This window comes from Calypte anna, chromosome 13 (genome assembly GCF_003957555.1).
Source record: "Calypte anna isolate BGI_N300 chromosome 13, bCalAnn1_v1.p, whole genome shotgun sequence".
NCBI lineage: Eukaryota > Metazoa > Chordata > Aves > Apodiformes > Trochilidae > Calypte > Calypte anna.
Window position 1 is genome coordinate 760806 of NC_044259.1, and position 140629 is coordinate 901434.

Sequence of the window (140629 nt, forward strand, 5' to 3'; positions counted from 1 at the left end):
CATTTCAGAAAGAAAAAAAAACAAAAACCAACCAAAACCCAAACTAAAACAAAAAACCCAAACCAAACAAAAAAAAAACCAAAAAACCAAAAGAAACATAATTATTAATCCTAGCAAATCAGCCTGAATCAAAACCCAGAAAGAAAAGGGAAAATGAAAACCAATATTCATAATTAGTCCCACGACTCTAACAGTGACAACTGCCACACTATAAGCAATCGACAGAAATATTTTAGCATCCAGAAGGGCTTTGTACAGCAAAGTGTTCCATCACAGCTTGGCCCCTGTGCTATCAGCAGCAGCTCCATGGTGGTACCACCAGGGCTTCCGTGAGTGTTTGACCCCCAACACATTGGGACTGACCTCCAAGCAAGAGGGGCTGCAGGAGGCTTGGAGGTGGTCACGGACACACCAACTCCTTCAGGGGACAGTCCTGCTCTGAGCAAAGGCTGGAGCAGAGTCCTCCACAGAACCTCTCCAACCAAGTTTTTCAGGAAACCATACTCAGTCTTCCACATATGAGCATGACACAAGCCACAGGCAAATGGCACTGCCCGGGTGCCAAGGTGCATGACACAGATCAAGAAGATCCCAGGCACAGCGGGGTCATCACCAGGGCAGATCAGAGCTGCAGGAACCGCTGTTTCCCTCGTGCTGCAGAGCTGCTCCTCAAGGACAGCCCCACACCCCTCAGCCCTGCCCAGCCCCACAGCCCCTGCAGATGGACTGACAGCACTCATAAGGTACCACAGCTGGAGGCCACATGAGGCTCTACCTCATTCCCCCTCAGGTACATACCTTTCTCCAGCAGCACCCCATGCACAAGATGACATGTCCCCAGCACGTGTGTTTAGCTAACGAAGCTGGTGGCACACTCGCCCAGTGGTGGGAGCTCATTTAGGTCCAGCAATTTATTCAAAGGGGCATTTACATTGGTGCCATCAACACTCACGCTGCTGCCCTGAGCTAGCTGGAAATGAACTCCATCTACAGCTGTTTTCATCTTAATTCCTGAATGATGGTATTCACTGAGCCAAGGAGCTCCTTGAAATAACCATCTCTGTCTCCTTCCCGCTGCTCCTCTGCCGCCAGCTCCTCGTACTCGCTGCGCAGGATGCTGAGAGTGGTGCTGAGGGCCTGGTCCTCCTGGTACCGCTCCTTGCAGAAGGTCATCAGCACACCAACCATCTTGAGGACCTTCTCCCGAGTGTCATGCTCTGGCATGGCCAGCAGGTTGGAAACAACCACGCACCAGTCCTGCTCCACCACCGCAGGGACGAGCTTCACTTGCTGGTACTGCTGGATTTTCTCTTCCGTTTGATCTCCGTGCTGTGAGTTCTCAAGGAGCATCTGCAGGAAGTGGTGGAACATGGATTAATATCCCTGTCAGACAGTAACAGCTCCCAGGAGGTGACACCTGGCTGGAGAATAAGAGGCACATCTCATAACACAAGGCAACTGATATTGGAAGGTGATTTTCAACAGAAAACTAAGATGAGGTTGCGACCTGGCTCCCCTTTGCCTGTGCCTGAAGTTGGCCACAGGGGTTGGTTGTCCACCCTAGAAAACTCTTGCCTGGGAGGCTCAGGATCACACAGGCCTGAAAGGGGCCTCAGGAGGTAGGAAGTTCAGCAGAAGACCTGTGAAGTCTCTGGGTTTGTGCTGCTGGACAAGCTCCTTCACCACCTCAACTGCTTGGCTTCATCCTGCTCTGCAGAAGAGGTGGGGATCTCAGAGGTCTCCCCCAGGCCCAAGGAAGGGACAGGGGGCCCAGTGTGCCCAGAAGCCACCAGGAGAAACAATGGGACAACCCCTCCCTGGGTCCACAGGAGTCCACAGGGGCACCCTCAGCTTTTTCTTTGCCCTGTCCCTTGCTGTGGCAATGGGCTCCAGCCATCCACTGATTTACAGGACACGGTGGGGACAAAGAGGGACAACAGCGAGGAGCCCCCAGAGACTGCACCTGGTGAGATCTCAGACCCTCTACAAGAATCTTCACCTTGACAAAGTCTCCTGGATCACAGCTGTCTGAAATGGCAGCCAGGGTTCTGTGGCGCCTGAAACCCAAGGATCCTGGGAGCAAACTGGCTGCAAACTGAGTGAAAGTGGATTTAATTTCCATTCTTTGGAGTCGGAGCAACACACAGACTAAACAGGAAGCAAGGGGCAAGGCCAGACAGGGTTTAACCTGACATTTACAGCAGCACAGAGGGAGCGGAAAATAAAACACTCGGCCCGATGCCTCGGGTCCCTGCTCCTGTCCTGGCTGGTTTGTTATTTAAACACCCTCAGGTGGAAACAGCAATGGTGGGTTAGTGAAATATAAAGTTTTATGCTTGTTCTGGTCTCTCCTGGGCACTTGTCTCCTGTACCACCTGCCCATGGGTTGGAGGGAACCCATCCCACCAGCACAGACCAGCACCAATGCTGGATGGGCCCCTCCTCACCCTCATCCTCAGGGGTGACCAATGGGCCCTTCACCCCATCAGGGGGGTGATGGCCTGGCCAGGTCCTGTCCTTCCCTCTCCTGGCTCCTCACCTTCTCCATGATGAGGTCGTAGAGCAGTGTCACCACACGGACATGGAGGGTGTCCATCCCCTTCTGCCTGAAGAGGCTCCTGAGGACCTGGAGGCCACCTAGCTTGAGGAACTGCTGCTGGGCGTAGGGGAAGTGCCTCAGCATGGAGGAGAGAGCAAAGAGAGCCTGGTGGGGAGAGAGGTCCATCAGCATGGTGGCCACAGACACCACTTTCCTTCATAGCATCCCACAGGGACAAGAGAAATGCTCCAACTCACCTGGCTGCAGCTCCTCAGCTCCATATGAATCCATAAGGAGTTCCCCAACATCTGCACTCAAACCTGTCCTCACTGAGGGGCATCTCTCAGAACCACCTTTTCTCTTGACACTGCAAGGCTACCTGAACTCTGGGTGACTACCACCCAAATGTCAACCTGGGCTGCCACCATGTTCACTACAACAATAACCCAGAGTGTGGCCAGCACCTGAAGGGACCCATTGCTCTCACTTCTCCTCCCAGTTCCCACCCACCAGTACAGAGCCCACCCAGGGATGGGGCAAAGCAGGCTCCAGCACCCCTCAGCTGACCCCATCTCCTCAAGATTATGTGGAGACCTGAGGAACATCTTCTCCCTTGCAGCCACATGGCTGGAAGCCAAGACCACACTTGTTCCACAGGACAGGACCCCCAAAACAGGGTCTGTCATGGAGCAGCATCACACAGAGCCAGCAAGAGCCACCAGCACACCCTGCACTTGCCTCCTGGGCCTGGAGCAGCCCAGGGTGACCACCCAGGAGGCAATTAAGGGCCAAGGAGTGGATTTTACACTTGTCTGCTTTTGATGGCCGTGTCTGGCAGAGGGGACAGGCTGAGGCTGCCCCGGGCAGGATTCTGCCCCAGCAGGGACCGGGACATTGCCACGGGCACTGCCAGCCAGCGAGGTGGAGCACAGCCTCAGCTCTCCTGGGACAGATCTGAGCTGACAGCTGAGCTTCCCCCATTCCAGTTTATTTCTGTTTTCCACCTTTCAAATCAGAGGATGTTTCTGTCTCCTTTTTTAACTATAGGACAGAGTGGTCGGGGGGAGTGTGTGCAGGAAGAAAAGAGCTTTTGGCCTTTCCTGAGTGGGAAGGGGCTAGGGCACTGACCTGTCCTGGGGATCCTGGTCAGGAGGAGACCATAGAGAGCATGGAAACTGGAAATCACAAGTGTCTGAACTCCTGGGAAAGGGGATTCAACCCTTGGAGGTTCTCTTAAGACTGGGTGTAAATGCTGACAACACTGAGCTCATCCCTCTTGCTGCTCTCCAGCAGCTGCCAGCAGGACACAGGCTCACTGGAAAGAACCCATACCCACCACCCAAGGCTTCAGGCCATGCTGCATGCCTGGCCGTCCCTTCCCACCCCTAAACCAAGTTCTGGATCGAGCCACAGGCTCTCCAAGGAGGAATTTCAGAGCACAGTGCAGCTCTCTGGCCAGGGCCTCCTCCCACCAGTGCTGAAAGCAAAGGGGTTCCCCAGCCTCTCACCCACTGGAGTGGACTGTGGTCTTACTATGGTCTTACTGGGGACTGAAGGGGAACGTGCTCATGGAGCCTGTTCACACCCCAGGTCCAACCATGATGGAGGTAAGTGCTGGGAGTCCCTGGGCCCACAGGAGGTCATGGTACTGACTGCTGGGGCTGGGTTTTTGGGAGCCACCAGGTGATCTGATGGCCCTTTTGCAGAGGTGGCATATCACGCTAGAGCCAGAGTAATGAGATCTCATGCTCCAGGGAGTACGGCGAGGTGGGAGGAGGAGGAGGAGGAGGAGGGAGGAAGTCCTCATCCCGACGGACAGCACTGCACATTTGTCTGGGGGGCTCTCGGCGCTGCTTGGTTTGCTCCAAAGCCACTGCCAAAGGCAGGACACGGGGCTGGCTCCAGCAATTAGCTGCTTCCAAACGTCAGCTCCCATCTTTGTTAGCCTCTGATGGGTACGCCTGCCCAGGGACCCTGTCCCCTGCAGGCTGGCAGAGCTGCCCTGCCTGACCCTGCCAAGTCCCACCGGGGTGGGACAGCACCCTGAGCCCCCCGAGCACAGAGAGCAGTGTCCTGCACTCCCATCACCATGGGAGCTCTCCCATCGAGGTTCAGCACCAACACAGCTTTGCCCAGATGTGTGTTCCCAACGTGCTCACCTTCTTCTTGACAGCCAGGGGTTGCTCGGTGGCCAGAATCACCAGGAGCTTCTGCAGTGCACCACCCTCTATTGCTTCTATCTGCACTTTGGGGTTGCTGTAGGGACAACATCAAAGGAGGGTCAGAGTGGATGGACCCTGCAGCAGACACCCCCAGCCTGATCCCAGAGCAAAGCCCAACCAAGTCCCACCAGGGGGTAGGTACAGAGCAGCTGTGAAGCCCTGGGTGTCACCCCAAACACTGCACATGGGTGATGCAACCTGAAGCCATGGCAGCAGGGCTGGGAAAGGGCACGTTGGGCCATCCACACAGTCCCACTGTGCAGCCATGACCTTCCCACCACCCCCTGGCAAGCAGCATTTCCCTCACAGCCTTTAACCCTCTTGGCTTTGCATCACATCCTTACAATAGCCCTTTAATTTTGGCTCTCACTGTCCCCCTCTGGCCTGCTCCTCACTCCCTGTTAAGGTGCTGATTTATTTTTAATTGCTCCTGTGCTACAGCTCCCCTGGAGGAAGGTCCTGCTTGGCCTAGAGCTTCTGAATCCCACATTACACCTGGTCTCACCACCCACACACCTCCTGCATTCAGTGCTTTTTGCTCCAAGGACTATAAGTGGTTAAACCCATTCCTCTGTCTGCAAAAACAGGGCTAAAACATCAGGTCTGGATGTCACCAGCTGCCCCAGATGCAGGCAGAAGAGGACAAGCTTTGGCTGTCTGGATGCCCCTGGGTGCCAGCAGGGACACCTCAGCCACACGGGCACTTTGCAAACCCTCTTCTAATACATCTTTGGAGGTGGTGAGGAGGTTAAATGCTCCAGGCTTCCTCTTTGGCAGGGGTTTGCAGTGAGAGCACAATGTCCTGGCTGTCTACATCCCTGAGCCCGGGTCTCTGGTGCTCCGGGCAATCGCTGCTGCTCTGAAGCCTCTGCTCACCTTTGAAGCAGCAATTGCACTGCAGCCAGACAAAGGTCACACCTCCCTGCTGCAGCAAAACACCCACAGCTCTCACTGCCCCCCAGAAACCTGCTGGAGCAGCCAGTGCCAAGCATCATCCAAGAAATGAGAGAGACAAGCAGACAGGGTCATGAAAGAAGAAAAACCAGAAGACAAATGGATTTGGGTGGGAGCAGCTTTGAATTCAACCCATCGTGCCCAGAAACACAAAGCTCAGCTGTGGCTGGGTAACGTCTCCAACCCTCCCCTGCTCAAGCTAGACTTTGCTTCTTGCACCCTCAGGAGTCAAACAGGGCTCAGAGATGGCAGATGTGGTGTGCAGGTCACTCACTGCAATTACCAGGCTGACCTCAAGGCAGAAAAGCAGAGGGGTGTTGAAAGCCACCTCTGATCTCTCTGTTTTCGCTTGTCTGCTGCAGCAGGCCCCCTTCCAAGGAGGGGGACAGCTGTGACCTGCCCCAGACAGGGAAGAAAGTAGAAAAAAATAACCTAGAGGCTTCAAGAGGAGATTTTCGGCATGATCCACCAGTTGTGCCTGCAGACCCAGCATGCCTGGGAGCAAAACCAGCTCCTGCTAGTGCTTTGGGTTCAGGTAGGACCCAATGCATGTACCAAGGTGTCTTTATCCTCCACTCTCACCGTGTCAACAGGCAGAGCAGAGCTGCTCCTCCTGCAGCAACAAGATGCTATTTTCCACCTCAACCTGTTGGGAAATGACCCCTGTGGCCAGCCCCTTCTTCTGACAGAGCAGTGATGACATCTCTGATGGTTTGGCTCTGATTCTGGAGCATGAGGCAGGGGGGCAACACATGAGAACACCAACCCCAAAGCCTTCAGCTGCCCCCTCCTCCCTCCTGCTATGCCAGGCTCTGCTGCAAACCAGGCAGGAGGGGGAAGGGAAGGGTTGTTGTTTTCCAGCTGTTTTTCCAGTGATGACAACTTGGGTCTCAGTCTTTGTGTACAGTTGGGTTGGGCTTTTCCTGGGGAAGGCATGGTGTGTGGGTTCAGCTCAGCCTGGCACACCATCACTCAGGCTGCCAGGCAAGCTTTCAATGCTGGGGTTCCAAGAATGGTACAAACAAAAGCCAAAGAAACCACAGCTGCATTTTCAGAGCCCAAGGAGGAGCTGGCAATCAGAAAATATATAATCTGATCCAAAAACTCAACCCAACATCACATGCAAGTTACACCAGGCAAGGGAAACCAAAAGAAAGGGCAGAAGAAGTTTCCAGGCTGGCACCTCTCTGAGTCTGACTGCACTGTGCTACACCACTTAGGTCCATTCAAGGAAAATATTAGGTTTGGGACATCCAAGTTCTTTCATCACATCCATCTAAAATAAATAATAAAAACCTCTTAGAGCAAGGGACGATGCAACTGAACAAATTGGTATGCCTTTTAGTGCTTGGCTGGCCACCTGGAGGATTTGATCTAATTAAAATCTCTGAACCATGGAGTTTTTGCCAAGGAGCACCTCTAGAGGTTAGCAGCAAACCCTCCTGGATGCTGGGTGTGCTGCTTGCTGCTCAGTATTTCTGTTGTTTAATGTCTCTACCATCAATAGCCCAGGCTTCATACTAACCAAGAAAAAAAAAAAAGCTCATTTGAGGCTTTGGAAAACTCAGCACAGATCTGTACAAATTACACTGTCAAGCTCAGGGAACAAAATAAATACAATGAGATGGCCTGTGGAGTGCTCACATGGGAAATTCAACCTGTGCTAATCTGCTAATGGGGAAGGAAATGGTGGCTCCAGCAAGGAAATCCACTGAAATGAAATTCTGAGGCTTGGGAGAGGGACAGCCTAGGACAAAGAGCATTCCCTGACACTGCAGTGATGGCAGAGACCTGGATGTGCTCAACAGATGAGCCCAACCTGGGTGAGGAACAGCCACAAGGTGACAGGGACTCAGCAGAGGCACCGTGCTCGGGTTCAAGCAGCTTCCCAAGAGAGATCCCTGGGTGCTAAACACAGCCTGGCAGGAGCCACCCTGACTGCAGAGCCACACTGCATCCCCTCACCATCACCACACCTCAGAGCTCCTGGTGCCTCCCAGCCAGGGGGTCCATGTCCACCACAGCCACTTATCTCTCATTCTGTTCCCAAAGAGCAGCAAAGCTGGTCCAGGTTGATGGTGGTTTGAGTTACAACTTCCCACAAGAGGTCAGGAATGATTCCAGGCAAGGCTTGTTTGCCAAAACTCCACCAGCCTCAACAGCTCCCCTCACAGAGAGGGGAGAAAAGTAATAAAAACCAAGGTCTGGTGTGCTGCAGTCAGTGATATCCCAGTAAACCTGAAATGAAGTGGTGCCCTAGACATGGGTCTTCGCTGAGAGGTGAAGGCAGATGTGGGACCCTTCCACAAGCTGCTAGGTCAGGAGACTCCCTTTGGTCCTCCTTTTTTTTTTTTTTTTCCCTTTTCTTTCTTCTATTAAAGCTCTTTGTGGAAGCAGCAAGACCTTAGGATGGGGATGACCAGGCAGAGGACCCACCAACAGGATGAAGGCTTCCTGGAGGAGATGGGGGCTCGAGCTGGGATCAGAGACCTCTCCCCAGGTGCTGTGGCTTGCGATCCCCTGCACCTCACCATTGGGTCCTGCTTGTGGGATGGCTCCCATTCCTCTCTGGATGTTGTTTTAGGCATGCTTAGGAGCAGCATCACCACAGGGGACACATCTGTTGCTCCTGAAGATCCAGCTCAAGCTTCTCTGCCATTTCCACTGGCAAACTCATTACATGGAAGCAGCTGAAGAAGGGATTTTTTAAGAGTAGTATCCATTAAAAGATATTCATACCCTGTTCCTCCTGGGATGACCCCAAGCACATTTGCACGAATTCAGGAGAAACTTCTCCAAGTTTTTCCAGCTGGCACATGCAAAGGGAGTGGGCAGAGTGAGAAGCAGCAACAGGGCCCTGAGGCAACAGCAGCTCCTGAGCTAGATGGGAACTTGCAATACGGCAGCAAAATTAGATTTAAATTAAAAAAAAAAAAGGAAAGCCAAGTGGTGCGGAGGGACCTGGGGACTCAGAAGCACAGAACAGGGCAGGCAGGCATATGCCCTTGTCTCTACTGCTCTGGCAAGGACACACATATGATATTTATTTCTTGGCTTGCTTGTTGTAAAAACTACATGAGATGCTAGGAAAAAAAAAAGGTCAGAGCCTTACTCTAAGCATCCTAATGAAGCCTGGCAGAGAAAGCCCAAAAAGAGGTTCAAATGTGGGTGCCTGGCAGGACCAGGGTGCTAAGCACCACATTTCTCTTGTCCCACTAAAGTGATGGCCACACACATGGCTCTGGTGGCCACAGAGCTGGGTCAGGGGAGGCTGGGGAGCTGGTGCTTTGATGAAAGCCCTGGTGTGAGGGTAGGAAGGCATGATAATCACCAGGCTAGACAGGAATTAATGGGTCTCTCCTCTCATCAGAACCAGCAGGCTGCAATGCTGCCTTCGAAATCAAAGCCAGGGATCACAGTCTGAAAGTCTGAGAAAAAGGCAAAAAAAATTACTGTAGGCTATTCAGCTTGTGCTATAACCTAAGCATCAGAAGCAGGTTGCCATGCAGCACGGCTCACACCTTGCCCTCCTGTCCCCCTCCCCAGTTTTCACTGGTTTTTTTCCACTCCAAAATGTGTTAAGGAAGAAAAGGACATTTTGCTCACAGTGGTGGAGTGGCCCGGGACTGATGTGTCCTCAAAATGGCATTACAGCTCCAGGCCTTGGTGGCTTCTGGAGCCACCCAAACCATCACACCTGGGAAAGAATCTGAAAGCTGATGGAAAAAGTCATTTCTGTGCAGCCTGGAAAGCAGAAGCAATACAAGCAGGGTCACCCATGAACAGATCGATTATTTTTTCAGAGACCTCTGTATCTGGAGGATTTCTGGCAGCCCTTTTAAGTATATTCACACTAACATCACCTGACAAGTAATAGACAGAGAGATAAAGCTGATCATTATGATGTCAGCATTTACAGGTTTGACTGGGATTCAGTAATTCCAGCCCAAACTAGAGCTGTAAATATGAGCCTCTGAATGAGGGCAGAAAAAAGAGGGAGGATGAGCAGCTCGTTAATACTTGCACTATTGAATTTTAGATGGCAGGCTTAAGAAAAAGAAAAGAAAAAAGAAAAAGCATTAAACCAGTCCAAGGGAGACAGGAGGAGAATACCCATTCCTATGGCTACACCTCCTTCCTAACTCTGTTCTTCAGAGGAGGGTAACTGGGACAACTGAAGGCCAACAATCCTGCAGCCCCCACCCCCGGCTCTGCCGCAGGATGCTGGCGAACACTGAGCTGAACCTCTTACAAAAATACATATTTAACACACAGGCTTTCCATTACTGCACAGCCCCACACTATGGGAAAGGACGTTTGCAAGCACAATAGGAGATGTCCACGGGAATAATAAAATAACCCCAAGCCCAACAAGGCTGCTTGCAATTATTCAGGGTTAGAAGGAGGGATGAAGCACGGACACCCCCAGAGCCCCCACTGGGGTCTGCATGCAGCAGAACTGGCCTAGAAAACCTCTTCTCTGAGCACCAGCTCAAACCTGAGTTTATCACAGACAAAGGCTTTCAGAGCTGGGACTTAAGGAGATTAAAAACCACCCAGAAAAATGGAGCCCTAAGTAGTTGTGCCGATCAAAATACAGGCAAGAAGAAAGCAGGGGCGAGGGAGGGGGAAACCTGACAAAAGGAAACCAGGTTTCAATAGGCAACACAATACAACAATTTTGTAAGGAAGATGTGAAGCATTAAAGAGGCGTTAGATGTTCAGAAGCACAGAATATAGGAGAGACATTAAAAAAAAAACAAATACCATAACCCAGAGAAGATAAAAATCTCCACTTCAATGCAATGCTGCCTTCTCACTTTCTCCCAAGCCAGGCGCTCACCGTGGCAGTGGGGGAGCAGCAGCTGCCCTGGGAGAGCAACTTGTCTCAATGTGGCATAAAGGGTTGCACGGATGCCAGCGTGGTTTTTAATGAGCAATTAGGTTATTGAGCATTTGTTGCTAAGAGGAGAAGGGAACAGCAGAGGAGAAGCTGGAGCTGAGGATGCCATTCTGTGATTTTGATGGGATGATGCAATACTTTCACCAAGGGAGCGTAAGTCACCCCAGAGAAGGAGAAATAGGGTGGAAAACTGCCTGGGAAAAGCTGGGGGAACCCTGGCTGGGCATTGACCAACTCTATGCATCTCAGGCACCAGCAGGAAATAGGTGAGCTTCTTGTGAGCTCTGCAACACCCCTGCTGAAAGCAGGAGGCTGTAATATCCCATTACAGCCCAGCCTCTGGGGACACGGTGACATCGGGTTCAACCAGGGAAAATTCTGCTCTCAGGTATTCCAGGGAGGTGGGAATCACCCAGCATGAGCTTCTGGCCCTGTGCAGTCACAAATGGTTGGAGCTGGAAGAGCAGTGGAGATACTTCTGGAGGCATGGCCAGGGTCAAGAACCAGGAGGAGGCCCCAGGGGAGGAGACCCAGCTTGCCTGAGCCCACACTTTGGACCAGGATCTAAAAAAAAATCATATGAGCTGCAGTGCTGTCATGTAGCAGAACAGATGGATAATTACATTTATACGTAAAGCTGGAAAAGTAATTAAATAAAAATACAGAAGTAGCTAATTTGCCACAGCAGGACACCTGGCCGGGGTGCAGAAAGCACCCACAATTGGGACCCAGCACCCCAGCCACCAGGGTCCTTGTTTAAGTCATCCAAACCAAGGACTTTGCCACAGCCAGCATGAGTGGTCCAGAGAGAAGTGATGTGAACAGGAAGACTGAGTCAAGTTGCAGTAAAACTTCTCCAGTTCCTCACCTCTGGTTGGATAAGAGTAGAAGAGTGAGTACCAACCCTGGACAATAAAATCTTAGGTGCCACAATCAACCACGCCAAATTGTTCTGCTGAATCCATGTCAAAAAACCCCACCAAACCCAAGAGAATTTTGTGTCTGTAGAAAAAAGGTGCCATGAAACCAGATGGGAGGTGACACACAGTCCCAAAGTGAGACCAGGCTGGACTGCTGCTGTCCCAGCATGTGTGAGGCTCCTGAGGACACCTCAGAGCTCCTCTCTTCTTCTTACTCTTGACTTCATAGCTCTGAGCTTTATTTTGGTGCCAGAACATGGCCCTCATCCACAGGAACATCATTGCTGATGGCCAGTAGCCCCCTGGTTGGCTTTGGAGGGGTTGGACACCAAAGCTCCCACCAACCTCAGGGCAAGTAGCTCTCAAGAGGGGTGCAGCTCTCAAGAGCCTCAGATACCAGATCAGCTTCCACAAGTTTAATCTAAGCCTCACAAACCATTTTCTGACGAAAAATAAAAAAAATTTTTGATCCTAAGGGCTATGGCCATCACCCTGTCAGCATGGAGCCAGAGGAGGGAAAGGTATAAAAGAGTCCTGCCAAGGTTATCCCATCTTCTCCCTTCTCCTGACAGTGAGGGATGGGTCCCTGCAGTCCTCTCAGGAGGCACTGTCAGCCTGTTGTGATTTAAGGGTTGGACTGGGTGCCTCATCCTCCACCAGCAACCATCAAGGTAACTGCCTGATCTCTTTTCCAGCACGTGCTGAATGACTGATCCTTCCAGGGAGGTATGAGACAAGTGCTCCACAGTGCACGGAGAAGGACATCACAGGAATTCCAACCCCCTGGCTGCTCCATCACCTAAAATTATGCTTTATTTTGAAGAATAAATCAACATTCAATCTATTTGTGCCATGCTTACAAAATACTCACCAAGTTTTTCTGAAAGCCTGTTATTTTACCATAAGGTCAGATGTATACTGGTGCCTAAGGATGGGGTCTGTTTCATCAGAGGCTGATTAATATAAAATTGAGCAATTCTCTCCAAGTGCAGGCAGAGCTCATTCATTTCCATGCCACTTTAGCCACAGCCCACAAAAATGGGGTTGATTTCCTTTCAAAAATCACAACGTGGCAAGGAACAAGAACAATATTGCAGAATTAATACCATGTCCTTGAGCTCATCCAGTGTTTTTCATCACAAAGGCTTCAAAGCACCCCCTGATTTATAGACAGGGAAACTGAAGAGCTCCTGGGAGCACTGGCAGCCACACCAAAGATGCTGGGCTCCTGCTTTCCTGCTCCTCCTCTCCTCATACTCCTTTTTTCTGCACTTTTCCAGCCTCCCAGATCCAAAATGGAACCAATCTAGGATGGGGGCAAAGGCAGGAAGACCCAAGGTCCTACCAAGCCCTTTGTTGCTGCTGCAGGACCCATGAATGAGACTCCTCTGCAGCAGCAGCAGCTTGTATCAGGGCAGCTTGGCATGGAAACATCCCCACCAGCTCTGCCCCATCAGCCTGAGCACCATTCACAGCATGCAAAGTTACTCAAATCTTCCAACAAAGCCAATTCACATAACCTAGGTACCATGAAAACACTGCAAAAAGCTGTCTGGAAGAATGGGAGGAAGAAAGTCCTAGTGCTATCCACCAGGCTCCTAACACTCTGGCTCATGTTCTCCAGAGAATCACAGAACTGTCACAGTTGGAGAAGACCTCTAAGATCAACCTATCCAGCTGCCAACACTCCCCCCAAATAAAATATATGTATCAACATCTGTATCACCCACTAGAGCATGGCCCAAAGTGCCTCATCTACACAGTTTTTAAACAGCTCCAGGGATGCTGACTCCACCACCTCCCTGGGCAGCTCGTTCCAGCCCCTGACTGCTCTCTCAGTAAAGAAATCCTTCTTAATATCAAGCCTAAACCTTCCCTGGTGCAACTTCAGGCCATCTCCTCTGGTCTCACCATTGTTCACTTGAGAGAAGAGGCCAGCACCCACCTCCCTACAACCTCCTCTCAAGGAGCTGTACAGAGCAAGAAGATCTTCCCTCAGCCTCCTTCTCCAAACTAAACATTTCCAATCCCCCCAGTAGCAATTCCCTCCAGCATTCCCAGTTCCCTTCAGCCAGTGAGTGCCTAAAGCATCACACTAACAATATTGAGACCTTAAAAGGTGGCCTGAGGCTAAAACCTTTTGCTGTTACTTGCTTTATTTGTTCGCTTGCTAATTTGAGCTGGTTTTTCTTTAAGACAAGCATTAATAATATTGAAAAGAAAAACAGGAGAGAAAAAAAAAAACCAGCAAGCCTTTGCCTGGCGTGTCCCTGTTGGGAATGCCAGTGGAGCACAGGCACTCTGCAGCTCCTCCACGAGACACAAAGTGAAGTGTGAGAACAGGCACTTCACTCCTCTCCCTCCCAGCAGCAGCTCCACGTTGCTCTCTCCTATTTTAACCCTGCCATCTGTTCCCCAGCTCTCGGTTCCTCCCGTCACCCAGGAGGGAGGCAGCGTGGATCCAGCAAGAAAATCTTTCCAGCAGCTCCCCCCGTGCCCCTGAGCACCCCCGAGTGGGATGCCCTGATGGGATGGATTGCTCTCCAACAAGCTCCTTGGCTGATGAGCCTCAATATCCCCCCTGCCTCCCCCAGCTCCTCCAAAGGGAAGGGAAGATGCAGGATCACGGGAGCATCACTCCCACTGCAATGTCATGGTTTAAACTCTGGCTGCTCCTTGTCCCACTGGGTTTACTGGTGCCCTTAGAATTGGTTCAGACAAGCAAAGGAGATTTGTTTCACTGAGTCATGATTCAAAACTGAGGCTTTGCTCCATTTGCAACAGCAAATCACCACCTGGCCAATGCCAAGCCCAAGTTTCAGCTCCCAAAGTGAAGCCTGGGGAAAGCTTCCAGGCAGAGAAAAAGCTGCATCTACGAGAGCTGGAAAACCATATTTTTTTACCTTTTTCATTTATTTATCTCTTTTCCATAAACAGAAAGCACAACCCATGGAACACCAACTCCTGGTGGAGAAACCTAGCAAAGCCATTCAACATCAAACAACTTAATCAGGCATCAGCAGAGGGGGGACAGGCAGGAGGGAGCAGGGGCTGCCATGCTGCAATACAGCCCATGGACCCCCCAAGTTAATTCCTGGGTAGGAAGCCCTCAAGGAAAACTTGGGAGTCACAGAAAGCACCAGCAATTCTTTCTGCTTTCTGATTCATCCCTGCTCAGACACCCACACACCACAGCAGAGGAGGCTGGAACTGCTACATTTAGGATGACATTTAAATAAAAAATAAAAAATAAAAACTCAAGGTTGTGCTGCTGATGGTCATTAAAAATACAACAGCATTTTTCAGCGACAAGCAGGTACTCGCATCGTGTCCCTGCCAAATATCAGCACAGCAGGAATTTTCCTAGCAGCCTCAGTTAAAAGATAAAGGAAAATTGCACCCACCTATAATTACTGTTATTACTGGCATTCTTGGTTTTTAAACATTCGCTATATACCTTTTTATTTTCTAAATACGAAATAAGATGGAAACATTTCTCCACACCTTCCAAAGTGACAGATTCATCTCACTTAACAGCAAACACCTAAAATTAAGATATCTAGCACCAGTGAGCTGCCACAGTTGAGCTCCCAACCTGTGGTCTGAACACCCCTGGAGACCCAACCACTGTTCCTGTGTTTCCACAAGATCTGCCCAGGTTAATCCAAAAAGGCAAGTCCACAGTGCAAGGTTTTAGATTAGCTCTAAAGGGGGCTGCATCTATTTTGCAATGTGTCTGAGGAATTCCTGGTAACCAGCAGTGAGCAGAAATGATGATTTACCCCATGAGAGATGAAGCTGTCTGACTCCTGTCTTGCAGCGGGGGGATCTGTCTCTTAAAGACATCTCTTCTCCCTGGTTGGAGATGGAGCCTGGATAGTTACACCTCAGGTGGACTTGTGAATGAAAACTGAAGCTATGGGATGTGGATCTCATCTTCAGAGAGAGGGTTAAGAAAACACAAGTGCCTGAAGCAAGCTGTCAAGAAGTTAAACTGACCAAATTGGCTAATAAAGCATTACTAATGCAATGGATTAATGTGCATCTAAAAGAAACAAAGCTATGGCAGGTCCCAAAGGTACACTAGATGCTCAGAAAAGGCTGGAGAGGGAAGCACATTCAGAAGGGAACTTTTTGCATAAAAGATGCAGTGAAGTAAGATAATTTTGCAAGGAGAGGGGAATTTCAACAGAGTATCCTACATCACTGATGGATGGGGGCACAGATACCTTGACAGCAGATGTGCCAATTAAGTTTTAATGAGCCTAAAGGCAAAGAGAAGAAGCCCTCATCACCTCCCATGGAAAAGGGAACCAACAGACAGACTTTGCCTGGACACGAAATAGTCAGGAAAAGCCAGGAAGATCATGAGATAGACACTGTCTCTGTGAAGGAGAGCAATGGCAGGGCCACCAGAGGTAGGTTCTGCAAGGCAGAAGGATAAGGGCTTAATCACCAGGGCAGAAGAAAGCTGTGAAAGATGTCACAGATGATGAGCTGCCTGGATCCAGGAACAGCTTGGGTGTGAAGGGTGAAGGAGGAAGCAGGGTGCGATTTGTTCAACGCTCCGGAGCTGCAGAAAGACAAATGTGAGCTGTGCTGATGGCTTCCTGCTTGACCTCCTGGAGAGAGGATGAGGAGGTGACACAACCAGAAGTTCACACGTGTGCTGGGAAGGCACAGGAGAGAAGACTTGCCAGTTACTGGCAACTGGGATGCACAACCCCCATTGCTCCCAACTAGTAAACAAATCTGGGGCTGTGTTTCCATATGCCTTGTCCTGGGGAGAGCCACTGCCCAGTGGACCTGCTAAGGGCATGGTGCACGCAGCCAGGTGGTCCACCTGCCCTTGGGGTGCTGTATGTACCTTCAGAAGATGCAGATGCTTAAGGAAATCACTTCAGAAAGCCATGGCCCTAAACAGCTGCTTCCTGCCCGGATGGATGTTCATGACTCCACATGGGAGCACCCAATGCCAAGCTGGTGGGGGGGGTCTCCTTGCCAACGTCCGCCAGCTCAGCACACAGCAGTCAGGTTGATTTTGGGCAGTTTAACACAAAGGAAGATGCCACAGCCTCCAGCTGAGCACACAAACCCTGTGAGATGAGAAGCCGCCTGCGCTGTGCTCACCACTAACAACCCGAGTGCATCATCCTCTCTTGGCCATCCCCTGGAGTGTGAAAAGCTGGCCTCCTGCCCAGCAGAGCTGCTGCTTCCTCCCACAGACAGTATCCACCACTGATTTGTGACGATGAGATCAGCGACCACAAACATTCTTCCTCCTTCTGCCCTGACTCACATCCTGCCCTTTCGGGACCCCCCAGTAGTGAGGACACCAGCTTGCCACCAGTCCAAGGAGGTTCAGCACAGCTCTTCATCCTCCACAACCTTATGGGCTGGCTCTTACCCTACCTCAGAGCTGATGGTATGGAGAGGTACCTGCAGAGCAAGGTGGGACATCCCACCAGGATGGGCAATGCAGAGTCCATGTCAAAGGTATGATGGCTGACATGACCTGTCTGAGCAGCAGCCATTCAACCTCCTGCCCACTCCAAAAGCAAGAGAAAATTCTCAGGTTGACCTCAACTGATCAGTTTGAAACTCTGCTCTGCATGTCACCTATTCTTCTCCCCAAGGAGGGCTCATTGGACAGTAAGAGTTGGAGACAACCCTATCATCATGTTGGGAAATAAGACCTGGATGGGCTTGGCTTGAGTCCATCTTCCCAAACCATTATGTTTAGCTCCAAATTCTCCCTATTTTGTGTGTTTTTTCTGAAAACTCCCCAACTCCTCTTGCTGTGGGAAAGCAATTCTGGGCAAGCTCCCCATCCTCAAAATGCTCAGCCATGTTTATGTCCTTCACACTGTGCTGTGACAGCACACGTGTCACGGAAAGGCACGGATAATCTGGGCCAGCTCGTTTATGGCACTGGACCTCCCCATTTTCATGGCACAGATCTGGGGACCTACAGCTGACTGTGGAGCCATTACTTGCTCTTGAAATATAGGCCACAAAGCTACTTTCGTTCTGCTTTTGCTTGTAAATCAGGGGCTTACACATGTAATTGGCCTAAACTGTAAGAGCAAACAACAGCAGTGGCAACGCGGTGCCAGCAATTATTCATGCCTATAATAAACCCTGTACAAACCAAAGCCAGCCTGTAGAAATCTGGCTCCTGACTGCACACACACACACAAAAACCAAAAACAAAACAAAAACCCATTTGCAGGGCTTGGCCAGTTGAAATTTTGATTTGGGGAGGTTTTGAGGGAGGTAAGGATTTTTTTTTAATAATTCTTTTCAATCTAGCTGAATGTGTCTGTGGTTAGGTCAGGGATGACTTTGGCTTCACTTCAGGGGTTTGGAGTCAGCCCAGTGACACAGACAGAGGGTAATTCTGTGTTATTAATAGAGAAGGCATTTGGGAAAAGGACCAGCTGATCCCTACCCCTCAGCACATGGGAAACAGAGTAAATGTCCATACAGGCCTTGTTCCCTGCCTCTGCTGAGCCTCCAGGTGACCTGTCATCCCTGGAGGTGACATTGGTCCTCCCACTGCTTGGCAAATGAGAACAGAGATGCTGACCCAATGTCTTGGACAGGTCCAAACAGTTAATGATGGCATCATCACAAACCAAATGGCTGTCTACCTCTCTCTGCCCTCTCCAGCCAGCCGTGGCTACGTCTCACCACAACATGCCAATACAGGATGGAAGGTGTGGCGAGGTCATTTCTCCCCCACAACACCACAGCAAGCCCTAAAAAACTCTTCTGGCACATGGCTGAAAATCAACATGGTCTTCTTGGCAGCAAAGACCCAGATGGCAACACAAGTCTGCTCACTGGGTGGTCCTCACAAGCCCAGCAGACAATATCCTGTTGAGATACTGTCAATTTTCATCTTTAAATTACTTTAGCATGGTTGCAAGGTGAGGATGGAATGACTGTCAGGGAGAAGACCTGCAGCCTGATGTGCTGGAAGGCACCATGCAGGAGTGGGAGACTCCCAGCCCCCCTAACACACATCAGATGTCCATGTCACCACACCACTGGCACTGCACTTGTCCCAGTGCACAAGTGAGGGTGGTGAGGCCCAGGATGGCCCCAGAAGCTGTGGCTGCCCCATCCCTAGCAGTGCTGAAGGTTGGATGGGGCTTGAGGAAACATCAGCTCATGGGAGGTGTCCCTGCCCACTGCAGGAAGGTTGGAACTGGATGATCTTTAAGGTTGTTCCAACCCAAACCATCCTATAATCTATGAGTCCAAGAATTCTCCTTAGTCCCTGCTGAGCAAAACACCCAGTCACCTATCACCCTACAGATACAGTCCATACACACCTCCTCATGCACCCACTGGCCAAGGAGCTAAAGGTGCACAGTCCAGCAGCTCTGCTGGCCTCATGTTCCTCCACCTCCATCAGCCCTTTGCTGCCTCAACACTGACCAAGTAGCAGCAGATTTCTCCTATTCCAGCAACATCTTGGAGTGTGACAGTAGCAGGGACCTTCAATCTTCTTTGGACCTCCAAGATTAGAAGGCCTGAGGTACTTATAGACTTCCTTAACCATTAATAACTTGGGTTTTATACTCCCCCCTCTGGAATTTCAGGTTGTTTTTCTCCTGCTTTAAGTGACAGCTGAGCATGAAGGGGAAGAGCACTGTAAGGACTGTCCCTCTCCTCGCTGGAGACCTCTCCCTCTTCAGAAATTTTGCACAACTACCAAGTCCTAGTGTCTTCTGAAGGCAACTACATTCATCACAGTTCAGAAGGGACCTTTTGGCCTAATCCCCACTAGAACAACTGCCAAGCTGATCCTCCCATCTCACAATTAACAGTGACAGAGACTTCACTGTGCCGGGCAACGTCATGCTGCTATGACAACAGGAAGGAGAGACTCGTTAAGGGTCTCATCCAGAGGGATAATGAGCAATCCCAGCCCACAGAGGAGGCAGAAATCAATGAGAGCTGTTGGTAGGGCAACATTTTGCCAGCTCGAGCCAGGAATTTGGGGGTGAGCTCTGCAAGGTGGACTCACATCGCTACAGCACGGTCGCCGCCGTGAGTACAACTTGGGAGGACAAGGCAGATTCCTGGGGAGTGGAGATGAATATTCATGAAGGAAACTCAGTTTGGAGAGGAAATGAATCAGTGTGACAAATGCTGCCTATTAGGAGAAGAGGGTGGTGACTATTTTTAGTGGAGTTAAGCAAACATTCAAGATCACTCTCGAAGAACTCCAAATAATACCACTGCTCACCAGCACCAAAGAACAGAGCAGCACATCGCCACGAGCCAAAACCTCAACACAAGTTTTCCCATTTACCTTCCCCTCCTTGGTCTGCATTTTACAAAAATAAAAAAGTTTTAATCTCTCATCTGCAGAGGAAGATGAAATGGCTTCCACCAGGATTTATTTTTGGCCCCTCTTCTCCAGAATGATATGGGTTGGAGGAACCTTTTTTAAGACGGAAGAAAACGCTGCATTCAAATCTCCGAAAAGAGCACTCACGCCGAGCTGTAATCACTTCAGATGCACAGAATTATCAGGAGGAGAAAATTCATCTCACTTAGAATCAAGACCCAATTTGAAGCAGAAAGGAAGAGGCTTGGTTTGCCACCATGCCAAGCACTCAGACTTTCCACTGAAGTCAAAGAAGATCCAGCTGCTCCCAGCCATTGAAAAGCATGCCCAGAATCTCTAGCGAGACTTGTTTGCAGAGATGGCAGCAGGCTGACAAGGGTGTTGACTATTCCAAACAGGATCATATTATTTTATATTTTTAGAGATACTTAGCCTGCCTGTTATTATTATTATTAAGCAGAGGTGGAGTATTTACTGCCTCCTTCTCGGAAAGCTGTAAAACTAATCCTGCCTTTGAGCAAGCTTCTCTTTTCTTCTGGTGAACATTAAAGAGTTTCCTTCTCTTACTTTTCAGGCTTATAAAGTGTCCAATTAAATAAGATGGAGAGAGAACCTTGCCTCATAAAAGTAACACGATCTCTCCACAAAGCTATTTGAGAGGCCTTGATCTCATAACCCAAGGTGCTCCTGACCTGAGATTCAGACCAGAGCCATCTTCAGGTCTGGAGGATGGCTTGCAAAGGAGTAGCTCTGAAATGAGACCTGTCAAGTGTTGATTATCAGTACGTGCCTGTGGCACCAAACAGGCTGATGGGTGAAGATCAACACAGTCCTTCCCAGAGCAGACAAACCCTGGGAAATCATTTGTGCCTCTGGGATGAGAGGTGATGTGTCCTGTCCCCCTGATGTTTCCTCCCTGATGGAGTGTCTCCATGCTTCCCCCTCAGCTTTCAGATGATGAGCTCCCCTGTCAACTCGAGGGGGGAGAAGGCCACCACTGATGAAGCACAGCTTGTTACTGGGTGTACTGGGGCAACCTGCACCTCCAGCACAGCACATGTGGCTGCATCCCCACCAGGACAACAAGCAGGACCCTGAGCTCACCACGCATCACCTCCTTGGTGCATTATGGGGTCATTTGTCAGTGAAGTTGGGCCCATTGTCCTTTACAGAGCACGTCTCTGTGCCAGCCCTCAGCAACTGTTGCCATGGTTATTGCATCTGAGTGCCTTTCATCAAGAAGATACTGCAACTGCTGAATTGTCTCTCACAAGAGTTATTTAGGAATAACTAGTCAGTAAGTAGGAATAACGGGTTCAGACTGCCCACAGAAGCCAGAGATCCCAATTATTTTTGCTTTGATCCTGCCTTTTCTCTGGTCTCTGCCAGGTTCAAGTTTAAAGTGGGAGTCAGAGATAAGCAGAAGAGAAGGAACGCTTCCCGGAGGGAAATGCACTCAGCTCTGCCAGAAGATTAAAGGTCTCCTCTTCATACAAAGCCTCTGCTTTCCAATCAGTTGTAAATAGCCCATAACAAGGCACAGCAATCAACCAGGAACCATACATCCTCACCTGTCGGATTCAGGGGGAGAGAAACAAGATGTATTTCCCCGTTCCATCATGTTAATTGTTAATCAAGATATTAGGAGCACAACCCATAAATCCATTCGCCACCAGTCAAGGGGAGCAAAGGATGCCCCAAGCCCTCTCCTCCAGGCCTGGCAGTGGAGCTGGGGGTGCTGGTGGTTCCCCTGGAGAGCCGGGCCACCTTTCAGACCCACTTTCAGCATCCCCAAGTGAAGGAACAAAGCCAGCTCTGTCGAGCCAAGGCCGTTTTGTTCAGCTCTCATGTAAAGCTCTGCAGAGTGAGTGGGTAATGATGGAGCTGGTTTCCCCCTGCAGACCAGGCCCCCGTTAGGGCTTTTAACAACATCAAGGCTTTTCTTTGCTCTGTGGTGTCCCTGGCACAGGTTCTGGGAAGGGAGGTGCATACCACAAGCCCTGAAGAAGAGTGCAGCTGAAGGAGAGGCACGTGGAGCCTGCTGCAGCCTCTGCATCTGCTGCTGCACAAATTACAGAGGAGGAGGCTGCCCAAAGCATTGGGACCCTCCCCACAGAGGGATCCAAAGGGGAAGGAGGAAGACCCTCAGCTTCATTCACAGGAATGAGCCCAAGGGCAAGAAAAATGTGTTTGATAGAAGCCAAGCACAGCTTGTCCCTGCAGCAGAGCTTGTTCAGCTGCAGAGCACTGAGCTTCACAGGCATGTCTGCCCAGCAGACCTGAGTCCAGGGACACCTAGGCTGGCTCAGACACCAAAAGTGGGGCCACCAACCTGCTCCCTGGGGCTCCAGTTCACCTCTTTGCACTGGCATAGTGATACCTGGCTGCTGGTGCCCTCTGAACCACCACACTGCCCAGAGCACCCATGGGTGATGGGCTCTCTCACAGACTGCCCTGTCCTAACATGAAGACAAAGAACTGAACTGGGACACTGACACCCACAGAGGTCACAATTCAGCCTTTGCCAAGTTACCAAAAGAGACAGAAGATGACTTCACTCACTATAGCTAAAGTAGCCAGATTTAAAGAAATTAAATTTGTCAGTTCATTAGTGTGTAAAACAAGAATGAAAAATGCATTTCTAATTCCCCATCCACTAATCCACAATCTGCTGGGGCTGCAATCCCCAGAGGCCCCAGGAAAAGAAAATCCACAGCAGCCTGATACTATTTCTCTAAGATTTTCCTGGCTAGGTCCTGCAGAAAGAGCTCCCAGCGTGGAGCTTTCCCCCCTTTACAAAACACACCTGGGAAAACATGCTGCTGTGCTAGGGGAGATCAGAGACAATAAAAACCAACTTGCCCTTGTCAGAATAAATGAACAAGAGATGTCTGCCCAGCTCCTCATAAATGAGCAGTATCAGCTCATCTGCAGCAAACCTACACTACTCATTAGGACAAATTAACAAGGTCTGAGTCAAGGTCTTAGCTCTGGAGCACTGGTGCTGCACTGCAGAAAGGGATGAAAGACCCTCCTGGCTGCACCCAAGAGCTGTGTTCCTCTGTACCTTCTTCCCAGCTGATGTGCAACCAAGGATGCTGCTCCTTATCCATTTTGCCTCAGGAAGATGGGTTCAGGGTACCACAGACCAGGCAAGCATGGGCCCAGTTTGTACACTTGAAACTATGATCTCCACAGGCAACATCAACTTTCTACATCAAAACCTGCTTTAAATTATTTCAGAGCCCCCACCTCATTCAGCTACCTAAGGTGGAGGCAACCCCAATCCCCTCTTCAGCAAGTGCCAGCACAACCCTCTGCAGAGGGAAGGTCACAGCCACAGAGCCATCTCCTGGGGGTGCCACCATCAATCACACTTAACCATTCCCTCTGTACTCTCTCCAGACAGACACGTTGGCATAACCACATAACTGATCTGGTTTGGCCTTTGCAAAGCACCTCTGCCTTCACTTGCTGCTTCTCCCCAACTCTGCGGCTGCTCACAACTTGCTGCCTACGCAAGCAAGGTCAAGGGATGAATCTGAGGGCTACAGCAACATCTTCTCTTTCTCCTTTCCAGCAGGCACATCAGAAAGGCTGTAAAGATCTGTGGCTAGAGGCTCCAGAAACATACGCTAGTGCCAAAGCCAGTGCAGATAACACCACCTGGTATCTCCCCACTACTCCCTTTCAAGGGGCAGATCCACCTTCCACATCTCACAAGGATGTGAAACCACAGCTTCCAAGGGGACACGTGGAGCAGAAGCTTGGAGAAGAGCCTGAACTCCCTGTCCCCCCAAATTCCACGCCACTTCCCCACTTCCACATCTCTGCTCCTGTGCTTTTTGGAGCATGCCTCTAAACATTCCCCTCCTCCCAGCCCTGCTCCCCATCACATCGGGCACAGCTGCAGGAAGCTCAAGGCCAGGAACAGCAGCTCAGGACTAAAGGACCTCATCACTAAAGCACCTCATCACATGCCAAGCACCCCAACAGCTCCTTCAGTCCCCTCCTGTCACCCTGACCTGCACACTGCTCCCACCAGTTGGTCCCCCCTGTGCTCTCGCCCAGCAACAGGTCCCAAGCCAAGGGGGACAACCCAGGGCTGGCTCTACAAAGTGACATCTGTATTTCTACCACTGAGCTCCTGGAGATCCATGCCAGCTGAAATGATCTCCAGACACTGATGAGGTAGGACCAAGCCCTAACTCAATTCCACTCTTGAAGGTTTCAATTAATCATAAAACCAATTCTATTTTGGGCTCCATCTGTCTTGATTCCTTCAGGGATTAATAATGCCTCACCCTGTGTTTTCACACACTAGCTGAACTGAAATTAAGACAGATTTCAATATGAAGTGCCTAAGAGGAAAATACATTCTTAAGAAAGAAAATTTCAGTCTAGTTACCACTCTCAGCTTAGAAAAAGATCCTGTTAAGTAAAAGCAGTGAGGTATTAATTTGGAAAACAGCTTCAGTGAATTCCTGCTTGTTGCAAGACATGCAAACACTCTAAAATCATATTTACAGGTTTTCATGGTAGAGGTTGTATGGAAATGTAACACAATTTGCTTCCAAAGGGAGGTGAGGAACATGCAGAGGGGTATTAGAAGCTCTCACATGTGCAGCTGCCAACCAAAGGGATCCTGGCAGCAGACACCCTGCTGCACCAGGCATGGACTGGAATCCAGACACCCTTTCCAATCCTTGCAATGTCAGAAACAGATAAAACCCCAAGAACCCTTGTGGTCCATCACATATGGCAGGTTTTAGCTGTTGAAGGCTTAGGGAAATCCCATCTGCATGTTCCCATGCCATTACCACCCTGGGTTTTCTCTTCCTACCTCTACAAAATGCAGCCACGGGGACTTCCCTACCAGCCAGGTCTGCCTGTCTGCTCTAATAAGGCAATTCCTCTGTTGGTCTGCTGGTTTATACAAAGCAGCAGCCCTAATTATTGATCTTGGCAGCTGGAGCTGAGGATTAACGACCTGTCCCTCCAAACAGCCACTGCGGAGCCGTGCCCATCATCATCATCATCTCCTGGCTATGGGTCCAGAGGCACCAACTCTCTCCTCATCCCTGTAAAGATCTTGTCCTGCCTGGGAGACAGCTGAGCCTGCAGCAGGGAGGGATGCTCAGAGCAAGGGCCAGCTTCAAGATGATTAACAGAAGGGGAGAGGTACAGCAGGGCAACAGGAGGGAATAAATGAGACAGAGTCATGAAGGTGGAGAGCAGCAATGTGACAGGAGAGCTACTGTGACCCACATATTGCCTGGGCTCCAGCTAACAGTATGTGATTGCAGGAAAAGGCCTTTTTCTTTCCCATCCCTCATTTTCAGGGTGTTTAGAAAAAAAAACAGAGACAGTCTGCAAAAGCTGGTTGCAAGAAATCATGTGATGCTAAATTCCAGAGAGACAGACAGAGAGACTGTGTGAGGACTGCTGTGTGCTGGAGGGACAGCCTGGTGCTCCTGATGGAAGCATCATTTGATGGCTGCCTTCTGGAACTGGCTGCAGTACCTTGGAAACTCATTAAATGCAGCAGAAAGGGTGAGTGACGTACATCTATTGATGCTCTGAGCAGCAAATTAGTTTTAAAATCTATTCAGGTCTCATGCAGTGGCATCAAGGGGCTAAGATTTGGTAGGAAGCAGCTGTGATAGAGTTCTCCAGCTTGTGTGATGACTTCAAGCCGCCCTGTGAGGAGGGGGCTGCTCCGTGATCCACCTTCCTGGGGATGTCTCATGGCCACAGAGAGCTGTCCTGACTGCCAGGGCTCAGAGGGACACACAGGTTCCCAGATAGCCAAGCCAGGCAAAGAGAGAGACCTCCTTCCAAAACATGCCAGGCAACTCCAAGGGCCTCTGATGGACATTATGTAAGCAGAAATAGGACCATCTAAAATAGAGGTCAAAACCCAGTTCACGAGAAGTCTGTCAGCAACTGAGGAAGTGCAAGTGGTCAACCATGATGATGAATTTCTTCAGAAAGAGATAATTTCCAGTAAGCTGCTGTGGTGTTTCTCTGCAGAGCATCACCCTTTTCAAACACTTGGAGAGCCTTGAAGGGGCAGAGGTTGGCAGCAAGCTGGTGGAAGACCTGAGGAACTGTCTTCATGGATGAATAACCAACTGTTTCAATGAACCTTAAAGCACATGAAGACACAGATGAGGAAAAACTTATCAAAACACTGTTAGGAGAACATGTAGGCTGGATGATGCCAGCCTGGCAACAAAGTTCTGCTTCCATCAAGACCAGCAAGAGCCAGGCTGAGATGCTGTGAAAACCTGTGGCTGGTTGGCCAAAGTTATTTTGCCTCCTGTGCAAGCTTCGGGTCCAGCAGCTCTACCTTCCTCTTCAAGGAAGAGCAGGGGAACAGCAGAGGAACAGTGAGTAAATGCAGCTAAACTCAAAAGGCAGCTCAGGAAAGGCAGGAGCAACCCCCCAAGGCCCTTCTGAAAGCCACTCACACGGCAAGTTTGCCTGGATTGCTTGCCAGCAACAAGATCCAACAAAAGGCACAGTCAGGGGAAGGGCAGGAGAGTGTAGGCAGCAAGACCTGCAAAGGAAGAGATAGGACCTGGATCCTCCTGGAGAAGCTCAGGGAATAGCTGTGAATAATCGAATCATTCAGCTTGGAAAAGACCTTTGGGCTCATCAAGTCCAACCAGCATCTACAAAGTTCTCCCTTAAGCCGTATCCCCCAACACCACATCTAATCGACCCTTAAACACATCCAGGGATGGTGACTCCACCACCTCCCTGGGCAGCCTATTCCAGTCCCTGACCACTCTTTCTTTGAACAATTTTTTCCTAACTTCCAGTCTGAAACCCTAATCCTGGTTCAGTCCTGTCCACCCCAAACCCTGCTGGGAGCCGGTACCTAAAAACTGAGGCTGGATCCTCCATCTCCTGTCCTCAATGTCTCTCTTCCAATTCTTGGCTGCTTTGTTCTCTCCAATACACTTTTCCAACCCCCTTTCTGTGAACCACGGGCTGCTCCAGCCTCCCCCCTCCCTCTGCTGTGATTAAAGAGCAGGCACAGCCAGCGCTTTGCTCTGCATTGAGTGGAGGTTTCACACCTATTGCTGGGAGGGAACATGGGGAACACCACACAGGAGAGACACAGCAGGTCAGGAACATAATGGAGGTGTCAGGCAGGGAAATCTTTGAAGCTTGTGAAGCCATTAGCTGAGTGCACAGGCTGCAGTAAAAAGGATAAACAGAGAACATGGATGATGAATAAATAGCAGCTGAAGACTGGCGTATGTATTGAGTCCAACAATGACAACAGGTTTATGCTGAGACACACCAAGCTTGGGCTGCAGTGTGGTTTATTTTGTTTTTAATTTCAAAAAGTGATTAGGTCATCAGTCCAAATGCACATTTTAAATGGAAACCACCATGATAAACCAAATGCCTTAACAGAGAGCATTTACTAGACAAGAATGAGGTTTCAAAGTGCTTGTGCCTGACACAAGTCAGGCCCTTGGTAAGCTGGCCAGTATGTACTGGGGAGATTAATGGTTTCTAGCTGGAATAGGGGAGATTTAGGTTAGACATTAGGAAGAAATGCTTTGGTGTGAAGGTGCTGAGCCCCTGGTTGCCCAGAGAAGCTGTGGCTGCCCCATCCCTGGCAGTGTCCAAGCCCAGGATGGATGAGGCTTGGAGCAACCTGGGCTGGTGGGAGGTGTCCCTGACCATGCAGGAGAGCTGGATTTTGATGATCTTTAAGGTCCCTCCCAACCCAAACCATTCTGTGATTCTAAGAAGAGACAGAAACAATGGATTTTACACAGACAAAAGGGTCCAAGCCAGACCCTTGGAAGGGGTAACTTGACCTTTGGCAAAAGTGACAACAGCCTGAGCCTGAACCCAACCCCACAGGGTCCCAAGTTTGTTGATGAGCACCCAACCCTGCCCTGCTGCACCCTGCCAGCTTCCAGATGTCAGCATCTCCCCAGCACTGACACTCCCAAAGCATTTGGTGCAGGAGCAAACCTTGGAATCCAGGTTTTTCTCGTGGGGTCTGCTTGCCTTGCCTTCCTGAGAGCTCAAGGATGGCAGTTTACTATTTAATTCTTAATTACACTTTCTTGTTAAGATTTCAGAGGCTGAAAAATGTTTAGGGATTTATTCTTCTGTGTAATTAACCATAATGATGAAACAGGGTTTTATACTGCACTGCAGTTTTTGTTAAGGTTATTCATAATGGGGAAAGGCTAAATAGGTTGAGTTCATTATTATTACAGAAAAAAAAAAAAAAGGAGGTGACCCAATCAAATTAATTTGAAATTAAGTGCACTGAGGCTGATAACTTCACATAAGTCAGGAGTTCAAATACAAATAGAAGAGACAATCTACAAAGCAAGGAATTACAAGCGGGCAGGGAGTTGGAGCTCAAATTATTGTCTGGGAGGTGGGAAACACACAGCCTTGGCAAACAGTGAAAATGGACAGAGACTATGGGATGTACAAGGAGAAGCTGGAGAAGGAAGGGGAGAACATGAAGATGGATTAGAAATAAATGGGTAGGGACAGTGCTTGTTAAACTAACTGGATTTATTTGTCTGCCCAGAAATTCTTATGTCCTTACAAGACAGCATTGAAGCAAGGTCTTTAATTTCACTTTTCCTGCATTTATTGCTTGGGCCTTAATGTTATTTAACAGCAGTGAGCATCAAGCAGTTTCACTGTGAAGCTGGACTTAATTCAAAACTGTTATATCTGGTGGCAGCTTTTTCCTTTGTCAAAGACATCCTGAAGAAGCTGCTGTTTCCCTGACAAAACACAGAGGTTTTGAACCCTGGGAGAACAGACAGCACTGAAACACCAACGGATTGAGCAGGGGCAGGGGGACAGCACCCCTGAACAATGGTGCTCAGTGTCTGTGATGCACACCAACAGAGTTTAAGGGATTTTAATCTCATGGAAATGGTTAAGACAAGCAGAACCCTGATGCAAATCACATCTAGGAAGCTCTCAAGTGCTTCCACGAGATGATGCTCAAGTTATTACCTGTGATGAGTTCACCCTCAGGTCTTTACCAAGTCCTGTAATATCTGTTTCATCTCTCAAGGTTAAAGCAGGGAACAGTGAGATCCCTGTAGTGCTGGGCTGGCTGGAAGAGGCTGTGCTGAGACTGCCCAGTTCCTGCTAAGCCCAGACCACCAGTTTGGGATCCTGTCCCTGGCTACCCAGTTTGAACAGCACTTGGGTCTTCAAAGGACTGGCCAGAGCCCCATGAAGCTCTCAGCACAGCTGTGCAGTGACTTTCCTCCTGGCTTCCCACTTAATCCACACCAGAAATCTCTCCTTTTGCACTTTCTGCCCTCTCCCCACAAAATGTAAACTGGTTTTATTTGCCTCAGTGGTTTCACTTGGCTCCAACCTCACCTCTAATTCACCCCTAAGTGTACAGGGGAGCATTTGGGACAAAGCTTCAAGAATGCATTTGACATAAATTATTCTTCTCCTAAACGGATTACAAAAATCCTTTTATTTCAAAATATTAAAACGTTCAAATTATTGGTGTGGAAAAACGTTTCCTGGAGGTAAAGTTTTTTTAAAATTGAGGTTTTAATCACAAGCATAATCCTTTCTGGCTAACACTTCCAGTCCTGTGAAACATCTAGATTGCACAGAGGCCTGGCTGAGCTGTGAATACAAAGGAAGATGCTGCCTGTAAATAGCTTAGAGGACATCAGAAGACACTTCTCTCATCAGCAATGTTTCCTAGCTTAATATAGCTCCTCTTAGCATAAAGCATTGACATTTTTGCAATGTTTGGACCCAATGGCACGAATGCTGATTGTCATCCAAAGATCCTGGAGTGTACCTTAGAAAACAGGCAAGAACATTTTACAGACAGTAGTTTTACTTGCCTCCAAAATGCTGTATCTTAATATTTCATACTTATATATATTTAAATGTTAGTACCACCAATGCTAACATGCTTTTATGCTAATGCAATCACTGAAAATCCAGATAATGCTGTGTATTGGCATATACTGTTAGTGAATTATGGATACCTAAATGTACAATCCCACATGCCTAGCAATTATTTTTGTTAGTGCATTTAACTTTTATTTGCAATCAGAGCACTTGAGGATTGTTCAGATGAAGTTTACTTTTGCAAATTGCTGAGCAGAAAACAGTTTGTTAAAGGTTTCAAAAGCAGTAGGACAGTGAGGAGGTGGCAGAGTTGCAGTAAGGGCACGGCTTCAGAACACTCTGCCAGATGGAACGATGTTTGATTTGGTCACACTCAGTGATTAAACCCCAAATGCCTAAAATAGAGGACACAAAAGAGAAACAAGAGATGAGATCCTGATTTCCTGCACAGCAGATCACCCTCTCTCTCAAGGCAGAGTGTCTCAGGGGCAGCTGGACACCAGGAGGGTAGAATCTGTGCAGGCAGCACCCTGGAACCCTTGGCCCTGAGGACCAAACTCTCCTGTATTAAAGCTGTTTCTCAAGTTCAGTTTAAGTCAAATAAATGGAAGCAAAATCAGGAGGGAGTAACCCTCCATTGCCCCTTGCTGTGCTTTCTCAATGATCTTGAATGTCCTTTTCAACCGTGATGATTCTATGATTCCATGATTCTCTCCTCCTTTCTCCTCCCTCCCATCTTTGCTGATCCAACATCTGTTAAAGAGCTGCTCCACTTGAAAGCCCTTTTATCCCAAATGGGTTTGCAGCACAGGCACACCCCTGAGCCAGGTCCTGGCCAGCCTGGGTGATGCAGCTGGTTGCTCCATCCCTTACCTGCTTCGCTACCTGACCAGAGTTGAAGACCATGCCAACCTGGAGAAGACCCGGGATATTTTTAAAAGCTAAAAAGTTCTGGATGCCACCCGATGCTCAGCATTCATGCAGGTTTTCTCCTGGATAAAGCAACCTGCCTGCAGACAATGCCAAACTCCCTCTTTCCAGATTCAGCTACGCCAGGAGTTAATGACCTCCAGGCTGGGCTGAGGAGCTGTAATGACCGTGCCCTGATTTTCCTCTGGGAAGGTTTGCCTGGCTTGAAACCACTGGCCTGAGCCAACCTGGCTGAAGAGACCAAGGAGGTGGCCACAGGCCCACTTGGTGAGCAGCAGACCATCACTTCTTGTCCAGGAATGGCTCAGCATCCAGATCTGATACCAAGCCCAGGCACACGAGTACAGATCAGATTGTGATCCTACAGCCCACTGAGCTGTGGCACCTCTGGGCATTTACTAGAAAAGTCCACCCACCTTACTGAGGCCCTGAAGAACTGCTTTGAGTGAAGGAAATGAACAACAAGCTCTCAGAAAAACAAAAGACATCAGAAAATGCTTTAGCGTGAAGCACTTCAAATGCCCGCGGCAGTTTAAATGGAGCACGGAGTGAGCTGAGAAAATGTATGAACAAACAAATTAAGCAGATAGCACAAAGCAGATGAGTTGGCATGTAGGTGTCTACTGAGAAAGCTTAAGCACAGCAAGGGGGAAAAAAGCAAACCCAAAAAACAGGCATAATATTCCTTGTGTTTTGGAACCGAGCTCTCACATAATACATCATCCAAACCACTCAAAATTACCATCTGTCAGAATGTCCTTTAAAGAAAAAAAAGGTCTCAAAGTTTCCCAAGCAGTATTTTAATATTGTCATCTTAGAAGAGACTTTCTTTCTGTCCAAAGAAAAGTATCTGCAATTAATTGAGGAATACTGCATAAAACCATTAGGTTTGTGGCCACTGCTACACGCTCGTACCTTGAAACAATTAATTTCTTGAGTCTTGATCATGTCACATTAGCTAAATTAGGAAAGATGAGATTTAATAGCCCTTGTCATTTTGCAAGTTACCTGCAAATGTTTCTAGAGCCTCTGTATGATTTTCTCTATACAAAACGTATCATCAGGAGTCTACTTGGTATTAAAGAACTTAAGGAAACAGCTACAGTACTGCTTCAGACATTAAGATACCACAGAATATGAAGAGCACATTTGTGTTTCTGATGTGAAAGTTTCCTTGTGATCAGGAAGTCAGAATCTGCTGATCCTTCCCTGGTGTAAATCTGGGTACCTGCTGCTGTCCATGTCACTTCACTCATGCTGACGACTAAATGCATCACATACAAGACTGCAGAAGAAATGTAGGTTTGTAGACCATATATTAGACTAAGTGATAAATAATTTATAATGGTGCAAAAGGTATTTTTAGACATGGAAATAGGCAGACACAACAGACCTGACCTTCAGTCTTCACTCTGCACCTAGTCCTTGAAGTTTGGCTTCATCCATTTCTAAAAGCCTCTGCACACCTGAATGCGCAACACTCGCCCACCAAAAGCCCCCAAAATCCGTAAGGCAAAAGGAGCACCAATGAAACCCACTGATAACACACAGTACCACCTGCAGCACTACATGCTGTGCCCTACCATGAGGCCATCTGGGGCTCCTTCAGGCAGCAGCCACCTTCCAGTGAACCACAAACAACCTTCAGACCAATCTCTTCTTGATGCAGCCTGCTGACCCCATTCCCAGCCCCATATCTGATCAATATTGCTTATGGTCATGCCTGTGGGTCAGAAGCACACACATCAGGATAAAACCCCCCTCTGAAGACCAGAAAAGTCAAGATATTTCTGCAATCAGCTCTCCTTATGTCAAGGGAAGAGAGGGGGAAGCAGAACTATTCCCCTTGGACTTTGTAAGAACAAGAAATCAAGCAACAATCATTGCTTCCACGCTGACTTACTGCTGGTTAAGTCTAACGAGCAGGGTGAGGACACACTGACAAGCTGACCAGGATAAGTGGTGCTGCAAGGGAAGGGTTAGGCAGAGGGGAAGGCAATTTGGCAAGTTTTCACCCTCCCAAGCTGGGTGGGAGAGAGCTCACCTGGACAGGGCAGCTCCCAGGACGAAAGCAGCGTGCTCCTTCAGCACGGCCTCGGTGCTGTTCAGCCCGTGGATCACCAGCTGGAGCCCACCCATGGAGAGGAAATCCTTAGCATTGTCCACCTGGGAGAGAACAGGGCCCCATCAGTACAAACCCCCAGACCAGATTCCACCCTAGGACTCCTGGAGAATGCCTGGCTTCGGAAAGCACAGCATCTCTTCCCTCCTAGACAAACTGGTGCTGAGTTTTAAAAGGAATTAAAAATTAAGAGGGAACCACTGTGGTTTGAATTTTGTACAAAACTGCCTGGGAGCAGCAATGCCACAGCTGCAGAAGCACAGTTTGATGATGGGTGGCTGTTATCACATGCAGAGGGTATGGCTAAAAACTCAAATACTTCGATTAGCTATCAAAGCTATTCTGGATGGCTGTGTTGAGAATTTAGGTAATATAAAAAACTTGGTAAATCCGGTGATGTAAAACATAAACAACAAAACCAAACCAAATTCTTTGCTCTCTCACTTGAGAAGGCATTAGTGAGAATGCAGGGAATTGTATGTTTTGTAAGTGCAGTTACTGAATTGATGTAATTGTAGAACCTGGAGTGAGGGATGTTTCAGAGCCTGCTGGCAGCATCGGTACCCGGGCAGCATCCTCTGCCCTCCTGGGTGGTTTTCCTTAACAACTTCACAAGGAAGAAGCCAGTCACTACCTGGAAGGGTCAGCCACGAGCTTCTCCACAGGGCAGCCTGAGCAGTGATTTTTCTGAAGCAGACTAAGAGTCAATAGAGAAAAATTTAAATATTAGTGGGGATTCAGTAGGCTTTGACTTGAACTGGGCACAAAATCACAATGGGCATCTGCAATTCGATTAGAAAAAGGCTCTAAGTGGCTCACAAACAGACTTTAGAGAAACAGCACCAAGTGCTTCAAGTACAAAACTCAATATAAAGTCAGAAAAATGCATTTTAGTTTTCAAAGATTCTTCTTCTTTTTGTTTGAAGAAAATCTGATGAACACTCAGAATCGACTGCTCAAAAAACAAGCAAACAAAAAACCCGTGGTTTTGGAATTTCAACATTTCTCCTCCCTGTAAGACAGGGAGACAACAGCATATGTTGGTAGATGGAAATAGAACCTAAATATGATTTATCAGCTGGGCAAACCGAGCTCCCCAGCTTCAGCGATGGGGTGGGACAGGACAAACACCATAAGGTGTGCAGGGGACGTTGGTCCCAGGCACCATGCTCCAGCTTGAACACCCTCTTGGTTGACAGTGACTTCATGCTCACTGTTATTTTTATCTCAACTGTGCACCTTGCCCAAAATTGGCCCAAAGCTGGATATTTTAGGTACCCAACTGAATGAAGAAGCTACTTAGCTTTATGTCCTACAGGCATCTGGTTACCAAAGCAGGCCCTGGGGAGCTGCCCCTCTGCAAAGCTGGCGACAGAAAGCCCATCTCTGCAGGTCTGCTGGGGCTGATTTAGGATTTGCAGCTGCTTTTGTAGCCTTTCAGATCCCCTTTTTTTAACTGTCCCTATAAACGGGACCTGCCAGACCTCTTACTTTTCTGCAGGCTCATCTTTAACTACAAAGCAACCCAATTTCAGCTACCAGCGGGGGCTTTGATTGCTCAGCCTCTGTGAAAACTCTGGGGCTGTTTTAATGCTGGAGTTGGACGTTGATTTCTGCTCCAGAAGGAATGCTAAGACTGGCAGAAGTTTGCATCCAGCATCCCTCGTGGTAAAGTCACTGTACCCTCATCAGCACTGGAGTCCTTCAGGCCAGCCCCAGCACCAGCGAGACACCTCAATGGCAGAATATAAAGCATGCTGTAAAGTTTCTTATGAAAGATGTATTTATTTATTTTTTAACTGGGTACAAGAGCTCCCTCCCTCCCTCTTATAAAACCAACAAACCCCCAAAAACTCAACAACTTGAAAGTATTAACCTCTTGGGAGAGCAGTGGATGCTGCTAGGCAGCTCGTGCCTCGCTTCAGTCCGCGGCAAACAGCGTGGAAGAAAGCCAAAGCTCAAAAGAGCTCTTGAGTAAAGCACACAGGGAAGGTGGGCGAGGAGAGGGGTGGGAGAAGAGCAAACATGACAACAGTTATTCAGGGAACGGCTTTGAAGCGGAGGAGAAAGAAAAAGAGGAGGGGAAGGCAGAGGGAAAGTGTTAGAAAAGGAAAGGGAGGATGGAGCCGCATGTCAGGCAAACGCGATGGGGGGGAATCAGCAATGAGAAATGGTCATGTCAGAGGAGGGAAGAGAAGAAGATAAGGAGAGTAAATAATTGAGAGAAAGAGCCTGCAATGCGTGAGAATGGGCCTTGGCTCCTCACACTGCTGTGCAAGCACCGTGAATTCTGTTTATAAATGAGTTATGCTTTGGCCTTCTCACGTGTGCATTTGGTTTTACGCATTACAGATAACCTAGCAAGCCAAACCTTCCTGCTCCTTCTCCAAGATGGGCTCCCCAAACATGCCAAGTTGAATCCTGACTGATGAGAAACAAACCAGAGCAGGCAACCAAAAGCTGAGCAAACACAGAGTCCTTAGGCTGACACTCCAAGAGCAGGAGCACAGATCTGCCCCTGCTCGGGTCTGGACACTGCTTCCCCACTGCTGCCTGGCAGGAAGCTCAGAGACACTGCTGCTTCGTGTCCCACCACTCCTGGGTGCTCACAACCACGCCAAGGAGAGCAGAGCATCCTCTGCTTGCAACCCTACAGGGTACAGCACTTTCAGGGCCTACAAAAAAAAACTGGGGAGGGACTTTGGACAAGGGCCTGGAGGGATGGGACAAGGAGGAATGGCTTTAAACTGGAAAAAGAGTTAGGTTGGACAGTAGGAAGAAATTCCTTGGTGTGAGGGTGCTGAGCCCCTGGGTGCCCAGGTTGCCCCCAGAAGCTGTGGCTGCCCCATCCCTGCCCGTGTTGAAGGTTGGATGGGGCTTGGAGCCCCCTGGGCTGGGGGAGGTGTCCCTGACCATGGCAGGGGGTGGCTCTGGATGGGCTTTAAGGTCCCTTCCAACCCAAACCAGTCTGGGATCCTATGATTTTCCAGTTGAAAGGGCAACTTGTGCCCTGGAGGAAGAAGCCTGATGGCCAGGAGCAGTTACCAAAAGCTGTGGAACCATTCAGATGGAGATTGGGGGAAAAGGGAGCTGCAGAGCCAGAACTGGTCTCAAATGTGTCTGAGTGCTGCCCTGGGGCACCCATGTCTGCAAGAATCCCTGTCCTCTAGAGGCCACCGAGGACTCCTGAGAAGCTCAGCCCTTCCTGGGTTATGCAGTACAAGCATATTTGGCTGTTGTTCAGTAATTACATTAAGCCAGTGCTGCTAAAGTCAGTACCAAGCAGAGATAATGCTCTGGACGCATTCAACTGGCTGGAAGAAGAAAAGAGGAGGAAAAGCCACGCTGGCTTAGAGACAAGTCATATTTCTTATCAGCTTCCTGCCTGATGAGAAGGTGCTGCCCAGCCACCTGCCCTGACAGCGTGGGCACAGAGCAACCTTGTGATGGATGCACAAAGGAGGCCCCTGTGCTCCCTGCCAGCCCCCGACATTTCTCCCCCTTCCCAGCCCCTTTGATGCTGTTCCCTTTGATGCTCCAGTCGCTGCAGAGGGGGCAGGAACTGCTTCCCAATTCCTCTCCCCTTTCTGGAATTGTTTGCCCCATCCCATGATACAAGCAGGTGGGATTTTGTGCTGGAATTGTCCAGGCAGTTGTTCTGGAATCCAAAACATCCCAGGGGTTTGGGAAGTTGTTTTTAGGCAACTGATGCTCTGGCACCCTTAACGACAAAGAATTAGCCCCGAGTATGAGCTCCTTGGGCACCCATTGTTCACATTTATTCTCTGAGTCAGACAGATGCCATCAGTGAAACAAAAGCATTGAGAACAAACAGCAAGGAAGCCTCTGCATGAGGATGACAGAGATTTAGTGTGGAAATTCAAGACAAAGAGCCCTGGAAATAACACTTCTATTACTTGGTGCATGCACTCCCTCTCTCAGTAGCACATTGCTTCAGTCACCTTCCCCCCCAGAATGCCACCTGGGGCTTTAAGTCCTGTGCCAGAGACATCTGGCTCATCCCAAGAACTGTCCCATTCACCTTCTGGAAAGATCAAGTTACTGAGAGCATCGCTGAAAGATCTCCCAGTTTGCTCCAGACTCTCCCATTTCCAGGGCAAGGAGAAGCCCAGTCCTTTCAGGGGGTACCCAAACACCCACCACCCAAGCCAAGGGAGGAGAGTGGAGTGCCCATAGGCTGCAACCAACAGGAGAGAAAAATGTGTGAGCTGAAAGCAAAGCAAGAGAGACCAAAGGAGGGGGGTAAAAAGTGTGAGGATAAAGCCGAGGTGGTGAAATTTCAGGAAATAAATCTGACCTCACACTGAGCTGGTTAGCACAGCTCAGCTGATAATCAACAACTTGCCATTTGCCCAAGCCTCTTCAGTCTGTTCTGCCACTGTCCCAGCTGCCAGAGGCTCTGCTTGCTGTTTCTTACTCATGCCAGGACAAAATCCAAATTTTAGGGTGACCTGTCTTCCCTGGTACAGAGATCTTCTCGGTGAACTGGTGTAGAGAGACCTGCCTGCAACCAGAGCTCTTTTCCATGGAAGCAAGTAAAAAACTATTTCTTTTAGCAGCCATCACTATACTGCCCCCAAAATGGCAAATAAAATCCCTTTTTGTGATGTTTTAGCATAAAAAAGGAACGGGAGAAAAAAAGCCCGAGAGCAGACAACAAATCAGGCACCACTAACCCCTGGGAAACTGCTTGCTACTGGTACGATTGATGATTTATTCTAACTTGGATGGAAAATAAGCCTGCAGTAGCCCTCTGCTGTCTGTTATTGTCCCAGGATTATGCTAATTAAGCAATTTGTATTACCCGATACCAATAAGAAATATAAACCCACATTTATGACACCGTATCTCCTGGATTTTACATGGTAGTTACCAACACATTTTCGTTACCTGGTGAACATAATATTCAAGGTCGTAAAGTGCCGCTACTTTTTCATCCAGCGTGGAGGCAGAGCTGTTGAATTTGCTGATTAATTTCACCATAATTTCATAATCTGTTTCCAACTTCACATTCAGTTTTTCGAACTCCTCCTTCAGCTGCTCTATGGGCCGGAACTTTTTCTTCACCTCTTCCTCACGAGCCTTGAAAGCAAGAGGAAAACCAGAGGTGAAGGCAGGAGATAGATGTAGAAAGAAGACAGGGCAGCTGAAGTGCCATGGGGCTTGGCCAGGAGACAGCTCATCCTGTGGTGGGCCTCTTCTCCTTTGTACAAACAGCACCCAAGGGCTACAGGGAACGGAGAGCTGTAGAAAGGAGTGTGGTGAGAAGGAAAGGCTATGTCAGAGATCACTGAATGGTTTGGGTTGGAAGGAACCTTCAAGATCATCCAGTTCCAACCACCCTGCCATGGTCAGGGACACCTCCCACAGCCCAGGGGGCTCCAAGCCCCATCCAACCTTCAACACTGCCAGGGATGGGGCAGCCACAGCTTCTGGGGGCAACCTGGGGCTCAGCACCCTCACACCAAGGAATTTCTTCCTAAGGTCCTATCTCCATCTCCCCTCTTGCAGCTGCAAACCCTTCCCCCTCATCCCATCCCTCCAGGCCCTTGTCCCCAGTCCCTCCCCAGCTTTCCTGAAGCCCCCTCAGGCACTGGAAGGTGCTCTGAGGTCTCCCCATTGCTCTCTTCTCTTCTCCAGCCTGAACACCCCCAGCTCTCAGCCTGGCTCCAGAGCTGCTCCAGCCCTTGGATCATCTGTGTGAACTCCTCTGGATTCGCTCCAAGAGCTCTGTGTCCTTCTTGTGGTGGGGACCCCAGAACTGGACCCAGTACTCTAGATGGGGTCCCAAGAGATTGCAGCAGAGGGACAGCAGTGCCTCCTTCAACCTGCTGGCCAGGGGGCTTTTTATGTTCTCTAAGAGAGCCCCAGCATGGGCAGGGGCCAAATCATCAGAACTGGTGGCACTGGAGCAGGCAGGGACAGAGGAAGCAGAGAAGACAGATGGGCTGCCCCAGGAGAAGAAATCAAGAAAGCTCTTTGGAAAGGGCTTCTTCCCCCAACAAACCCACCAAAATCAGGTTTTATCCAAAGACTGAACCCCAGATAAAAGGTTGTTCCCCCCTGCAAGCACTGTCCTGCTCCTCCACGTGTGAACAGAAGCCAAGAGCTCCAGCAATCCGAGGGAAAAAAACTGAATGATGGAAGCAAAGTCAACCTAATAGCAGCCAAACAGCAGCACTTACGATTCCTGGCCTAATTATGAGAGGTAGCAGGCAGTGAGACAGAAAGCCACTCCTGCCCCAAGCCCACGGAGCTGCTTTTGCAGAGCTGGGAACACACTTGGTGTAACTCAATTTACTTTGACACACTTACTTCAAGGATGAATTTGCTCCCGGCAGGAGTGATTTTAAATGGAGTACTTTAGGTCCATTAGATGTAGCCAGCTTTAGCCCAGTTGCTGGGACAATAATATTCCAACAGGCTTTTTTCCAAATCTGGCTTATTTTCCCATAATTGAGCATCACTAATTTTTGTATTTAAATGACACTCATCTCAACAAGTCCTTCTACCCATAATGGTGGCTGGTGCACAAATAATCTTAGAGAAAATGAAATAATGCCCTGGGTGCCAGGATAGAGGGGAAAAAATAAGACGACTTTCTGCAGCTCCAAAACTTTCCAACCTTGTCTCCTTCCTCAGTTTTCCTTTGACTGAGACAGTGTTAGGGCAGCAGGAGGAGCTAGGGCCTAAGGAAATGATGGTGAGTGGAAGAGGGGAATAAGGCTGTGATCCACCTGACCTGTCACACATTGTCCCACCAGCATCATGCCAGCAGCTTGGGACCAGCCCCAAGCCTGGAGAGGGCTGGAAGCACTACTTCTGTTCTATTCTACTTTGGACATAATTTATATATTATTTTATTGTGGGCTATTTGTAACCAGAGAGACTTACAGCCTATATAAGGAAACTTCAGTCTATGCATCAGCCTGGCTATTTGGGTTTCAGTGCCCAGGGAATGAGATTGGGAACCTCAACCAAGTAGACAGTGAGCAGCAAAGCAAATTCCTTATTCTGTTCTATTATTCCTTGACAAATACCATTGTGCTGCTTCATCTGATGGTTAAACTGCTGATCCCAGCCCACTCCAGCACTGCAGCCCCTCTTCCCAGACAGCTCACAGGATAATTATTACCAAGAAACACCCTGAGCTGTGAGAATATATTTAGGCACTGAGAAGCAGCCTGCAACACAAGGTCTTGAATTCTGAAATTAATAAAATGGACCTGAACAAAAAGTTTCCATTTTTACAGAAAATCCAGGACTAGTTCAAGTTTCCCAGGGAACTGTATCACTAACAGCCAAGATATGTCTATATTCACCAGAAGGTCAGTCTGGACAGAATTTTTTCCAAGCAATTCTTTTAACCACTATCCTCCCAAGATGTGCAACGTAGAGTGCTTGCATCTATCTCCTGTCAATCGCTTTAGAAAGAGGAAACCCTCCTTACCTTGCTTTCTGCCTTCTCACTTGCCTTCATTTTAGCCAATGCCTTTTTGAGCTCCTGGGATGTGAATGAATTTGAGTCCACATCCACCTTGCCCAGCCTTGCAGAGGAAACAAAGCAAAACATGTTATAAATAAACAATCAGATGGGTAACATTTACATTGTGATAGTCTAGCAACGGGTAACACCAGGAGGAAAGGAGCTAAGAAGGCTAAGATTTCCACACATCACCCTTACAACACATATAAAAACTCCACACTCAGAAAAAGATTAGTCCAAGTGCTGTATTTTGGGTGCAGTTTGCTGACACCTCTACCCTGACAGTCAAAAAAGGCTCCGCAATCTGCACGCTGACTCAAAACCTCAAGTCCTAACACAGTAAAAATAGCTGAGTAATTTATGGCTCTCAATTTCGTGTAGCAACACAGAAAAGCAGGACATTTTTTCAGGGGAAAACCAAAAAAGCACTACTGTGTCCCTAAATGATTGCCAAGGACTCACAGATATCTACAGTTGAGGTTGTGATGACTGTCATGTACAAAAAGTCATGCAGAAATTAGACAAAAGTGCTAAAAAATCTGTTGTGCTGCTCTTTCTGCCTGTCTCATTGGTTTAGAGAGTGTTCACCTGGGCCACAAACACTCTTGCACTAAAAAAAGGAAAGCAAGAGGCATCATGAAGCTAAAGAGCCTCCCCCTGCTCCAAGCAGGAATAACTGGGCAACGAGGGAAGCGGTGCCGAATCCCACACAATTGAGGAAAGGAAGTTCCTGGAACTTGTCTTTGAGAGGAAGGTGCCAAGGGGGGGGAAAGTCATCACCAGTGGAACTTTTAAAACAGATTAGAAACCGTAGGTGGAGGGAAGGCTGTGTGACCTAAGGAGAACAGCAGCAATAAGTGAGGTCTGAATGGATGCTGTGAGCCCGCTGACTGCACAGAGCTCAGCCAGTGCCACCTGGCTCAGGTCAGCACAAACAAAGCCCCTCACAGCTGCTCTGGTGGTTCAAGCTCAGAGAGTAGTTTCAGAGAGATTTCTGCAAACATTTCAAAGGAACAGATGTCACTGGAAGAAGCCACATTGCAAATTTAGTTTCGGCATCGTGGCATGAGAGGCCCTGAAGGTGTCTCAGAACATGCAAGTCAGGGCACAGCCACCTGGATGGGATCACTGAAGATAAGGCTCAGTTTTCAGCACTGCTGAACTCTGAAACCAGGAACAAGGGCTTGGGAAGAGGCAGTAATTATGTGCAGCAGGGAACCCGAGCTCTAGGGAAAGACCTGAGTCCCACAGCCCACCCACCCTGATACTTTCCATCACTGTACCTTTTTCTTCTTCTTTCTTCTCTCGTGTCGCTTTTTCCAATTTCACTCTCTGGGAGCTTGGCTTCTCTCTCTCCTGTCTGCAGATTTAGTCGTACGTGTGACCCTGCAGGAACAGCTTGACCTACAAACACAGGTGGGGCTGTTTTAGGGCAAGTGCAGGGTGACAGCTTTGTGAAGGAAGGGTGAGCAGAAAGGACACACACCCCTGCCTAAAAGGTATGAAAGTCTCATCCCACGTGGTGCATGGGAGCAGAGCTGCTGACCACCCTCCCCCCTCCAGCAATGTCCCTTTGACCCAAACACCATCTCATCCCTGAAGAGATGCCACCCAGACCCACCAAACGTGTCCCCATGAAGCTGGGATGGCTCCACCGGGGAGGAGGGACCCCAAGCTGAGCAGAGCACCAGCTCCCTCCTGAGACAATTCCAAACCCACATCAGAAGTGGACTTGGAGACTACTGGGAGAAAGAGGAATTGGTTGCAGATTTGAAGTAGAGAGCATAAAGTACAGCTGCCAAAGTGAAATCAAAGCATGCTGCAGAGTACAGGCAGGTACGCTGAATATCAAGAGTACCGAGGTGAGGCTGGGCTGGTTTGGAAATATTGTATTAAAAGGAATATATGATCACTACTATCTGCCAACAAATATACACAGAATACATTAAGCTTTGGTTTTAAGTGCAGAAAAAGATGGGAAATTCAGTGGTTTTTTTCTTGGTGACAATTCCCTACAGGTACATCGCAACAGCCAGCCAGCAGAGGGATGGAGAGGTGGCAACATCTGGTCGCTGCTTCTTGACATCACTTATAATGCAAGAAATGTGCCTGCTTGGGAGAGCAAGGGTGGAAGCTCAATAAATAAGAGATCTTAACTGCACAGGGACAGACAGACACACAGCTGCTCGTGCTCCTCTCCCTGATTGAGGTTTCCCTATTAAGCTTTTCCTTTATCTGTTTCCTTTTGCATAAAGAGATGCCCAGGATAAAATACCACAGTGTGTAGGAGACAGGCAGCATCTCCTACCAAACAGGAGCAAAGACAAGGATAATTATTTTGTACAAAAAATACATGTTCTCCAAGACAAAATCCTCTAGTCCAGGGAATGGCTGGATTGATTCCCCCAAGACCAAAGAGACATTTCACTGATCAAAGGACTCACTGCTTCCTACACAAGCCTGGGATGTTTGTCACTATTCAGACAAAAACATTTCAAAGCCTAAAGCCATCGAGCAGGTAGAATTTGCATGGAGAAAAACCCAGAAAATCCACTTGGGATTATTTCCTCTTTAAACAAGAAACATTTCTGATAGCTCTTGTGCTGGTTTGATATGTGAGAGGACAGACCTGATTATCTTCCCATCTTAAACGAGGCAAGGACAGGCCAGATGTGCCTCCTGCACGTGTGGCATGCTTTCCCAGCCATGAACCCTTCTCCTGCTCCACAACTTGTGATACATTGGAGTTTTAATCTGTGTATCTACATCAGCATCTCCCCACTTCCAGAAGGTGAGCTCTGCAGGAACTCGGAGCTGTTCCCCTCACAGGTGGGACATGCAAGTCAGAACAGACTTTGTAGGATCTCCATCAAAAGGATAACACCATATCTCTTCTCCTGCGTTCAGGAGACAGCCAGCAAAGATTAAAAAAATAAATAGAATTATAACATGATATTGCATGTCCTCCTCCTCCATGGGCATAAACAGAAAGCAAAGGGTGAGCTGGGGCCTTTCCCCAGCCAGGGGCTTTCCTGGCCAGGTCACCAGCACCAGGACACCCCAGGTTACAGCCACAGCCCTTGCTGAAGAACAGCACAGCCAGAAATAAATGTCCCCATTAGATGAGTACAGTGTATTCTGCCTGTCATGCTCCCGGTGCATCTGGCCACATTAATTCGCTCGGTTGCCAGGGGAGAGGAATGAAGCTGATGGGTTTTGCTTAAAAGACACATCTAAAGAGAAAGCAAGGCAGCAGCCTCCAGAAGAGCAGAGCCCTCCTAGTTTCTATTTTCAGTGAGAAGTAAATAAAGGAAAACGCAAACCCCGGAGTGAGCGAGTTCACAAACCCAGCACAACTGAAATTAGGAGGCTGCCATCAGAGGAGACCTCAGACCTTTCCTGCTTCTGCTTCCTGCCTCTTCCCTAAACGAGATTTGACTGAGACCATCCAGACCTCGGAGCAGAACCCTCCAGCCCTGATGTATTCCAGCAGCTTTCAGTGCTGCCAGGATTCCTTCTCGCCCCTGCGCGCAGGTTCGTGCCCCAGCAGGACAAAAATGCTGCTTTATTCAACAAAGCAAGAAAAACATCTGTGTTTTCAGCAAAAAGACTGGCCTAGCCACTTAAAATATTACAGATGTTTGAGGCAGGGTGAGGTCTTTGGTCTTGTTTAGTTTGGGGTATTATTCTTGAAGCGTGTTTGAGGGTGGGTTGACTTGAATAATGTGATTAAAATCGCTCATTTAAATGAGCAAGCTGGAAACCCTGAATTTCAATCAGGTTCAACAGGCAGCTTCTAGACATTTGCCTTAAAAATAGCTTATTCTTTCTGAATCCTATAATTTGATACTATTCAGTGACTGGGAGCACACACCAGAGGGATACATATGTGAGCAATTACACAGCTTCACGTGCTGTTGATACAGAATCACACTCTTAATAGCTTTTTTTTTTTTATCTAGAGGAATTAATTTTTTACTTATTGCTTGTATTAAGTTGCTGTTAGGAAAGAGAACCCAATTAAAAATAATATAAAAACAAGTTTCTATTTCAGCAATTTTCTGATCTTTTTTCCTCCTGGCCACCTCAGAAAAATAGCAGATGCCAATCCAAAGGGGTGTGCATTGCAGCTCTGCTACTGGATGAAGCTGCTGCTCCATCACTCAGCCCTTTGCCTTGCAGCCAAAAAGAGTCCAACAGGTACCACACTTCCTGGGGGCCACAAACCCTTCCCACTGCACGAGTGACAAGGTATTCATTGGGAATAAATGTCAAAGCAAAGCGACAGCATTTATTTTCCAAGCTGATCCTCTGGCAATGCTCTGCTATGACAGAGTTATTCCTGTTCTCCATTTAATCCCTTTATCTCCCGGTGCCCACTGCAGCTGCAGAAGCACAGGGATGGGTTTTGCTCTCCTACATGAGCTGGAGCACGACTCCTGTCTGCCTGACATCTCTCCCCAGGCAAACTGTCACCCTGCCCGGGTGCTGCCACAGGTCTGAGCATCCCCTGCCTAAAAACACTTGCTCTGGAGGTCTTCCCAGTGCATTAGCATCTGTCTTATTTGGAGGTCTTCAGCTTGTCCTGAAAGTTCCTTAAACTGACACCGAGGAAGAATTTAATTTATAGCCCTGTTCTTTTAATCTTGGTCAGCCAGATTTTTTCAGACTTATTTCTTCTCATAATATATTAGAAGGAATAACAGCACCAGAGCTGGCTTCAAGGCAGCAACTCACTTGCAGGGGGTTCTCTGCTGACATTTATAAACTGATCCTATTTCTCTCTTGTGTTTTATTTTAGCAGCTAGACCTGTCGACTGAAATTATTGCTTTGTAACCAAATCACAGTTATCTGTTACTCTATTTCATGCACATTTTTGAAGCTCTGTACCTACATCAAGCTTTGCAGAGGGAGAAAATACGATAAATAAACAAATAGAAAACAGAACATGCTTCCACCACGCTCACAACTACAGCAAGAATCAGGCAGGTTATACACAGGATAACTGAAAGCAGAGGGCTGGGGAATACACATCATGTGGGGCTCCATAGCCAAGGAACCCCATCTCTCCCTTTCTAGGCCAACCAAACAACCCACTGTGCTTCCTCACTAAATGAGAAAGGTCTCATCCTGTGCATTACTCCACAAGAGGGTTTGTGGCCATCTCTGCACAGGGGCAAGGCTGAGCCTCACCTGACTGCACAGCAACTGAGCATTACAAGTTTACATCATGCAGAGATGTGCAAATTCCAAACCCAGATGATGCAATAACTCAGGATGGTCCTGGCAGCCTCCCCATCCCCTACACACCCTTTGGACCCACCAACCTGCCCAGCAAGAGAAGTCCAGGAGGGACCCAAGAGTCTCCCCTTCCAGAAACACCTTTGGACACCACTTTGTCCCCTGTAGCAGGGAAGCACTCCCGTGGGAAGGCTTCTGGAAGCTGAAAAAAGGGTGCTTGCCTTGGTTTCTCCCCAAGTGAGCATCCTTGTTTGCCATTGAAAAAGGAAATAAATGCACCTATTAAAAGTGTGAACAGAAACCCCAGTTATGAGCCAGTAACTGGCTCTGCACTTCTCAGAAATCACCTTGGCATCCAAGCAAGTGTCAGATAGCATCTACCTTCCCTGACTCTTTGTTTCTCTCAGCACGGGAGTGAGGGAAAGGGACTTTCTTTCTCCTGCAGGTAACAAAAGAATCCGCAGATCAATACTTGAATGTTCCCAGCACAACAAACCAGCAGTGTTGCGATATTAAAAATAATAAGGCTGCCCAAGACTGACAGAACATCCACAAAAAGTTATCTGATGGCACTGTACCTATTCCTTTAATAAAATAATGATTAAAAACAAACCAAGGAAGCAGCAGAGCTCCCTTCTGCTGCAGCACCAGCACTGCCAGCTCCAGGAGCCACCAGTGGGTGAATGGGAGAGACTGGGACACCCCGTGCTGGGGGGACACAGCTGGCACCTGGCTGGGCTGCCAGCTCCTGCTGCAGGCTGTGCCTGGGGAGAGAAGGGGATTTCACCTGGTGCTCAGCCTGTTTCTCAAGCTGGCCTTGGAGAAGGACTGATGAAGCAGCCCCCAGTCTGGTGGGGCTCGGAGCGTGCTCTGACTCCAGGCTCCCCAGTTAGTGCTGTCAAGCTAGGAAGCAGCAAAGCCTGGCTCCTCGTTTGGATTTTGAGGGGCTTCTTGGGGGGTTTGGTTGTTTTCCTGTAAGGGTGAGTCATACCACTCAGCCTGCTTATTTCAAAACAGAACATTTTTACATACAAAAGAAAAGGAAGATGTGCAGAAGACACAGGTCAAAGAGAGATGCAGTACTGATGGCAAGAAGAATTCCAGAGCCCAAACCTCATTTTGCTCCCTCCTGCCCCTTTTTCACTCACCTGCAGCCTTTAGAATAAATTCACTTTCTGGTACTTGCCACTTACCAAATAAATGCCACCAGAATAGGTCATTAATATGCTATATATCACCTCTTCCAGATAGCTGGTGGAGAGCTGGCATCAGGCCTGGAAACTTCCCCCCAGAATAACCCCAGCACCCCCCAGTGCATCCCCTCGTACCTTACCCACAGCACAGCTGGGGACAGCTCAGACACCTGTGTCCACTTCACAAGCAGAAACTTCTGCAATGACAGGGGATGAAGTGCTTTCCAAAACCACTTCATCTGCATCTCTCATTTCTGTTTGCTCTTTGAAAGAAGGGACACAGGTATTTAGCTCCTGGCAGAAACTCTCACCATCCAGAAATGCCTGAACACTGTGAAGTGTTGAGGTGTGGGGTTTCATTGAGAGTCTGAGGAAGCAGTTAAGACCTCAACAAAACCAAGGATGTTTGACACTTTGCTTGGTCAGTTTATGATAAATCTTTATATAATGCTTCCAGCCACACTAATAAACATCTAGCATTTTGATCAGCCAAATTTTTGATCTCTAAACACAACATCTTCTCCAACAGGGATTCTGCTCCAGGCTGCCACAGAACATGGACAGAAGCTACCTGAAAGACTTTCAAGCTCATCAAGGGTGAATCTGTTTCCAGTTCAACATCCAGCACTGCTGCCATCCCCAAGAACACCTCCAAATCAACACAATGACACATCCCAAAGTGCCACTGTCCCTGCCCCTGTCAGGTTCCTCGTGTCCCAGAGAAGCAGTGCTGCTTTCTGCTGGACTCAAACCCTACCTGAGCAGTGTGCAGAGAACAGGACATTCCCATTCCTGCATCTTATTTAGCAAGAGAGAAGCTACTTTCTGGTCCTCATCTCCTCAGGACAATGCCATGGAGATCACCATGTGGACTCGGGATGCTAAGGGCTCTGCACAGCCAGGATTATAGGGAGACAAGTGCTCATAGTTCTCCCTGGAGAACTTTTTTTCTGCATCCTATTAAAACCTGCCAACTGCTTGCTTGCTGCGGTAATAACCCTGTCTTTAAACAGCATCCATCAGGCCAACAGCTCAAACATTTGTTGATCTGCAAAGGATTTCAGAGACACTCATTTTGTCCAAGTGCTGAGAGGTCTTCTCTGTAATTTGTTTCCCTCGGCAAATATAATGAAAACCTTTTTCAAATGAAGGCAGAATCAAATCCCTCCTCCTGTGATTCGATCCGCAGCTCACAGAGAACAAAGCCCGGCCAGGAAGGGGCTTTCCAGTGAGTAACACTGGGTTGGACACGTGGCTCCATTTGGACACCTGGCAGGACAATCCCTCACGACTGCCAATTTACACCAACCTGCTGTTTGTGCTCTCTCTGTGCTGCTGAGCAAGTGCTGGGGCTGCCAGCCAGGTTATTCAGACCCCTGACAGCAGCACCAGGCTCTGCCTCCCAACACCTCCTGCCAAATCCCACCCGCTGCCTGCCCTCGGCTCGGCTCTCCCAGGGGAGGTGACGTGAGGGGACACCGGCTGATGCTGTCACAGGGGGGTGTTTAACTCACATCTAGCAGTGCCAGGGCTCAGAAAACAGAATTCTGCACGTAGCCCCTTAGCACAGCAAGTTGCCTGCCCAAACCCCTTCCCAGCCTCCCGTGGTACAGTCAGTGCTGGGGAGGAAGGGCAGAGGTGCCTCCCACTTCCCTGGAGCTAGTGAGGAATGGAAGTGAAGGAGGATGCCAGGGAGATGCCCGGGGAGGAAGGTTCTTAGGGAAAGAGTGACAGGAGAAGACATATGGTGCCTCTCAGCCGGGAGTCGCTGCTGCAGCATCTGTTGCTGGAGCTCCTGCTGCTGCCAAGAGAAAAAAGCTTCATATGGCCAAGAGCTCCCCGCAACAAGTGTGCTGCCCTTCACCTCCCTCTCCACAAAGGCTCCTCTCTCGCTTGCACTGCAACAGCAGGAAATAAAATAATAGCAGGGAAGGATGAGGAAGGGTTTCCCCCTTGTAAAATTGGCAAAAACACGTTTTCAGTTTATAAGCAAGCCCTTATCTCCAGTTTTGAGCCAGTCATTCCTTATGCATCACCACACAGCCTTGCTTACAGCGTGATACATGTGCCTGGAGATCCAACCCGAAGCCCTTGATTTATTTTCTCTTTTGATACTGGGCTCGATTCTGTGAACTGCAGCAGCTTAGAGAGTTTAATCCCACAAAGGTCTGCTCAGCAGAGATGGGAGGTGGGCAGCCCTACTCTGATTATTTCAGCTATCAAGCAGCAGGCTGGGCTGCACAGGCACCGTGGTGACCTTTTTCTCACCATGTCGCCAAAGTCATTGTCCATGTGAAACACTATTTACAAAAGCCAGTTTTAATCCCTCTCCAGCTCACTTAGTTATTTATCCCCAAGCCTACACTACTTCATAATGTCACTGAAACCCATTCAATAATTGTCATCCCTCAGGTGTACTTGTTACAGTAGAAAGCCCATCTGGGATGCTGAAGGCTTATCTAGGTTGAAAGAAGATCAATGCAGAATGTAGGCAGGGAAGGACAAGGGGAATGACCAGGAGAATTGAGAACCTGACAAAAAGAACAGGGTCTGAAATTTATCCTGGTGAATTTTAGGCATCTAATACCTTCTTTGAGCCAGGCACCACTGGCTGCTTTGCTCTGACAGAGATTAGCACCTCCAGAACATCATCAACCACAGCTGTCTTCCACATCTGTCACCCTCAGAGAGCCTCTCCTCCTCCTTTCAGCAGCTGGGGAGGTGGCCTCCCCAGATAAATGGAAGGGCAGAGAAACCCCCCTGAAGAACCCAGCAAGCAGAGACATGGAAAGGACACAACTGTTCTCATGGAAGGGACAATCCATCAGGAGCAACACCCGTTGTGGAAACCACAAGGTCTAAGCCTAATTCAGGGTTGGAAATGAGAAGGTGAAGCCTAAGAAGTGGGAAAAGGGAAAAAAACCCAACCAGGAAGTGTTACAGGACAGGCTGGTGTTGGATAAACTCAGCTGCCAGCTATGCTGCCAAGCTATGCTGAGAACAAATTTGAATGATAAAAGCTGGAATAAGAAGATGCCTTGGAGAGAGCATTGGTATAGTGCCTTCCTAAGCTTCAATATAAAGCCTCATTTCTATAGCTAATGCAGTCATGGGGGACATCAGCCCAATGTCTGTCAAGAGAACTTGTCAACACTGCACTATTTAAGACAGATGCTAAGGCCTGGGTTTATCTTGCAGATAGATCACAAAGAGGGAAAGTAGTGCCACACTTGGTTCCCAGGAAAATAAATCAACATTCTCCCTGGGCTTTATCAGGGGATGCTGTTTTATAACACTGAGGGTGAAGCAGCCTCACATTTTAACAGTGCACATGCTGCAGCCAAGATCAAATCCACACCCTCTGTGGGATTAGATATGGAAACTCCCTGGGATGTGCGTTAGGTGGGACACCACTGGAGACAGCCAGGGACACAGAGCCTTCAAGAGAGATCTGATAAAACATCTGACCCAACCCTTGAAGGATTAACTTCTACTGATAACACTCACCAGCTGAGCCACAACCAGTGAGCTGAGATTTCAGGGCTTAGGGAAGAAAACTCATGGCAGAAGTAGAGAATTGGCTTTGCCTCCCCTGGAGTACAAGCAGGAAACTGAAACCCAACTTGCCTGGCCTGATTTTCAGAGATGCTCCATGGGTGAGTCAGCAGAAAGCAAAGGAAAGAGAGCTGTACCCTGTGTGTCTTCAGGAAAAAGTTTTCACAACCCTGCTCCCACCATACCCTGCTTTAAAGATACCAAAGGTTCCCAGGAGCCCAGGACCATTACTGCTGCCACGGCTTCACCCTTCCCATGTGCCAGCCTCAGAGTTGAATATCCCAAAGCCAGGATCTCAACACTGGTGCCATGGCACATGGGCCAGTCTGAGACTTGCAGCTTCCTCACTGCAAAGTTGAAACTGCCCTTTTATTTGCAAAAGTAACAGCACTATAACCTTGGCTTTGGAATAGAAATCAGCTTGTGGGAGCACAACCCCAGGTTGCAGCCTCACAGGCAGGAGAGTGGCTCTGATCTGCCACGGATTCTGCACTGGCAGAAGAACTAAATCATTCCACCAGCCAGAAGTGTCCCTGGAGAAGGAAATCCTCTCAAAGATAAATCAATAACTCAGTGTAATTTTAGCATGCAGCCAAAAAAGAATTTACATTGCCAGGAAGACTGAGAGCCCTGCCACGGAGACAAGAGCCACGGCAGCATCAAACACCCCTGCAGCCATTCCCTGCTCAGGCTCTGGGTATTTACTGCAATGCCAGGAGCTTGGACTCTGCTGTGCCACGACCTCTATGGACCCAGAACAAAAGGGCAGCAGCAGGGATGTGGTACAACAAGGACCAACCTTTCCCCTGCCATGTCCCAGCAGGGTGTGCAAATCCAAAGCACTGGGGAGTGGCTCCAGCCACAGCCTCCCCCCCTTGGCTGGGGGGCAGGGGTCTCACCAGCCAAACCACCCACAAAACAAGGCAAGACAGTGAGATGCTGCAGCACACTGTGATTCATGAGGCAGCAATTTATGTCATTATGTTAACAGAAAGTACACTCAGACCAGTAAGTTCAAGGAAACTGATGACACTTTACAGAGCAGCTCAATGCTGAGCAGTAACTCTGGCAAACGGGGAAAAAGAGAAAAGAAAAAAGAAAAAGAAAAAAAAAAAGGACCCTAATTATTCAGGAGTATTTCTCCTAGATTCTCAGGGTCAGCTTGGAGGAGAAGGTGGCCTGAATTATATTTTCATTCCCAGAACATCAACAGAATTGCTAACTAAGTTCCAGCAGCAAGGTCAAAGCCTGCCCGGAGTTCTGCACTCCAGCTCCTTCCAACTTCCACCTCCAGCACACAGCAGCACTGCTGGACCCCCCAACACCTCAAACTGCCTCTGCAAGTGTGGTTAAAACATCTGTAACTCCAGGCTGCTCCTCTACCAGTGTCTTTGCCACATTTCTGCTCTGGTCCCCAGCACGGATGGATGAGCTATAACCACTAATTCCTTGCCAAGTTAGAAGTGGCCTCCACAAATGCAACCAATGTATTTTGGAGTTCCTGTGTCACTCCTCTGACCTTCCTTTGGTCCCACCAGGCTCTCGAACAGATGTGCCATCAACACTGACATCTCCAACTGCCCAGACCTGCAACTCAACTCCAGAGCAGCTCCAGATGTGGCTGGTGTTTCCATATTATTTCACTGAGGCTCAGACTTTGGACCTCTGAAATGCCAAGATCTGTAAGCAGAGCTGATCCGAGGGGCAATGTCAGAGCTCCTGTCAGAACTGATCCAAAGAGCTGAAGATCCCTCAGGACCAATCCAAACAACCCCCAGACAACCTGTTAAGCTCCTGTGAGGCAGAACACGAAGGTGCCTGAGAAGGCAGGGCAGAACATCTCTGTGAAGACTACATAAAAGACCTCACAAGCATACCCCTGTGCCCAACATCAAACCAAAATTACAGCAATGCTCATAAATTCAGCATCTCAGGATTCCACTGATGGCCTACAAGCCAGCAAAGCTCCCCTGGTAGCTCAGCAGCAGCATCCTGCAGAGGAGAACATGCAAAAAGCCAGCTCAGTGATGCTCAGGAAGACACATGTAAAGCAACCCACCATGTGGCAATCTGGGTGCACTCAGGTGTCCTGCAACACAGCTGGAAATCAATAGCAAGATGCAGAAACCGTCAAGCACACACTAAAATATAAAGAACACTTGTAATATTGATTTTAAAAGTGCCTCAGAGAGGACAGTTGCAAAGGAACGCAAGAAAGCAAAGCAAAATACCAGAACTGAAGCCTTTTCTTTTCTTCCAAAAGACATTAATAATGGATTTTTCAATACAGGAAGAAAAACCGAAACCCACACTGGATTCTCCTGGTAATAACAGCTTTCTGCAAAGCCCAACTATTAATGTAGCAGGAATGTCCATCAATCAAGCACACACAAAGTACTTCGAGAGCTAAAAAAAGGAGCAAGAAAACATCTGCTTTTGGCAACTTAAATTTTGCCCTTAAGCACAAGGAACACAATAAATTATGGGAAGGTTGTGCTTGAACTCATTTTCTTCCATCCTGGAGAGCTAAATGCTAAGCTTGGAGGTGAAATTATACTAACAAACCTCTGCTGTGATTTGTGCTTGACAGAAAATGGGAAGAATGGACAATTTCACCTGCAGACCAAGGAACTCCTGAAAAACCTCAGTGCCATTCCCAGCACCAACAAGGCAGAGAGCTCCTCCCAGCAAAGCAGCAACAGCCCCAGAGAAGTGACACTGAACTGTTCCTTGAGCCTGTGGCTTTAGTAACCACTTGTTTCTCACTCAGGAAGGTCTTGTGAACATTTCTCCCCCTTCAGCCTGTCCACTCACTGGAGCAGTCCCAGGATGCTTACTCCCAGGTGACAGTGGCATCCCTCCTCGTCACAGCTCTTCCACAGGATGCCCACAGGAGGCTGCTCAGGGCAGGTCACTGGTCCCTGTGTTTTCCGGTGCCCTCATCAAGCAACACTTCATAGTTTGGGTCCCTCCACTCAGACAGACACTGACTGGGGTATCAGCAAACCTGAGAAGCACCTGAAGTTCACCCAAGAACTCAGCTGCCAGAGAAAGGAACTGAGCTGCTCCTGAACCTCCAATGTTTCCTCTTTTTTCAAACAAAGCAGGTCAAAACGAGTGCTGGAGATAATAAACAGAATTTACTGATTCGAACAGAAGCAGCTGCAGGCACCACTGCAACCAAGTCTTAATAAATTCTGAAGAGTGACACTATAAAATGACATTATGGAAGTCTGTATTTATTGCTTCCCCATGATTTCTGTATCCAAGGTGCCACATTACACTTAATAATGGTTTTCTCCCCAGCTGCCAGTGTTGCAAATCCTGCTTGACAAGCTAACAGTTGGGGTTAACCTCCCCTCTAGATATATCCATCCCCACCTGATATAAAGCATCAGGAGGTCCTCATGGAGAACCAGAGGTCCTCACTGGTTCCTCATGCCAGAACTGCAGGAAACCTCCCTTTTCAGGGATTCCAGTTCTGCTTGGACCACAACCTGCATTTTGGTGACCTCAGATCTGGCTTTTAGACCATGGACATGATCTTTCTTGAGAATGGTCTTCGTTTAGTGTCTTGTTTTACCCATTTGTGTGGTATTCCTAAGTCTGCCAGAAAATCACCTTTGCACTCACGTTGTCCACAGCAGCACCCTGGGGTGTGGATAGACACTTCACAACTATAAAGATGTTATTGTCCCACCCCTGTCTGCATCCAGAGAGGAAACAAAAGAAATCACATGGACTATCCCTAGTCCACTTCAGGAAAAAAAACAAACCAAAAAGCCCTAACATCCCCCCAGCTCAGTTTATCAAGTAGAGCAGAGAGCAAACACTAAAAGCAGCCTGTGGAGGTGGCTTCACCTAAGGGTGATTTAGAAGTGGTGCTGGGAGATATGGATTAGAGGAGAACTTTGTAGAGTAGGGATGCTGGTTGGGCTTGGTGATCCCAAGGGTCTTTTCCAACCTGAAAGATTCTATGATTCAGGATCTTTGTTGGTGAAGATGAAGGACAGCACATCCATTTCCTCCTCAGAAAGCAGTTACATTAACACCTCTGACAGACACAGTCTGATTGGGAAACTCAAGACTGGGCTTTCCCCACAGGGTGAGCTACAAACTCTCTTCTGCCAGGAGCCTCACTCTGCTCCTCCTTCAGGATATGTCCTTGCTATTTCAGGATGTAATCCAAAGGTTTGGAGAGCATCAAAGCCAGTGGAAAGATGATAAGACAGGGCTTAGGTGAAAATCCTCTCGGGCTTGTTTTCCAGCAAAGGCTCTGACCCCACAGGGCACTTTCACTTCAAAACACTGGACCCAGCCCCAGCCCTGCTGTCCCCATGACCTCACATGGTTGGGCTCAGTCACCACTTTCTGCTGTCTCTCTTCAGGGAAGTCTCCAGCAACTCTTCCCATGTTCACTCCATTTGGATTCCAAGTGATGTTAGCAAGGAGGAAACAGTCAGCATCACCACCAGGGTGTTCAGCTCTCAGTGGAGGCCACCATGACATCCTCCCTCTTAACAAATGGACTGCCACACAGTGTCACAGATCAACTCAGGTTCAGAGACACCTCTTAACATCACCCTGGCCAACCCATGCTCAAGTAAGGTCACCTGGAACAGGTTGCCCAAGACTGCACTCAGCTGGGTTTTGAATGTCTCCTAGGACGGAGACTCCACAACCTCCCTAATGTAGTTGACCTTCTCCAGTGTTCAATCACCCAAAAGGAAACCAGGTTTTTCCCATGTTTAAAGTACTCCTGTTCCAGTTGGTGCTGCCAAGGTGTCCCAAAACAGCAGCCATTCCTTCCAGCTCTGTCTCACCCACTGTAAACACCAACCCTTCACAATCTGCCTCCTTGTTTCAGCACCAGTCAATCAAGACCCCGAGAGGGTCACTTCTTGTCACTTCTGTGTGTTATCAAGGGCAGAAGAGTGAGATAACTGCAATTAGCACCAACCCAGGTAGCAGGTTAAGTCCCAGTATTATTAATGAATAACAGGTGGGCTTTGTTTCAGATAACCAAAGCAGCAGATGAGATCAAAATGTAAATGCATCTTTAAAATACAGCCTGGGTGCTAACCTGCAGTTAACTGGGTGCTAACCTGAAGTTGCTTTCAGCACCACCACCAGACAGAAACAGAAAGGAGAAAGGCTGTGCTTGGGCTGAGCCTCAAGCCCTAAAAATAAAAACTGGTCTGGGGTTAAAATGGAAACTGATGTATTTATTCACACTCTGCAGTGATGGGAGAGACGTGCAGCATTGTGGTTTGTTTTTAACTTTGCAGGATCATAGGCACATTCCTGTTAGTGCCATTGCTCCTTGCAAGGTCTTTGCAGACCTGGAAGATCTCCAGCAGGAGAAACGAAGAAATACCAAGTGACAGACTGCATCCATTAATTCAGTATTCAGATAACATCCCGTTGCAAGGGAATGACCCAAACTTCCTGCAGTCTCAAGGAGAAGGCAGAAAATGAGAAGAGAGGAAAAAGAATCCATGGACTAAAGAAAGGTCTTTTGGAACCCAAAATGTTATCCTTTATTAGAATTTCCAACACCAATGTGAATAATCAATAAAAAAATTGAACTTGAACATAGTGTTGTAAGAAATAAATGGGAACTGGTTCCACAAAACAGCAAGAGAGACCAGAGATTACCTTTCCCAAGCTTAAAGAAGAGCCAGACAAAGAGAGAGAGATTTATTTTTTGACTCAGAAGCTTCCTCAAGATGCTAAAGGAGCTGTTTCAGTCAAGTGGAGACATTTGCTTCAGTGTGTGTTCAAGCAAGACCAAATGCAAAACAGCCTTCTAGACCTCAAGAAACAACAGCTTTTTAATTTACGTCCCAAATTGATTGCAGATTCCAAAATGAATGGAGGGTAGAGAGCAGAGAAAACGTCTCACTAAATCATGACAGCATGATGGATATTTAGTTTTCCTCAGCAAAGCAAGGTGGTTTTTAGCCAGAACAGAGGAGCAAAGAGCTCTGAAAAGTGTTTGTGGAAAAAGAAGATCTGTTGCTATTGTGACCCCATGAATAAATACACGGAAACCATTTAAAAGGAAAAAAAAAAAGGTTCAGCCCCATCGGAGTAAGAGCATTAATTTGCAGGCATGAACTGTGAAGGGCCAGGATGAAATATTCCTCAAAGGAGCCATTTGACTGAGTGCTGCCTGAAAAAACACATCTCTGACTTTAAGCACATCCACCCAAAATCAGTTTTGTAGGAATTTTAGTAAGTGGGGTCTTAGCTAAGACTGCAGGAAGGAACAGGCAGAGCAAGACTGTGGGGAAAAGACTTTCTTCCTAATTATAAAAAAGTAACACTGGGAAACTGTTTCAGTGATGTGCATGATGCAGACTGAACTCCAAAGCAAAGGGTTTAGTTCCCAGAGCCAGATGTGTTGTCACAGCTATCAGATCCACACCAGGCACAAAGCACACAGGCTCTGGGAGCACATGCCCACGCTCCTGCCTTGGGAAAAGGGTTCAGAAATGGTCCTTCTGTTCTGCACTGCTGTTCTGCAGGGGGTAACCAACACTTCTGCTCCCAGAAACATTCCATGAAGGCAGGCAGCCTGGCTGCAGAGCCGGGAATGCTAAAGGGATGGATGGAAAGATGTTACATCCCCCTCAGGGACAAGGCAGACCACATTGTCCCCATCCCAGCCAACCTCAGTTACCAAACAAGGTAAAATAGAGGGGAGTGGTCTGAAAACATTGTCTGGATTACATCCATAGGTCAGGGGTTAATTTAGGAAATTAGATAATAAAATTGCAAGCGTAGAAAAGCATCCACTCTGCAAGAAGGCCTGACCTCCAGAGCTATCTGCCAACCTCTCCATAATCATGTGGGCAAACACATCCCAAAGCTCCATGCCTCAGAAGCAGCACTGCTCTGCCCTCAGGCTGGGAAAACAATGCCCAAACAGTGAAAATAACTGCTCTGGGAGACTCAGGTTATCAAAAAAGAGAAAGACCACATCAGAAGGTGATCAGGAGGCACTGAGCTCAGATGGCTTCCCCCCCAGTTCAGAGCCTGGGGGTGCAGCAGCCTCTCCATTGCAGGGCTGCAGAGGGTGCTGGATGATTCTGCCTCTTCCCCAGCATCCACTGGGGGTGTTTTGGGGGGAACTCAAGGCTTTCCTGGCCACAGCAACAACCTTTAGGGTTTCATGGGGATGGAGGTCTGACCCATGGCTAAGCAAGCAGAGGGTGAAATGCTTGGAAGGTTTGTCCCACAAATCGAGACGGTGCATTTGAAGCATAAGGGTTTATATTGTACCTGGTTATATTTGGCCAAACCTTCTCTAAGAGACTCTGGAACCTAGAGTCACACTTATTGGAAAACACCTTTCCATAACAGCTGCCAAAAATGCTGGAGCCAAGGTCCTGGTACAGCTTGGTTGCTCTGGAAAGAAGATACTTAGATTGGAAATTCAAGATAACCAGGGCTGGATGCACTCTCAAAATGCTTTCCAAGAGGGAAAACATTTTTCTTCCAAAGCCCCATTACAAGCTTAAAATAAATGCATAGACTGCTAGATAAAGACAGAGATAAAAATAGATCTGTTATTAGATACCTCTTTTTAAATGTGGTTCATCCTTCTAAACAGTCACACCAACGTTATTAACGTTATTGCAGAAAATATAGCACGTGTGCACATAAAAACCAGAGCAAGACATTCCTCATCACCCAGCAGCACACATTTAAGCACCTCTCAGCAGCTCTGCTGCTCACAGCAGCCCTGGGCTTGACAGAAAGAAGATAAAAGAGAGGAATGAGAGATGTCTTATCTGGGAAAGAGTCCCCTCTCTTTCAAAGCACTTCCTCCCCTCCCAACTATGTAAATTTAACCATGTGGATGATTCCCAGTGCTTACTCTGCTGTGATACAGCTGATAAGCTCATTCTCCTGGCTAATGCATACTTACATTGAACACCACCAGACAGAGCACCAGTGAAGCCAAGTTTGAAAAGATTTTGGAAAATTGAGCCTAACTCCCTCCCCCCTCTTGCATAAAACCCAAAAAAGCCACTTGAGTCTCAAGCACCTCCAGCCCCTGCTTTACAAGTGACAGAACACACCCTGGGGCACAGGGTCAGACACACAGGTAGCAGGAGACTCGTGTCACCCTTCTTATGGTGACACCCAACACCCAAACCCCCAGCTCTGCATTAGAGAAGCTGCAAACTTTTATCTCGGCTGCTCAGAAGCATAATTAGGTTTTGGCAGAATGTGCATCACTGCAGAAGACTTTTATGACCAGCTTGGGTAATGAAACCAGTCACACCACAGCCACTTTTCATCCTGACACACCAGAACCCCATCTCAGCTCCACTCTGCTCCCAAACCCTAGCAATCCAAGCACTAAATCTAGCGGGGTTTTTCCTCACCAGCAGTGCTGCTGCCAGGAGACTGGTAACTCCTGAAGGGCCAGAAGATAACCCAAGCTTTACCTGGGTTTAGGGGTGGGGAAAAAAAAAAAACAAAACTGGCTCCCAGTTTCATTTCACAAACAGTGAACTCGACACCACAAACATGCTGGTAAAGCCACGAGTGCAAAACCTCCAAGGTCATGGAGAAGCAGAGAGGAAACACAGGAACAACCCTGTGTGAGCCAGACTGCTGCCTGGCTGAGCTGAACACATCCCACTGACCTGCACCTTCCCGAGAGGTGCTGCAGCCCCCAAGCTCTGTGATTCTGCTTAATTAAAACCTGCCAGGTCCATGTACTAACATACAACAGCCCGTTTCTGCCCAGTTTCCAGGTATAATTTAGCAACAGGAGCTATCAAGTTCTGGAGCCTCACATTATTAAAATTTAAATACACATACACTGCATTTACAACATGCTACAAAATGTATAATCTGAACTGCATTACTACACTTGTCAATTTAGAGAAGGAGAGTGTTTTTCTATCATATGGGAATCTTTCTTCATATGCATGTTCACTTACCAGCCTATAAATTTGTTATTTGCTGTGGTTTCCCATTTATTAGTGAGAATGGCAAAGGCTCTGCAGCTCAGTCCTCTCCTGGAAAAGGTCAGCTCAGTGCCCAAGGGCCCAGCCCACTCACATTCCTGACTGTTTCAGGAATTTGGACTACATGGTCCAATATTGCCAGCATCACCTGCAGCAGCATCTCCTTGGGATGCTAGCAGCAGGTCCTGGCACTGGGGAGAGCTGTCCTGCTTCCTGCTGCCCTGTCTGCACAGAAGAGATGGTCTGACAAGGACCAGGGGGGTATCCCTGGTGGGCACCTGCTTCCTGCCCAGCTCAGGGAACCTGCTGGTAAAGAAATCCCAAGATAATGCAGAGCAAAGCTGAAGACAGGTAACAGCACTGCCCTCATCTGCACAGCTGAGCCAGAGGGGAGGATGCTCACACAGACAGGATCTCCACAGCCCAAAGCTCTCACCCTACAACCCCTGACTCACTCCCAGGATGATACCTCCTGCCTGTAGCACTGCCCAGCATCCCTCCAACCTCTCCCAGTCCTGTCCTCTCACCAACAACAGCCAGGGACACAGTTATCCCTCTCGCATCTGTCTGCCCTCCAGTGCCCCACACCAGAGAGAGAAGCAGCACGGGAAGCTTCAGCCCTGGCACTTTGTCAGTGTAAGGAGGAATGAAGCACAAACCAGCACCAGGAGACCAGAGATCCTGGGATACACAGGTGAGGCAACAAGGAAAACCCCTGAGGACTGGGGAGCTGAGAGAGGAGGGCACAAGGCAGTGAAGAGAAGGACAGGCACGAGATGCATTTAAGATCTCAAAAGCCTCCTATGTGAGAGGTTAGATGGAAACAAGCAGAGGGAGATGCAGTGCCCATAACTCTGCTTCCAAGCACTTGCAAACTGCTCTCAGGACTGCCTGGGCTTTGCTCCCTGCTGTACTCACCCTGCAGCTCTCCCTGTTGCTGGCCAGAAAGGATTACAGGAAGGCCACAGCTGAGATTTTTTTTTCCCCTCTGCAAATCACTAACAAGTTATTCTATCAAAAATAAATTTAAATAAATAAATAAAAAGGAAAAGAAGCATTTTAAAACCCCATTTGCTTTCCCCTCCTGATGCAAATCTGTGCTGATCCGACGAGGCTCCTATCTCCTGGATTACACACGTCAGGCTCTGGAAAAACGAGCATACCCTGGTGGTTTAACACTACACTTCACAGCCCTCTCTAGCTCGTGCAGAAATAAATATTGCAGAGACCTGCACACAACTGTTTGAGTGAGGTCTAGGTCACCCAGAAGGCAAGAATCTGGACAGAGTCATTAATTCAGCAAGCAATTAACAGGAACCAGTGCAACACAGGGGATCCTGGTGAATGGCAGGAGCAAGATATCCATTGACAGCATTTAAAAAACCCTTGAAAGCCACCACAGTATCCACATGGGCTGTGGGACATCACTCCTGAGCCAAAGGATCCCTCCCTGCCACTATCTTCTCCTCCTAGCTCTAAAAACCTCTTCATGGCCTCAAGCAGTGCTGGCTCACTCAGCCACTGAAACCTCTTGAAAGACAGAGATCGGCAAAGAAACTGAACCAAGTTATTCCTGATCTCAAGTCCTGCTCCTTCCAGCAACACCACAGCAAGACCTTCAAGGCAGCTTCTGGAATGACCTCCCCACCATGAACTCTGGGGTTTTGGCTTTTGAATTTTCAGTTTTTTGGGCTTTCCTTCAGAACTGTGTTTCCATAGGTGCAAAACCTCATCTGTGCAGCAAATGAGACAGGGGAAGACCTGAGATAAATCAGAACACCAAGGAGTTACCAACAGAGAAAGCAGCCCGAGGACCTTAGAAGCTGCAGCCATGGATATTTAAATGCTGAGCAATGTGTTATCAGCTCCCTGCTGAACACAAGATGGTTTCATCTTTGCCCAAGCAGCAACAACAGCATGCTCACATCAGCTTCACTCTGGCAGCTTGATCAACAGCAGCAGTCATGGCTTCTTATTTTTTAACTGCAATATAATTAGGCACTTAGGAAAATGACTCCAAACAGTACAAATGCTGTAGAGGAACTGCAGGTATCAGCACAGAGCTCTGCAAGCCAAAAGTTTAACCACAGCTAAAGGTACAAGCCAGGAGAGCTCCTGAAACATGTGCTGTGCCCAGCCAGATACCCAGACATGCTATCCAAACCTGAGAGAGCTCCAGTGCTCCAACGTTTCAGCTGCCAATGCAGGAGCTTCCTCCGTTTCTCCAGCCTGCAGGGAGCTGCTGGGGACCAGGGAAGCCTTGCTGTGCCCCAGCACTGCCTCCTCTCAACTGGAAAGCACACAGAGCAGACTGGGAATATTTTGGTATTTCAGGGAAATGAGGCCCTAGCTTGGTCCACCTGGACTTATAAACTGGACACATTAATTCCCAACCTCAAACTGTCAGTGTCTGCTGTGCCAGGGAGCAGGGAAGTGCTGGTGACACAGAGGTGGGCAGAGCCAGCCTGCAGAGACACTGCACAGCCCCAGCTCCCTGCACTGCCAGGCCCTGCTAACAAGATAATTAACCCTCTTTTTCTTTCCCAATTAAACCCTCGCCTCTTACATCCTTCTTCTTAATCTTCACAGCAATGCCTTCTCAGAGGAGCCACTTCTGACCCAAGAGCCAGGAGGAAAATCTGCTGCTCACTCATGTGTTTAAATGGTCAGAGCAATCCCACTTGCAGTTGTCATTTGGGACTGATGAATGGAACAGAAGGAAAAAAGGTGCCCAAATAACAGAAGTAGATAGTTCCCAGGAAATTAAGCATCCATGTGGTCCAGGATGTCGTGGGGCATACTTGAGGTCACCTGGAAAGGCGATAGAAATGCTTTTATATCCAACCCCCTAAAAAAAAACCTGCCAAAGACAACTGCCAACACCATCCAATCCTTCCACTGATCTCCAGCATCCCAGTGACTAAGGATCAGCCTCTGGTTGCTGTAACCATCAGGCAAGATCACCTCAAAAGCCAGCAGGTTGTTTCTGTGTGCTGACAGCCTCACCTCCTGCACTTGGAAGAGACTAAATGTAAGCTGCAACAAAAAATCACCTCTACTGTGTTTCTCCTGAAAGCTTCCAGCTCCCAAGGGCACTGTCAGCTCTACCCCCTGGCAAAAAAAAGCACTCAGAAAAGAGACCTTGGAGGAAGTACAACTGCAAAAGATTCTGCTTCTGTCAAGGTGCCTGACCATGAGAAGGGTTCTGAGCACGGGTCTGAACCTTCAGAGGGCCTGGCAATCCTACTCAAGAAGCCCCAAGGAGCCTGCAAGTTCCTATGGACTCCAACCACCAACAGAGAATTTAAAAAAAAAAACAACACAAAGTTCAGATTTCTTCACTGTTTCCTCAGACAACACCAAAAAAAAAAAAAAAACCAAAAAAACAAAACAGTGGAGGTGTTGGGTGATTTCCCAAGGTGCACATACCCTGGTCTAACCCAGCCACCCCTGCTGCATTATGTAGTGCCAAGAGAGAAAGCAGCAATGCCTAACAAAGTGTCAAAGGACCTGGGGAAGCCTCACTAACCTTTCCACAGCCTGTCAGCTTCCAGACTGGTGGGCAGAAGAAACAACTGAGCTCTGGGCTTCCAAGATTACAGGTGATGGAGCTCTTAGGGTAATTGTCTCTCTCTGTTTCCATCCAACCACCTCCAGCAGCTGGAAGCTCACTCCAAGTGCAAAAAAGCACTCGACCAAAACCCAGCTCCCACAACCACCCAAAACAGGCTGTGGGTACTGAAAGCATCATCTTTGGTGGAGGGATTTGGTTCAAGGTTGAGGACTCTGCTGAGGTTTGAGGTAATCAGCAACAGGGAGTTAGAAAACCAGCAGAGTCAAACTGGAAATCCATGTTTAAAAGATGAGCAACTGCGGGAGGAGAAGGAGGCACAAAAAGCTGGAGCTCTGACCACTGTTTGAAACTGAAGATCCAGGCTTTAAATGACAACATTTGCTTCCCCAGGAGAGACTGTCCCTGTTTGCTGCAGGGATGGCAAGAGGAAGGTGGCACAGGGACATGTCAGGAGGGCAGGCAGCAGAAATCAAACTTGGGAGCACTGTGCTGAGGTTCAGGTTGGCTCATGAGTCACAGCCCCCACCCAAGATCTGGCCTCAGAAAAACCCACCAGAGACAAAAACCAAGGCTGGCAGGGAGAGACCAAGGAAAAGTCCTCTTTTTGACATGTTTCGACCCAAATCTGCACGCACAGCTGAAATGAAGATCTGTAGTGACCAGCCAATGAGGCAGGGCACCATTTCAGCCTTTTACAAGAGTAATTGAAATTCTTCTCCACTGTGAATGCTGACAAGCTCCCCACTTCCACAAGCCCTTTGCTGGAATTGCTGCAAAAATCAAGTGGAACAAAAGACACCCAAGCAATGGGGAAAGTGCTTCTGAGCAAAACTGGCAATGATGTTTATATAATGACTGAAATAATATATATATATTCACATATTCTGCTTCAGCAGGGGTGGTGGGGATCTGCCAGTCTGAATACTAAGCAGGGATACCACATGCCTTCCATACATAATGGTACAAAAATGGAAGATAAGTATATGCTGCAGCTTTGTGAAATTTAGGGGGTTTTGCTAGACATTTATGTTATACAAAGATTTACATTTGCTATAACTGGCAGAAATTTCAAGACAAATGGATCCCATATTTATTCATTTGGTGATAACACTGAGCACAGGATAAAGCTCTTTTAAATTCAGAACACTTTATAAAAATTAATTCCTACTTAGTTCACCCTTCTGAGGTGGGAAGGTATTACACCTGCATATACATGAGGACACCAAAGCACACAAGTGGATTAATTACCTTGCCCAAGACCCCAGAGACAGGCCTACTGATCATCCTAATTGCTGAAATGTGTGCATACATGCATCTGCGTGTGTCTAAACAGGCTTATCCCCTCTGGAGCCTTTCCAGAGCAGGGGTTTTTGCCTACCCAGTTGGTGTTTTCTCACCATACGTGTCCCAGACATATCTAAAACATGATACCAACTCAATAAAAAGGAAGAGGGTTTTGTTGGGTTTTGGTTCTTTTGTCGGATAGAGGAGTAGGAATAAAACCTGGATTTCAAACAGCCAAGGCCCAGAAACCCCACTGTTAAAAAGCTGTACAGTGTTCCACTGATGAACTTTAACTAGACTGCCACCCAGCAGAACCACACCAGAGCAGAGCTGGGACACCATGTGCCAACAGATCTTACAAAACCTGTCCTTTGACAAGTGTGCAAACAGAGACAGAGCTTCTGGGCTGCTGAGAGAGACATCACCACCTGCAACACGATGGGCAGCCCACCCCATCTGCTCAGGGAACCCCAACACTTCAGCAATCCCCTCCCACTGCCAGCTGGCTCAGTGATGGTCCCCTCCCTGCCCCTCTGCTGGGTCACTGGGGCTGGACCTCTTTCAACACCAGCAAATAACATTGTCACGGGAACACAGCCAGTGCTTTGAGTCCCTGCAAGGCTTCTGCCAGTGCTCTCAGGTGGGGTCTCAAAGGCACACGACTAAGGAGTCATCAGCATTACCTGCACGGATGGCTTGCCACTGGTGTGTGGGGTAAAACACTTCCAGGTCTTCAGGATCAGCATCATCCTCTCCTCTTGGCTCTGTCCCACTGTCATCTTTTATGTCGCTCTCTTCTATTTTTGTAAGGGCAAACTCCTTTTGGATAGAAAAGATTCAGCTCATTAGCAGTTGCATCTGGATAATTTAGTGCTGGCTGAGAATACAAAATTTTTTCCCTTGCCAGCAGATTTTTTTTTTTTTTTTTTTTGGTGACATCCGAAGATTCTTTCCACATGGTTAAATTTAGATTTAAAGTACATTAAAGGTTAAACATGCATAACTAGCATGACATTTGTGCTGAACAAAGCAACGCAGCTTATTTCCCATTCCAGTGCAGGCTGCAGGTTTAAAACAAGCTTTAGCAGAGCCTCACCTGTATTACACCCAGAGCCAGGAGCCCTGACTGTTATTAGGGTTGTGTAACGTTGCAAAACCCTGCTTCCCCTTGCTTAAAAATATGTCAAACTTTTCACTTTTCCAGCTGAATTTTTCCACACGAGTGGAATGCCTCAAGCATTGTTTGGTTTGGGTCTTGTTGGTTTTGTTTTGTTTTGTTTTTAAATGTACTTATTTCAGGCTTGGAGAAGATTTCAGCTAAAATAGCTCAGTTCCTTCCAAAATAGAACAAAGGGAAAACACACCAAATTGTCTACACAGTAAAAAACAGGAGCATCTTTTTCTCCACCTGTTCCTGGTGCCCTCCAAAGTCTTTTAAAACAACGAGGCAGAGATTTAATTACCACCTATGGTGCAAAGTGACAGAGGTGTGGTAGGTGAGCTAGTACAAAAAAAAAAAAAAAAAGGATGAAAGGCAGGGAAAAAACCCTCCTTGCTGTGAGGGAAACCTCACTCTTCACTGGAAAATCTCCCTAGGGAGCTGGTGGGAGACATGTAATACTGCAAAGGAGAAAATTATTGGGAGTGCTTAGTAACAACCTGGTGCTATTTCACACCAAGCTGCTAACTGCTGGGGAAGCAGGGCTGTGCTATTCTGCTTTTCTGGTCCAGGCTAATCATCCAGACAACTCAGTTTCTGTTGCAGGGAGTGTTACCAGCTTCTGGGATCACCAAAGACTGAATAATTTCAAATAACCAGCCTATAGGGAAAGATTATTCCTAATTGTTGGCAATTAGAGCAAGAGTTACAGCTCACACCAGGAAGTGTTTTGATATAAATCCTTGGAATGTTTTCCCGGGGAAAAAAAAAAGAAGTCAATTAAGAGGTTAACTGGAAATTAGAGGCTATGTTCTGCCTTCACTTCTTCCACTTCTTGGAAAAAATGTGTGCAATATTTTCTGGCAGAATTGGAGTGCTTTGCATATAAATATCCATTATCCAGCCTAGGAGAGTGTTTCTGAGGAAGAGAAATGTCAGCCAGAGTGAAACAGATACCATTGGCAATGACAGTGGTAACACATGAAGATGGTTGACAAAGCTATAGAATGGTTTTATTGTCTCTGTCAAAAGGGATGGAAATTTCAGAAATACACTAGAAAACAGAACTTAAACTCCTGCCTTTGCTAAGTGTATCAGAGGTTTGGGACTGATGAAATTATGCCAAATGGTTAAAACTCAGTAACAATCATAAGCATAAAAGGATACTGATAAAATTTCTCCTGATAAAAATGGCTGTTAATGTTTCCTGAGCCCAGATGCAACAGGACTAAAATAAATGAGTCAGAGCAGTTATTATTTAGCTTATTTACACTAGTATATTATTATCCTAGAGGGACTTAATGATACAGGCCCCATAGATTTACCAACAAGTCTCTGACTGTTGTATCTGTTCAAACACATACTGGAGATGGCTGGTTGTTTACTGGCTCTGCCCATGCCGTGATCCAAATGTTCAGTAAGGATAAAAAGATGTGACTCAGTTCATTTAAATTCCACTGCTTGGCCCACAACTGCTTTGCAATACCCCATTTTCATTAGTATTTCTGGCAAAAAAATGGGCAACACCACACAGGCAATTCTTCATTTATGCAGAAATTAAGTAGAAGAATTTTGGGGGGTGGTTTTCATAAGTAAAATAGTAGAAAGATGTTTTCTAAAGCACAGAAATTTCCTTTCAGACAGCAAAGCCTCCTCGCTGTATCAATCTGAAACCAACCACAATAATCTGAACAGCCCCCAGCAGGGAGGGTCTGAGACAACATGCAGTCTGTTTGCAATAAAGGAGGGAGGTGGCCACCACGGAGCCATCACAGGGGGAGTGCAGAGCAGTGATGGGAGAGTTTAACCACCCATGGCACTCATCCTGTCTGCACCTCAGCATCAGGCTGCCTGCCAGCTCAGGCACCTGGCCCTGGGTGGCTGTCCCAGAGCTTGCTCTCCAGCTGGGATGACTGTGCTCTCACTGTCTCCAGCTTCCTACCCTCCCTCCCTGAAATAAAGATAAATTATCTCATTGTGATATGGCTCCAGGTGGGTCGGAAGCAGTGCTCTACAGTCCTTATTCTGTAATCTATCCCTCCTATTTGCTCCAGGGAACAGCAGAGCCCCCGAGCAGCTGCATCACACAACTGACAGACCAGCAAACTGCAATGCACAGGCAGGAGTGAGGGGCCACTCACCCCCTACACCAGGGTTCCTGCTGACCCACTGTTCTAAGCCACAGTATCAACTGAACTAAAAAACATCCCTCCCCACCAGGGCCTGGTGGCTGGGGCTCAGCAGCAGAATCCAAACCAGGGGGGATTCTGCAGAGCTGTACAAGTGCAAAGGGACAGGCAGCATCCCCCCACCTCGCTTCAGAACAACACTGCAAGGGGCAGAATCCATGGACGTGGGATGCAGGGACCTGAAAGGATGCTCTTCCAAGCCTGACTCACTTGCACTGACTCAGAAGCACAGTCAGAAACCTAACTGAGGCCACCTCTTCCACTCTTCTCTCAATGACACCACGTAATTAGCTTTGCCCCGTGCCATGAGGGCAACATGTGACAACTCCAAATAGAAAAACTGACAGCTAGCACAAAAGTGCTGCCCGGGTGGCACCCTTCCTGCTGCAAACCCTCTGGACTGAGCATATTGAGGATTTCCTGGGAGGAGGCAAGCAGTCTTGAGAAAGAAGCCCTTCTGAAATGCAGTTCTTGAAGACTCAGAGTTGAGCAGAGGCGATTCACCCACTGCTGCAACACCCCAGCTGCTCCTACCCAGGGCTCAGGTACGGCTGTGGCCCCAGCAGAGACTCTGGTGGCTGGACACCTCTTTGCAAGCAGAGCTCTCAGTGGGCTCAGCCAACACTTACGGGAACTCTGTCACTTAGGCTTGACCAGGAAAGCAGCAGAGGAAGTACCAGGACCAGCAGGTTGACTTTGGCAGCAGCGGAGAGGAGCCGGGCCCAGTGAGACATTGCCACCTGCCTGAAATGCAGAGAGAAACAAAACCAGCTGTGTTTCAGTCCATGGTTTGACAGGTTTCAGCATTCTTTACACTACAAGCTGCAATGCAGCCTGGGTTCAGGGATGCAGCACAGCAGGAAACACAACACCTCCAGGTGTTAGCAGGTGGGTCTCCCTGGGACTGCAAGGGGTGTCAATTTTACTGCTAGTGGAGCTAGTGACAATGCCAAAGCAGCTTATACTGACCCTGCAGGGGCTCATATCTCTCCTGGAAAACACAAAGAGACCTGCAAGTCTTCTTTATAATCACTGTGTTGGTGCCACAGATGACAACACAGAAAAATAAAAGTCAGTGCAACCCCACAAAGGCTTTTTATGCCCAGAGTAGCTGTGTTAATTCAAATTAAACAAAAGTATCAGCCATCAAGGGACTAGGGGGCTATCTAAATCTATTTGGGGTCTCTTTTTGAGGAAAACAACATTTTGCAGAGGTCATCAAGCTTAACTTGGTGACTCCTACAGCTCAAGAGCCCACCTGAACTGTGAACCCCAGAGCCAGCTCTGCCTACATTTGTCACCATGAAGCCACCCTGCCTGACTGCAGAGAGGGGAGAAATAAAAAGGGTCCTGCTCCTGGGGCTGCCAGTCCCCCTGGAAGGGAGGTGGTGTCCTCCTTTACTACGTGTGTAACTAGGCACACAGGTGCCCCCACTGCCTCACAGCACGAGGCTTCAAACCACCTCCAGCCTTCAGCTCACTGCTGCTCAGGCTGGGGTAGGGAATGGAGCAGCCTGCCAGCACACAGCCTGCAGAAGTATTGCCTTTGATTGGCTCTAAATTTACATACTGCTAAATTAAACTAAATGAGGTCTTTTGAAAGAAGATGGGACTGATTAGTTCCGTTCAAACACTCCTTCATTACTCATCCCTCCATCAAGTCTGCTCCTACTCCTATCCAGGTTTTAAAGCATGTCCTCCCATACATGCAGTCCTAAATATCTTTGTGTCCCTGGTGTCCATCAGGATGTAAGTAACATCACATGGCACATTTTTTTACTTCCCTGAAGCACCCATCTTCTATTCCACAAAGCAGAAAACATGCTCAAAGGCACAACCAACACCAGCTCCTGCCACCGAAGGACCTCTCCCCCAAAATACTGGGGGACACAGAGGGAATGAAGTCCTCTCCTTCGATCCCTTTACTGCTGTCTTGTCTCCCTACTCCATTACTTCTTTCTCTTCCTGGTTTTTTTTTTTTGCTTTAGTCAAAAAAAAAAAAAAAAAAAAAAAAAAAAAAAAAAAAAAGCAACAAAATCACTGCATTATGCTGGTCAGTGGTGGACATTTAGGAAAAAGCAGCAGAGCAGGGAGCACAAATAGTAACACATCTCAGGCACTTCTTCATCTCCCAGAAATGCCTGACCCAGGGTCTTCTTGAACTCAAATCCACACTAACTGAATTGTTGGTTTTGCCTTTAATTGCTTTTGGAGCAGATCTGGACTTCTGACACAGCTGGTCAGCAACTTGTGTCAGTTCCACTGCTTAAATCACATCGTTCGTGAAAATATTACCTTGTGTTTCTGACCTGGAGCTTGATACCCTCCTTAGACATTCTTCTCTTTTCTAAAGGGTCAAAGAACCACCCACAAGGCTTTATCAAAGAACAACCAAAGCAGAAGAAAGCTCTTTGTTTCCAGAAGACAAGCAAAAACACCCTGTGGCCAAAGCCTCCACCTCTCTCTTGTGGCACTGCCAAGTGCAACCAGGCTGCCTCTAACACCCAGGCTCCTGAGCTGGGAAATCCAGAGCAGAGCTCAGGGACTCAAACCCCATCAGACCAATGTCCCCTCCTGGCCAATGCCACAGGGAGAACCTCAACCTGAGAGTGACAACACATACAGACCTCCCCTCATCTCTCCTCAGAATAAACTGCTGTTTTTTTACTTGGGAAACAGTTTTGGGGTTGGTTTTTAGTTACTTTATATATAACTAAAAGAAAAAAGTGGAAAAACTGGAATAATGAAAAATAGATGTATCCCCAAAACTTTACCTGCAAGCCTGGAAATAAAAAGAGAAAAGAAGAAAAAGAAATTCAACAAAGCAGTGGCTGAAAGAAAAGGCACACTCCCATAAAAATAGAGCTCACGTGTACTGAGAAGGCTGGAAGCAAATGACAGTACAGCCTCTTTAAAGCCTACAACCTCATGCCTGCCTGGGAGATGACATCTGCACAACAATTAGCAGTTTGCTTAGGTCCCAGGTAGGCAGAAGGAGCTAATACGTGAAACATGGGGGTTTGAAGCTCCTGGAGAGAAACCTGCTCAGGCTGACATCTCGTTACAAGACCGACGTACACAGAGGGTGTGAAAGGATTTCCAAACCAAATGTTCTGAGGATAAAATGCATTTTTAGAAACAACCCTTACAGCTTGCAGAACAGAGTAGGTGGCAGCCATGATCTCACCTGTATGGGGAGCATTTGCTCTGACTTCAGGACATTATTTTGGATCCAGCAGCAGCATCCAGGTGCAGCTGCAGCCTGTCAGCTCTAGAACAGCTACAGGAAGAGCACAGACTCCACTTGTGCGGAGTGGCTGTTGGGGTTTTTTCCCTACTAGTCCTTTTATGTCAAAGCAAACCAGCTACTAGAGAAAAAGAGCAAAGGGTCACACTCCAAGAGGCCTCCAAATGCTGTTCTTGGCTTCACAGCACAGGGAGGTTCTGCTCCACAGCTCCAGAAAACCCCATCCTACACCAGCAGCCACCCAAACAACAGCTTTGCCATTGTGTTCTCTACTAGCAAGGACATTTCTCCTCATTTTCCGGGCTGTGCATCAGTAAGTGCTGCACAGCCCCATGAATGTGGTTGCCACAGCCATAGGTGACAGTTCAAAGCAAGTCAGTAAGAGGAACATATTTCATTAATGCCTTCTGCTGCTGGGAACACACCACCCTTTCATGTCCTACCTCCAAAGCCCACGCTGCATACCCTGTACCACTCCAATAAACCCATCAGAGGCCTCATCTGAATTCTGGTCCACTGCTCTAGGACTGAGCACAGACATCCTGGAGGGTTCCTCAGGCCCCTCTCTGGGCTCTGGTGTTACAATAAACTAATCCTTGTCCTCATCCAGGGAGCAGCCTGGGAATTATCAACCTGGCAAAACAGTCTGCATGGTATCTGTCGAGAAGGCCAGAGGTAATGGAAGCACCAACAGCACAAACAACTCACAGAGGTCCCCTTGCCAAGCACCAGGGCAGCTCTGGAGACCAATCCCCAGGGAAAGACAGGGAGGAACACAGCCCAAGCACCCTTCAGCTGAACTGGTGACACAAAGACCTCCAAGCACTTACAGTCTCTTAGGCTGAAGCCAAAGTTTGCCAGGCAATAGCAGTTCAGGGAACTCTTTTGAAGACAGATGTGTAAATTGGGATGGCTGATTGAAGAGGTGTGCTCAGGACACACCACAATCAGTGTCAAAATCCCTGTTCAAACACAATGTCATTGTAATGCCACTGGGCACGTGTGGCCAAGGCCAGTATGATGTGCTAAGATGCAACACAACAGAGAATGAGAAGGAAATTTAGCTGACCTGACCTGAAAATTTCCTCTTCTGAGCAATAGGGTCCCCAGGGCTGTAACAAGCACTTGTCTTTTGCTGACTTGCTATTGAAGTGCAGAGCAGTGTCAATCAGAGGCCTTGGGAAAGTCCCATGGCCACCAGCCCCTCCACCTCCTCAGATGCTACACCAGTAGGAGAAAGAGAAGATTTTAATCCAAAATTAAGGCTGTGAGTAAGAAGAAACAGCAGGTGGGCAAAGGCAGGGTTACTAGGAGGCCACAGGACACCCTGCCCTTCTCCACTCATTACAGTCAGGTCTGCAGAACCCTCTGCTCCCAAACAACTGAGCAGGACCAACCTGCAGACATGACCAGGCTGTCCTCTTCCCAGAGGCACAGACACAAAGGCTCTCACAAACCAAGCTGAAAAAAAGCCAGCCTGGAAATACTCATGTTTGGGTGGACACACAACCACGCACCTGCTTCACAGGGACCTCCTGCTCTTCTGTATGTTTGAGCTCACTCCTGCCACAGAGAGATCTGGAGCAGCAACACTTCCAAAAGGAGCCAGGAGTAAAATTTCCTCCTCATTAAAGCCAATACTAAAACTACAGAGATTCTGGAAGACACCAGAATATGCTTGACCAAAGAGCTGGATCTGAATAAGAATTAATAATAAAAACAGAGTAAAATAATAATAACGAACCTAAAACCTTATGCAGAGCAGGAACCTAAAACCTGGGCACAAAGCATGCACGGTGGACAGACAGGACAGTGAGCACCCTTGTTTGCAAACACCCTGATGCAGGGCTGCTTTACAGACACACCCATTGACTAAAACTATGAAACTCCTTTAAAAAAAAATTAAAACAAAAAATCCATGTTTATTCTCTTGCTTGCTTCTCATAATTTACTCCTACCAGGACTCTGCTCTGGTGTGCTAAAAACACTCCTACACAAGGGAAAAGTTGTAGGAACACCTTCCCGTGTTTGGCTGCCTACAGAGCACCCACGCTGTGAGAGGCTCTCAGCTTTACAGGAATAAAAGGCAGCTCTGGCAGTTCTGATCCACAGCACCAGGACCAGGGCATGGACAGGAGTATTGGCACGGGGAGGGAGGAGAAAGATAACCAGGGTTAGAAATGTGTTTACAGAGCCTGGAATCTACTGTGCAATCATGAAACTTTTATAAGTACCACTAACAAATAGCAACAATAAATATTAATAACCCCTACAGACTTGCTGCTCAGCCACCAGCTAACATCAGCCCCTCCAACAGCAGCTCAGCCATGATACCACCTAGCATGGGTCTTTCCTGCCCGTGGTGCTGGGTGCCAGCACAAGGACCAGCAGGGCACGGGTGTACCTGGGGACAGCACCTTCACTGGCACCAGCCATGGCTCTGCACAGGGCCAGAGGAGTGGGATGTTGGGGTCATTCATGGATAAAGCCAGCATCACCCCTTCTACTCGACCAAGCAGCTCTGACCCTGTTGTTTGTGTAAACCATACCACAGAGTTTCATGTTAATCACTGAGTCTCTCAGTTAAATATGCCTAATGAATCCCTGAGAGTTCACAGAAAACACTGCTCTCCAGAGGGCAAGAGTACAGCTTTATCCTTGGGTGGTTTGAGGTCTTAGCAAGGCTTTCATCATCCTGGCAGACGGGGCCACCCTACACCTGGCTCCACAAGACCCCCAAGTCCCAGGGCTGCAGCCAGCATGCGTCTCCATCAGTCCTCAGAGCCCTGTCTCCAGGATGGAGGAACCTTCTGCTCCACTCAGGTGGGAGCACACAACAGCAGAGCACACCTCAGAGATCACAGAACTCAATTTATCATTTATTATTTATTAAAAAAAAAAAAAAAAAGCATCTATCTGAATTCCTGGCAGCTGCTCTTGCACACACGACACCCTCACCCTGCAGAGCCTCGGGGCCAGCAAGCACCCTCAAGTCCACAGCAGAGCACAGGGGCTGATCTGCACCAATTTAAGACTTGCCTGGAGAGAAGAGATGTGCAGCGACCTTCAGGACAAACATCTGTCAGGAAAAGCTGCCACACGGCCTGACCTCAGCCACACAAAAACGTTTCCAGTAGCTTCCAGTGGCTGCAGACAAGTTTTGGCACTGACCCCAAGCCAAGGAGTGAGAAACCTCAGTGCACCCAGAACCAGGCAAGGAGATGAAGGGTTTGCAGCATCAGGGTCAGAGGTATTTTTCCTGAGGCAACAACCCTGTCATTTATGCATTAAATGGCAAAATTATTCTGCTGTTCAGGAAGAAATAATAATTACAGTGGCCTCCAGTCTCCAGCTCTTTCAGTCAGTACTTTAAGAGCAAAAAAAGGACCAAAGCAAACAGCACTTCCACAAAAATCTCTGAACTGGCTTTTAGTTGCAGGACAAAAGAGGATCAGCTGATGAACCCATTGTCCTCTCTAATTTCTGTTTCATAACAGCAGCCAGGCACTGCAGGCAAAGCACTTCAGGAGGCAAAGCACCACTCGGGTGGCTGAGCAGACCTGACCTTCAGCCTCCTGCCTCCCCAGTGCTCCAGGTGTGCCTCTGCTGCCCAGAAACGTGCTGCCTGGGGGGCTTTCTTCCTTCATTGTAGGGCACAGAGCACAGAGCCAGCCCAGGCATCTGGGGGGCTGCTCCGTGTGCCTGCAGTGGTTCCTGAGGGCACTGGAGGAGCCAGCACATTCATGGGTCCAGGTACACACAGGGCTACAAGATGCTCACTCAAAAAACACATTTCTAGCACAGATAACTCGCTTTCTAATCAAGAAATCAGTTTTGGTGGAGATTTAGAGAGTTGTGTTTTTTTTTTTTCTCTCAGAAGGATTAATAATAGATGGACAGCAGGAAGGAGAAGAAATTAACGATGATAGTAATTCTTCCCAAAGTCACAAATAGAAGTGATCCCTCACACTGAGACAACTCTGAAAAACAAGATTAAAATGCTTGGGGAACCTATCCTTGACACTGCAGGTAACAGAACAGATAAAATCTATTTACAGTACCTCACAGGGGATGTGTACTTTTTATTCTTCTGAGGAATGTAATAACCCACTCCTCATTACAGAGCTAACAGGATGCCCTAAAAAGACACTGAAAGTGTCTTTAATAGCAACTGGGTCCAGTTCCAGGATGCAGGCTCTCCCCTCCAGCCCTTCACAGCAACACCCAGCACATCAGTACCGTGAATAATCTGTGCAAATGGCACAGGAAGCTGGAATGGGAGGTGGGCTCAAACAACACTCCCTCTGCTGACCCTTCCTAAGAGGAGGAGGAGGAGGAAGGCAGTGCCTACCCCAGCTTCCCCAGCTGCCAGCTACAGGCTGCACCTCCAGTCCCTGCCAGCAGAAACAATTTGTCATGTGTCAGACCAAATAAACTCTTAGGAGACCACTTTACTCCCCAGAGCAGACGGCTGCCAAGCTCCAGAGGAGAAATCCAAGAAAGCTGGCTGGCCGGTGTCAGAACCAAGTGCTTACAGACACCAGCACCTTCTTCATTGTTAACAGACATGGCTACAACAGGATCTGCTCCTGTGCAGCACTCCTGCACAAGGCAGCCATTGATAATCTCCATCCGTAAAAAGAATTTGATCTTTGAATTTCCATGCCAGGCTGAAGCTCCTCATTGTCCAGAAACTTCACACTCCTCAGCCAGCAGCCCAGCATCTTGCTTGTCCTACAGAGGTGTTCAGGAGGCAAGACTGAATCATGCCAGACAGTGCAGTGAGGAACCCGAATCACTGGCCTGCTCCTGCTAAAACCAGGCTCAAGAGCTTGCTGCACTGCACAGAGGGCAAATCCCTCAGCCCAGGATCCAGCCACTGGATCTCCAAATATTCCAGATGCCAGTGTGCTACATCTGGGGTCAGACACCTCAGCCCCAGTGGCCAGAAAAACAGCTCCTTCCACAGAACATTAATAATGACCTCAGAAAAGTCTGCATGCCCAAGGTTCCTGGGGGGAAGCTTCACCAGCAGACAGCGAAGCAAAGCTCAAAGGGGGAGAGAACAGGAGACAGGCAGGAACTCCACAGGGAGGATGAGAACTACAAGCCACTGCCTTGAGGTGCCAAGAAGCAACTGCCGGCCCCAAACTCCAGCAACAGACCCTCAAGTGACATGTATCAACAAAAAGAAAGAAAAAAAAGGGAAAAATCAGGAAGCCAAAAGCAAGGAACAAGGGAAGAACAAAGTGGCAAGCTCAGGACATTCCCGTTGGTATTGGTAGCACCAGCACAAACCTCAACTGCATGTGTTTTTTCCCCAGAAATTATTTAAAGAGCATCTGATGCTTCATGATAAATTCTATTGAGACACCATTTTACCTGTAGCAGGACTCCTCTCCAGCCACAGGGACTGGCATCAAGCACAGGGCACCATCTTGCCAGCCTTACTTGGAGAGGATTTGTGTTTCCTCCAAGCCCCTCATCCAGCACCACCAACCCCATCCGTGGCTACGTGCACCAGGAGAGCTGCAGCGTGCTGGTGGCACAGCTTCCAACAAGGAGCAAAACACAGACTGTCACCACCACCCAGGAAGTGTTAAACTGAGAGCTCCTGGAGGAGGAGGTTAGCAGACACAAGGCTGTCATTTACAGCCAGGCTTTACAGGCACTTAGAGCTGCGGAGATGCAAGGTGAGAGCCAGGTTCCAACAGCCTCTCCCAGGCTTTCCATGCTCCAGTTTCCACCCAGCAGCTCTTTGGACAGTGACCCAGCACAGGTCAGCAGGCTGTGAGCAGAGCCAGCACCAGGCATCTATTTGCAGGCAGGTTAAGGAGGCAAAGCTTTAGGCATCAGTCCAGGACACAGCTTGAACTCACGGCTCTGAACAGAGGACAGGGGGCCATCCCCTGAAAAATTTACCTTTTTTTTCATCTCTCTGACTTGGAGAGATTTCAGAGAGAAATCAAAGGGCTGTAGTGCTGTGGGAGTTCAGGGCACCCCCACTGCTTTTCTCAGCAAATTCCAGTTGTTTCTAAACAATGGAGAATTTCCCAAACACAGAGAGAAAAACACTTGCACTACCCACTAGAAACCATGCAGAACCCTGTGATGCTCCAGCCAGCAACCTGACTCTGCTCCTCAAGCCATGCTCTGCACAAACCCAAAGGAGCCTCTTTACATCCCATGACTTTGTTTACCCCAAGAACACTTGCACAAGTGCCACACTTGTGAGTGCCACGATGATTCCCAGCAGCCTCCTGCTGCCATTGAACAGGCTTCCCAAGCTTCTCTCTGCATACATTTTGTACTCGATTACCCCAAACTCTCTGGATGAAAAGGAACAAAACACACTCAAGAGCCACTTGCTTATTCCTGATTTGAGTACAACACTGTCAAACGCAACAACATCAGATTTTCTTCCCCTGCTGGCACACACCACACGCAGCCAGAGGAGGCAAGACAAGCATCTCCCACCCAAGGAACCAGAACCTCATACCCAGCCCTTGGGTTTTGTAACCCCCCCCACAAGCCATAATGCATTAAGAAACACAATATTCAGAGCTAAGCACAGAGCTTGCAGCAGAACCTCACTCACCCTGCTGGAAATCTTCCAAAGTATAACAGGGTTTTTTGTGGGCAGGAGAAGATCAAGAAAATTAATTAAGTCAGAGTTAGAAGGAAAAAAAAAAAAAACAACCTCCCTCCAAAGAGAGTAACTGCAGTAAAGCAGCAGTCACGTGCAGGCCAAGTATATTTTAAGGGCTATACATTCTCACTTCCACAGTCCTGGAAAAGAAAATGGAGTGAGTTTATTCAGTATGCATATTGTCCACCATTTGTTATTGTCTGTCTACTGATGCTTACTTGAAAAACAAAATTTAATTAAAGCCCACAGCACTGCATAGCCTGCCTTTGAAATATGCCCACATTAGTGGATCATTACAATAAATGAAATACAGCTTCATATCATATTTTTCAAATAATGTCCTAGAACATTTACAAATTAAATAATACTCTAGCAGAGAGAAATTAAGAGATGCAGTGCTTAGCAAGGGCAAAGAGATGTTTATAGATGAAGTCTAAAATGAAACATGGAGGCAATGAGGCAGAGAGGTGCTGGAGGGCTCTTCCAGACCTTGTTGAGAGAAATCTCCATGCTAGAAACTAGGTGAAGAAAGAGAGTGGCAGTGTGAGCAGAAAGAGCAGTGCCCCCACACCCCCCCAAGGATGTCAGCAGGGTCTGGGGGTGCTGGCACAGCCTGCCAAGGGGCAGGAGGGCTCACACTGCTCCTACACCTTCCCTTAAGTGTCCTTTGGAGACCTGGATATGCACAGGTCTTAGGGAAAGGAACCTTTGCAACTCAGCCGAGTGAAAATCCAGGCTGAGAAAAGGGATGCAGAAAGGTGCTCTTGTGGAAGGATGAGAAATAGGCTGCTAATATTTACCAGGAGTGGAAAACAAAAGGAGCTCTGGTTTCTCAGGGTAAGTAAAAGCACAAGCGAGTTCAAGAGTCAGCGTTGGTCACAGCAGTAACACCTGATGTTGAACAAATCAAAGCAGCATGTTAAAAAGCAAGTGAATATTGCATGAGCCTTACAGCTCAGGCTTGAAGAGATCCAAGATTTGTCTTTTCCTTAATAGCATCTGGGACAAAGCCAAGTGTTCTTTGACAAATTATTTACTCCGCGAGATCATTTCCCCTAAACAAGCACAGCCCTTTACTGCATCCTCCTTCACCCCAGCCTGAAAAAAGCTGTGCCCTCCAGCTCCTACAGCCCCATCTCCATGGTTGAGGCACCAGCTCCTGCAGGAAGGCAAACCTGTCCAGAGGAAAGGCTGAAGGCGGCAGAGGTCTGACTGCAGCGAGCCCCAGGGAAAGGTGGGCTGGCACACATGGCACTGGGAGGCAGGGCTGTCAGAAGAAGCAGAGCATGGCAGTCTATAAGCAGGCTGGTAAGGAAGGAAAAAGCCTTGTGAGGGCACCACTGGATCCATTTTACAGGGAGATGATAAAAGATTTCACATCTGCTGCCCGTGTCAAGGATCAGCAACCGACAGCTGAATTCCCGTAGGTCCTGCCGAGTTCTCATCAGCATGCTGAATCTATTATTTAGAGGAAAAACGTTCAGCCTGGCATATAATCATTAGAAGCTGCCAAGTTTCAGCCCATGTGAGGCTGCCCCTGCAGAAAGGATCCTTGCCTGTGAATCTCACCAACTTCACATCACAAAATCAAAATGCAGCAAGAGGTGATCCATTACATGGCACCTTACTGGTCCTACAGCCAGGAGGAGTACTGGGGTCCCAGGACAACACACAGCACAGGGCAAGCACTGGGGAACAAATGCTGGAATATAAAAAAAATGAAGCCATGGATCCTTCCTAGAGATCAAATACAGCAGTAAAGGGGCATTAAAGGGAATAAAGGGAATGGCTTGCTTGATAGGAAGGAGAGGGCACAGCCCTGGCATCTCAAAGTGCTTCTGCAGCTCAAGGTTAACAACCTACTTTGCCCTAATTTCTGAGTCTGCCTCTCTCAAAAGCTGCACCAGGTAATTAGAATCATTATAACTATTATTAGACCATAATATTATTATAGCATTTTTGCTACACTTGACATCTGTTGGCTGATAGATTTAGCTGGTACGTATGAAATAACTGCACATAGATTTCTTGCAAGTGAGCCCAACATGGAAGACATTAAAGCTTTCTGCACTGCAAAAGTTGATTTTATGGCAGCATGCTTGAAAAAAAAAGTCTAAAATTAACAGTTAAACCTTTAAAAACTCTCCCTAAAGAAACTATTGGGGTTTACAGCAGGCAGTTGTTAAAGAAACCCTGACCTTTCTTTAGATCCTTAAAGGCATACAGCTGGCTAAGCATCTCCTTCAGAACAACACAGGCAGCTTCTTCCCACCTATTCCAGTGACCCAGATTTCCCAATCATCCTTTCACCTTCCCTTTCCTCCCTCTGCAACACTCTTGAATTATTTGGGCAAGGAGCCTGGCTGTGCAGAGAACCAGTACAGTCAGGACTCTTACAACCTGCTCACTGGAAATCCCATAGAATTACCAGCAAACACACATCTAGAATACAATACAGCTTCTTGCATCCCACAAAGCCCAAAGGGCTTTGCAAACTGGACTCAGGATGCAATTTATCCACCACTGAGATTCAGTCATAATCCAAAGTGGAACACAATCTTTCTTCCAGTATTTAACTACATCACACAACCTCCCAGAGGGAGGTAAGGAAAAATGCAATAAAACCCACATGAATGCTTTAGGGAGGCTAAGTTTTCTCTCCTGAAATTGAAATTTGGTCAGGGCACCCATCATCAGCTGTGAATCAATAAAGGAGAACAAATATCTCCTTGATGATGTCCTTGAAGCACAACCTGTGGCCAAATACCTCAAGCTATCAGTCTTGAGAGGTTAAAGAGGTGAAAAGCACGGAGGTGCCCTGTGCTGTCCTTGTATTCAGTGGGGCTGGAAACTCTCCCCACAGTTACACCAGGAAGGAAGATGGTATAGTGTGTGGAAGTGCACTTCAGAAAAGGATAAGCCTCATAAAATGCAAACAGCTGAAGACAGCAGCTCAGTACTTACAGAACTCAGGAGTGGTTAAGAGTTGGTCCTGTTTGAACAGTCACTTTTTCTCCAGTTCAGGATGTTTCAGATAAACCAACTCCTGTTGCTTAGCTGAGAGGTGGCCAGCAGAGCCCTGGTGGAATGAGGTATGGTGCAACTGCTCCCACAGTGACACACTGTTTGGGGGATAAAAATGAGTGTAATTAATTTTTCCAGAGCAAGTCATTTATAATATTTTTTCCCCCAGAGCTGAGCACACACACACACACACAAGGAACTTCAAATTGCTTGAGGAGAAAACCGTATTTTTACTACCTTAGTCACATACAGAGAAGTTTAACTCTCCCTGAGGACAGCCCTACAGAGAAGCAAAGGGGAGCAGGACACTGTGAGCACAAACTCCCCCCTGCTATCCAAGGGGAGCTCTGGGTGAAAAGCAGGAGTGAGCAGCAAGAGGATTGCCTCTGAGCAACACTAATCATAGCAAGGGCCAGCAAGAGTGAGATTCATGAAAGCTCTGGAAAAATCACCCAAGTCAGAAAATGGGACATAAATCCTCCTCTGTGGAAATCCGCCCATCACTCTGCACAGAAAAGTGGTGTTAAAGCAGGCTTTTCACTCTATCCATCCCACAATGACAGGCAAACCAGAGGAACTCAGACTAAGCAAGCTCACTTTCATGAAGCACAGGGCTCACTACTATGAAAAAAACCACCAAAACCCACAGCAACTCTTCCCCACACACACTTTAGGAGTAGCTAATAACAGCTCCTTGTAACAAGGGAAGAAAACCTCAGAGCTCAGTCAAGGTCTGCTTCTATTTATCCCTCTCATTAATGCCCTGAGCAATGAAAGAGAAAGTAGTTTTATGAAACCTGAAAGGATGCCCAGCAGTTAAAAGCTAGAAACACTCTGGAGGTCATGAACAGAATTGATAAACTGAAGGAAAGTTCCAAAAAACGCCCACAAATCAATAAAAAGAACAGCAAGGAAAGCAATGCAATGAACCACACTTGGAAACAGCAAAAAACAAAGATGAGGCAAACAAATACAGCATAGGGAAAAATCTCCCCAGACAGAAGCAACACTGGAAAAAATGGGGGACTGGGTGAAAAAACATGATGTGTGTCAGCATTGTGACACCACAGCTCCAGGTGCAAAAACCCAAACATGATTCTGGGATTTAAGAACATAAAAAATCCCTAATCTGGGGCTGGGAGGCCATGCACAGAGCTGGGTACTGCCCCTAAGGAAGTCACAGACAAACTGGAGGGTCTGGGGAACAAGTGGAGCCTCAGGGATGCAAAACATGCAGCCCTTCAGCAGCTGGTAGGGGGTTTCTCCATCCCTGCTCCCCTCCAGCTTTGTTCTCAGCTCTAGGTTAGCACTTAATAGGTGTTCACAAGGAGGACAACCATCCACCAGGGTCTGAAGGTAAGAGACAGAGCACCCTGCTTCATCTCCTGCAAGGGCAAGCTGGATGAGATAAAGCCATCAGAGACAGAGATTCCATCAAGTTCCAGTGAGAGCTTGTCCCCAGCCCTGATCTGAACTAACATCCACCTCGCTCCAGCCTGGAGCCTCAGGACAAGGGCATGGAGAAGGCTTTTCCAGCCCTGCATTACATTTCAGGATCCTCCATCTGCCCACTCCTACACCACCACAGCAGCAACAGAGCTCCATTAACAGCCTTCTCTTCCCCAAAATACAACAGAGCTCCTCAGCCTGCTGAAAGGCACCCACACAGCAAGGCAGAGTAAGCACGGCTGTAACCATCTCAATTCACCTCTGAGTTACCTTCCATAAAGGAAGCTCTGCAGCTCAGTTTGTCACCAAACTACTCCAGCAGCAAAGGCAGCACCCCCAGGCACTGCAGGGTGCAGGACACTGACCAGAGCTACCCTGGGGAAGGACAAGGCTTCCTTCTTACCCCCAACCCTGCAGCAAGCTGCACCCCTAAGGATCACCACCCAACTGCAGGGGCAACCCCTCCCTCCCTCCCCCAGGCAGAATCATTTGAGGCAATGATTGCTGAAAGCAGCTGAAATCAGTGAAACCAGGTGTTGGGAGCAGCAGGAGCAGCTGTGCCTGACACACACACAGCTGCAGCAAACTGCGACTGCAGGCTCTGCAAGAAACCTGGCAAGGGGGCAAGAGCTACAAACCTTATGCAAAAGCAGAGATTAACTTCCCGGGAACATTTAAGATTTCCCAGTGACTCGAGGTTTTATTTTCTTTGAGCAGGAGCTTTAGCCTTGTGAACCACAGCCAGAAGAGGTTTGACAAAGCCCTCCTCTGCACATGCCACCTCCTTCCCACGGGGCTGTTTCCCAGAAGATCCCCAGTGTTGTGTCATTTTTCACTTCAGATGCTAAGAATATCTACGTGTTAATAAAAAATAATAACCAGCTATAGAGGGAACTTATCAACAAAGTGCTCAACAAATCTTAATTACAGCTGACTCACCTATTTTACAAGTGCAATCAAACGCTGTTTCTCGGGAAGGAAAGCTGAGCAGTAAGAGAGCTGAGGTGGGCTACAAAAGTCACAGAGGCAGTCAGTAATAAGAGGGGATTAACACATAGAAAACTTGATTTTTATACCCAAATTTACCCCAGAACCCCACTGCCTTGTGAATTTTGCAGGATATTCTCATGTAATATAAGTAATTCTCACGTGCTTTCAATCACCTACCCAGCTTGACTACATCTGTACTCAGCCTTCCATTTCCTTGCCAGGTAAGAACAGAGAGAGGGTTTGGGGGTGCTGGAGAGTTTTTCCTGGTGTTCTGTTGCCCAGGCTAAAGAAATTCTCAACAGCAAAAGAGAAGAAGGTGACAGCAGCAGCACTGCCCTTGTGCTGCTTTAGGGCACAGGTTCAAGGTCTGTTCTGACAGCTCATAAGGAATCATCACATTCAGGTTTATTCCTTTAAGAGGCTCATGTCTGTACCTCTTCAAACCTACTCAATTACATGGTCACACAGAGGGCAGAGACAAGGAATCTGCAGACATTGCTCCCACCTTCCCTAGCTGTGCTTCTACCTTTCAGGTTTCTGGGGTGGTATTTTGGATGCTTCCACCTTGGAGGCAGCTGGAAAAATACCAATGTGGTCCAGGCTGGTCATGTAAAGCAAGGCTGAAGGGTTAAAAAAAAAGTTCTATCCCTTAGCAAATACTACTCCCAGAGCAGAAATTAATTCAAAAGGCTCTCAGAGAGCAGAAACACTTTGGCAGCAGATTGGGTAAGCAACAGGGTGTGTCTGGGGCTTCTTACAGGCTGGAGACTTTATCTGCAGTGAGAAGGTTTCCTACCAGGGCTGTGTGCTGGAGCAGCCTCCTCGCAGACAGCTCTGCCAACAGAAATGCCTCTGCAGCTCACCCGAGGCTGCCGAGTATGTTAAACAGGATCAGAGAAGTCAGGCTTTCTGCCTCTAAGCCACAGCTGTTCTGGGTTAACTCTATCGGCAAAACACCGCAAAATAAATAACTTGCCCCTGAGAAACTGTGCCTGCAGAAGTTGTCAGTGTAAGCCCAGGTCATCTGGAGAGGTGGGCAGTGTTGGGTGTTTGTCCAGACAACTTCTAATGTGCACCTTAGTCAACCACTGAAGTTAAATATTTTAAGGCAATGCTCCAAATCGTGTTGTGTACAAAACCCCCATGTTGACATGTTAATTTCACTACAACATGTTAATTTCACTACTTCCCTGGCAAGAGAGCCTCATGCAAGCTCGTACCTCCCCAAGCCTTCCCCAATTCAGTGCTCATCAGAGCCCCCCTTGCAGAGCAGCCCAGAGACACCCCAGGCACCACACACTTCTGTTCCACACCCGCACAGAGGGCCCGAGGTCACAGCCCCCCCTGGCCACAGCCCGAGCCCAGGCTGAGGGTACTTTCTTGGGTTTTTGTTGCCGTTGTGGAATTTGCCTTTAAACACCCCCCTCCTCCCTGCTTACGGGATTCCGGCCCGCCCGGACACACCGCGGGCAGCGGCCCCACGCACGGACACGGGGTCCGGACACTTCTGGACGGCGACCGACCCCCGGCTGCCTCTGTCTCCCCCCGAACCTCCACACCAGCTCCACCTCTGCGGGCAAGGAGGAGACGGATAGGAGCCCATCCCCCCCCAAAGGCCCGGCCGCTGCCTCCCCTCCAGCCGGGACACGGGAGGAGGAACCGGCAGCCCGGTCCTGCGGGGTCTGAACGCTGCCCGGTACCCGGCTCGGAACATCGGACCGAACCCGAGCTTCCTCCCCTCCTCCCTCCCGTCCCGGCCCCACCGCCCCCCCCCACTCACCGCTCCTCTCTGCGCAGGCCCCGGCACCGCCCGCACTCCCGGGAGGCGGAACCGAACGGGACCGCCCCGTGTCCCAGGCGGGCCGGGGACATCCTGGGTGTGCGGGCACCGCGTGTTCCGGGACGCGGGCATCGGTACCGCACCGAGGGGTGACCCGTCGGGAGGGACTGCCCGGTTCCGTGTGGGTTATAGGGGTGAATCCAGAATGCTGAGGGGCTGGAGCTGCCCTGCTCTGAGCCAGGCTGAGAGCTGGGGGTGTTCAGGCTGGAGAAGGCTCCAGGGAGACCTCAGAGCACCTTCCAGTGCCTGAAGGGGCTCCAGGAAAGCTGGGGAGGGACTGGGGACAAGGGCCTGGAGGGATGGGATGAGGGGGAAAGGTTTTAAACTGAAACAGTGGAAGTTAAGGTTATACATTAGGAAGACATTCCTTGGTGTGAGGGTGCTGAGCCCCTGGGTGCCCAGGTTGCCCCCAGAAGCTGTGGCTGCCCCATCCCTGGCAGTGTTGAAGGTTGGATGGGGCTTGGAGCACCCTGGGCTGGGGGAGGTGTCCCTGACCATGGCAGGGGGGTTGGGTAATCTTTGAGGTCCCTTCCTACCCAAATCATTTTGTGAAAAAGGGTAAAATAAATGGTGCTTCTAAAAGACATCTGCTTGCTTGTGAGGTGTCTGGACACAACAGCTGTCTGCGTGTGGACCCTGAACACCTGGACTTGGGTTTGAGTGGCCCCATGCAGATCACCCTGCCATGGGTCACCCTGCAGACAGCCCCAGGTGGCTTTGCTGGGGGAACTGGGATGGCAGCAGGAGGGGCAGGGGGACAGCCCTGACCCCCCAGACATCAGTGGTGCAGCCAGGGAAGGTTGCTGGTCCTGTGGTCCCTGCTCCATGACCAGTGTCCCCAGCTCCCTGTCCCCCGTGATGGCGAAGATGGAGGTGACATTGGCGATACTCGTGATGTTGTTGTCCTGAGCCATCTTGTCTTCCCTGCCACCAACTGCTCCAGCACCCCCTTTATTTTTCACACCTTTTGAGGGAGGTAGTGAAGTTTCAGGGTGTTAATTCACAGCCTTGGCACCTAATGTCCCCTGGACCTTGCTGAAGAAGAGGTGAGAAAGTTGGGACAGGCGTGAGCCTGCAGATCCCTTCTGCCTGGTTTGCTTGCAGCACTGTGCTGATTAAAATCAGGTACCAAAGCATTTCCCACCCCTCTCCTGGCCCATGAGTGAGCGATGGCATTGCTGAAATGATGGAAAAGACAGAGCTACAAACTGTGCAAGCCCCCACCCCAGCAAGGGCTCCACCACACACCAGGCAGCAGCCAAAACCACGCTGCCAGCCGTGAAATTAAACCTGCAATGTTTAATTGTCCAGCAAAGGATGTTCAGTGACAGCAAGTGACAGCAAGTGACAACAGAGGCTGGCACAGTGTAAGGGGACCAGCAGGAAGCTGGCTGCCTGCTCTGTCCCTGGGGCCAGTGCCCCCATGGCTCTGCTCACCTGAGCTTTGTTGCTGGCACCCTCCAAGATCCTGGAAGCAGAAGATTGATTGCAAGCAAACCTCAGCTTTCATTTCCAATAAATTAAGTGTTTTCAGTCTTTCCAGGCTGGATATAAGCACCTCAAAATAAGAATCAGACTACAAAGCCCACGAAGAACACACCACAATTTATCGGGGTTTAATGGGATGATTTTTCAGGCAGCTATGTGGTTTCTGGCAAGACATAACTCCTGCCTTTGGATGCATGACCAGCCCCAGCCTCTTCCTTCTCCTCCCTTTGGGGCTCTGGGCCCTCTTGGCTCCTGGAGCAGCATTGCCACCAGCTCAGGAGGGGGTTCCATCCATCCATCCATCCATCCATCCATCCATCCATCCATCCCCCACTGTGGTTTCTCCAGTGGGGCAGAGGAGCTGGATCCAGTTCTTCCCCTTGTTTCTCCCAGGTGGCAGAGTAATAATGGGATGATCAGCCATCTCTGAAGCCACAGTGATCCCCTTCTTTCAAGCACAGCAGGAGGAGCAATAAAACCCCTCCAAGCCCCAACCCCCCCTTAGCCAGGAGCCAGGCAGGACAGGCCCGTCCTCTGCTTGCAAACCCAGGAGCCAAACACTGGAGCACAGGGAAGAGGAGCTTTTCCAAATGCTGATGCAGCAGGGTGCTGGCCCATGGCAGCCCCAGGAGGTTTGGGAAGTCTGGTTGGGATGTCCATGCCCATACGTGTCCATGTACGTGGCAGTACACGTGCTGCTCTATCCCTGGGCAATTCCAGCCTAATCCTGCTGTCTGAAATAGCTCACACATCAAAGACCTTAGAAAACATGCTCTGCATGTATTATCTTTTGCATTTCCAGTTCTTCTGTTTGATCTGACGGGGTGGAAGGTTTTGTTGGTTTTTTTTTTCCAAAGGTACTGGAGAAGATGGGTGTGAGAGAGTAATTTAGGGCTGGGAGTAATTTTTCATCAATGTACTTAAAGACAATCACAGCACTAGGAGGGAGGCCTAATTGTGGAGTTGTGTAATTAGTTTTTATGTCACTGCAATTATTCTGTTGGCTACATATAAAGAACATGGCAAAATGCAGCACTTAATTTTAAATCAAGACTTGATTCTCTTTTAGTAGGTAATTGATGTTGATCACATCACTTAGCAGTGACTATAAAATGTGCTATTTAGATTGTAAAAGGATGGAGAAAAGGACTAAGCAGATAGGTAATTGATGGATCACAGGCTGCATTGGTGGGAGGCAGCATTAATACATCAGACTTCAGTTGTCTTTGTCTCCAGCTACTTCTGGGCTTTGTTACCAGCCCAGGGCATTAATGAGCACCCATCCCCACTGCAGTCCATGGCCAGTCTGCCCCTGGACAGCAACAGCAGCAGATTACTTTGCATTTAATACAATTGATTCCTTCTGTTTAAATGCCTTCTTTTAAAGGCAAGCTCTGCTCAAAGCAGCTCAGCTTTCAGCGAGGCTGAGGGGATGGAAGAGCTGGGCCAGTCCTTTGCCAAAGCAGCAGGGAGAGAGCTTGGGCCCCTCTGGGTAGGATGAGACAGAGCCTGCCCTTCCTCAGCACAAGGGGGTAACTGGACAATAACTTGACACCAGGGTGTGATTCCCTATCACAATCAAATTAATAAAACTTTTCCTTGCCTTTGTGACTGGCCCTAATTTCTTGATTTCAAGAAATACTTGCTGCTGCCTGAGCAGGACCTGGAGATGAGACAGTGCAGTCACTGCAGAGACAGGGCTGAAGTGACTCTGGAGCCACCAGACATTCCAACTTTCTCCAGGGAAAGGCACGAGGAGTTGTGCCCAGAACCACCATGTACTCACCTGGAGCTGCCTCCCCTCCTCAGCACCTTCCTCAGCACCATCTAGCTTCTCCAGCAGCTCAGTTGTGGCAACATCTTCACAGGGCTCCTGTGCAGAGTAGCTGTTGAGGGTTTGATTGCTCTTTTCCCCCTGGGAGGATGCCAGGAGAGGAGAAGCTGCTGCCGTGGCCAGGGGAGTCTTTTCCAGGGCATCCCAGATGAGCATGGGGTCACTCCTATCCCAGCCCCAAGGCAGACCAGGGAGGAGGATCATGAAGGATGTCATTCTGGATAATAAGCCAGCTTCACAGGTTCAGGAGACTCACCAGTTTGAGTGTCCAGATGCAGGTCCAGGCTTTGCGCTCCATGCTCCCACCAAAATAGATGGAGTTGTGGCCAAACAGTTACTGGGAAGAGGACTGCTGTCTGAAGTACCTCTCCCCTCTGGCCTTTCCTCCCTTGCTTCCACTCAGGCTTTTGTGTCATGCTGGAGCTCTGAAACGTTAGATGAAATTCAGGCTCCAGTATGTGTAATTATTTAATGACCTGCAGCTCCTGCACTGTGCTGCATCCCCTCCCAGCCTGCCCTGGCCAACCTCACCACTGCCAGAGGCCACTTACCAGGCTGAGATGATGAAATTTGTCTTTACAACTCAAGAAGTAAGTTGTGACCCAGCCTGAGTTGAGAGCACTGATTTTTGCAGTGCAGATGCATACAGAGAGGACAGAAGTGAACCCCAGGCTTGAGATGGGGATGGCATTGCAGCTGCAGGGTTACCCCACTTGCTTTTGCAGGACCAGTTCTGCCACGTCAACATCAGTGTCTCCAAATTGCCACCAGGATCAGATGGGTCCCACTCACAGCTTCTCATCCCCACCAACCCCAGTGATACTTCACTTGCCATCTAAAAAACAACCCAACTCAGCCAGGGGCTTTGTCTGTCAATCCCCTGGAGGCTTCAGGGAAGTAAATGGGATGTGATAAGTCAAGGGGCTGTTCCTGCTCTTGGGGAGGCTCTGCCAGCAGGGCCAGGAGTGAAGGATGAGGGTTTCTAGGTGAGCTGCAGAGGTATCACAGCTCAGGACCCCAGCAGATGTCAGTCTGCAAGGACTCCCTTCCCCTCAAACACATCCTCAGGACAGCCTGGCTCTCATGGCAGCCTGGCAGCTTGTTCCAGGGGAGCGAGGGCAGGCTCTGCCTTATTTCCAGAGCCCAGCAATACCAGATGACTCCAGCATTTCATTAGGGGTTATTAACGACGCCGTTCATCACAGGCAAGTGGTTTGACTCAAGCAGGCTTCCCACCGGGCTTCCCTTGCTCCTGTTTGATATCAGGTTTGGATTAAATTAGATAAGGTGGCAACAGTGATCAATTCAAAGCTGCTTTCCTAGGAAGCCATGCACAAATGATGAAGAAGCAGGGAGGGGAGCAGCAAGAGCAGAGGGACCTGGCAGGTGCATAACTGGTGTGAAAGGAACGTGAAGTTTTCAGTCCCAGCAGCTCAGCTGTCAGCAAGCTGGGACTGCATGGGCAGCAGGGTCCCCAAGCACCCTTTCTAGAAGCAGTCACCCCTCATGACCTGAGCAGGAGCCTTTCCAGGTTTTCAAGCAGGGATTTAGGTAAAAACAGTCATTAGCATGGGGTGCTGGAGAGGCACTGTGCAGGCAGTTACAAAGCAGCTCCAACCCCCAACTCTCCCCACAGGGACCTTGGGCAGACTCAGTCCTGGTTATGCCCTGGCAGAGCAGCCCAGGCTGAACCAAGCTGCCTACAGGCAGATGTTCTTTCTATCCCAAGGCCAAAGATTTCAGATCCTTGTAAAGCTCCCAGGAAGCTCCCATCCCTGCCACTCCAGCTCCTACCCTCAGGAGCCACGTCCCACCCTGCTGCTTCCTCTTCTTGAAGCATCCCTGTGCCACAGCACATGGGGATCAGGAGTGAACAAATGTGATGAATAAAACACTTCCCATAAGGTGGAAACAAGGAGACTGTAAATCTCTGTGGTGTCGCACACTTAAAGGAGAGGGGACGGTTATGAGCAGTTAGTCCCTGCAAAAATGGGCTTTAAATCATCATCCATCACCAATACCCAAGCACTGGCTGCTCTGAAGTTTCCCAGCAAAGCCTCTGCAGCTCCTTTCTGCCTACGAGTCACCCTGATGCTCATTACATCAAGATATTTATTGCATTCTGCTGCTGCTGCTCAAGCTTCCTACCAGTATCCAGGAAGAAAACAGCTGAGGAAAACACCAGCAAGACCAAATATCCTTTTATTTTAAGGGTCTCAGATCTCTATCCCCATAACAACCAGACTGGGTTTTGGGAAAAGAGCTGGAATCACCCTATTGCAGGGCACAGGGTGCTCCATCCACCCCAGCAGCATGGCTGGGGAAATAAAGATATTATCAAGCACATAATTAAAAGCCTTTTTGCTGCTGGAGACCCTGGAGGCTCTCGGCTGAGCTGCTGCTTGCTGACACTTTTTCATTTCCTCTCCTCTCTGCTTCACCTAAACTTTCCACCAGGTTCCTCATCCATCTGAGCTGCAGTGATAAATATGGAAATAAAGAGGCATTTACAACCCTTCTCCTGGGCTGGTTTTGTATATAAATAAAGGCACACTCACAGCAGCCTGGGAGAGGCAGGCTCTGCTGGGGGCTTGGAAGGGTGAAGCTTTTGGGGAAACTGAGTGGCAAGGAGCAGTGGGTGTTGCCAGCCACATCTCCAGGTCACCATGGGGCAAAACCATCAGCAAAAAGGATGGGGCAAGTGATGCTGATTTCTGTGCTCACGTAGAAGTGAAAAAGCAGCAGCTGAAAAGCTGTAAGTGTGAAGTATGAAGAAAGGTTTTGGTTTTCACATCTCTTAATCCAGTAAACACAGGGAGACTTTTACATGGAAGCCTCCCTCTCACTTAATACTATCTCCAGATCATCCACGATGACAATACCTGTTTGGCAGAGGAGCAGGGAGTGTGAGGTGGGGCAGGCTGAAACTCTAGGTTTGTTTCCAGGGAAAAGACATCAGCCCTTGGCAGCAATGAGCCAGTGATGAAGAGTGCTGGACCCAGCAGCAGGAGAACCATGGTGGGCACTGGGAACACTGGTTTCAGCACAGGAGGCTGTCCCAGTGCTGTTGGCTCTCTGGAGGTTGCCTGTGGGGTCTGGACATATCTGGGCAGCTGGAACAGAGATTTAAGGAGCAGATTGAATGTCCCTGCTCTCTCCATCACCGTGTCCTTCAGGCTGGGCCATGGACTGATCCACCCCCTGCTCCTCACCTACTGCTTTTCTCAGGGCTCAGCCCACTCTGCTTTAATCCCATGTGCTTCTCTTTACCTTGCTTCATCTCCACCCAAAAAATCTCCTTTCCCAAAAGGTCCCGCAGACCTCAGGCTTTCCTGTCACCCAGCAGGTGGAACACAACATCTACAAACCTGCTGCCTTCCTGAAGCTGTTACCCGTTTTCCTTAGGGGAGGAAAATAGGGGAAATTAGTATTCTGCTGCTTCTTCGAGAAATCAATGTGATCTCAACTCGCTGTGAAGTTACCTGACTGTTAGAGATGCTGCACTGGTAAAAAATAATCCTCTGAGGGGAAAGAGTAGGGGAAAAAAAAGGAAGAAAAATAAATTCCAGTGACTAGATGAGGCTAAAATGTTACAGAGGGCTAAACTCCTGCTAGCACTGGAGCTTGTTTGGAAGTCCCAGAGCAGAGAGGGCTGAGGAGTGGTTCAGTCCAGCTGTTTATCACCCAGCTAAGAATCAGCTGTAATTGTTAATTCTAATTGAAGCTGTTGGGGGAAAAAATGTAATCAAGAGTTTCCTTTCATGAAAAAAAGACATTTCAGCTAAATTAAAAATTTGGGGGTTAGAAAAAGAGGGGGGTAAAATGTTCAAATTTTGAAAGAACCCATTTCAGCATTTTCAGGATGAAAAGGGCCATATTTTTGTTGCAAAATGCATCATCAGTTCAAATGTATTTTATCTCACAATCTGAAGAGCAAAAATAGTTTTCAAATCAAAGCAAAAGTTATATTTTTAGGCTTCTCTCTTAAAATGCCTTTCTGGGGGTTTCTGTAATAATTAAGAATGGTTTTTTAAATTTTTTTTTTTAATGGAGGAATCTAGTTCTAGTTAGCTCTGCTCTAAAATGCTGGGGTGATGCTTTTTCTGGGGTGTCCATTCTCATCTCTGCCCAGGGTCTGTGAGCACCCAGCTCCAGCTGCCAGCACTGGCTAAACAAGTCAGGCTTCTCAGAACCTCCCAGAATTGAACCTGCACCAGCTAACTGGTACTTAGAGCAACTGGGGCTGTTATGATATGATTTAGAGTAATTAAAGATCCAGAACATCCCACTTGTGTGCTCATGTTAATGCTGCTGTGCAAGCCCTCCTCCAGGTCTCCTCCTCATACTGACTCCCAGACCATGCTCCTTGCCCCACACAGCTCCTTCCTTGCTGAAGAAGGACCTCTTGGACCACCAGAAGGAAGATCCTCCTCTTTGGTTAGCCTTGATACACAGCTAAATTCCTAAAATGAAGAGGAACTTAGGAAGCAGAGCAAGTTGTGATGCCCATGCTCAGGGCCGAGGCAGCTACTTTACCATTTTTGTGTATTTGCAACTCAGATAAATCCTGCAGCTCAATACCAGGGGATCTGCCAGAGGTGCTTGTGTCCCAGGGAATCTCCTTCCATAGGATTAGCAGATCACATTTAGGACACTGAGGAAGTGGTTTAGGGCCTGTTAGCTGAAAGGCACTGAGACCAGTTTGCAATTTGTCTTCTGGATAGGGGCACTGAAGGAGGGAGAGAAAAGAAAAAAATGGGGCTTGAATAGGAGCTGGAAGGGGAAGGGGACACCAGGGAAGGAGATTGGGCCGAGGCAAGCTCAGCAGAAGGGATGGGAGAAGAACAGAGCAAGGCTCCTGGGCTCTGCCAGACACAAAGGGGAAAAAAAAGGAATGGCTCCGCAGCAGTTTCAGCTGAGAACAGCCAGAAACTGCACAGGCTCCTTGTGCTGCCTGGGCACATTCTGAACAGCAAAAAGACCCAGGCTCTGGCAGAGAGATTGAAACCCAGGCAGGCCTGGAGGGAGAGGGGCTGCAGGCAGGGCATGCTCCATCCTCTGCTCCATCCTCCTGCCCAGCCACACGCAGACCAGCACTGCACTTGATGCCAGTGCCCCTCCAGCAGGCTGATTTTAGTTTAATATAACCTTTTCTGATTGCTCCTTCCTGAGGGCCAAGAGAGGCTGCTCTCTAGCTGCACAGCAAAGGGAAGAGTCTGCCCATCCTTTTGCTGTGCTGCCCAAAGGGACACATCCAGCTCCAGCCTCAGAGGCAGCTCAGCAGCAGGATCTTGCCCCACTGCCACCCCCAGGGCAGCTGTGCCAGGGAGAGCTGTCACCCCAGGAGACAGCACAGCCACCCATCTATCAAGAGAGACACTGAACCCTGGTGGGAGGCTGCAGGGCTCTTGGACAGGGAGGGAGATGCAGTTTGATCACAGCTGCTGCTCCTCCCAGGAAGCAATGGGTGTAGGAAGCCTGGAACTACCAACCCTGCACCTTCTCCTGGAAGAGCCACTAAGTAGCACAGCAAAGCAGCTTCCTCCCTCCAGGTCCCAGGAAGTTCCACAGGTAGCAGGGTCAGTGTTCAGATTGAACAGGTTTTGTACTTGCCCTCTTGCAACAGGATGTTGGGCCCAGCTGATATCTAAGGAAAAAACAAAGATGACCTGAACAGAGACACCACCAACAGCCCAGTGCTGGTGACAGAGTCCAGCAGCAGTCCCAGGTCCAGCTTGCAATGATCCAGTTCCAGAGCCCACTCAGAAGCAAGAAAAAGTAAGCTAAGGACAAGGCTGGAGGCAGGGTTTCAAAGTTCATCTAGGAAGTAGGGCCAGAGAGACACCTCCCATGTATGTCTCAAATCCCTCCAGGAGCCAAGGTGCCCATCCAGCAGCAGGGCCAGAGGCAGATGTGGAGCCAGGTATCCCTACCCATCCCTAGGGAAGGTGGGAAGCTCCAGGGCTGAGCTTAAATGGGGCTTCTGAGCAATGGGTGTAGGGGTTGAGGTGAGGCTGGTCAGGGCCATCAGGGGCTGTTGGTCCCTTGGGGCTGATCACAACCCCTGGCAAGCAGCAGCTACCCAGCAAGTGAGCACGAGTGTGGCAGCCCCCAAAAGGGCTACTGGTGACAGTGACAGGGGCTGAAGGGGAGCACAGCCCCACGTGAGACAAGGTCATTGCTGGTTCCCTCTCCTGAGTTGATGGGACAGTGTGTGGAGCTGGAGCTTCTTCACCAGGTTGGGTAAGGTGATGTCGTGCCATGGGTGGGCAGGCTCCATCCCCAGGAGGGCAGTCGGAGGGCAGAGAGGGGACATTGCCAGGCAATGGGGCTTTACTGACCTAAACTCAAAATAAACTTTATTTTTTTGAAAAAGAAGTGTCTAAGAAGAGTGATTTCTCTCTTTTTGTTATTGTTTTAAAGCTGTGTATTGATTAGGATTATTGAAAGGCCTATTGTTGCTTTCCCAGGCACACCAAAATCAGAATGTGACAGTGCTTTGCACCAGCACCAGCCGGGTGTGTTTCACCCAGGGCTCACCCTCTGCTCCCTGCAGCCACATCTTAAACTGCTTCACCCTTTGGTCGGACTGCAGAGTCTCTTTGGGGTCAGAGAAGGCCCGGCAGGAGTTGTTGCAGGTCAAGATGAAAGTTCTCTGCGTGCCACTAAGGCTGAGAACCGGTACAGCTGAAATCCCCGCAGCCAGACGGCTCTCCCGTCACAGGAGCAGCGGCCGCAGCTTTTCATTCCGCAGGCCCTGGGCTCCGAGCACATCCTTGGTGTTCGGGAGCTGTGATTCAGGGCAGGAATCGGGGCTTCTCCACCTCCTTCCGGGGCTGGATACCCCAAGCTCCGGGAAAATCCCCGCACACGCCGCAGCGGGACCCGCTCCGCCTCCCGGTCTGTGGTGCCACCTGGTGGCCGCAGCGGGGATTGCGGTGTCCCCTGGAGCGGGACGGAGCGCGTTGGCTCTGGGCAGGGATGGATGGAAAGCACAACACCTCCAGGTTAGGAGGGCAGGGGACAAAAGAGTATTTGTTTGCAATAGAAAAGTTCCTATTCTTGCTTGGAGAGAGTGGCAGTGATCCCTTCAGTTAATGCTTCTCTCTCTAGTGCAACCGTCTGGCTACAAAAGCAGCTGAAGGATCTGACTTGTGCCACTCCTTGGGTGCTGAGGGCTAATTTTCCATCCCAGCATGGAAGGACACAGTGCCACCTGTGTGACGGGCTGCAGTGGAAGGACCTCTGCTTCCAAGTGCCATTTACCCAAGCAGTAAAGGTATTTTTCCTGCTGGACTGAAGCTGGAGTTCAGCAAGATCAGCTTTGCTCTAACCGTGCAACCACACTGACCCCTGAGTGCTGAGCTGCAGACAGAGGGGTGTGGAGAACCATTGCAGGAAACACAGGATCTGTCAGAATGGAAAAGATGAAACCAAGGCCTTGCTAAGGGGAAGAGGAGTGTAGGTGAGCTGCCTCTCTGCTCACCCCTGATCCTGCCCTGCAAGCACACGAGGTGGGAAGAGGCAGCTCAGAAATGGCTGTAGGCTGCCAGCTGCCCAAGAGCTGTTTTCGTGGTGGTTTCATCTGCTTAGCTCTCTTGGCCTTCCCTCTCTTCCAGGCCACAGATGTTGTCAGCAAACATCACATTGCTGTTTGATACCAGGAGCCCAGCTTTGCCTGTTGTGAATTCAACGTAGAGTGGTGGAAGCTAAATACACCTCCTTTTCTCCTGAAAGTGCTGTCTTGGGGGCTAAAGGGACTGAGATGCTTTGTTTCAAGCCAGATTAGAGATCTAAAATACCACAAAGCCAAAGCAGAGCCAGCCTTCAGGAGAGCTCCTCTAGTCTAGACACGGCTTCCCCTGCACCCCAGCACAGCCCTGCAGTACAAAGCAACTCAGCAGGCTCCAGAAACCTCTTCAACCCCTGTTGGGTAAATGCTCAGTTATGGAATAAAGGAGGGATCACATCCAAGAGGTTTTGCTCCCATAAATTAGCAGGATGGGTTAAATCAGGACATAACCCACTCTCCCTGCTGGCACAGCTCATCTGAGTGAGGGACCTGCAGTAGCATGGAGCTGTAATGCTTAAAAAATGTGTTCTGCAAGCACAGGCTGGGACTGAGCCACGTCTGGAGCTCCTGCAGCAGGCAGAGTGATGCTTTACTGTCATCCTCCAAACCCCCAGTCCCAGGGGTCTCGCTGCCTTCCTGGGGTCTCTTGCTCATCTCTGGTACTGGAAGCTCAGTACTGCGGTTGTTCTGTGCCCATCAGACATTGGCTCAACAGCGTATGTGCCACAAGGACACCCCCCAGAGCAAAAGAAAGAGCAATGCTGTGGGATGGGGGAGAAAATCCAGCAAATCACTGTGAGAAAAGTTATGTACACATTCCATGTCAGCTCCTCTCTGTTCCCTGGGCCCTGACATACAGCCCCACTGCAAAGCAGCTTTGGGGCAGCAGCTGGGCTCTGCTGAAAAAACACTTTTGTAACCTTAATTGTCAGCCATGGGTGGGGACACGGTGATGCTAACATGCTGTAGTCATTCCTGCAAGCACTGCATGAGGAGCTGCAAGCCAACACCCAGCACCAGCACCTTTTGGCCCCTGAACAGAGGAGACGGAGGGTGAACCACACCAGTTGGGGTGTTTTTTTCAATCACAGAATGGTTGGGGTTGGAAGAGACCTTAAAGATCATCCACTTCCAACCCTTCTGCATGGTCAGGGACACCTCCCAGCAGCCCAGGGGGCTCCAAGCCCCATCCAACCTTCAACACTGCCAGGGATGGGGCAGCCACAGCTTCTGGGGGCAACCTGGGCACCCAGGGGCTCAGCACCCTCAAATTAAAGAATTTCTTCCTGATGTCCAATCTAAATCTCCTCTCTTCAAGTTTTAACCCATTTCTCCTTCTCCTCTCCCTACCCCCCCGTGTCCAAAGCCCTCCCCCAGCTTTCTTGTAGCCCCTTCAGACATTGGAAGGTTGCTCTGAGCTCCCCTGGGAGCCTCCTCTTCTCCAGGCTGAACAACCCCAATCCCTCAGCCTGGCTTCCCAGGGAGCAGCTCAGCCCTCTGAGCATTTCAGGGGCTCTGCTCTGGATCTGTTCCAGGAGCTCTGTGTCCTTCTGATGCTGGGGACTCCAGACCTGGACCCAGCACTGCAGGGGGGGTCTGAGCAGAGCAGAATAAAGGGGGAGAATCCCCTCCCTCAACCTCTCTCTGTGGTTCTGCTGATGCCCCCAGGACCCGGTTGGGTTCTGCTCCCAGCACACACTGATGGCTCACGTTGAGCTTCTGCTCCACCACCACCCCCAGGTCCTTCTCAGAGCTGCCCTCCATCCTTTTCCCCCCCAGCCCGTGTTCCTGACTGCAATTGCCTCCACCCCGGAGCAGAACCTTGCACCTCACTGAACTCCACGTGGTTTTCACGAAATGGGGGACATCTTTCTGTTTATTGTCACCCAGCTCCGCAGATCACTGTCCCCCGCCCCCCGGGACCCTCCGGTCCGGTCCCGCCCCAAGGGGAGCGGCCGAGGCTTTGGGGCGGTCCCTGCCGAACCAGCCGGGCTGCGGGGCGGAGCGGGGCCTCTCTCGGTGCCGGCAGCCATGAGGGGCGGGTGGTGCGGCGGGACCGGGCGGCCGCCATGAGGTGAGGGGAAGGGGGCTGGTGAGCTGCACCCCTGGCGCTCTGGAAACGGAGAACGCCCCGTGAAACACTCACCTTTTTAAAAAAAAAAAAAAAGCTTTTAGTGTCTGGAAGTGCCCGGCGGCCCGGCCTGGCTGGTAACTGAGGACCTGGGAGCGGAGCGTTCACTGTGCCGATTAGAAGGCATTTCTCAGCCTGCTTCTGGGTTTGATTTCTTAATATATGGTTTTTCCCCCTTCTGCAAGCCAGGTCCCTGCTGTTGAGTGCTATTAATACAGATTTAATTAACTGATTATTTGAAGTGATGTTTCGCTTGTGCTCTTTCTAGTGCTGAGGCGTGGAGTCTGGGGTGGCAGAGAAGAGCCTGGCAGGTAAAGTCCTGGGGTGGTGATGATCCTGCTGGTGACCCCTGTGTATGAAACCCCCGAGTCCTGCAGGAGTGTGACCTGTGCAGGGACATGGAAGGAATCACCTGCACACGAGGCACGGGGAGAGCTCGGGAGCTTTTGAGCTCCGTGGTTTGAGTTCTCCACCAGCCGACAAGGGGAGATGCGTCAAAAGACTGCTCCTTCTGCCACACAAATGGTCTCAGCTGGCTGTTGTGCCAGCCTCGGGGGTGGAAAGAATAATCCGGTTTATCTGGAAGCAGGCAGTGCTTCTCCTGGCTGCAGGGAAGCCCTTGATGAGCAGAGGTGTAGGAGCAAGGCTCGTGTCTCTGAGCCTCTGCTTCCTGCTGTCCTTTAAGAACTGGGACTGGAGCTCTGTTGGTCATCCAGCGGTAGTCAGCTGCCTGTTGCTGCTCAGTGCCTGTGGTAGTGTTATGCTGCTGGGAGAGAAAAGTGCTGCCGAGTTACTCCTGGCACCGCCGGGGCTGTTCTGGTGCTGGATGGTGCCAGGTTGGGCAGCACTCTGCATGCCTGAGAGTGGAGTAACTCCTCCCGGTGGAGCTAATCCTAGATCGGATGCAGACAACGTGCAGTTGGGAAGTTAATTGGTAGCAGAGGTTCTGTTCAATATTGCGCCTTTACTGTAAAAATGAAAGCTAATTAACTGGTCAGTGTTGAGGGCTGAATTTGGGGTGTTTAAGACTCCTGTTAATTGTATGATTTTTAATTTCAGGCAAATGGTTGGCATGTTCCACTGCAGGAGGGGGCTCACTGCAGCAGCAGCGCTTGCCAGAAGGAGACAAATAATGCTGGTGGTGCTGCTTTTGAGACTTCTGTTCAAAAGAGATGATGAAGATGGAAAGTTACAGTCCACAGTTTAAATGGGACTGCTGGAGAAGTACTTGTTTTCAGGATCTAGATGTAGTAACTCAAAACATCAGAGGTGGCTGGAGGCAAGGTCTAATAATTACATACACAGTTTCTTCATTGTTAATTCCCTCTCACTGCTTGTTTAAAACTATTTTTTCAGTGACTTCTATTTATTAAAATTATTTTCATTTAAACTGTCTCTTTTTGGCATGTGGGGTACAGCAGGAATGAAAAGCCTCATGGTATTCTTGTCTTTGGGAAACTGGAGAGGCAGGAGTGTGGCATGAGGTGCCCTCCTGCCACATGCACACCCTCCACAGCAAGGACAAGTTTTTAAGTTCCTTCCCTCTAGCTCTCTGAAAGAGATTGTATGCTTAAGTTTTCCATGAAGGAAATAAGGTCAGGAATTTGTATTTCTGATGTTTACACAGCCAGTGAACTTCACAAGATAACCTTCCAGTACTTCAGTTCCTCTGGCTCTTTCAAGCCAGAGGATTATCTCCCTTCCCTGGACCTGGGTGGGGGCAGATAGGGCCCATAAAAGATAGGGGTTGAAAAAGGCTGCCAAATACATGAAATACATTGAAACTGCAGGGAGAGGAAAGGCAACCACTAGGGATTCAGACAAATGCTGTTTAAACTTAAAAGTGACCATGGTTGTCAAAAGTAAAGGAGAGTATTGCTCTCAGCAAGATGCCTGATCCATTTGGACTCAGTGCAGTCTTCTGGAGAGCTCCCTGTTTGTGAAATAATCCAGACTTTGGGTTTTAGGTCAAAACTTCACATTTTGGTTTTTAAAAAATGGTTCAATGGTCTTCAGTCACATGAAGTTACAGTTATGCTCTCAGAGAAGCTACTGTAGCTGTGGTGCCCTCTGTATACAAATTGAACTGGGAAGCATGGACACTAGTCTGCTGTTTGTACACCCTGCTGACTGCAGGAGTGGAGCAGTGCCAGTGTACTTAGATGAGTTTTTTCTTAGTTAAAAGTCTGTGACATATATAAAATAATTTTACTGGTTCAACCTGCAGAAGCAATGACCAGGTTTCATAGGGATTTATGTCTTGCCCAGCCGTTTTCTTCCCTAGGACTTGCCCCAGAGGGCAGTGATGGGTGCCTCAGATGGGTGTCCTCAGGGTGGGTGTGGGTTCCTTCTTGATGACTGCTGAGGAACAGCACTAGGGAGCTCTGCTTCTCTACCAGGTATTTCTGAAATGGGAAAAGAAATGAGGAATATACACTGCCAGCTGCATAAAGCATGTGCTATAAGGACAATAAATAAACACTGACTCACTAATTTCTTTGAAAATGTTTTTCTGACAAAGTTCTACTACATTTGACTCGAGGCTGAACCCAGGACTTGAAGGCTGATTGTGCTGTAACGAAAAAGGCCGTAGGAAGGGACACAGAGCTGCTGGTAGTGCTGGTTATCCCATCAGAGCACCCAGGGATGGCTCCAGAGCTCCACTCAGGGCATTCCTCACACACCATGAGAGCTCCTCTGAGGCCTCACTGAGAGATCTCAGGTGGCTGAAATGTTTTTCTCCAAATTCACAGGAAAAGAAACGTGGGAATGCCATAAATGTCCCCCAGTTCAGCAGGAGGACAGGCTTAGGGAACTGGAGCTCTGTGTCCCACCACAGCAGCTGTGATGATGATCAGTGCTGTGTGGCTCTTTCTGCAGGGCAAATGCAATCAATAAAGGTCAAAGCAAATCACCTCCCCTCCAGTGTGGTGCCTTGACCAAAGGAAAACACAGGAAATAGAGGGAAAAAAACATCTGGTCTAAGAGGAACAAAATACTGGCATCGAAATAGAGCCAGGGAAGCAGAGCAGGGCTTGCTTTTGTCCTCTGAAGATGCTAGCTTGATTTATGATTCAGTTTGTTAATACCATAGGTTTTGCAATCTATATATGACTTTTATTGGACAAAAGTGGCTGCATTGCTTCACATTTCATCACAGTGCTTTGCTCTGCTTTTACTGCTCTGCAGTGCTGGAGCACAGAAGTACTGTTAACTTAGATTTATGTGTTTGTTTTGGAGCACTTAATTGTTTTTTATGCCCAGCTTGTTAAAAGAGCTGCATTTCATGTGATCATTCTCTGAGCACTTCTGTATTAATTCAACAGATCTGTAGTAACCAATCCCCTGGTTTTGTTTGGTTTCATTGTATTTTTTGTTTGTTTGGTTTGGATTTTTTCAGGCACCTTCTGTGTTATTGTTTCACTGTGCTCTCCAGCCACGTATTGTGAAGAAAAATCACCCGGTGGTGAATTCCAAAGGCAGATTTTTCCTTTCCCCTGGAGACAGAACCCAGAACTCCCCCACCTTTCCCAGGCTGCAGAACACCGCGGCTTCCCGGGGTGATGGAGAGACAGAGCCCTTAGCCACAAATCAAACTGGAAATATATGGATTGCGAAAGAATTTTGAATCCTCACTGTTGTTTTCCGGGTCCTACGGGTACTATTTTGGTCAGGAAAATCAAGGACCCTGTGGGGGGAGCCCCGGCGAGGTGAAGTTTCCTGACAGCAACGCCAGGTGGCAGCGTTGGTTTAAATTAAGCTTCGCACAGGAGCTCTGGGGCTTGTTTTTTTCATTACTTTTGCCAGAATCTTCTAATGTACCTCATCGCCCGCTGCCTTAAATATGTTGGAGATGGGAACATCTTCGTGCTGCTGAGGGGAGCAGTCCTTGTGCTGGAGCCGGCAGGGCCTGGCCGCAGTGCTTGCCAGGGAGCTGAGGGACTATGAGCCCCGTTACAAAGGTAACGACGCTTTGAGGGTGATCGGAGCCGAGTGGCAGCGAGGAATCCTCCTTATTTTGGAGAAATACACACTACAGCCCCGGCCTGCGTCACCCGGCCCTGTTTCCAGTCACCGAAAGGCGGGAGGTGGTGTCTGGCAGGCCCTGAGGGCAGCCCTGGCTCTGCCTCACGGGGATTTAGCATCCACTCGGGGTTGAGGGCGCGTTAGTACCCGAGGGAGCTCTGAGAGACTGTCACGCCGGGGGCAGGGGGTACACCGGGGATAGGGGGTACACCGGGGATAGGGGGGTACACCGGGGATAGGGGGGGTACACCGGGGACACGGGGTTCGCCGGGGGGGGGCGCTCAGGAGCCGCACAGCAGCCGCGAACCCGCGACCCCCGGCTTTGCCCCTCCCGCGCCGCCGCTCAGCCCCGGGGAGGGGGCGGACCCAAAGGGGGCGGAGCCAACGGGGGCGGAGCCGAGCCCCGCCCCGCGCGCCTTCCCATCCGCCCCCGCGGGAGCGCGCGGACAATGAGGCGGTGGGCGGCGGGCGGGCGCCGTGCGGTGCGGCCGGGATCTCGCGAGAGCGGGGTAAGTGGCTCCTACTTCTCGCGAGACCCGTCCCGGCGGTGCCACCTCCTCCTCCTTTCCTTTTTCTTCTTCCTCCTCCTCCTCCTCCTCCTCCCCCCCTCTCCCTCCGTCCTTCCCTCCCCGGACACAGCCACACACGGCGGGCGGGCGCGCCCAGCAGCAGCGCGGAGGGGAGCGGAGCGGAGGCCAACGGCGCGGAGCGGGGCGGGGCGGGCGCCGGGCACGTGAGCGGGCGGGCGGGGGAGCTCTCGCGAGCGCAGCGAGAGGTGCGCGGGGCTCCGGCAGCCGCTTCCCTCCTGCCGCTCTGCATCCTCCCTTCCCTCCCTCCCTTCCTTCCTTCCTTCCTCCCCCGCGCTCCCGCCGTCCCTCCCCTCTCCCGCCGCTGCTGCCACAGCGAACGGGAGGCGACGCCGCGCTCCCTTCCCGCCGGCCCGCAGGTAGGAGCGGCGCTGCGGCCGCCCCCGGCCCGCCGCCATGTTAGGAGCTGCCGGCGGCGGCCGCTTCGTGAGGGGAAGGGGAGGGGAGGGAGGAGCGGGGTGTCCCGTGGAGCGGCCACAGCGGGGGGCGGGCCCGGCGGTGCCCATCGGTGCTGCCGCTGCGGTGGCCCCGCCGGCTGCCCCCCCCCCCCCATCACCCCAGCCCCGGCTCCCCGGGCCCGCTTTGGGCGCCCCCGCCCGCTGCCTGGCGGTACTGCGGCCCGGCCGGCCCGAACAAAGCCCCGCGGCTCTCCCGTGCTGCGCCACGGCCGCGGGCCGCGAAGGGCCGGGTCCGGCGGGGCTGCGCTGCGGGACGGGCCAGCTCCATCCCCCGCCGGCACTGCCCGGCGCTCCGTGAGGAGAGGGAAAGGGGCTCGGGTCGATGTTCCGGCACGTAAGTCCTGTTCTTAGGGGTGACCCTGGCTAAAGCCACGCTGCTCCCTCGGCTGGAATCGAACGTCGGAGTCGGCATCTTATCTCCCCCTGCCCCGTAACCTCCAGTCGGAATCTGATCAGCGTGGTCGGTGCTCTCCAGAACTGCTGGGTTTGATGCTTACCTGCCCTTTAAAAACCAACGAATTGAGCTTTAGGAACACCGGCAGTGGAAGCATTCGTTTGACTCCTCTTTCTGCTCAGTTTCACTTTCACAGAATTTAGGCCGTCGTTACATGTCACCCTCCTGTGGTGGTTTAATAACATTCGATGTTTTCATATAAGTATTTTGTGTTCCTGAGGCAAAGTAATGGGACAGAAAGCTCACCTCAGCTGAAAATAAGCACAGGCTAAAAAAAAAAAAAACCAGAACTTCCTGGGAACCCGAAGAACTGCTTTGTTCTGATTAAGGAACTATTTATGCTCTTAAAGAGAAAGCTGAAAAATCTCTCTTGTGTGTGACTTTTTTCCTTTCCATAAAGCAAACCTGTGGGGGAAGAAAAAAGTGTCTGATCCTGTTTTAAGTAACTGAATAGTCTGTTCTTTTTACTCAGCTTTATGTTCTTCAGGTGTTTTGAACTACAGGTGGAGTAGGTGGTCCTGGCTTCCTAAAGTAAGAGACCTAGGGAGCAACTCCTGTTGAAGCTGTTAGCCTCTTGAAGGAGTCTGTAGTTTTTGTGCCCCAGAAGAGGAAATGGGAGTGTTTTCTGGTAATTCTTTAAGAATCTGTTGATCCAGTGGTTTAATCTTCCTGAATTTTGAAGCATCTTGATAAACAGAAAACTTTTAATATATAAAAATTAGTATTTTATTAAATGGTTTTCCAAAATTTGGAAACATATGTTACACATTTTTTGTGTATTACTAAGAAATTAGTGAACTTCTGCCTGAATTATATTAAAAACATGTGAAATAATTAATTACTGAATTAACCTTTACATTGAAGTGAGGATACTGGCACTTGTACTACGTTGGCTCAGTTGTAACCCAATATCTGTGCTTCTGTAACATGCTCTTGGTAAGGAGGAAATCTGAGCAACAAACTAAAGAATTCTGGTTGCTTCTGATGATTCTGGTGAGGTTTGCAAGGTGTGGTTACTGTGTATTGGACACTTTCTGCTTTTTTGCACACATGTAGGTGTTACGTATTTAATGAAAATGTCACCAGGAGAAGTTCCCAAATGCATCCTTAAAACGTGAATATTCATGTTCCTCAAGGTAAAACTAAAAACCAAATGAGGAGGGAAGGAGAGTCAAGTCTTTGAGACTCAAAACTAAATTGCAGTGCACACAACTGAAGTATGATTGTTTGTCACTTATTCAGGACTGCACTTCAATAAAATTGCTCTGATTTGGTGGGAAATACAGAAGTAAATGCTGTTTAGTGCCCTTCTCAGTGGCTTGTAGCCCTCTCTGCTGAGGGCTTTGGTGGATGCAAAGTTGTTTTGTAATTAATACTTGAGAATGTTCTGGGTAGCTCAGCAGATCCGGGGGAGAAGCTGTTGTAAGCAAAGCTGCAAAGATATAATTTCCATTCAGTGTACTTATCACTTTGAGTGTATTTTTGCAGCCTCTCTGCATTCTTCCTCAGTGCTCTTAAGTCAACAAGTCTTGGTAACAAAACCAAACACCTCACAGTATTTCTGAACTCGTTTAGTTTGCAACTGTTGAAGTAACCATACTTTGTAGTCACAACTCAAACTAGAGGGGGTTTATTTTGAGGTATAAACCAGGCCAGCAGTCCCTGGATTCTTTGCTGCAGCTAGAATCTTTCTGAACAACCTCATGCAAGATTTCAGCTGGGGAGGAATGTGATTTTTATCCTAGCTGTGGAAATGCCTGAAGGCAGGTTTGCATTCACTGATTAGTCAGAAGGCTTTTTAATCACTTGCAGGTCAGGATACAGAAGTGTTCTGTTTTGTGGTTTGTTTTTCAAGGGTTTTTTTGTTGTTGTTTTTTAAAGAAAAGGTAAAATTGGTTCTCTGTTACACTAATTAACTCTTGGATTTGGTCTGCCTTTGGATCCCTTGATGTATCACCTTTTTAAAAAATAGTTAAGGTATTTGCTGTGATTTTTGTCAAAGTTTTGGTGCTTACCAGGCTATTCATCTCCAGAACTGGTAGGAATGAGCAGTGGTTGTCTCCTCTCTTTGCCAAGTGGAGGAACATGTGGTTGGTATTACCAGAGCTTCCAGGCTAAGATCTTGTGTCGTTCTGCAGTGACTCTTGTTGGCAGACCCCTTCTGTTGAACCATGTTTTAATGGCTTCCTGGGTGGCAGAACCTGTGTGCATTCAATTTGTAGAGTTGGAGCTCTGGAGGTGGTGACAAAGAGCAGACTTACACATAGTAGTAGGAAGGAGTGGTTATGGAGCAGTGGGTGCACATGGGGGCAGTCACTCTGTATGTTCATGGCTGTTCCTATTTCCCCTTTCTAAAAATAAATGGGTTTTGCCTCCCCTGCTCTTTCTGTACTGTCCCTTGGAACTTTTTTGGGCTCCTGTTTTTTCTGTAAAATAAATGCTCTTTTCTCCCCCCTGCATTTCTTGAGAAAAAGAGGGATGCTTGAAGTTGTTATATGATGAGCAGAAATGGGAAGTCAGCACCTTACTTCTACAGTGTTCTGCATTCAGGTGTTGAAATCAGTTCTTTGTTAATTGATACACCAGTAGTTTAAATTCCCTGTTTAACAAATAAATTGTTTTTATTTGTAATACTTTCTTTTCTGAAGCAATCTTCTGTTATAGCGACTTTCAGATCTCAGATTATTGTTTTTTCTGATCAAGCAAATCACTCAGATGAAGCTGAGCATAATCCTGAAATAAAAAACCTCCCAGTTGTTCTGCAGGGCCTGAAACAGATTGTCTAATCTGTGCTCAGAAGTGCCTGCATCCAGTGTGCCAGGTGCTGCTGAGAATGTTGAGGTCATGGCCTTTGAAGATCAGTTGAACGAGATGAATTGTTTTCTGGCATGTGAAAAAGCAGTATTAAATAACCTCTCTGAATACTGGGACCTGAAATGGGGGATAATCTGTATTTTCTCTGTCTAGAGTTGCTGGATAGTTTCTTCTTAGCCTTTGGAAAGGCTTTTTCTGTGGTGGCCGAGTTAAAGTAATCCACTTCCAATCCAGTGCACTCGGTCATTCAGCAGCTTGGTACCATCTGCTTCTGATTTCCTTACCAGTTCTTTTACTACCATTATTTCCTAGGGTAATGTGGGGAGTTCTGTTTAAATTAGGCACCTGAACTTGCAGATCTGTTGGTAACCTTTTTTTTTTTGGCCATGATGCACTGGAGAACAAATTCTTCCATATCAGGATGGATTGCTGCTGTGGATTGGCTGTGCTGAGAGTAACATGTAAGGCAGGAGGTGGGGGAGAAAAACACTTGTGGATTTTTATCCAAAAAACTGGGATTGTGGGTGTGAAACTTTCTTAGACTTTTTTTTCTTTTCCCAGGGGTGTGCTTGTTTTCAAAAGTCCTGGTTTGTTACAGACTGAGGGTGTTTTTCAGCTTGCAGATCATTTTATGGTTTTACCATAACTGAGATTATTTGATTGAATTTAATGTGTTTTGGAGTGAAAGTGAAACTGACTAGAAAGTGAAACTAGCCATTCATTTTTCAGACTTCTCTATAAATAGTGATAGATGAAGGGGTAAAAGATGAGTTATTCTAAGAACAAGATTAATATTAACACAGGTTAAAAAAAAATGGAAGGTGTTGAGAGCCAAATTATTTTCAGCCTACTGGTGTTCCATAAAAGATGGTCATCTAAGGTGATTGTGTTCAGCACTGGTAATTAAGGCCCATAATTCTAATAAAGCTAAGGAACAAAAGTGATATCTATGTGAAGCAAGAGTTCCAGAAGTTTTATCGGGAAGAGTTGATAATCACTTTTGCACAAAAAGAAAGCCCTTCTATAGTGTTTGAAAATCAGCCTCATTCTGGCCTTTATTTGGTAGGATTAGTATTCTGTAGGATTCAAATTTCTTACGTTTGTTGTCTGCCTTTACAGAAAACACTTGTGAAACTAGTAGATGTAAAGTGTTTCTCCATTGTCTGCAGTTGTCTGGAAATCTAGTAACATTTTAACTTTCAACTTATTTCAAGATTGCTTAATACTGTTTATTTTCCAATCTTAATACAGCCAAATTTATGCCCACAGATCTTAAAAATGTTTATCTAAACCCTCTCTGTTCCCAGTATAGCTGAAGTTACAGGAGGAACAATTAGCAGAGCACTTTTCAACTCAGCTAAATCACGTCTGGCTCTTTAGACAGCTTTGTTCAGTCACTCATCTTGTTGCTGTGACTCAGTGGATGGCACACTGCTCCTGGGCTGGCACTGGGCCCTGGGAACCTGGCTGCATCAGCTGCTGATGGGAAATCTTGCAGAAGTGCTCAGTACAAGAAATGTCATCTTGGAATCACAGATCTGATAGAAACCTGACCACGTGGAAGTTAAATGTTCTTTGGTATCATTTTAGAGCTCTTCCCCCACCTCTGTGTTTGTTGGTGTCTTCATCTGATAAGGAATGTGGATGGTGAGGAGTAGAGTGCAGCAGCAACTGCAAGGTGATGGTGATGTGATAGTGGTTTTTGGAGGACAGCTCAGAAGCTTCAGGTTTTTTAAGATCTCCACTTAAACACCTCATGAAGCTTAGAGCACTTCACTGGCTGTCACACCACTCCCAGCATTATGTTCAGTCTTCATCACACGAATGTGTTGCTGTCCCACCTCATGCTTTGTCATAATTGCCCCTCTCTGTTTCTTTGTCTTGTTTTTCTCCCTCTATCTCTCCTGCTTTCCCTTTGCTGCTTCTCTGGGTGTTCTCAGCAGCAGCTTGGTGAGGCTCTGCAGACACCTGTCTTTGTAGTCAGGTTCTCTGTACCCCAGGTCCCTGCCAGGCTGGGATGGGATGGGGTTTGTTCTCTGCTAATCTCTCCAGAGCAGCTGACAATGAACTACCAATTGGGAATTGTGACAAGAAGGATTAGTGAGCATCTGTTCAAGAGAGAGGGTGTTTTTGAAGAGAACTTTCCTGATTTAATTAAAACTTGAATAATGCAGGTTCTTTGATTAATGGTAGGACACACTGGGCCTCTCCCAACCACATGGTTGACTGCTGAACCGTGGTTGGGGTTTGTAAAGCACTCGGGGATATAATTCTATGAAGAATCTAGTAAATTCAGTTTAAAATTGTTCTGTAAATGTGTGAATGAGCTAGAAGGAAGTCAGTATTGTAAAAATGGAAGGAGTAAGGACTGTAAACTTTAAAAATTGTTATAAAGTACTTCGAAGATTGGAGGATGTATGCAAGATAAAAACATGGTACCCAAATGAATATTAGCATTTCTCTCATGTTTGAACTCAAAACTTGATTTTTACAGTATAGTTCTTAATGCTCTCTATCCAGGTGGTCTGTAGTGTGGTCAGCTTGTCCTGGATATCTCACTTGGAACTTGCCTCATCTGCTCTCCCTGTGTTCTTGTTTTACTGTTTTCCCCTGGAGCTTTCTGCAGTGCTTTCCTGTCTTCTTCCTCAGCCCCTTTTAGAGTGATTTTCATCCACAAGTTTCTCAGTCTCTTATTCTTAACCAAATATTGCACAATTAAGCTTGATGTGACTCCACCATATTGTGGTCCTTACAAGGATGTCTGAAATAGGAATTTAGATGTACTGATCAGAAAATAGGTAACAAAATATGAAGAAGTTACTTCTTGATGGTGTTGGTCATGTGCTTTTTTAATCTCTCACAAAATCCATTATTTTTCTACATAAATGCATAATTTTGTAACAGGTTGATGTTGAGAACAAAGACTTCGGTGCATCTCAACTTGAAGTAGAAAAAAATCCTTCTGTGCTGTTAAAGCAGGTCTGTCCTGGATTGAGTAGGCAGTTGGGGTAGAGATGTGTTTGTAACCTTGACCTTTTTTCTTCTGTTTCCAGTACAAGAGAAAAATGCTTTCTGCAGAACTGATCTCTTCAAGGAAAAAATCCTTGCTTTCATTTTGCCCTTTCCATTCCTCCCCAAACATACCTGTTCTCTTAGTAGCTGATTTCATCTGGAGCTATGCAATTTGTGCCTGTTCCTTTTTCAAGTGACTGCATGTTTTATGTACCTCTGAGTGGCATTGCTGGAAAGCAGAAATGCTCTGCAGAGACTGGAGAGGGCTTTACTGCTTCAGGGACCCAAGAACACCATATTCCTGGTGGAATGCTTTTACCTGTCTTGAATTAAGTTTTGTCTATTTATCCTGAGGCTGAAAGAATACATGGAGAGAAGTATGGCAGTCAATTCTCTGCACTAAAAAATGAAATTGATCCATTGCACTAGAAAATATACTGTAGATATTGATACACTGCTGAGTTAAAACCTGGAGTAAGCAGCTGAACCAAATCTGTTGGGATTTTTGTGGGATGTGGGACAGATGTCAATCTCTTCTGAGTACTGTTTCAGAATTTTTAACTCCCACGTGTGGTCATGGTGTCAAAGTGTCAGAGCTGAGCCAAGGCAGCAGCAGTTTGCTGGTAAGACCCCTGGAGAGGGCTGGCAGGGGCATGGTGCCATCTCCTGACTCACCTGGTGCCTCTTTCTGCAGGAGCTGGGTTTTCCTTGGGTCTCCCATCCCAGTACTAAGCCTGACCTTGGTTAGCTTGAGGTCTGTGAGCACAGGCTGGTGTCCCAGCTGCAATGTAACAGTCAAGGATTGCTTCCAAAGTGCTATTATCAGTATAACTGCAATTTGAGTAAGAGGTCTTGTTTACTTCCTGCAAAATGTAAAACTTGTGTTTCTTGTTCACATCTGTCTTCACATCGGTAATTTAAATTTTACTGTATAAAGATTGCATGTTACATTTGGTCTTATTTACTAGATCTTACACAGCAGAAACTTTTTGCCCCAACTTCAGTTACTTTTTAACTTCCTTTCGTCCTGCTCTGGTGGTATAGGTTTCGTTTTCAAAAATGTATTATATGCCAAAATCATCTTGGATTCTATGGGCTTAAGTTGTTTGTGGTCTTCTCATAGACACTGTAGAGTAATGAACCAGAGATCAAGGCTTATGTGCAAGTAAACCTTAGATGCTTTCAGACATCCCAAGCTTCTGAAATTCACTTTGTCTTCAGTATGAAAGTAGCTTTTTGTAGAAGAAGAGTAGCATGTATAGGAAACACTGCTGTATTTTATCTGAAATGATATATGTAGGTTCTGGGTACTTCTTGAATCTGTTAAGTGATGTAATGAAAGCCTTGTAAGATTGAGATCTTGAATGTTTTTAGATCAACATGATGCATAAGTTTAAAACTGCATCTGTGTAAAGGGATTTATGACTAAAACTGCTTGTTTTTCTACAGAATTGTCTGGTGTTTCTCAGCTTGAAGAAGATCTGCAGTCATTATTGATCCTCTTTCTTGGCGTTACCATTTTTGAAGTGAACTTTGCCTAGCTTTCTAGTGTGAGCTCTCTTCTCAGCCATCTTATAAAACAAAAAAGATACAATTTTTTTTTTGATCCATAAAGTAGACGAGCTATAGTCCTACAATGTCCAAGTCATTCCAGCAGTCATCTCTGAGTAGGGATTCACAAGGTCATGGGCGTGACCTCTCTGCAGGAATAGGCCTTCTTGCTGCTGCTACCCAGTCTTTAAATATGCCAGCATCTCTTGGAAGGATGAACCAGGGTACTGCACGCCTTGCTAGCTTAATGAATCTTGGAATGAGTTCTTCATTGAACCAACAAGGATCTCATAGTGCACTGTCTTCTGGTAGTACCTCTTCCCATAATTTGCAGTCTATATTTAACATTGGAAGTAGAGGTCCACTCCCTTTGTCTTCTCAGCACCGTGGAGATGCAGACCAGGCCACTAACATTTTGGCCAGCTTTGGTCTGTCTTCTAGAGACTTAGATGAACTGAGTCGCTATCCCGAGGACAAGATCACTCCTGAAAACTTGCCTCAGATCCTTCTACAACTTAAAAGGAGGAGAGCTGAAGAAGGTTATGGTAGAGATGGCAGATCATCCACACGGGAGCCACCGTACAGAGTACCTAGGGATGATTGGGAAGAAAAAAGGCATTTTAGAAGAGATAGCTTTGATGATCGTGGTCCTAGTCTCAACCCAGTGGTTGACTATGACCATGGAAGTCGTTCTCAAGAATCTGGTTATTATGACAGAATGGATTATGAAGATGACAGATTAAGAGATGGAGAAAGGTGTAGGGATGAATCTTTTTATGGTGAGACTTCGCATAACTATCATAAATTTGACAGTGAGTATGACAGAATGGGTCGTGGTCCTGGTCCCGAGAGATCTCTCTTTGAGAAAAAAAGAGGTGCTCCTCCAAATAGCAATATTGAAGACTTCCATGGATTCTTACCGAAGGGTTATCCCCATCTGTGCTCTATATGTGATATGCCAGTTCATTCTAATAAGGTGAGTTATGCACCAGATACTTCTATTTTCCTTTACGTTGTAGTATCTGTTCTGTTTTTACCTATTTCTTTTAATTATTTCTGTAGCCTGGTTGCTTTTGAAATGATCTGAAATTTGGTTTGAGGTGAAAAAGGCACTTGGTTTATTTACAAGGTAATTGTTAACCAAACACTGTGAACCAGGGCTTTACATTAATGTATTTTGTTTGCCCAGATTGCTTAACTTCAAGTCAAACAGCTATCATCTACTGGGATATCTTATTTATATTTTACATCTACATGGTCTCTTAACCACAAACATCTGGCATTCAAGCAGTTTTGGGGTGGGCTTTTTTATTTTTTGTTGGTTTGGGGGGGGGGTTTTGCAGTGTATCTGCTGTGCTGTTCAGGAAGCTAGTTTCAGCTCTCCTCCACATCTGTCTTGGTTGCTGATTTATTATATGTAGTTAAGCTGCATTCTTGCACAGTTCTGCTTTTTCCCTCTCCAAAGGGAAAGAGTTAATGTAGAGCCCTGGAACTTATTTGCAAAAGTAAAAAACCCACGTTTTAGATTAGCTCATTCTTGCCTTTTTAATTTCACTTTAACACTATCTCATACTATGGCTGAAATTTGTCGTCGTTTTTCTCCTTTTTCACGACTTCCTTAGACACTTGAGACTCACTTTTTATTGTCACATGTAGCATCTGTCCCTGTAGACTCTCGGAGCACTCAGTCTGCAGCTGCAGCCTCCTGCTCTGTGTTCCTAGCAGTGTTCTTGGCTCACAAGTAGAGTGGATCTTGGGGTGCATTTGGTGATGTGGAGACTTCCCTCTTCCTGTATTCCTGAGAGTTCAGCTCTCTGCAGAGGCAGCAGGGTTACTCACTGGGGCCTCTTTGTTCAGACATGATTTTCAGAGCCTTCTCACTTGCAGCTTTTCCAGTTTCACTCATCTTGCTGATTTCCAGGAGATTAGGCAATTGAATTGGCTAATACGGTGCCCCTCTTGTCACAATTAGTGGCTAATTAGCTTGAAGGCCTTAAATTGAAAATATAATACATGCTGTTACTGTGAAATTGATACACTGTGGAATTGCTGTTACTAACCATTTCTTTACAGTTGCCTTTCCAAAAGTGCTGCTTCTGTACATCTAGTCTTTGGGAGACACGGGAATTACTCTGTCCCTGCAAGGAAAGGATCAAACCAGTTTTAGAGCACGTGCTGTACGACTCCAGCTGATCTAACAGTTGATGAACTTGTGTTACCTTAATTACCTTTTATATAAAATAACCACAGTAATCCGGGGTTCTTGTCTCCTGTGTTTGCCATGCATTTTCATAAAAGCTTTTAAGTGTTAACAGTTCAGGTGTCATGCTCAGTTCTGTAAAAGGACTTCACTTGGTTAGATTGAAAGCATAAGCTTCTGAGGCCCTTGAGGATGGCAACCAGTAATCCTGTAAGTAGGGGTCTTTTTAGCTCTTTATTTTAACAGCCTCATGGTTCTTAGTTTGCTTTGGTATGAAGATCTGTTGAAAGGATATCCAGCATGAAATACCTTTCCAGGTATGAGAAATACCAAATTCTTTTGACAGCATAGCTTAAGTGGCTAAGTTCTTCTGTAACATGTTAAAAAAAGTCTTTTATTTTAGGAATATACTTTGGCTCAAACTGCTGGTACTCCATAAAATATTTGAGATTGGATCATCTGTTTCTTATGACCCAAGTTTGGGCTCTGTTTCTAATTTCAGAAATCATGTTGCCACAAGAATTTCTCTTTCTCTCCTTTTTTCCTCTGCTTTGCATACCTAACAGGTACAGAGTTTCTTATTCTATGTTCCTCACAAAATGTAATCAAGTAGAACTTAACTGTTAAAATAATTCAATCTGAACCAAAAATCTGTGGAAAGCAGAAAGGGAATGCTTTTCTTAGCTGGGACAATAAATTTATTACTGGAGTATCAAACTCTTTCTCCACCTCCAAATAACAGTATTGTAGAATATTTTTCACAAGTGTGTGGTCGAACAATGCCCAAGCAAGGGGCTAAACACCTTTAGTATAACTTCAGCTGCCAGACTCATCCTCTGCTTTCCTAATTGCTTCTTTAATTTGATGTACATATATTGAAAAACCCAGTTTGTTTTCTGTCTAATTGTGAAGCAAATTGTGCTCCAGGTTTTTTTAGGCATTTTGTCAATCCTAATCCCCTTTATCAAGGAATGAGGTGCTCGATGTGGAGGGGTTGTTTCCCCTGCCATAAAAAAAGGCTGATGCAACCTGAGCAGATTAATTTGGATGTTAAATACATAAAATACTGATATGTCTCAAAGGAAAAACATGTCCATGTCCCTAATAGAGGGCTTTCTAAAATTAGGTGCTCAAGTCTGGCCTAATTTTCTGAAGAACAGTGTGTCCTCTTGCTTGCTTCAGTTGCAGCAAGAGGGAGTCTGAGGTTTAAGAAACTCAGATTTTCTCCAGCTTAGTTTTGGGCATTCGTGTTAATTAGTGGCTGTAAATATCTAGTACCCTGAAACCTCAGAGGAACAACCTTTCAGTCTGGGTAGAGGCAGAGGAAAGGGAAGTGGAGGTTAAGAATTGTATGTGATAAAAAGTTAAGATGAATCATTGTTCTGAAAACTTTCCCTGGGGGGAAAATAATCTGAAATTAGATGTCAGAGCTCCCTTTTCTGCCAACTTTAAAAGCATTTTAAGAATAATGAGAGTTAGATCTTCCAAAGTTTCTATTTCAGTTTATAATAATTTTAAATTGCATGTTAAGACAACTTCAAAGCATGGTGTGTCTAGCTGAATCAGACTCCTTGTTAGAGTCTGATTTAGAGGGATTTTTAGTGTTTAAAGAACTGTTTTCTGTAGGACAGTACTAAAACTTGCTGGCAAGTTGTAAGCTGAAGCCAGTTGGTATTACTGATTCATAGCAAGGTTTGGTTGGGGTTTTTGGTGTGTGTTTTGAATCCTAATTGCCAGCATATTTATTAATTTATAGGTGCAGAGCCTGCATCTTGTGCATTTACCATGATAAAATGAATGAAGGTTTCATCTTGCTCCATGTTATATTCTGAGTGTCATGGAGTAATGTTGTAGTTTAATGACAGTACTTTATGGGGGACTTTAAATCCATGTTTTTCTCCTTTGTGGGAAATGCAGGGTAGGCTTTTAGCATCTGGAAGCACCACAGTAAGCCTTGGGAGCGTCTCATTGTATGCAGAAGGATAATTACAGTGTGGCAGAAATTAAAAATCAGGAAAAATCAAAGTATTAGGAAAAAAATAATGTTGTAAGAATATGGAGATCAGACACTCTGTACTTTGATAAAGGGGGAGACCCTGTGCCTCCTGGCCACTTGAAGTAAATAACTCCCTTTGTAACCAAAATGATCTGCAGAGAAAGAGTTGAAAACCTACATTCCTTTCTAATGCTGAAGCCAGAACCAGAAGGAATTTTACTGGCTAGTTAAGTTTAATTCCATTATTCCTCCTTTGTACCATCTTGGGTTAGATCTTTTTTTTTTCCTCTATTATTCCCTAAAGATAGTCACATTTTTATGTCACCTGAATACTTGTAACTTGTCCTAGCTATGCACTTTTATTTCTTTAGTCTTTCCTTTCTGACTTCCTAGCAATTTCTTGCCTTCTTTATGGTTCTAAAAACTCGAGTGGTTGGTTTACATTAACCTCTAAAATTTGATCTGAGGAATGAAGCAGAGAGAGTGGAGGAAATGGTAAAATTTCTGCAGGAAAAAAAAGGAATCAATCTCTAAGCATCCAGCTCTAAAAGTTGCAGTTGTGATGATGCACAGGTGTGTGGTAGCAGCTACTCCCTGGTGAGTTTTGCACCTCTGAGCTGGGATCAAGCCCATAGGTTGCAGATTCCTCATCAGACACCTTGCACCCAGGGTAGGAGTTGAGAGGTAGGTGCAGTTTCATTGTTCCTTCAAGCAATACAGAAAGACATTTCATAATCTCTGTGTGTACCTTCAATACCTCAGTTTAGAAGAGTAGGAACTGGGCTCTACAACATGATTTTGTTCAGAATGGCTTGCTCAGTGTGGCTGTTAATTTTTAATTATTTACTTTACTGCAGGAGTGGAACCATCATATCAATGGAGCGACTCACAGCCGACGCTGTCAGCTGCTGCTTGAAATGTATGAATTTGAAGTACAGTAAACATTCTTGTGGCATGAGGGCATGTTCTGCTTAATAAGGGTCAATGGTGTTGCACAAAGCAGGTTTAGAAAACATGCAGTGCCTTGTAGGGCATGAGAACAGGGAACTTAAAAGCATCTTCAGGATCATAAAAGGGGTTTCTGTTCATAACTGGAATCCTACTGATCTGTATATTCAGAGTTGGATCTTAACAGTTGAGAATCTGCTCTAATTTTTTTACTGGTCCCTTATTCCAGCTTGTAAATTTTGTTTGTAAAACAAACTGTGCAAACTGCATTACAGCTTGGCAGGCATGTAACTCTGGTGGAGGAAGTTTTTCACCAAGAACAGCACAGTCTGTCAGTAGATCCTGCTCCTGGCTCCTGTAGTGGGCAGTGTTACCGTGCCTTTATCTGCCTTACCAGCTAATGGTAGCACTGCTTGTATGAAAATTATTGTATAGAGAGAGGAGATTGGTTTTCTTACCCTTTTTTTGTTTCTTTTAAGATACCCAGAATGGAATCCTGATAGTGATTCAGGGCACGGAATGTAAGTAGTAATAAATTTTAGAGTATTATTAGTTTTTTGTATGAAGCAGGGGACATTTGTAATAGTTTGTGATGCAACACTCTCTTCTTCAAATGGATGATTCCCTCTGTTGCATACTAGCTGAAGAGCAGCACTAGACTTACATGAAGTTAACTTTACTTTGAGTGCTCTGCAGAAACGAGTTTGAGGTTTTTTGAGAATGAAAACTTCACAGGTTTTTGGTTTAAAATTAATTTTTTTTCCCCCCCTCTTTCTAGGGGTGATCCCTTTATGTTGCAGCAGTCCACAAACCCTGCTCCAGGAATTCTGGGACCACCACCACCTCCATTTCACCTTGGAGGACCTCCTGTTGGGCCAAGAGGTAACATTAACAGGCACTCATTTTTACAGGACTTAAGACCTTTTTTTTTTTTTTCTTTTTCCCCTTGTTCTAGTTTTTTTACCAGTGCTTTGGATCAACGAAAGAAAAAAGTTTTCTGAGCAGTGTAACTAAAATACCTGAGTCCCTCCTGGCTGAAGACTGATACTTAGATCCCACAGTCACATACCCACCAGCTGCATTATAGCTGGGTTTTTTCCATGGTTTGGTTTCCTTTTTTTCCCTGCCTAGAAGTGTTTTGCTTTGTTTTCCACTTAGCTACAGATTGATGGGGTTTTCTGTGAAATTTGCAAGAATGCACACAAGTTTTTTTCCCCTTCTCAGTTCAGAGGAAATTGGCAAGCAACTGAGAATGGGAGGATGGATCAGGGAAGCTGCTTCTTCACAGGAAGGCAGGCTAGGAGTCAGGTTCATGCCTGATTACTACCTTCTGAATAGTTCAAGTGGCTAAAAAGCAGAACCAGTTAAGTTACCTAGGTATCCTGACAGAGTAATCCTTAAATGATGGCTGCATTGACACTTAATATCACTAAAATAATACTTTTAATTTTTCAAAGCATCTCAAATTTGACTTGGAAAGAAACTGAAAGGTGTTTCCTAGTACAAGAGGTATTATGATAGGAATGAAGTTTTTAGAACCAACACCAGGAGTCTTTTTCTAAACCTAAAACCTCAGTTGTAAAAAATGTATCTTAGATCTCACATCTTGTGTGTACAGAGACATTCTGCTTTGCAAATCTTGCTCTCAAACAAGAAATGTTTACTTATTCTCTGCTGTTTCTACAATCAAGAGAATGCAACATGCTCTCTAATTTCCAAGAGCCAAAGCAAACAAATCAACAGGCTTTTCAGACTGTAGTGAGAGGATTAGTTTTTAAAACTTTGTCATTCTGGTTAAGTATTACAAGTGACATATCTCTTAAGAGCTTGTGAAGAGACATGTTAATACCAGTTCTACAGGCTGAACTAAATTTGCTTGTTGTTTGAATTTCTTAAAGGAGCTGGAAATGGAAATATGCAAGGACCCAGACACATGCAGAAGGGCAGAGTGGTTAGTATTAAAAACTTGGTTTTTTAAGCACTCCACAGTTTTGTTACATGCTCTTTGTTTGCTTCCAGTACTTTTTGGGTTTTCTTATAATGGATGGATTGTCTTTAAAAGTGAGGTTTTAAGTTGCATTTATGTGGAAATACTGAAACTTTGGAATTAAGGTTGGGATTTCGTTGTGCCAAGTACTTTACAAAACATCTGTTTCAAAACTGTGAGTCTGCAACAATTTGTTTCAAAACACAGGCTGTATAAACAATCTTAGGCTGAAGCTGTAGGAGGTGAACATGCAGACAGGCAACTTGAGCATGGCAGGCATCCTCCTCTAAAAATCCCTGGAGGTTGTGCCTTTTCTTTATGCATCTAGTTTTGCTTAATACTGAAGATTTAAATATTAAAAAAAGCCCCACACATGGTACACAGGGGTTTTCGTTTCATCTTGTCCTTGTATGCTTTGTCTTCCACAGGAAACAAGCAGAGTTGTTCACATCATGGATTTCCAGAGGGGAAAGAACTTGAGATACCAGCTGCTTCAGCTTGTTGAACCATTTGGAATAATTACAAATCACCTGATTCTCAACAAAATCAATGAGGTAAGATTAGGGCCTCCAGTGCTGCTGCTGGCACTGCTCCATGTCTTTTCTGTGCTTTCTGTCTGAGCCTAATTTTTGTAAAAGCACCTAATCAGCCACCAAAAAGATGTCTGTGTCACCAGGGTCACGTGTGAAAATGCTGTAGTACTGTGTTTAACCTTAAATATTGTTTAAAAAAATCACTGTTAGTTGTTTAGCTTCCTCAAAAATACCTTGTGCTTGCAATTTCTGTTCTTGTTTTAATATTCACTGAAAATTTAATCAGTCCTAGTTTGTATTGTACAGTGTCAGATTCTGAAGTGTGGGAAAAGCCAAGAGCAAAGAAGGGAAAAACCAGGAGGCAGTTGAACGTTTTGATTCCAAATCTAGGTGGAATGTAAACAAACCAAAGCATGAAACAGCTTGTAGTTCTAAACAAAAATACCATTTCTGAAAGGAGGAGTGCTTGATTTGTTTTATATTCTCTGTGACAGGCATTTATTGAAATGTCCACCACTGAAGATGCCCAGGCTGCAGTGGAATACTATTCAACAACACCTGCTCTGGTATTTGGTAAACCAGTGAGAGTCCACTTGTCCCAGAAATACAAAAGAATAAAGGTAAAACACTTCTGCTTTTTTATTAATGTTGCCTTCCTTTATCCTGGGGCAGTGAGTGTTAAGAGGCTGTTGCATTGCAGTTACTGATTTATGTACTTCCCAGCTGTGTCAGCTTCATCAAGGGACAGTCACTCATCTGTGTTTTGTGTAGTATGTACTCTTAAAACCTTATTTCCCCTCTTCATTTTAGAAACCTGAGGGTAAACCTGACCAGAAAACTGAGCCCCCCAAACCAGAACTTGGCCGTGTGATTCACCTCAGCAATTTACCTCATTCAGGCTACTCTGACAACGCAGTGCTCAAGCTGGCTGAGCCCTATGGAAAAATAAAGAACTACATACTCATGAGAATGAAAAGCCAGGTAACCCACCATGGGGACATAGCATGTGTGAAGATTTGAAAGCAAGGGCTTGGGCTGGGAAGAAATGAGCCTTTAATTGCTGCATGTGCAGACTTTCTGCTCTAGCACAGTTATGGAAATGATGAGAGGACCATGGAGGGGGTGTTTTGTAGCCAGCTGACTGCCAAGTGCTACTGTAATGTGAGCTGCTATAAAAATAAAAGGCCTCAGCTGTGAAGAAGATATATTTAGGAGTGAGGATTGCTTTTTTGTTGTTATGCAGATTTCTAGGAGTTCAAAGGTTTTTTTTAAGGCTGAAAAAGCATTACCTATGAAGCATTAATAAATAATCCACCATTACATATTTCTCTCATTTGCCCTTTATTTTTCCTGTTTTAAAACTAAACCAAAGGAGTGGGTGTCTGACAAAATTATGTGAAGAGAGTGCATTGCATGTATAAAGTAAAATGCATTGGGTGTGCATGTACATGATTGCTGTAAATACACAGGAGTTGTAAGTATTTGGTTCTAGTATTTTTGTAAGCTTTGCTGTCCTGGTTTGTTGTTCTTTTAAATAGGAAATGCCAGTGCTTTTTCAATGAGATGAGTGTATGAATCCCACAATGCCACCTTTGGGTAGTGAGGAATTACTAGAATCTATTATGTGACTCCTAAAGTCCTCCCTGACCTTCTTTCACTGAAAAAATGAAATCCTTTGCTGTCTAAGTTGAAGGCAGAAACAGCTTGCTTCTATCTACTAGTGACACTCTAGCTTTGAGGTGTTGGGTTTGTTGTGGGTTTTCTTTTTTTAAAAACTTGTTCAGCAAACTGAGTGTGTTATGGGTTTGTTTCTTGGAGAGACACCTCACAAAGCAGCACTTCCAGGCCAGCAGCTGCTGCCTTTGTTTCAGGCTTCTCTTGAAAAATAAAATACTGGGGTAATTTCTTGGCTATCCTGACATTCCCATGTATTTAAGCACCAAATAAATTGATTTCATTGTCCAGATGCTTTGTGTTTGGAAAGATACTTCACTCATGGTGACCTGTTGGTTTGGTGGTGGGGTTTTTGTCAGATTATTTAAATGCCTGTTTCATTTCAGAACATTCTGTGGGACATGTTGCTGAATTGAAAAGCTGGGGTATATAGAGCACTTGGGTAAATTTCCATGTACAGCTAGTTTGGAGAGGATGGGTATAGCTGAATCTCATCGTTTTGATTCAGCACTTAGAATTGCTGTGCATTAACTGAAATGGCTTTGCTTGCAGGAGTGTTGTGTATTTTGTACATGTTTTTTAATGTGTGTTTTAATCTTTTCAGGCTTTCATTGAGATGGAGACCAGAGAAGATGCTTTAGCTATGGTTGAGCACTGTGCCAACAAAGCTCTTTGGTTCCAAGGCAGATGTGTGAAAGTGGATTTATCTGAAAAATACAAGAAACTGGTGTTGAGGGCAAGTAGTGTCTTTTGCTTTTTTTGATGGTAGTTAAAAGTATAAAGTGGAGTTGGAAGACAGCTACTGCTTATTGAGAAGTTATTTACTGCTGCTTGGAAAGTGGAAGGATTTGCTGTAGTATTTTCTAGCTGCTTACATGCAGTTAATTAGCATGAGCATGGTATTAGGAGGCCTTGAACTAAAAGAATTTGCATTTCAGGGTAAACAAAACCCAAGCAATTACTGGAGTTCAGATTTTAGAGTCATCGATGTAGGTTTAATTAGAACTTCTCCATTTGGAATGTTCTGCAATCTCACTCCCTGTGAAAATGATGAGGCTGAGTGGCAGAGCTCTGTACCTGTGCTTTGTGTGGTGAATTCTTGTCTTTTCACTGCTGCTGCTGCTTGGTTTGTCCTTCATTACCTGATTCTGCTCTGACAGGGTTGGTCTTGGTGACCTTTCAAAGTCCCTTCCAACTCCTAACATTCTGTGAGTCTCCTGTACCGTGTACTCTTGAAAGACAGAATGTTTAGTACTCTTTTTAAAACTATGATTTATTATAACAATGTTTCCTGTGTCAGATGCCTTCCAAAACCCTGTCTCTTTAGCATCAGGAAGCTTTCTGATTCATGTTGTGGACACTACCCTGAACTACCTAGACAGGCTTAGCCTCATGATCAGAGAGCTTTCTGAATGCTTAGGATGTAAGTTCCCTTCTACACATGCAGTTTGTATCAGGGGTGGAGGGGCTGTCTGATGATTTTGGGGGTTTTGACATAACAGCAGGCTAATAGTCTTGCAGTTATAAGACTTTATCAGACTGGGACATTAGGTAGAAAAGCAGCAGAAATGAGGTGTTCTGAGTCTTCAGAATCTTTCCATGTAGCCCAATACTAATGACAAGGAGAAAAGGCAAGTTTAAGCCTGATGTGTGCTGCTGCCTGCACCACGATGTATCAGATCATAAAGAAAAGAATTTGTGATTTTCCTAGAGCAAGCTTTCCCATTTTTGTCCTGAGTAACTGATAATTACTGTGATTTTAATAAGGTTCTGTCTAATTTAACAGATTTTATTAACAGGTTGTTAGATGGGCATGGTAAAAGAGTACTTTTGGATTAACCTATCTGAAAGAGACTGGCTGGATTGTGCTGTCTGGTCTGATTTAATGCTGCAACAGTTGTATAGATAGTAATCTACTGTGACTTACAAATTCTTTTTTATTTTAGATTCCAAACAAAGGAGTTGAACTGCTGAAAAAGGATAAAACTAGGTAATTTCCTATTGCCAAAGTAATAATATTTAAAAGAAATATGAAAATATCTTTCCCAGAGTATAGAAACTATTAAAAAACCCAAAAGGCAGGCTCTGGGGTAAAATTGTAATTTGTTGTATTCTGAGATGAACTGTTCCTAATGACTGCCTGTCCTCTTCCTCTGATGACTGAGATTTCACAGCCTCCTCTGGAAATCTTTCCCAGTCCTTAATTAGCCTTGTCTTCCTACAATTTAAATCCAGGAGCAGTTCTGTCTTCTAAAGACCACTGCTCCTTGCAGTAGCCTTTTGCATATTTGAAGAATGGTGTCCTTGAAGGTTTCCCTCCACCTTGCATTTCCTGAACTCAAACTCCCATCATTTTTCAGGCTTGTCTAGAAAAATAAAACCTGCCTCTTCTTTAGTAAGTTCTGGGCTCTCCAGGTATGCAAGCAAATATTTTTTGCTCTTTACAGAAAGAGAACATACTCTCCAGACAGCAAGGATTCTCCAAGTGATAAGAAGTCCAAACCAGATGCTGCTCAGAAACCTGAAAGTGGCAATGCAGAAGAGAAAGTGAAAGAGGAGAAACAAGAGGATGCTGCTGAGCCATCGGGCACTAAAAGTGGTGAACAGGCAGAGCAAGATGAGCCAAGTTTACTCCTTGAATCTGAAGATGAGCTGCTAGTGGATGAGGAGGAAGCAGCAGCACTGCTAGAAAGTGGCAGCTCAGCAGGAGATGATGCAGATGTTGCCAATTTAACTGATGTGGCTACTGAAGAGAAAAAGGCTACAGCTGAAGAGGTGACCGTGAAAACTGAGGGGAATGTTGTGGCCAATCCAGCAGCAAAGAAAAAGCTTAAAAAGGTAATCGTGCAGCAAGGTATCTGAGTGTGGAAAGCACAGCATAGTGCTGCCTGTCAGACATCTTTTGCTGTGGGTCTTTGAAACACAGGCACGAAGAGTTTCTCCTCACCTGAGGAGAACTGGGTGTTAAAGCTCCTGTGGAGAAAATGGAAGAGCCCACTGGGTGCCACTTGCAAACAGATTCTGTTATAAATCACTGTTTCTGTTCTGACAGGAGCTGTTTGCTTGTGGCCTTCTACCTTTATTGCTTCCTGGGTTTTGGGGTCTTAATTTTCTCCCTTTTTGTGGCCAATACTCAGCTACAAGGAACTGGTTTCTCCTGAGCAGTTCCACATGAGACTACTGTCAGTAGTAAGTTACTCTTTTGAGCAGAGAGCAGAAAATGACATTCCAAAAACTATTGATTTGGAACTTGAAGCTGCTACAGATTTGGGCAAAATTGGATGTCCCTCTGCTCTTTGTGCTTAGCCAGAAGTCCATTTGCAGTTAGCCAAGGCCATTTCCAGTTGGAGGGGGGAAAAAAATTTGCAGAATTAGTTTTATTGTGTCTTTAGTCATAGGCTGCTTGCTGTCAGCTTCCTTATGCTGACCAGATGATCCCACACTCCCATGGTTCTTTTTCCTACCATCTGTTTTTTCCTGTTTGAATCCTGTTTGGTCATGTGGAGTAGCATGCAAAGTTTGAGTAACTTTATTGACTTGCAGTGTTGTTTTGCAAAAAAAGTAAGACATGTTCCTTATTCTTAATGAAGTGTGTGTGGTTTTAAATACTTCAATATTAGTATTTATTAATGTTAGTATTTTAATAATCCCTTCTGTCAGGAACCTAGGTCAGATGGTGTTGGGATGAGTGCTGCCAGTGCAGATGAGAGTTACTCCTTCATAGTGTGGGTATCTAATGTGATAAACAGCCTCAAACCCCAAACTTGTTTCCTTAAAACCTGCATTCTTGGAGCACAGATGTAAAGAAAATGCTGTTTCAGTACTAATCAGTTTGCTGATAAGCTTGTGGAATACTGATGTCCTCATATCAGCAGGAATGTTTCATAAAGAAATAATCAGAATTCATGCAGATTCTTTTCAAGAAGCTGAATTTTGAGACCTCCAGACTTTGGTGGTTGGTGTCTTTTGGGTTCTTTCTGAGATTTTTTTTTTTTCTTTTAATGCAGAAGCTCCAAGATTTCCACTGTTTGGGAAAAAATTTAACTCTGTTTTTCTAAGGAATTTTCATACTGTTAGTGGGCACAGAAGTATTCTGGTAGGATTTTACCTGTTACACAGGGATGAATTTGAGGATCTCATGGGACTGTCTCAATTAGAAACAAAACTTGTGCCTAACAAGATTGCTTCCACTTAACATAAAATCAGCATTAAAATACTTGTATCAAAAGGACTTCTGAATTAAGAACAGAGCAAAAATACACCGAAATGCTGAAGTTAAAGACCACATTGATAGGATAAAACAGTGGCCCCTCGTGATGTGAAAAAATAACCTTTATTCTGAAATCCTTAATTCTGGGATGGTGGGGTGTGTTTCTTGTTGGCTTTTCTGCATGCTTGAGTAACGTTTTGGGTGAGGTAGGTCTTGAAGGAATTGTTTGAGCATTTTTCCAGGGAATTTGGAGAAGATTTTTCTGAAACCTGAGAGTTTGAGGGGAAACATGTAAGAATAAGCTGACATGAGGAAAACATTTTCTCAACAGCGATACGTGGGTGGCTTTCCACGGAGCATGGAAGGTTTTGTCACTCTAGATGAGGTTGGTGATGAAGAAGACTCTGACCACCAGAAACTCCGCAAGTCGGGTTTGGCACTGAAATCTGCTGGCAAAAATGATGAGAGTTTGGCAGAAATCAAGGTAGACAAGATTGAAGAGTCAGAGCAGGAGAATGAAACGTTAGAAAACGGAACCAAAGCCGAAGATAATCCGAAGGCTGAAAGTGTTGAAGCTTCTGATCCCACAGCAGCACAGGATCCTGAGAAGAGTGCCCATGAAAATACAGACACCCAGGATGAACAGGAAACAAAGAACATCCAAGAGAAATCTCTTGTTCCAGATGAGTTTAGGATTGGGCCATACCAGCCAAACGTTCCTGTTGGTAAGGCTGTCTCTGTTTCTCCTCAGATCCCAGTCTGTGCATTGCAGTAGCATTTCTCATTTCATTTGACTTTTATTTCTGGCAGCACATTGCCTCCCAGCTTTTCATTTTAGGGCTTCCCACTCTTCTCCCCTTCTTCACTCCTCCCCTGACCCCTAATATTTTCTTTTCTTTATTTTTTTTTTCCCTTATTTTCATACAGTTCTCCATAACACTTTCCTTAGGTAGAAATTAAATTGGAAGAGGTAAATTTTAACAACACAAGTCCAGTTAATAGCACAAATTGCAGTAGTGATATTAGTTCAGATGCATACTAAGTACTCAGAAGTCAGAAGCTGATCACAGAACGTTGTTAGTTCTTGTGAAGGAACCAATAAAATGGACCCTTAATCTGAAAGGTTGATTTTTAAATTAAAAAAAAAAAAAAAAAGCCTGCACATATCTAGTCATTAATAGGCCCCGGCTTTAATAAACTAAAACAAGGACTTTTAAAGATAAAGCAGCTTTTAATGTAAAGTGAATTATGGTTTTAAGATTTAGCTGAAATGACATATGAAATTAAAAGAAATGATGTAGAGTAGATCTCTTAGTTTATTTTGTGGTGTTTACTTCTCTAGGTGTGAATTATGTGGTACCCAAAACAGGGTTTTATTGCAAATTGTGTTCCCTGTTCTACACAAATGAAGATGTTGCAAAAAAGACCCATTGCAGCAGCCTTCCTCATTATCAAAAGTTGAAGGTAAGGCAAAAACTTGTTCATTTTAAATGGCTTGATTCTTTCCTGGGGAATAGATCTGAATGAGACCTGCACTGAGGAGACAAAAAAAAGCTCTCAGGCAGTGCAAATTGGCTTATTCTAACTTTTAACTCAAGCTAGACCTCTCTCTCCTGAGCTTCATCTGATGAAAATAATATCCAGGATACACATTTTAAAGATGGATTCCAGCATAATTTTTTTTGGTGTAAATTTGGTTAAAAGAGGACATTCTGATTGGAGTAAGGGATAGGCTTAGAATTAGTGGTGCAGAGTAAATACAGATGACCCAAATCCCTCCCAGTTGTCCCTTTGAGAGTAGTTTAACCAGTCAGCAGAGCTTAAGCTGAAGATGTTACATTTTTAAAGAAAAAAGAAAAAAAATCCATCTTTGCAACTTCTGATTTTGTGAGCATGTTTTCAGATTTCTGATTTGAATTAGGGATCACACGATTGCATGGCACAATCACAATGCTGCTGTATCTGTGTACTGAGCTGCTTTTAAATACTGTAGATCCTAAAGGAAGTTCTAATAATGCAGTGTTCACATAAGTTGATTTCATACCAGTCGAGTGTGGAGCTGAAAAAACCCCAGGGGTTCCACAGGAAGGAAAAAGGTGGCATCTCAGACTCAATGTTTGCTGTGTCCCTTGCAGTAATAGGGAACCCTCAGCAAATACAGGGCCCTTAAAGGCAGGTGGCACAAATAAAATGTCACAAAGCCAACACCATTATCAAGGAGTAGGTCAGAAAATCAATGACATGCAGGATCTTTAGTAAGAAAAACCCACCTCATCCATCACCCATAGCTTTTTTTTTCTTTTTTTTTTCCTTTTTTGTTTTGTTTTTTTGTCTTTTTTTTTTTTTCTCCATCGAGGTACTTTGATTATGGGACTGGAAAGAGACTTGGTGTAAGAGGGGAAGTGGGGGAAATTTCTCAATTTATTAACTTATTTATTTACTGCAATGAAAGGTGATTTGATTTGATTTGTTCTTTTTCCTGTGGCACAACTGACTAGTGGGCTTTGACTCTCTGAAAGTAGATGTGGTTTTAGAACTGGGGAACCAAGTTGGGGGAAAATGCAGCTTTTATTTCCTACTGGGAAGGCTCTTCTCTAGCTCAGAGTCTCTCTCACTTTGAGAGAGCAGTAAAAATAGATAAATAGAAGAATTGCTGCTGCTACCAAGTGTCATCAGTGTGATAAATTCCTCAAGCTTAAGGGGAGGCAAAATGTTTTCTCCCTAGCTCTGTAGATGGCCAATTCTGACCCAGGTAAGTGGCAAAACTGCTGTCAGGAGTCTGTGACAAAGTGCCAAGTGATTCCCTGGGCTTGGCAGCCTGTGGGGAAGGCAGCAGGGCAGGGCAGGGCTGGGTGAGTGCAGCAGAAGTGGCCATTTGGTGTTTACTGGTGGTGAGCTCTGACTGGGGACATGATGATCATCAGAGCAGCTCCTCTTGTACAGGGAAAAGTGCCAGTACTGTTAGCTATGACCTTTAGAGTTAATATTCATGGATTTTCCAGCTTGAAAACTGTTCCTGTTGCTGATGTTGCAACTGTGAGAAACTCTTACACATGTCCAAAATCTGGTTGCTTTCTTTTAACAGAAAATTCTGGATAAAATGGCAGAAGACTACAGGCAAAAGAAAGAAGCTTAAAAAGAAGGATGGATGTAAGGAAAACAGTGGCTTTGTTTTTAATGTTAATCTTTTTTAAGAGCAGTACAAGTAGATGGAAATACTGTATTCTTTTTTTGTTTTAGTGAAATACAGTAGGCATTATAGGTCTGTTCATGTGTTAAATGTTGTAGCAAAAAAACATGCAGTTAAGTTAATGAGAAATTTGTTCCTAGTGTGAGAATGGCAAGAAGTTTTTGTTTTGACACTTCAAGCTATTAAAAAAAAAAGTCTTTGCACCCTTGTGGAAAGCTCATCTATGGGAAGAAAACTTCATCTAGGTGAAATTTACTACTTTTAAGCTTCAGAAATTGTCTTTCAATTCCATTCTCAATAAAAAATAAAAACCAACACTGTATTTTTATTTTATCTAGAACATTCCATGTTTCAGTCTGAGCCTAGCAGATATTTAATTTGGAGTGTAAGGCTGTCTTTGCATTTCACTTTGAGAAGTCTTTAAATGTAAGTTGCATTTTTAAATGTTGAATTGCAGTTTCTTTTAATGTCATTGCTGTTATATAGCAAATAGGATAATTAGTGATTAGTCAGCTATACAACTTAGTGATTTTTTTTTCCAAAGCTCTTGATAGACTTTCCTATTCAGCTATTTTGTGTATTTTTAGTGAAAAGTAACTGCCCATTCTCCTCTGACCAGTATTATTTCCTTGAGCTCTTCCTGCTTTTACTTGAATCTCGTAGCTGTCCTACATCTCTAGTATATTCAGAAGCAGCAGTTGAGTCCTGAGATGTAAAAAGGTATCTTTATATTCTTCACATGTAACTTTTTCATACCTGCATTTTAAAACCATTTTTGTTAAAATCTGGGTTTGTCAAGAAACTTTAGAACTGTGCTCTTAATGTACCTGCACATGTGATACGTGGAGAAATTTGCATGTGTAACCTGTGTTTCTCTGTAGTTTTTGTTATTTACTGCTTATTTGTGAATTCAGGTTACTAAAGTGATTTACCAATAAACAAAGCTAGGCAACAGTAATTGGTGTAGATGTTTGGCATGTTAACCAGTGTGTCTACTGAACTCTTCTGTGCTCATGATACCACACTGAAACTCTGAGCTCTCTCTGAAATTTGCATGTCTTAACACCTGTGATTTAGCAGCTTACTGCATAACTTTTCTTTCCTAAAGCTTTTGTTTCCAAACAAATTAAAATATCACTTGTTAAAACACTGGTAGGTATATTCTGCTGACAGTTTGATTTCTTTTTTATGGTATTTTCATCAAAGGTGAAGTTCAAGCCCCATCATGTTCATGGGGGTAAAAATGAGTAGGGACAATTCTTTCAACTTGAGCCTCTTGGCCAAAGGGAGGGCTCAGTGCTAGGGAGGGGTTTTGGGTGTAGGAGCCTGAATCTTGATGAAGTTCATTTACTTAAGCAGATCCACCTAGCAGACACAAGATGGTGTGTTTTGTGGAAGCAGACTCTTCATAACTGGTCTTTCCAGTTGTAACTCTGCTGTTGCATCCTCACGAGAAGGGGAGGTGTGTAGTCCCTTTTGTGCAAGAATTAAGTGTAACTTGGAACACCTGCTGTGATGGCAGTTTCTCTGGGGACACTGTAGAGTGGTGAAATGCTAGTAAGCAGCTAATGGTGCAGATTTTATTTAAATAGCATATCTGAATTTTAAAGTCTGATAATGCAGTGACACGTTCTTGCACTTCTGCAGAGAGAAGTTCCTGCTTTGTACATGGCACTCTTCAGCAGGCAAAGCTTTGTGTTTTTATGAAATCAATTAAATGTAATGTTCTGGTGTGATTTGAAAACTTACTCTATGGCTTTTCAGGGCCCAAAAAAAAAAAAAAAAAGTGCAAGCAAGAGCAGCCCTGCAGTGAGTTCTGTTGTGACCAAGTCACAAGGATGTACTTGGAGCCCCACTTGTTTATGGTGACACTTGTCATCCCTGGCTCCAAAAAGCTGCTGAGTTCATCAGCCAAGCAGGGGACCTGTTCCCAGCACTCAGTGTTTGGCAGTCATCCCCTTTCTCTCTAAAAGTAGTAGATAAATGTTTATCTTGAAGGTCTCCTCCTCCGAGGATTTTAACAGTTTCCTGACACCGTGCAGTTGAAGATTATTGTACTGACGTGCTACAGCTCTGACGGATTTGTTTTCAGAGTATCTTTTCCTGCATCATCAATAGCTGTGTTCAGTGAGCTTGGAGCTTCTGTCCTCAGCCTCTTGTAAACGCTGCCCTGTGGAACTGCTGGGGATTAAACTGGAGGAGGATGTTGCATCAAGTTTAGTGGCTAAACATAAAGCATTCCCTGGAGTATAATTCAGCTGCAGGGTCAACATCTCCCCATCTGGGGGATGTTGGCTGCCTGGGGCTCATGACCCCTGACTGTGTCTGAGACTTCACACCTGTAATGTCCTTTTACACCCCTGGAAGGTCAGACCTCATCTGCTGCTGCTGCCAGCTGTGGGATGCAGAGGGCAGAGAGGGAGTTCATGCCTTGCACTTCTGATGCAAAGAAGGCAGGGAAATAACTTGATTTTGGGAACAGAGGCCAGGAACCTCCTTCAGTGTGGGGCTGATGAGTGGTCCTGCCCAAGCAGTCACTGGAGATGATTTTATCTGTGCTGTAACCGGGCCAGGGAAGTCACGCAGAGCCTGAGGCTGGGCAGTGTTAGAGAAGCTCTGCAATTCCCGTGCCAGCCTGGGCGGGAGCCCCGGGGGCACACACAGCCCGGCAGCTTCGGTGTCCGGTGCCCGGTGCTGCTGCTCCCCGTTACCATCAGCACCACGGCTGCCTTCGGGCCCTCCCGGCCCCGATCCCTTCCCCATCCCATCCCATCCCCATCCCCATCCCATCCCATCCCATCCGCCACAAGATGGAGGCTGCCCGGAACTACACTTCCCGGCGTGCCCCGCGCCACAGCGCGAAATGGCAGCCAGGGAGACCTGGGCAGAACTATAGCCCCCGGCATGCCCCGCGCTTCCGCCGCTTCCGGGGGAGGGGGGGCGGGCTCTATGAGGTCAGGCAGGTACCGGAAGTGATTTCACATCCGGGGGCTGCGGCGCAGGGAGGGAGCGGAGCGGAGCGGGGAGGCGGGCGGGGAGCGCAGGCGGCAGCCAGCGGGGAGGAGGCAGCGGCAGCAGCGGAGCAGCTGGGACCCGGCGTGCGCACCCGCGGCCCTTCCCTCAGCGCGCAGGTGAGGAGGCGCGGGGGGCGCGCAGCCCCGGGCCGCTGCTGGCAGCGCGCAGGTCGGAGGGAGCCGCCCCTTCCCCTCAGGCGGTACCGGGCGGGACCCCCCCCCGCCTCCCCCCGCCAGACCCCCCCGGTGACGGGGCTGCCCCGTGGCGCCGTCCTTATTGTCTGCAGCTCCATCCGGGTCCTGCGGCGGGGGGGGTGCGGGGCGGCGCGGGGCCTGACGGGACGGAGCCCCCGCGGCGGGGGCGGCCCTTGCGGGAACAAAGCGGGAGCGGGGCGGGGCCGGGGGCTGCGGGCCGGGGCCTCACTCAGCGCCCCTGCACAGCCCCCTCTGCACAGCCCCCTCTGCACAGCCCCCTCACCGCCAGCACCTCTGTGCGGCTGCGGAGCGGAGCTGCCGCCGCCTTCCCCCTGCAGCCGGGCGGCCCCGCCGGGCTCGGGGCTCTCCTGCTGCCCCGGGACCCATCCGGGCTGCGCGGCGGGAGGGCCCTGCCCGGCTGCCCGGGGCTCTGCTCTGACCACCAGCTGGGGGGTTTGGAAGCCTGGGTGCTGGCAGGCTGCGAGCTCCCGCGCAGCGCTCTGAGGTGTTTCTGTGCGATAGCGCTGGCATCCCGCAGGCAGGGGATTGAGAAATCCGTTTGTGCCCCGGTGTGTAATCGCTTCACTTGATAACCGCCGCTTGCTAATCGAGTTAGATAACAAGAGGCTCGGCCGGCCCTCCTGACTCGCTCGTCGCTCATTAATAAACAAATAACACCCTCCTCTGCAGTTCGGAGCATTGCAACAGCTCCCCTTCAACTTCAGCTGATTAAATCCCGGTGTCCTGCTCGCTGTGCTGTGTTGCTGTTGGACACTTGAAGCACCTATCTTTGATTTTATTTCTCTATTTTTAATCAGGGGTAAGGAGCTGTGAGGAATCAGGCCCCTTGACCTTACCTTCAGCAGGTACTAGATAATCTCCTTTCTTGATCGGGGTTTAAATACAAAATCTTCAGTCACAAAGCTTTGAGTATCAGTGGTGGTTGCTGTAGGGCTCTTTGTTGCTATAAATGCTGCAGAATTCAGAGATATGGGTAGATTAATGAACCTTGAAGGTGTTCTGGGGTAACAAGTTCCATACTTCACACAGGAAGCACTTTGAGGTAGCTGCAAGCCCTGGCATTACAGGATTTTTAGTTTCTGTGTTCATTCCTAAGATCAGAAATCCCAATGTTTAGTGTTTCTCCTTATGCACAGACACTGCTCTTCCTGCATCACCCCCAAAGTCTGTGAATAATTTGGGTTGAGGTCTGCAGTCTTGCCACTGTGGTAGAATTCTTTGTTTTCTGTTCCATAGCACTACTAATATTACATTTCTTGTTCTTGTGTAAAGAGTTCTGAGATCCACTTGCTTTCCACCTACTCCCAGATGGAGAAGGTGTTATTTTTAATCCCAGCAGTGTTGCCTGTCACTGGGGCTTGTTTTCTGCAGCAGCCTTCCTACATTGTGATGGCTTTTTTTGGTTTTGCAAGACTAAATGGCCATTTGGCTCTTTTCCTCAGAGGTGCCTGTAGCTCATGACTAAAAATCCCTCTGTCTAATACTGGTGAGAGGAGATGAACCTTGTCCTGGCAGAGGAGCTCAGGAACCCAGCTGCTTTGTGTCTGGAGTGGGGGAAATGGAAAGCTCCCTGGTACACACTGTATTTTATTACCAGTTGCAGAAAATCAAATTACAAGGAGTGGTGTTGAGTCGAGGGAGCCTTGGCCTGGGGCTTCCTGGCCTGCTCACACAGGGTAAGTGTGTGCTGACAACGTTTTTCCTGTGGGAAAGCATGAGAGGACTCCAGGCTTCATCAGATAAAACCTCAGGCTGAGCCTCGGTGTTCCTGGAAGGTGATTAACCCACCTGGTCCTTCAGCAGGAATGGAAAAAGCTGTTGCAGTCCAGGTGTGGAGCACTGAACTGCTCTTCCCTCCCTCCTAAGGCAGATGGCTCATGTTCTGCAGGAAGGTTTGAGAAATGGGTTCCACAGATGAACCTTTGAAGCTTTTACCCAACCAGGGGGGTTAGGTGTTAATTTCAGCTGTCTGGGTGCAGTCCTCACCCTGCAGAAGTTGCCTGGGATTTGGCTCTGCAGAGTTACTCACCTGGACACTGTGCAGGAAGCCCAGGGGAACATTAATACCCAGATTCACTACACACACACACACACAAAGTGAACACACAAGGAAATAACAGAAGAAATTAGTTTTTTAGGCTCTAAGGTATTTTATTTCTTTTACCCTAATGTTTAATAGCTTGTGAACAGCTGAAGTTGCTCAAAGCAGTTTCAAGCCTGGACGGGGGTGTTGGATGCAGTGCCTTTTCCTGTCTGATGTTGAACACTGCCAGTGATCCTTTGTGAGGCTGTTTGGACAGAACATCAAACAGAACCTGTTTTCCCCTGCTGGAATACCCGGGCTCTGCTCTCATTTCTTGTGCTTCCTGGGGAGCTCCAGAGACTTCCTCACTTGGATGTGCCTTTGGTTTCAGAAGCCTTGAGCAGAGCAAACCAGGCAAGCTCCTCTTCTCTTTGTGCTGTCCTTAATTGAGCCTCTGGCTGCCTCAAGCCTTTCACCTGGTATTATCAAGAATACATTTTGAACCAAAACTTGCTTTAATTCCCCAGATAATGGCACCAACTGGAATATAAAGAGAAAAGAGGAGCTGCTGCATGGCAAGCCCCTGTACTGTGGGCTGTGTACTGTGTATATTTTGGTACCCTGCTCTCCAAATAAGTCACTTTTTGATATGCAGCCAATGAGCTAAAACACTGATTTGGGAGTAAAATGAAAAGATTTTTGCTCACTGCTTGATCAATCCAATGTGACTTTGTAGCACTAGAAAAGCATTCAAGTTTGAATATTACCTTTTTTGTGTGCATTACCTCATGTGCTTTGTATAATGTTAAAAAAAACAACAAAACACTGGCAGTATTAGTATCTAATATTATTAATTATGTAATATATATATTATTATATATATATTATAATATATATTATTAATTATATAATGCTTAAGGGTGGTGCAGGAGTGACAGGAGCACTGTCTCATTTGGTGTACAGCACAAAGAGATCTTTGGTTAGGAGCTGAGGCCTGGGCAGGTTCTGAGCTGGCAGTCAGAGGCTCCATGCAGGCTGCAGTGCCATTCCCACCAGATGGAGAGTCTGTCCTACTTCTGGTGGGGGTGAGGCGGGGCAGAGCATCCTCACCCCCTGTGCCTCTTCTTGGAGCTGAGGCTGGTGTGATACCACCCATGGTGGACACACAGAGATGCTGGATGTTCTCCAGCTGTGACTCAGTCCATATTAATGATGTGGGCTGAGAGGTGAGCACCTCCTCCTGTGCCTTGTGATGATGTCTTCACCTGCAGCTTCCCAATCAGTGAGCCTTTGTTAATGAGGTAGCTGTAAGAGCTGTTGTGCCAGCCTGGCTTTGAGAGGAATTGGTGCCTAATGGTTTCTGCCTCGCTTGCCAGGCTTCCCAGCAGGGAAAAGGCCATGGAAGTTGGTTCATGTGATCACAAAGAACATCCCAGAACTGAGTTTGGATAGATTTGGGAGGCCACACCAAGTTTCCCCTACCATGGGTGTCCTTGGAAATGCCCCTGGCCTGTTGCCCACCACATCTGAAGCAGTGAGACACTGGGCAGGTCTTTCCCAGGGGCCCTTGTTGGAAGTCAGGTGGTTAAAGTCTTTTAGAAAACAGTTTTTGCTTTGGTTTCTTGAACCTTGTCTTAAATACTTTCCCACTGGCAAGTACACACACTTGCTTTGGTTTGGCTTTTTTTCCTGTGACTTCCATTGCTCCCTGTGCTTGGCATTTGCTGATCTGAGGAGGTTTAATTGGGGAAATACTTTGTCACTCACTCCGTGACCCTCTCTCTTGTTGCCATGTGCCGAGCTCCTCTGCTCCCATCCTGCTGAGGCCACCTGGAGCAGCTTCTTTGGGACTCTGCACATCTCCAGCAACTTCCTCTCTGCCTTGCAGGCTTCCAGTCCACAGCGCAGCCATGAAAGATCCAAGTCGCAGCAGCACGAGCCCCAGCATCATCAGTGAGGATGTGATTATCAATGGGCACTCCCATGAAGATGACAATCCCTTTGCTGAGTACATGTGGATGGAAAACGAAGAGGAGTTCAACAGGCAGGCAAGTCACCTCCCCTGGAAATGTCTCCTGGGGTGCCTCTGCCATTGTTCTAGCTGAAGGGAGAGCAGCTGTGGCTTAGCAACCAGGGGGCAGGACTGGGAATCCTCAAGAGGTGTGGATAGGCTTGCAAAATAATGGGGGGAGCAGACACATCTCCCTTTCTCTGTCAGGAGGTGCCAGTTTTCTGTAAGCTTGGTGGAAAATACAGAAAGCGGGGCACGTTGTAATTCCTCCCATTGATTCCTTCCTTCTGCAGGAGGGAGGGAGCAGTAGTTGAGAGGTTTAGGTGGCAGCTTGGGAGGGAAGGCCCTTGCGTGGCTGCTGCAGGGGCTGTGCATGTGCTGACATGCTGGCTGCTGCAGCTCTGACCTGGATACCTGCAGGTACAAACCTGCCTTGTCCCAGGGGAGCTGGTGAAGGTGACAGTCCTCTTGTTGCTTAATGCTTAGTGTCTCACAGCTGGGTTTGGCAATCAGGTTGGAAGGAAGCCTTGAGCCTTGACTTCATCTGACATCTGGATGCAGTTTGTTCTCCCTGGGGAAGCTGGAAACAGCCTTTTCTCTTTCCTTTCTTCATCAAAACTTGCACTTTTTACTCAAGGAGCTGCTTTCTCTGTGCTCCCACAGGGGGTGGCTGTGCCAAGTCAGAGCTCCTGGAGCAGGATCCAGCTGCTGTGCTCTCTTCAGGGTGCAGCAGGGCCCGGAGCTGATCTGAAACTCAGGTTGCTCACAAAATGTAAATTCTCTTGTTGCACACACCAGGAGGGGCTCGGTGTCCTTTCCTCTCTGGTGGGTTTTCCCTCCTGGGGGAGCTCTGCTGTAGCTGACGTAGAGGGAAGGAGCTCCTGGAGAAGGAGCTGAGAGTTGTGCCATGAATAAACTGAGGTTTTTCAGGTGCATTTTCAGAGAGGAAAGATGGGAGCCTGAGGGGAGAATGGTCGTGATCAGGCAGCCTGGTCATCTGCTGCTGCAGGCACAAACCTCTGTGGGAACCTGAAAAAGTTACATTTGGACACAAAATACCATCAGGCAATATTAATTTCAAGACATTTGAGGAATTAATTACTACTTCTGGAGCTGCCATTGGAGATTCCTGCCCTTGCTGGGCTGTTTCTCTGGGAAAATGACTAAGCTGGTGTTTTGTAGAGGGGTTTGTCTGGACAGTGGCTTAGAGCATGCAGTGGTGAGTCCCCTGTTCCCCAAAGCTGTGCATCCTGAGTAGCAAACAAGTGAGCTGCTGGGTGTTTGCCCCATGCACCAGGGACCTAGATTTTACTCTTGAACTGTTTTGGTGTTAGTGGTGTGGAACTGCATTTCCACTCTCAGATCCAGTACATGTTCCAATTTCAGACTGAAGGCTGGATTGGAAAACTTGTCAGAGCTTTTACTCAGTGAACTTTTCAATCTGTCCTGAATAATTTTGCTGCTCCCTGTTCCTCACAGCAGCTTCTATGTCCCTGCTTTCCACTTTCAAGTACTTTGATGCAGGACATGGAAAAATGTCAGAATGAACTCTCTCCACAGCTGTATTTACTGAACAACCAAGCAAAACTTTCCTTTAGTCCTTGGAGTGCCTGTCAGTTCTGCATCAGTTGATTTATCCTGTGCACAGAACAGCAGATCAGTTCTTCACAGCTGCTGAGATCAAGTGGAGCTCCTTCAGAGGGCTGCTCTGGGTGAACACATCACCTAAAGCCCAGGAGATGCTGCTTGCTCCCCATCCCAAGTGACAGGCAGTGGCTGTTGCCTTCCCAGGCAGTGTGCCTGGCTGTGTGTGTTGTCCCTGAGCCTTTCCTCACACTTGCACTGAGTTCAGTCCATGGGAGTTGATACAACTGAAATTTTCACTTGGAACCAGCACTTTCCTTCCCTTAGAGCTCACAACAAGCTGTGACAGAGAGAAGAGTTTGTTCTGGGGATTCCCTGCCATTCCCTTTAGCTGCAGCCCAAGTTCCTCCAGCAAAGCACTTTCCTACATTAACCAACCAAAGCTGCTTGTCATCCTGCAGCACCAGCCTGGGGTTCTGCTAGAACTTCTGTTGCATAGCTAGGAAGAAGGTCAGGAGGGTGCACAGCCCTTGGAAGGAAGACACAAGCTCTCAGTAATTTGTTGATGAAGCAGTTTGGTTCTTCTCATGTAGATCGAAGAGGAGTTGTGGGAAGAGGAGTTCATTGAGCGCTGCTTCCAGGAGATGCTGGAAGAAGAGGAGGAGCACGAATGGTTTATTCCAGCCCGTGACCTCCCACAAACAATGGATCAAATCCAGGACCAGTTCAATGACCTTGTTATCAGTGACAGCTCATCTCTGGAGGACCTGGTGGTAAATTCAGTTTCTCATCCTAACACTTGGCATCTCTCTCTCTCCCTCTCTCTCTCCAAGGCTGATTTTTGTTGCTGATAATGGCAAAGGAAAATCCTTTACACATAGGCCAGAGACTCTTAAAGTGTGGTGGAGGGGGAAATGTGGAACTTGTTGGGTAAAGGGACGTTTCCTCCAGTGACATGACCTGTTTGGTGTAGTTTTCTTCATGGCCACACACTGCTTTCCTAGCCCCTGGCATCAGTTCCAGAGGGTTTGGGTGTGCACAGCATGTGAGGAAGGAAAGGCAGTGAGGGAGTCAGGCTGAGGCTGTGAGGTGCCTCTGGGTGACAGGGCTGCAGGAGCTGCAGGGGTGGCTTGCTACAAGCCATGTCCTCAGCTCTGGTGTGGATCATACGACCCATAGTGGATCTCTGTAGAAATCCTGAGGATGAGAGGAAGCAGGAAACTCTTATTTCCCTCTTTCTTGCTGTGTGGCTTGTGCCCAGAGATGAACTAAAAGGAAAGGGCAGTGTGTATGTCTTTTACAAACCCCACATCATTGCTGCTGTGAAACTCAGACACAAACCTCTGCTTTTCAGAGCTTAAGCAGCTCCAGGCAGCAGTTTTAGACTCAATTAAGAACACAAAAGCCTAATCCTCCATTTCTTGATGACCAGGATCTCATTTTGGAGGTGCTGGCTGGCCCCACCCTGGAACTGCGGGGTGTTGTAGAGCTTAGAGAGTGGATGAGAATAGAAATTCTAAAAAAATCAACTCACTGCTTGTGTGTTAAATTCCCAGTTCCTGCACCGAGTCTCCCCTTGCTTAAATAACCAACATCTAAAAACCTCGTGTCAAGTTTTCAGCTGCTCAACTTCAGGAAAAGCTATTCCAGCAGGAAGCAAAGTTGCTGTGTTTGTTGCATGCCTGACTGTTACTCTCCAGCTGTAACACCTAGAACTGTATTCAGCTTGAAAATCGAAGATAAAAATAACGATTCACCTGCACTTCTCTTTCTCCCTTCCTCAGGTCAAGAGTAACCTGAATCCAAACGCAAAGGAGTTTGTTCCTGGGGTGAAGTACTTAAATATTTGAGTAGACTGGGCCCTCTCTTGGTGGATGTAGCACAATTTCCACACTGTGAAGCCAGTATTAGAAGATTTAATTGTAAAAGCTCTCTCTTCTTGTCACTGTGTTACACTTATGCATTGCCAAAGTTTTGTTAGTCTTGCATGCTCAATTAAAGTGCTGAGACTGTTACTAAGTAAATCTGTCAAAAGTTTAATGGAAACATAATTGGGCCCTGGCTCTCTGCGGAGGGGACAGTGAGGTAAGAAGCACCAGTCAAGTTGAGACCAAGTTGAGACCAAGTACCACGTTTATAAAACCTTCTGCAGACTCTGTCTTTCTACACAGGACTGGGAATTTGCTAAGGATGGTCTGTTTTTAACTCAAGATGTGTTAACTGGTGCTAGCTTGCACCTGATAATGCCTTAACTTCAAAGTGAAAGCAAGGAGATCTGATTGTTATGCAAATTAGCTAACTTTCCTTTGGAACACCGGTGTTGTTACTAATGTTAATTTTTTTTTCCCCTTAAAAAAAAACAAACGACAAAACAAAACCTTCCTGCTCTTTTTGAGCAGCATGAGCTTTAACAGGAGTTTTGCAGCAGACCTGTACAGAGTCGTAGATCTCAGCTACCCAACTAACAGCCAGCTAGGGGAAGGAGTTCCCCTGTGTACCTTGCAGTGTGTTACCCTGCTAGAAACCTTCCCTTCCTCCTCAGGTGAGAGGAGCTGTGAGTTTCATCACCGTTTCTTCCCACAGCCCCAGGTGTACATAGCTCTGCCTATGTAACTTTTAGCAGACAACTTTATCATAGCTGGATTTAACCAAGGAAACCCTCGCGTTAGTGATTTGAGTGGTGCTTTTCCCTTGCTTTGTTTAATCATCACTACACAATAGTCTACAGCACAATGAATTTATTTTTTTTTTTCGTTGGGTTTTTTTTGGTTTTTTTTTAAATTTTATTTTGGTTTTGTTTTTTTTTTCCTTTTAATAAAGCTAGAACAGTTTTGGCTTCTTAAACTTCATATTCGGGTAGGTTAAGCTGCCATACGTGTTCAGTGTGAATAGTGTTTAAGTTGAAAATATTGTAAAAAAATTATATTTTTCAAAAATATTTAAAAAAATAAATAATAGTAGAAACTGAGGTGGTGGCTGTCTCGTGATTGTGCGTCTCACGTGGCAACTCCTGCAGAGGAGAGGGGTGACAGGATGGGTGCAGTGCCTGTTTGCAGTACATAGCACAAAATACTCCTTGGAGGGTTGGCTCCAGCTGCTCTTTTCCTTCTTGTTGATGCCCTTGCCTGGAATATTTTCCTTCCTTCTCCAGGCTGCTAATCCCAGTCCAGCCCCTGGGCTGGTGGCACTATATAAAGCCGCCAGCTGCCTTTGGCACCTGCAGGAGGGTGTGGGTGAGTCCTCAGCTATCAATCTGATCCTCTCTTTCTTCATAACTCTTGCCCAGCCTCACTGCTAATATCTTTTTTTTTTCCAATTTTTTTTTAAAGCTCTGATTAAACCACATGGAACCACATTAAGATTCTGCAGAAGTGGGAGGAGACAGCTGGAAGGTGTTGCCCTACAGCCTAAGCACATCACTGTGGTGGAGGAACCTCTTGGAAGAATTCAGTCAGACCAGATCATTTTGCTTTTTCTTTGCAAAATGTTAATTGCAATTAGTCCTGGGCTTCCTTCCAGAGGGTTCCCCTTCCTAACCCAAAATCCTGGAAGGAGCAAAACTACTTCTGATAACTTGGAAGCAGTTTAGACTCCAGCACCAAAGATACAGGAGGTCAGGAACTGGCTTACTCTTGGCTGGAGTTTCAGCAGAGAACCCCTGCACAGCAGCAGTTTCCCCATCACAGGTTCCTCCCAGGGACAATTGGCAACTGAACTGCTGCTGCTGGTAGCCACCTTGGTGTGGAAACAGGCAGCCTCACCACACTTCAGTGCTTTGGGTTTTTTTCCCCTGCTGTATCTGCAGCCTGGGGAGGTTTTATGGAAGAGCTGAACTTCCTTGTGGGCTGGAAAAGAAAGCTTTTTGGTTTACCTTCCCTCCAGGAGGGAGGTTTCTCCTGCTCCAGGCCCAGCTGGAGGTGGGTGAGAACCTGGGGGGACTCAGCTGAGCAAAGGAGAGTGTAACTGCTCAGTGACAACTGGGACAAGAGGAGAGGAGAGGGGACTCCTGGCTGCTCGGGGCCATCGCTGTGCTTGCAGAAGGTGGTGAGGGGTCGCATTTGCATGACTTGGGAGGTTTTGGTGGTCTTTTTTTTTCCTTTCACTCGTCTCAAGCTTTGGGTTTTCACTTCTGAGCTCCTACTCCATCCAGGGAGCGAGTGTGTGGCCACACCAGCACAGAGAGACTGACAGAGACCTGCAGTGCTGGCCTCAACTTTGGGATTTTGGTGCTAAACCTAAGCCCAGAAATGGTTTTGACTGTCAGCTGTTGTGATGAAGGGCTTGTGCTGAGCCACCTCCTGCTTCCCTCACTTTGAGGCCAGAGCCCACTGAGCAATGCAGGAGCCTGGACAACACCGAGATGTCCTCCGT

General features: G+C 47.4%; 3 protein-coding genes, 1 long non-coding RNA gene and 1 other non-coding gene across 23 annotated transcripts; 4 read left to right on the plus strand and 1 right to left on the minus strand.

Annotated features, from left to right (window-relative positions):
* Positions 1-779: 779 nt before the first annotated feature.
* Positions 780-84748, minus strand: SIL1 (SIL1 nucleotide exchange factor). Of its 5 annotated transcripts, none has more exons than XM_030458994.1 (12): positions 84685-84721; positions 82854-82923; positions 80406-80563; positions 68175-68289; positions 64881-65016; positions 41643-41763; positions 40324-40420; positions 37764-37955; positions 32775-32896; positions 4699-4795; positions 2540-2704; positions 781-1350 (listed from the first exon to the last, which is right to left on the minus strand). In XM_030458994.1, the coding sequence occupies exons 4-12, from the start codon at positions 68277-68279 to the stop codon at positions 1000-1002; spliced, it is 1386 nt and encodes a 461-aa protein (XP_030314854.1). In that variant the 5' UTR covers positions 68280-68289; positions 80406-80563; positions 82854-82923; positions 84685-84721; the 3' UTR covers positions 781-999. The 5 variants fall into 5 exon arrangements, with proteins under 5 accessions (XP_030314857.1, XP_030314858.1, XP_030314854.1 ...); XM_030458996.1 differs by lacking the exon at positions 84685-84721 and adding an exon at positions 84344-84357; XM_030458993.1 differs by lacking the exon at positions 82854-82923 and having other exon boundaries at positions 84685-84748.
* Positions 84749-97639: 12891 nt separating this feature from the next.
* LOC115599060 lies at positions 97640-99160 on the plus strand. Of its 2 annotated transcripts, none has more exons than XR_003988115.1 (3): positions 97640-97713; positions 98039-98081; positions 98830-99160. It is a non-coding gene; the product is annotated as an uncharacterized LOC115599060 (long non-coding RNA). The 2 variants fall into 2 exon arrangements; XR_003988114.1 differs by having other exon boundaries at positions 97668-97713; positions 97808-98081.
* On the plus strand, positions 98482-98683 carry LOC115599128. The gene has a single exon (XR_003988147.1). It is a non-coding gene; the product is annotated as a small nucleolar RNA SNORA74 (small nucleolar RNA).
* A 3062-nt stretch (positions 99161-102222) lies between the features above and the next one.
* On the plus strand, positions 102223-128368 carry MATR3 (matrin 3). 13 transcript variants are annotated; one of them, XM_030459289.1, is made up of 15 exons: positions 102525-102742; positions 110571-111648; positions 115726-115787; positions 116296-116337; positions 116595-116698; positions 117715-117767; positions 118232-118357; positions 118831-118956; positions 119147-119317; positions 120615-120746; positions 121957-122000; positions 122458-122848; positions 124552-124945; positions 125563-125684; positions 127306-128368. In XM_030459289.1, exons 2-15 carry the CDS (start codon positions 110758-110760, stop codon positions 127354-127356), a joined length of 2709 nt encoding a protein of 902 aa, XP_030315149.1. In that variant the 5' UTR covers positions 102525-102742; positions 110571-110757; the 3' UTR covers positions 127357-128368. The 13 variants fall into 13 exon arrangements, with proteins under 13 accessions (XP_030315155.1, XP_030315156.1, XP_030315160.1 ...); XM_030459293.1 differs by having other exon boundaries at positions 102529-102742; positions 111486-111648; XM_030459290.1 differs by lacking the exon at positions 102525-102742 and adding an exon at positions 103056-103175.
* Positions 128369-130426: 2058 nt separating this feature from the next.
* Positions 130427-139222, plus strand: PAIP2 (poly(A) binding protein interacting protein 2). 2 transcript variants are annotated; one of them, XM_030459167.1, is made up of 5 exons: positions 130438-130541; positions 131438-131485; positions 134552-134711; positions 136852-137031; positions 138043-139222. In XM_030459167.1, the coding sequence occupies exons 3-5, from the start codon at positions 134574-134576 to the stop codon at positions 138106-138108; spliced, it is 384 nt and encodes a 127-aa protein (XP_030315027.1). In that variant the 5' UTR covers positions 130438-130541; positions 131438-131485; positions 134552-134573; the 3' UTR covers positions 138109-139222. The 2 variants fall into 2 exon arrangements, with proteins under 2 accessions (XP_030315026.1, XP_030315027.1); XM_030459166.1 differs by lacking the exon at positions 131438-131485 and having other exon boundaries at positions 130427-130541.
* Positions 139223-140629: the final 1407 nt, after the last annotated feature.

Bases quoted from the DNA above. Each gene is read 5' to 3' on its own strand.
- MATR3 (XM_030459289.1), top strand. From the start codon at position 110,758: ATGTCCAAGTCATTCCAGCAGTCATCTCTGAGTAGGGATTCACAAGGT. The intron at 117,768-118,231 runs GTTAGTATTAAA...TGTCTTCCACAG, and splicing joins ACATGCAGAAGGGCAGAGTG to GAAACAAGCAGAGTTGTTCA. The intron at 125,685-127,305 runs GTAAGGCAAAAA...TTCTTTTAACAG, and splicing joins CTCATTATCAAAAGTTGAAG to AAAATTCTGGATAAAATGGC.
- SIL1 (XM_030458997.1), bottom strand. From the start codon at position 68,279: ATGTCTCACTGGGCCCGGCTCCTCTCCGCTGCTGCCAAAGTCAACCTG. The intron at 40,421-41,642 runs GTACAGTGATGG...TTCCTCTGCAAG, and splicing joins GAAGAAAGAAGAAGAAAAAG to GCTGGGCAAGGTGGATGTGG. The intron at 37,956-40,323 runs GTAAGGAGGGTT...CTTGCTTTCAAG, and splicing joins GTGAGAAGGCAGAAAGCAAG to GCTCGTGAGGAAGAGGTGAA.
- PAIP2 (XM_030459166.1), top strand. From the start codon at position 134,574: ATGAAAGATCCAAGTCGCAGCAGCACGAGCCCCAGCATCATCAGTGAG. The intron at 134,712-136,851 runs GCAAGTCACCTC...CTTCTCATGTAG, and splicing joins AAGAGGAGTTCAACAGGCAG to ATCGAAGAGGAGTTGTGGGA. The intron at 137,032-138,042 runs GTAAATTCAGTT...TCCCTTCCTCAG, and splicing joins CATCTCTGGAGGACCTGGTG to GTCAAGAGTAACCTGAATCC.